The sequence below is a fragment of the Barbus barbus genome, assembly GCF_936440315.1.
Source record: "Barbus barbus genome assembly, chromosome: 25".
Lineage (NCBI taxonomy): Eukaryota > Metazoa > Chordata > Actinopteri > Cypriniformes > Cyprinidae > Barbus > Barbus barbus.
In genome coordinates, this window is record NC_136753.1 from 25,708,192 (window position 1) to 25,839,816 (window position 131,625).

General features: G+C 36.6%; 8 protein-coding genes across 10 annotated transcripts; 4 read left to right on the top strand and 4 right to left on the bottom strand.

Annotated features, from left to right (window-relative positions):
- The first annotated feature begins 38,064 nt into the window (after positions 1-38,064).
- Positions 38,065-47,998, top strand: LOC306844468 (monocarboxylate transporter 1-like). The gene is made up of 5 exons (XM_079376625.1): positions 38,065-38,295; positions 40,483-40,725; positions 45,542-45,685; positions 45,850-46,644; positions 47,057-47,998. Exons 2-5 carry the CDS (start codon positions 40,509-40,511, stop codon positions 47,284-47,286), a joined length of 1,386 nt encoding a protein of 461 aa, XP_079232751.1. The 5' UTR covers positions 38,065-38,295; positions 40,483-40,508; the 3' UTR covers positions 47,287-47,998.
- A 447-nt stretch (positions 47,999-48,445) lies between these two features.
- LOC306844538 (uncharacterized protein) lies at positions 48,446-56,066 on the top strand. Of its 2 annotated transcripts, XM_079376755.1 has the most exons (32): positions 48,446-48,698; positions 48,785-48,911; positions 49,008-49,089; positions 49,180-49,223; positions 49,381-49,545; positions 49,641-49,708; positions 49,788-49,861; positions 49,980-50,038; positions 50,154-50,220; positions 50,339-50,412; positions 50,588-50,696; positions 50,780-50,874; positions 50,980-51,164; positions 51,318-51,385; positions 51,476-51,537; positions 51,618-51,734; positions 51,818-51,922; positions 52,040-52,143; positions 52,749-52,866; positions 52,955-53,025; positions 53,119-53,200; positions 53,288-53,350; positions 53,432-53,494; positions 53,687-53,803; positions 53,891-54,001; positions 54,099-54,191; positions 54,488-54,613; positions 54,696-54,833; positions 54,951-55,019; positions 55,097-55,204; positions 55,323-55,406; positions 55,494-56,065. In XM_079376755.1, the coding sequence occupies exons 2-32, from the start codon at positions 48,786-48,788 to the stop codon at positions 55,632-55,634; spliced, it is 2,988 nt and encodes a 995-aa protein (XP_079232881.1). In that variant the 5' UTR covers positions 48,446-48,698; position 48,785; the 3' UTR covers positions 55,635-56,065. The 2 variants fall into 2 exon arrangements, with proteins under 2 accessions (XP_079232881.1, XP_079232882.1); XM_079376756.1 differs by lacking the exon at positions 54,696-54,833 and having other exon boundaries at positions 55,494-56,066.
- LOC306844539 (uncharacterized protein) lies at positions 55,044-58,314 on the bottom strand. 2 transcript variants are annotated; one of them, XM_079376758.1, is made up of 4 exons: positions 58,042-58,314; positions 56,868-57,387; positions 56,612-56,773; positions 55,044-56,306 (listed from the first exon to the last, which is right to left on the bottom strand). In XM_079376758.1, the coding sequence occupies exons 1-4, from the start codon at positions 58,219-58,221 to the stop codon at positions 56,068-56,070; spliced, it is 1,101 nt and encodes a 366-aa protein (XP_079232884.1). In that variant the 5' UTR covers positions 58,222-58,314; the 3' UTR covers positions 55,044-56,067. The 2 variants fall into 2 exon arrangements, with proteins under 2 accessions (XP_079232884.1, XP_079232883.1); XM_079376757.1 differs by having other exon boundaries at positions 55,196-56,306; positions 56,612-56,776; positions 58,042-58,295.
- Positions 58,315-58,350: 36 nt separating this feature from the next.
- LOC306844972 (sodium-coupled monocarboxylate transporter 1-like) lies at positions 58,351-67,061 on the bottom strand. Its single transcript, XM_079377441.1, has 15 exons — positions 66,597-67,061; positions 65,815-65,880; positions 65,553-65,604; positions 64,632-64,699; positions 64,228-64,382; positions 63,529-63,669; positions 63,297-63,426; positions 63,127-63,215; positions 60,837-60,949; positions 60,663-60,730; positions 60,437-60,523; positions 59,723-59,913; positions 59,134-59,243; positions 58,960-59,048; positions 58,351-58,767 (listed from the first exon to the last, which is right to left on the bottom strand). Exons 1-15 carry the CDS (start codon positions 66,948-66,950, stop codon positions 58,648-58,650), a joined length of 1,833 nt encoding a protein of 610 aa, XP_079233567.1. The 5' UTR covers positions 66,951-67,061; the 3' UTR covers positions 58,351-58,647.
- A 3,478-nt stretch (positions 67,062-70,539) lies between these two features.
- tshba (thyroid stimulating hormone subunit beta a) lies at positions 70,540-71,358 on the top strand (the record flags this gene model as incomplete). The annotated part of the gene is made up of 2 exons (XM_079377106.1): positions 70,540-70,698; positions 71,065-71,358. The coding sequence occupies 2 exons, from the start codon at positions 70,540-70,542 to the stop codon at positions 71,356-71,358; spliced, it is 453 nt and encodes a 150-aa protein (XP_079233232.1).
- A 4,088-nt stretch (positions 71,359-75,446) lies between these two features.
- On the top strand, positions 75,447-81,956 carry LOC306845100 (mitochondrial glutamate carrier 1-like). Its single transcript, XM_079377677.1, has 10 exons — positions 75,447-75,599; positions 76,708-76,820; positions 77,103-77,228; positions 77,582-77,637; positions 79,680-79,770; positions 79,856-79,974; positions 80,159-80,351; positions 80,451-80,605; positions 80,722-80,797; positions 80,915-81,956. The coding sequence occupies exons 2-10, from the start codon at positions 76,804-76,806 to the stop codon at positions 81,072-81,074; spliced, it is 993 nt and encodes a 330-aa protein (XP_079233803.1). The 5' UTR covers positions 75,447-75,599; positions 76,708-76,803; the 3' UTR covers positions 81,075-81,956.
- Positions 81,904-99,301, bottom strand: tspan2a (tetraspanin 2a). The gene is made up of 8 exons (XM_079377678.1): positions 99,054-99,301; positions 93,612-93,714; positions 87,484-87,581; positions 86,706-86,780; positions 86,529-86,612; positions 86,356-86,427; positions 83,934-84,017; positions 81,904-83,359 (listed from the first exon to the last, which is right to left on the bottom strand). Exons 1-8 carry the CDS (start codon positions 99,120-99,122, stop codon positions 83,294-83,296), a joined length of 651 nt encoding a protein of 216 aa, XP_079233804.1. The 5' UTR covers positions 99,123-99,301; the 3' UTR covers positions 81,904-83,293.
- A 3,523-nt stretch (positions 99,302-102,824) lies between these two features.
- On the bottom strand, positions 102,825-121,453 carry ngfb (nerve growth factor b (beta polypeptide)). Its single transcript, XM_079377384.1, has 3 exons — positions 121,275-121,453; positions 105,232-105,344; positions 102,825-104,064 (listed from the first exon to the last, which is right to left on the bottom strand). The coding sequence occupies exons 2-3, from the start codon at positions 105,305-105,307 to the stop codon at positions 103,451-103,453; spliced, it is 690 nt and encodes a 229-aa protein (XP_079233510.1). The 5' UTR covers positions 105,308-105,344; positions 121,275-121,453; the 3' UTR covers positions 102,825-103,450.
- Positions 121,454-131,625: the final 10,172 nt, after the last annotated feature.

Consider the following 131,625-nt stretch of genomic DNA (forward strand, 5'->3'; position numbering starts at 1 on the left):
TCATGTATTTTTCACGCAGTGAAAAATACATCACGGAGCAGAGAGGACACTGAAAACACACCGACAGACAAGACAGAGCAAGTACTTTAGGTATGAAACAAAGTCGCATCTTTCAAATGTTGCCATTTTGTAAGAAATTCAAACAATAAATACCATTTTGTGTCTCTTTAATGTGCCGTGACAGATCACTGTAGCACCAATCATTGCTTCCTCTTTACTAGTTATAGCACGAAATAAACATGAATGAACATCAGAAGGTATCTTGTTTCAATCGTGGAAAGACGTCAATACACAGCATTTTTCAAGTCAAGTTAATCTACTCCTGTCTGGTTTGTTTGTTGGACAAAAATGGAAGATTGCCTCATGATTGGTCAGATCGCCTGTCACTCAATCTCCCAGGGGAGGGTCAAGGTTTCAAAAGGGGGTTTTCACAGTGATGCCATAGAACAGGGGTGGCGAACATCGGTACTGGAGAGCCGCATCCGTCATGAAACAGGTCCATGGACTTTCATTCGCTCGCCACCAGAGGTCACTCTTCCATCAAATCGACTCTCACACCACATAGACTGTTACATATTACCCTGAACTTCATTTCCCATCATTCATTGCATTAAGTACACACAACTGTCTCAATCACACACCCTACTTAAACCATGGACTTCCTCTTCCTCTCTGCCGAGTATTGTTCTGCATATAGCACTCTCCTAGTGTTAGCTGCCTTACCAAACCATTCTGTGTTTCTGTTGTAGTTCCAGTATTGTTCTGCATTTATTACTCTCCTAGTTTTAGCTGCGATACGGAACCTGTTTCTTGTTTTCTAGTCTGTGTTTCCTGGAATTACCCTTGTCTCGCCGTTCGGACTCTGTTTGTACCTTACATGGACTATGTTCCTGGATTACCCCTGTTGTCAAACCCTGTGGATATTGTTCACCGATCAAAGACCCATGCTTGCCCTCTGGATTATTCTTGTATCTTGTCTGTGCTATACCTGTATCCTGATGTTTTGACCCTGCTTGTGTTTTTTTGACCACGTCTTTGTTGAATAAAGTTTGCAAATGGATCCGCACATCTCACGTCTTGTTCACCCCGTTACAGCAGCCCTGCAGAGTTTTACTTCAAACCTAATCAAACACACCTGAACAAGCTAATCAAGGTCTGATCGTTTACTAGGAAGCTACAGGCAGGTGAGTTTTAATTAAGGTTGGAGTTCGCCAGGACCGGAGTTTGTCACCCCTGCCACAAAAGAACTATTCCCCAAAGAACTTTTCTGCCATACTGTAAGCTCTTAAAGGAACCATTTTTTCCTAATGTGAAAAACAATTCAATAATCTAAAGAACTTTTTTTCTACTATAAAGAACCTTTTGTGCAATGGAAAGGTCTCATTGATTTAACAGGTTCTTCATAGACCCATAAATGCCAATAAAAAACCTTTATTATAGAATGTTGCTGAATAAAAGTATGAACTACTTTCAACAACAACAAAAAATACTGACCCCAAACCTTTGAATGGTAGTGTGTATCTATTTATTGTTTATACATTTTTTGGTTACACTTTATTTCGATAGTCCACTTTAGATATTCTACTAACTATAAGTAACTTTATAACTACATGTCAGCTAATTCTCATTAATTTGCAACTACATGTCTACTAACTCTCAGTAGGGTAGGTTTAGGGTTAGTAGAATAAGTTGACTTATACTTGCAAAGTTTCTAATAGTCAGTATGTTGTATGTTGTGGACCCATCAAAATAAAGTGTTAGAAGATATTAAGCAGACAATCTACTAATACTCTAATGACTGCTAGTTGACATGTAGTTGCAAAGTTACTTACTGTTAGTAGAATGTCTAAAGTGGACTATCAAAATAGTGATACCCATTTTATCAAGCCAGTTCAAGACCTGGTATGAATAATAAAACAGCAAACTAAACAAAACCTTTAAAAAAAATAAAAAGCACCTTCATTACATGTGTTACGTGCTTCTTTCCTGGCATGTCTAGTGTTCTAGTGCGCTTCATACCTTCTTTCCTCTGTGTATAACTGGCTCATCAGCTTTTTCTGCTCCAACCAGAGACCTCAGATGCTGCAGAGTTTTACTGAGCGAGTTAATGATGTCATTCATCATGCACAGGTCTGGTCTGCACAGGTACTTGGTCTGGCATGAATTTAAGCTCCAGGCTGCTTTTCAGGCTGAATTCTCCCCATATAGTGCAAAAAAAATCTACCAAAGGTATCTATCTATCTATGTCTGTTTTTTTGATTGGAAATCTGGTGCGTTTCTGCATTCGGAGACTCAATTTGTCTGTGTGTGAGGGCACTCATTACAATGTGTGACTCACTTCACTGTTCCTGCTCCTAATTCCCAGCAGTTGTCCAGCCGAGAATTGTTCTCTCGCAACATGCGCAATCTCACAATTAACTGCCTAAAACCAAACAAAACCTCTGAAGTGCACAACGCGGGTCACACACACACACACACACACACTAGCAAACGCACACCCAGACCTGTAATATGTCTTCCACTGGCAATCCTTAATTACAAAGAGCAATTAAAAATACATTTCACTACTGGCAGACAGCACCTAATTCATCACTGGCATGAAATCCACTATCGGGAAATTCGTTGATTAGTTAGCCTGCCTTTTCCTCTTACCATGCTAATAAAGTACCATGAACAACTTACATTCTGTGTCAGGAGAACCATGCAGAAAGAAATTGTGTTTGTGCTTTATGTGAGACCTCACTTGGTCTCCTAAGAATCCATATCAGAAGTCAGACAGGAATAATCTCTCCTCAGCATGAGTGCTGGGTATTCGATGATACATCCGCATGTTTCTTAATGAATGTGAGATAGTCCACTGGGTCAGAGATATGATTTATGGGCTCTAATATCCACTAACAATGAAATTTGTAATATCAAATCTGGTGTTGAAGCGAATGCAATCACCCAACAATATGAACAAATATGAAGCCTATCTCAACTAAATTATTGCACCATAAAATCACTTTGCAGCAACCAGCTGAGCATGATATTTAAGCACAAAACCTCTGGTTTATTCACTATAACCAACTGCAGTTCACTTTAATCCGGTGCTGTGTGTCTGATATAGCGTTATGTCATGCATATTTAAATTAAGTAAATGTCATTCTTTACATTTCTGTAACATGCTTCCTTTGTATGCAAATAAAGTTTATTATAGATTATGCCTTATTCATAAAAGTCATGAGTGGAGTACACTTTCTTCATTTTAAAGAGCCAATTGAGGTGCATACATAGCATTACTTGATTTACATACAGTAATTCCTTCAGAATCTTGTGCTAAAACAAATAAGATTAAAAATAAACATTAGCAGGTGCAGTGTATTTTTAGTGAATTTCCCCATGTTGTCTTAAATGTGTACCTGTGTAAAATCCATATAACCTTCACATGAGGCATTGATTGACTGAACGTTTGAGTCTATCAGCGTTAGTGGAATTGATGTCTTAACCAAGATAAACGCAGATGATAGCGGGTGATCAATAGTTTTTCCAGTCTCAATCCCAGCAGACTGAAGGACGAGAAATTAATCAGTGAGCCGATTACAGGCGGTCCTCTTAACTATCACACATTAATCATATTAATGTCTGAGTATTTGGTGACAAAGAAATACCATCAGTTGTGGCAAATCAATGCACTGAATTAGAGCTCTGACCACTAGCAAAATTACTAGCTTGCTATACACCTCTATTAGACTCAGTGGTTTTGATTGTTTGTTTTGACCTTTGATTAGCTTCAATTCCTTTCATTTTCACAGACTGGCACATGTATTGATCAGTTTATGAGTTTATTTTTTATCACTGGATGGATGTTCTTTCAGCTATGGATGCTTTTGGCCCTGTAGACGTTTAGAAAATAAAAAGTTTTCACAGTCTCACTAGTTTATTTGTCTCACTAGTTTAACGCTAGGCACACTGAAAAAAAGTGATTTACTATGAAACAATTTTCATTTAGAAATTGCTAGTAAATTCACAAATAATTACAAAGATATTTGCTTAACACATTGAATGAAATGTGAAAATTTTAATTAGAAAGGCTGAAATAGTATTTACTTACTAGTACTCCAATAATCTTTGTTTAACTTCGAAAAAAAAATTTAACAGTGTATATATGCATCACAGGAGAATTCTGTCAGTTAACAGTTATAAAATAATAATAATAATAATAATAATAATGTACATTTAAAAAAATTATCCTTGAAATAAATATTGTTATTTGAAGTAAATATTTGTTTATGATTAGATTGTTCTTTAGATTGTTTACATTACCTGTTGAAAAAAACAGCATTTACTGATTAGGTATGTTTTAAAACATGGCTGCTGGTTTGAGCTGGTTTAAGCTGGTCCTTAGCTGGTCATGTGCTGGTCCTAAACTGGTCCTAAGCAACTAGCTCCTGCTCAGGACCAGTTTAAACCAGCTCATGACCAGCTAAGGACCAACTTAAACCAGCTCAAAGCAGCAGCCATGTTTTAAAACATACCTAACCAGCATATGCTGGATTTTTCAACACGGTTATTATATTTTAGTGTAAAAGTTTACAAACTAAAACCATAAAAAAAAATTGTTACTTGAAATAAATAAGGGTTAACTGAAATAAAACAAAATAAATATTTTTAAAAATAGCTGTTGCCAAGGCAAAGTTTTTCATTTTCATCTAGTTTAACTTGATGTACTAAAATAACTAATAAAAATATAAATAAATAATCAAAATAACATTGAAATATAAAAAAAAGAAAAGAAAAATAATAATACAACTAAAATATAACTCATACAAATGACAAAAACACACAACAAAATACTAAAACCTTAACTAAAATGAAAATGGAAACTAATAAAAATTAATTCTAAATGTTAATAAAAACTATAATAAAACTGGTCTGGGACAAGTAAGACAAGCAAGCAAAAAGTTTCCAAAGAAGTTTGTGATTGTCAAATCACAAAAAGGAAAAAAAAAAGTTCAACCGATGGGACATAAACATGTACAATTAAGGAAAAAAGCACCCAAGGTCTTCACGGGTCCAAAAATTCATACCTGAACCCGAACAGACCATAGACTGTAAAAAAAGATGGACGGCGCGTCTCCGCTTCCTTCCATTATAGAAAAGTGAAGCCAAAACATCTCAGTATGGCCGCTGCCATCGTGAGTTAATGACGTCATTTGGAGCCCGAGTCTGCGCAATAGAGATTCGTTTGGAGCCCGAGTCTGCGCAGTAGAGATTCGTTTGGAGCCCGAGTCTGCGCAGTAGAGATTCGTTTGGAGCCATAGTCTGCGCAGTAGAGATTCGTTTGGAGCCCGAGTCTGCGCAGTAGAGATTTGTTTGGAGCCAGAGTCTGCGCAGTAGAGATTCGTTTGGAGCCCGAGTCTGCGCAGTAGAGATTCGTTTGGAGCCCGAGTCTGCGCAGTAGAGATTCGTTTGGAGCCAGAGTCTGCGCAGTAGAGATTCGTTTGGAGCCCGAGTCTGCGCAGTAGATATTCGTTTGGAGCCAGAGTCTGCGCAGTAGAGATTCGTTTGGAGCCAGAGTCTGCGCAGTAGAGATTCGTTTGGAGCCAGGGTCTGCGCAGTAGAGATTCGTTTGGAGCCCGAGTCTGCGCAGTAGAGATTCGTTTGGAGCCATAGTCTGCGCAGTAGAGATTCGTTTGGAGCCCGAGTCTGCGCAGTAGAGATTCGTTTGGAGCCAGAGTCTGCGCAGTAGAGATTCGTTTGTAGCCCGAGTCTGCGCAGTAGAGATTCGTTTGGAGCCCGAGTCTGCGCAGTAGAGATTCGTTTGGAGCCCGAGTCTGCGCAGTAGAGATTCGTTTGGAGCCCGAGTCTGCGCAGTAGAGATTCGTTTGGAGCCCGAGTCTGCGCAGTAGAGATTCGTTTGGAGCCCGAGTCTGCGCAGTAGAGATTCGTTTGGAGCCAGAGTCTGCGCAGTAGAGATTCGTTTGGAGCCAGAGTCTGCGCAGTAGAGATTCGTTTGGAGCCCGAGTCTGCGCAGTAGAGATTCGTTTGGAGCCAGAGTCTGCGCAGTAGATATTCGTTTGGAGCCAGAGTCTGCGCAGTAGAGATTCGTTTGGAGCCCGAGTCTGCGCAGTAGAGATTCGTTTGGAGCCCGAGTCTGCGCAGTAGAGATTCGTTTGGAGCCCGAGTCTGCGCAGTAGATATTCGTTTGGAGCCAGAGTCTGCGCAGTAGATATTCGTTTGGAGCCAGAGTCTGCGCAGTAGAGATTCGTTTGGAGCCCGAGTCTGCGCAGTAGAGATTCGTTTGGAGCCCGAGTCTGCGCAGTAGAGATTCGTTTGGAGCCAGAGTCTGCGCAGTAGAGATTCGTTTGGAGCCAGAGTCTGCGCAGTAGAGATTCGTTTGGAGCCAGACCCGTATTATATTTGAAAGTGGGACCCGAACCCGTGCAGACCCGAGAAATGCCTTTAATGTACTACCCGGACCCGACCATTATTCGAAAGTTGGACCCGAACCGGCTGGGAAGACACAGACCCGACACCCGATCGCACAGCAAACTACTATTAAGTCAATAAACAATTTGCGAAAAATAAAAAATAAAATCCCTTAACCATTAGCCTTCTCCCTGATTGTGATGGCTACAATCCTCCTTGCCAATAAGTTTCCATCCATGTTAGGTTGTTCCTCTCTCTTGTTGACAGAGCCTTCTTAATCCACTCATTATTCCAGCTTTAAAAGTCTACTTGCTGTTACGGTCGGTGACGGATGACTAATGCAACTTTTTGTTGGTTTTAATAAAGACTCAGAGCAATTATTTTTTTGCAACAAAAAAAAAAACCGCACAGAACAAGAAGTGCTTTACACCACTGCGTGTGTGCTCGATAACAGGTGCGTCGCTTCAGTTTTGTTTCAGATTTTTTTTTTTCACATCACTCGTGAAGGAATCCATGATCACTGTCCGCTTGCAGTACTACATTAACATCCGCGCTCTGCTTCTGGCAGCTGAGGTAACATGTGTGTTTTTTGTTTTTTTTCACCTTATTTCCCGCTCACACTTTTCTCATCCTAATTTTACAAACTTTAAGTTACGCATCCTGACTGACACTGATCACTGGCGGGTGCGGTATTCTCCGATCGACTCGGGTATTACATACAATGTTAAACAGACCCAGGACCCGAAGTAATAGATTAGGACCCGACCCGGACTCGGCTGACCATTTAAAATATAGACCCGAACCCGTGCGGATCCCGGGTCGGGTCCCGGGTCCTCGGGTCTCGGGTCCTCCGTGAAGACCTCTACAGCCAACAACATCCAAGGTACTCTAACTTTGGGCTTGTAAGGACAGCTATTTCATTCTGAACGTCCAGGGTCACCATCCCGAGCTCATGTACAGGCCTAGTCGTCTTCATTCATTACATGCTGTTCAATACACACGCGATCAATATCCAATTCAGCCCACATCTTCTCCTCCCGCTAACCACTGACGACATACACATTCCCTTAGACCGAACACGGTCACCCCTCATGCGCATTAGTTGTGGGAGTTTCTGCGCTAATACTTTGAGTATTTTACGACAGAGTGCCATCTGAACATTTCATATTGCGGTGGTGCATGAATAATGAGCTTATCATTGCTTTCTCGATTAACTGTACATAATAACAGGATTACAGGTCATAAAAGCTAGTAATTAAAGGAAAATCTCTCTCCCCCTCATCACTTATTACTCTTTCTTGCATACTTCCCTCCCTATCTTTTAATAAGCAAGACAATTATCAACAACATCCTTTTCTGTTCATTATTCTTTGTACAATGAATAGTCAATAAATTGTCAGGTGCATGTAGCTAATTATTACACTGTGTTTAATAAGCTTTCAGGGATTTATTAATTGATGTATAATTAGTTGTGAGTTATTGGTGTCTAGGAACAGCCTCTCTTTAATTACAGCCAGATGGAGCTCACAGAGTATTGGATGTTCATGGGGGGAGACTCTCAACCGAGGATTCATGAGAAATTATCCTTCACAGAGAAATCAAATAGAAATTACTTAGCATGTCGGCTACTATGAAGAAGTCAAGCTAGGGTAATTTCAAATGCCAACTGTGAAGTTGAGTCAGTGTGTTTGAGAATATGCGTGAAATTACTCATCCAGCTAAACTTTAAGCGACTTTTCAATGCAACAGTGTAAGTCCAAACAAAAAATGACGGATTTATTTGTATCTTAAATGTGCTTTTTATATGCTGAAATAATTCCTGGGCATAACAATGTCCATTGACCAATCAGAATCAGATATTTAATGTAAAAAATGAAAAATCTTTCATTGTGTATCTTGAAAATCTTCCCACACCGTGACGTAGACAGGTGGGTGCGTGTTTATATGAGTCATTTTAGGAAGGCGTGGCAGAGTCTTAACTTTGATAAGGAATATCTCTTTGGGTTTGAGAGTTTATCTTTGCAACTTTACAGATCTTATATATGCACACACAACACTCCAAAGACAAAGAAAAACATGAAATCGCATCATATGACCCCTTTAAGTTTTTAAGTTGAAATATAAATGAGCAAAAGGAAAAATGGGGCTGTGTTAATGATTGTCATAATTGCTTGTCATAAAAATTAATTATCAGTTTACTCCAGATAACACATGCATGTTTTTAATAATTTCTTATTTATTTATTTTAGTACTATTAGTAGTATTTTCCTCATGTGTTTTCAGTCCACTGTATTTTAATAAATGCAATATTTAATTTAATTTAGGCTATCTTTATTATTAATGTTACAATAATTACCATTATTTTACTACTGTTAATGATAATGTAGAGAATATGGCTCTTTCTTCATTATTCACTGTGGATTGTGAAATAGGCTGCAGGATATTACATTTGACCTTGAATGTATGTCAAATAATAAAACTGTGAATACAGTGCATAATATATCAAACTGCAAACTGAATTTCTTTCTTCTGAAGATATTTTGAAGAATATTGGTAACCAAACAGTTGCTGATGCCCATTGGCTTTTATAGTGTGGAAAAACAATACTATGGAAATCAACTGTTTGGTTACCAACATTCTTCAAAATATCTTCTTTTGTGTTCAACAGAAAACAAAGACATTAATACTGGTTTGGAACGACAAGAGGGTGAGTAAAAGATGGCAGAATTTTCATTTTGGGGTGAACTGTCCCTTTAAGGTTCATGATACGCGTAGTACTCCATATTTGTTTCAGCACAGTAACATACATTTTGGGGTGAACTGTCCCTTCTGATTCTGAACTGTCCCTTTAAGGTTCATGATATGCGTAGTATTCCTTATTTGTTTCAGCACAGTAACATGCATTCAGCCTTTCCTGACACTAACTATCTTGTACTGCAAACTGCAGCTTAACCGCCTGTTAACTGCGTCCCAAACCACAGAGAGACAACTTCATCATTCTGTTCCTCATCGATGTGTGCTTTTAAGCAGTAATTCAAAACATGATTGGTTGGGCTTGGAGATAGCCCTCTCGGATCGCTCCCCATAGTTCCTGTTCTGTCAGACCCAACAGTGTAACGAATTGTGAAGACCTGCATGTTTGTATTGTTTAATTGCCCCGGCTGATGCTTGTCTCGAAGACGAACAGTCAGCCATCTATTTCTCCTCAAAATGTCTTGAGTAGAGCACAGCCACGGAGCAGTTATTACACAAGCTCAGGGAGGAGGGCCTGGAGCCGAGCTAAGGCTATTAATCAAAGGCCTGAGAGACCAGCTAGCATGCTGCTTCGCTTGTTTCTCTCTCATTCTCCCTCTCTCTCTTTCTCTTTCTAAAGCAGATAAACCTGCGGTTCCCTGAGCTGTACTCATTCATCTTCATCCAACCATTTCTGTTATGAGCGCATTAAAAGCTTCATTGTCCTGAAATTAATTTTGATACAAAGGCTCACTCCACCAAGGAAAGGGTTGTTTAGCAGCAACAGAACGGAGCGAAGACACCCAGGGATTACAGTATCTTAATGGATCTGCGGTGTGCTGCACAAATTCATATTAAGATTATTCTTTTAGCGTGCGACTTCAAAGAGCTATTGCTTTGTAATGCGTTCAACTGAAATGCATTTGAAGCATGTTTGGGAGAGTTTAGACTTTGAAAAGTTCCTTTGCGGCAAAAGTTTTTCATAACTATTTTCTTCCTTCTCTGATTCTTAAAATTAAACAGACCAATGCAGTATGTGTATATGTAAATACCCCCTTTGTATGTTAATGAGATTGCTCTAATAGAGTGCTGCAGGGATGATGTATGTTTTTAGGACAAAACCCAGAAACAAGTTTACATTTTAGCATGTCCGGCTCCGTCGTTTAATGCCTGATTAAAGGTCTATGGTTAACACAAGCAATGAACAAAACATCTAAGAATCATAAATGATTGCTGGCCACCAAGCTTCTCACATTTTCTTTTATTTCTTTTGCCATTTAAAGGTCCAGTACAGAACTCCTGCCTCTCTACTGCCATCTGTGGTCATTTGAGTCGCTAATGTAAATCATGTGCTCAAATTAAAATGCATTCATCTGTCTGATATTGTTTGGACAGACAAATATTGTCTAAGTGTATAGTCAATTTTATTACTCATAAATAGTTTCAAAAATAGATTAGTAGTATAGTACTACTAATAGTATTTTATGTTATAGTACAATGAAGTCTTTTATTCTGAAAAGATCCAGGAAAACTTGGTTCCTCATGATATGACTGCTTCAAAGAAAGCATTGCTAATTTTTAATGGACAAGATTAATTTATAAGGCTGCTTTATTATTATATATGGGATTACACGTAGGATTTTGGATGCATTACATGCATGTGTTTTGTGTCAATGACACTAATGTGATGCGTTCACAATCATATCCTTTAACAAGACATTTTTCATTACAGCACCTGCTTAACAACTTCCACGTAATTACATAGCTGCTGGGATCTGTAGGGGGTATAATCAATTTAATTAGTCATAAATGAAAAACTTAATTAAACTACAGAATAAGAGTTCACATCAGTACTGTTCAATTTATAAGAAAGGGTTGGCACATGCTTGTGGATCCTTAACAAGCAATTGATGTACAAATTCCTTTTAATGGCCCAGAACCCATACTCCCAACTCAAAGCCTAAAGATATCCCTTTAGGCCACAAATACACTCTATGTATATTTGCAATTGCCAAAGCCCTTTCCATTTAATGTGTAGCTGTGGCAGTAATAATCCCATTACTCAAGGGGGCAATAGTTGCTTTGAAATGTCTTTGTCATTAAAGGATTAAAATGCAAATTTACTTGCACTCAGTCCATCTAAAATATAGATTAGTTTGTTTCTTCATTGGAGCAGATTTGGGGAAATTTAGCATTGCATCACTTGTTCACCAATGGACCCTCTGCAGTGAATGGGTCGTCAGAATGAGAGTCCAAAACTGCTGATAAAAACATCACAATAATCCTCAAGTAATCCACACCACTTTAGTCCATCAATTAATGTCTTGTGAAGAGATAAACTGCATGTATAATAAACAAATTCATCATTACATTTTAATTTTAAACTTTTACTTCTGGCCAAAATACGAGTCCCTAATCCATAACAATGCTTTCTCCCGTGAAAAAGTCCATCCCCTCTAGACCTCTTACATCAAAATCCACAGACATATTTGTTTATAAATCTTTTGGACTGTTTTTTACTTGTAAATGGTGCTTGATTTGTGCATATTTGTCTCCTGATTGGAGAAACCAATATTATGAAAAGTAATTAACCAATATTATGGGTCAGAAGCAATGGTTTGAAGTTAATATCTTAATAATTGATTTGTTTATTACAGACACATCTTTTCATCATGTGGATAAACCTGTGGATTATTGTGATGTTTTAATCAGCTGTTTGGACTCTCATTCTGACGGCACCCATTCACTGCAGAACATCCATTAGTGAAAAAGCGATTGCATGTTCTTAAAGTGAGTACATTTTCAGCAGTTTTTCATTTTGGGGTGAGCTGTTCCTTTAAAGAGATGATAAATGATATGCAGGTAGTTAGCCATAAACATTCTGACAACTTTAAGCAAGATTCACATCAAACTTTTGCTCTGCCATGACAGAAGTTGATCTGAAAGAAAAAACTTTTTCAGCATGACAAAGACCTGTTTTTTTTTTTTTTTTTTTTTTTGTAAATAGAACTTTTCCAGTGACAAGCACGCTACTTTTTCCAGGGTGAAGAAATGTACCATTACAAAATCTACAAAAGCTACATCTCCATTTTTTGGGTACACTCTTAAAAACAAAGGTGCTTAAAAGGTTCTTCACAGTGATGCCATAGAAGAACTATTTTTGGTTTCACAAAAAAACAACTCAGTCAAAGGTTCTTTAAAGAACCATCTCTTTCTTACCTTATTATAATCTGAAGAACCTTCTTTCGCCACAAAGAACTTTTTGTGAAACAGAATGGTTCTTCAGATGTTAAAGGTTCTTTATGGAACCATTTAGACAAAAAGGTTCTTCTATGGCATCATGAGGCACCTTTATTTTTAAGAGTGTGTATATACTGTATATATATATATATATATATATATATATATACACACTGAGCACTATTTTTTAGCTCAATATGTCACGTGTTTGGCCACAGCTCTGACAGGAGGTTAAATTTGTTGGATTTTTTTGACAGGTTTTTGATTGGCAGGATTTAAAACGAGTTAATAAAGTCTTTACTTGAATGACGGGCCTCGCGTTTTGATTGAACGATTTCAGAATTCATTGCTCATGTTCTGATTTAAATACATAGATGGGCTCCGGTACCCCCTCCTTCTCTATGTTACTATCTAATTAGGGAAGTCTGTGGGAGAGAGGAGGGGAAATCGAATATCTACAGCTTTGTACCTGTGGTATAATTAAGGATCACGCTGGCAGCAGTAGAACTGTCTGGAGAGAGATAGCCTTTCTACATTTCTCTCTTTCAGTTTATCTTTTGGTCGCACAGTCTATCTCTCAGGGGCACTGCTGCAAGTAATGCTAGCTCTCTCTCCCTCTCTGGTAATGTAAAACCACTGAGGGTGAGAGGTCAGCTCTTTTCATTAGTACAGGGAGGAAATGTTGGTGCAGCTCGATCGTCCTGTAGGAAAATTCCGTCATGCTTCGTCTCTTCTCATTCTGAAGTCCACTCCCGTGGTGCTCTCCACTGTGGTTAAAACCCACCGCTTGGCAGACACCTGCTAATTGATAGTTAATGAAACCCGTGTAAAGCGATCGTGTGAATTGACTCATGGATCGCATTGTAATTTATTGAAGAACAGCAAGGCATGATATTATGTTTGAGGACACTGTTTGTCTTTTCATCTTTATAATGGGAAGCCAAGAATTATAAACCCCTTCCAGCGTGGCAAATCACAAGCTCTGTTAATAGGTTGGAACAACATGTTCTCTATTTCTAAATAATTACAGGGTAGAGTTTAAATAAGTAAACATGAATCACTTAAAGCATTAAAGTGTCACTGAGACAATAAAGACAAAATCCTTTTCTTTGAACAAAGTAAATGATGCATGGTTGTTTGGTGAATCGCCTGAAAACATTTCCAGTGCAAGAAAAAAAAATTATATATATTATATATATATATATATATATAGAGAGAGCAACAGTTCTTTCTGGTTCTCGCACTTGTACTCGTGTGATATTGCTCATATGATACGCAATATTACACGAGTAGAAGTGCGAGAACCAGAAAGAACTGTTGCTGTTGTATAAATAAATATATATATATATATATATATATACTGTATATATATATATATTTTTTTTTTTGGACCACCAAAAATCGTTTGCATTTCGACTTTATTTTCAAGATGATTAAGTACATTTCCCTCCGATATTCTCATTACTGTAAGGCATCTGGACATTTTACTTTTGATTGTTTTATAGATTCATATGACTGTCATTGAATTCTCATTACTGTTATAGACTACCACATTTTCGGTATCTCTGTTTCATTAAAAGAAGAATGTAATACAAATATTTTTGTTTAATTTGAATCATCAAGGCTATAAATATTACCTTGATGTTTAGGCTAATACACACACACACACACAGTATACATTTTTTTTATACTGACTTTTTCTGTAACACTTTACTTATAGCCTTTATGTAAATGTTATTAAAGGGTATAATGCATTATAATTATTCATTATGTGTATTGTATACTTTACTGTATATCTTTTTGTAAATAATTGTAACCAAATTTAAAATGCATGTTGTAACAATGAATTGTTGTGGTTATAAATATCCATGAGATGGTATAATTAATGCATTACAACTACTTTTATAGTGCATTATAAATAAAGGCTTTAAGTAAAGTGTTGCCCCTTTTTCCACAATATCATTTCTTTCTTTTTTCTTTTTTTTTCTTTTTTTTTCAGACATGCCAGGCTTGTTAGATTCAGTGTTATTAACACATGCTCATTGGATTATTAGACACAGTACATATTACATTAACATCCAATTTACATCGAAACACAGCAAGAAAATATTATTCAATATGTAAAATAGGACTGTCACACTTATTATATGAGAGTGGGCTATGAGCCACTAATGACATTTAAAGATCAGTATAATTGCTAAACCACTGCCTGCCAAATCAGCATATGCTGGCTGCCAAAGCTCTACATCTTAAAAAGTTAGGACAATTAATTTCCAATACTGCTCTATAATCTTGTTTGACCACTGTAGCTAAAATCGTGCACTTAAAGTTGGTTTTTTCAATCCCACCTCTGCTTCTTCACCCACTTTCCTCTCGTTCTCCTTTCTTCCCCAAGTGTTAATTGGCCAAGGGAGTGTGACAGTGATAGATTTTTGCTAGTGCAATTACTCAGACAAATTGCCCTTTAGAGAAGATGTAGATCGCCTCACATGGCTTCTGAGGTTTGAGCTCTAACACCCTGGTCATTAGTAAAAGAGAAGGTAGAGGCAATTTCACGTGCCATTTAGACCTGTGATGATTATACCATGACAGGCTGGTTTGGTGTGCATGGAGTGGATAACACTGACACATACTGATCCTTCCTGTATATTTTAAGGATCTATTGTGAATTTTTTTTTTTTTTTTTTTTAATAAAGAAAATTAAACCTGTACAAGTTTCTTAAGGTTTGTTTGCATTATGTTTTTTTTTTTTTTTTTTTTTTGTCAAATTACTCTATTATTCTTGTTTATAATGTAAAAAAAAGTGTCTGTTTGTTTGTATATATATATATAAATAGTGGCGGGAGGAGCAAACGACAGACACAGTGGGAGTGGCGTCAAGCCTCGGAGAGGTTTTTATTAAACAATAAGGGGCAAAATAAAGTGTCCAAAGGGGGAAAAAAGTGTCCAAATAAACGGGGAATCTGGTGTCCTCGTTGTGCCGCGGGGCTTGTGCAGGAAGGTAGTGTTCAGAAGGGAAGGGTCCAGGGAAGGGGCGGAGTCCGGTGGCCGCACGCGCTCCCCTCGGGGCCGGGAGCGAGTGGCGGCGGCGTCTCTTGCGCGGCTCCTTCCATCTCCTAGCTTCCCGGCGCTTCTGGGGGATTCGACGGCCCGGCATCCTGGCCCATCAGCCGCCTAACGGGTGCGGCAGTCCTCCTCGACGCTCCCTTCCTGGACCCACGAGGACACCAGCGTGCATGCACGGGGTAGAGACCGGTCTCCCGAGGAGAGGCGCGCTCGGCGTTTAAACAGCGGCGGTGATGATGCTCTATTAACATCAGGTGCGCCTCATCACACGCCGCCAGCCCTGGGTGAAGGAGCCATCAGAGCCTGGTGAAGGGCGGCGAATACGGGACGCGGTGGTGATGATAGACAGGGGGGAGGCAGCCGACTCGTCACAATATATATATATATATATATATATTCATCAGCCATTACTCCAGTCTTCAGTGTCATATGATCCTTCAGAAATCATTCTAAAGTGCTGATTTATTATTAATGTTGGAATCAGTTACTTATTAGATTATTAGATTAATACTTGTTGGTTAATTAATAATTAATACTTACTTTTTGGAAACTGTGATACATTTTTCAGGATTCTTTGATGAATAAAAAGAAAAGGGCAGAGTTTATTTAAAATAGAATTTTGTTAAATTCCATAAACGCATGTAAAAAAAATACTTTACAAAATAGAGATGATCGATAATAGATAGATGATAGAAAAACTTGACAATTACATGCATATATAAAATTTATTTTACTTTCATTAGATTTCAGATTGAAAATGAGCCAGACATGTTTCTGACCTAATCACAGGTTAACAGAGATATACTGATAAATGGCTTTGCAGCATTTAGTCGAAAAAGGACCGTAAAATCTGATTGTGAAGAATAAAATGCAATGTCACTGCTTACAGATGCTGAAACACTCAAGGGATGCTTTCACATTCACTCTGACTGTCAAAGCCTTGAATGGAGGCGATTATAAATGAGGCTGTGGACCTCTCAGCATTATGCACACCTCTGGTCTCCAGCATGCTTCTCAGTCCATTGCTCATTTACCCTTGGCACACTGTACAACTGGAACCTGTTCAGTGTAAAGCGACTGGAGCCGGAACAGTCAAATTGCACCGAAAGACAGTAGGGAATTGCGTCAGAGTGACGAGGAGCAAATATCTCCTTGAATATGTCCTCGTCGTGCAAAGAGGATGAAAAGGCCTGTTTTTATTGTGTCCGTTAATCCCCTCTCCTAAATGTATTATCTCCAGGATTGAATGCACTGATGACTTATTGACTCTTTCTGGCATCCTAAAAGCACCAGGCCCCATCTGCCAAGAACTGTTTGGCATCGAATCAGCCTTAATCCCCTTTCGCGTGCAGAAATCTTAAACCCCTCCTCCATCCTTTTCTTTCTCTTTCTTTCCATCTATGTTTTTTTGAAAGCCTTTTTGTATATTGTTAAACCAAAAGCACACAGCTTTCGCACCGAAGTCAAATAATAACTTTGGAAAAGACTGTTAATATTCTTGGAAGTTTTTAAAACGGATTTAGAGAGAAGATAAAACTCTTTCAAACAACCCATGCAACCTTTCTATCTCATATGCAGAAACACTCGGGCTGTTTCTATAACAGTCACAAGGTATAATCCATCTGTTGTTGTCCTCTCCCTGGCTCCCCATGCTATCATCTCAGCTTGAGTTTTTCCTTTTCTTTTTAAAGCCTCAACAAAGTAACGAACAACCCCGAATTATCCCTCGTAGCACATCACATCTGCAGATTAGCAACCACACACTCAGCAATCAGCCGCATACTGTGTTTACCCACAGTTCTGTTCAGATGCTCAGAGAAGCACCAAGGTTGTCATTATCAAAAAAGTAGCAAGGCACGCGGGTGTTACTGACCTCTCATCCTAAGCATCGAAGATCTGTCACAGATCTCAGCGACAAGGATCAAACTACAAATCCTTGTCTTCTAAAATGCCTTTGGAGACATTTGCTGTCAGAGATCGCACTGGATTAAATATTTCTCAGGTGTTCGTAGACACCAGAGAGAGAATAATGGACTACTACTGTCTGTCAAATACTATTTTATAGTTCAGTGAAACTAGCTCAAATCTAATGCTACTTTTCTTTCTTAAGTCATCAGACAGATATAGTACATTTCTCCTGCCTATGTAAATTAAATTAACAGAAATCATATTAGCCTACCTCACTAATCACCAAGAAAAAAATATTACTACAATGTGTAATATTTCATACTAGATTGCATAGTTTTTACTGTTAAATAAAATAACATGTAGCCTATATATAGGCCTATACATATTATTTATCAAAATAAAAACTTTGTAACTTTGTGTAAAATGCAATCTTCTAATCTAAATTTTTTTTAGATTAGACCAGTTTTAGATTTTAGACCAGTTCTTAATACACAGTCTTGATATAATGGCTGTTTATGCAGCTGGGTCAAGGTCCTATGATAACAACTTTCATTATTGGTTGACAGAATCAACCAACACAACATACTAACTGCTTTTAAATCTTGTCGCTTTAGCTAATTAACTATGAGGCCACGCCAGCCTCTCATACGGGGCCCCTGCCCGTTGCTTTCTGACATTTGTTGTTGACCAGGAATTTCTAGACAAAGCACCATAACCATCAGGTTACCACCACCAAAACGGATGTCCATGCTTCGCTTTAACTGCACCCTATTACTGGAAAAGATTACATAATTGTAGCAGAGCGTATAGTTGAGATGATCAATTGTTTTTGAAAAAGGTCTTTCTGCTCTCGTACGTTAGATGAAATAGTCCTCTTTCAAAACCACTCACTGTGGCTGTAATTCAGTAATAGGTTTGCAGTTATTGTAGTTACTTTGCTGCAGTTTGTCTGTTATCTCTTATGGCTCACACACACAATATAACTCTACTATTGTCAAAAAAAGAAAGAAAGAAAAAAAGCTGTTTGGAAAATTGTGATGATGATCCCATACCAGATTCCTTAGATTTTTCAGAGAGAAATATGACCAAAAATAATGATGCAGGCGTTGTATTCACAAAACAATTTGGCCTCCATATTTGAAAGGTATAATTTATCCCTCCCCCCAAAAAAGCCTCTCGCTATGTCTAAAAAGTCCATATCTGGCTAAACTTATTTGTCATTAAATTTTTTGGCCACAATGCTATCATGCCACAATCAGTTTCCACGTAACTCAACCTTGCTCCTACTTTATCTACATTATGCTCGTAACAGACAGAGGCTTTCTCTCGGTTCTCGTGGTGTGACAGGCGCAATATCCACTGCAGTAAAACCCTATTTTCCCAGCTTTATTCTCAAATGCATAGGAATGGGTTAGCCAGGCCCCAGCGGCAAACTGAAGTGCTCTGATTGCGATCTAATGAAGCCATCAATTAATGTGACAAAGTTTCTGGACACCCTTCAGCCAAAGGCAAGAGCAAGCCTTTATTCCACCTTTACTTGAGTTACGCTTAAATCACAGGAAGGAATTACAGCAATGATGGTGATAACCACAGTGACTCAGGTGTCTCGTGGCTTATTGTTAACTCTGAGGAGTAAATCAGTGTTTTTTCGGTGGATGAATCAAATGTGAAATGTATATTATTAACTGATGCATCTTACTGGACTTTAGGAAGTGCTTGGTTGTCACACAAAATACATCTTGTTTACTTGCTATTTTTCACAAAAATTCCAGTTTTTTTTTTTTTTTTTTAATTAAGATTTTAATATGATTAAGTGCTGAAAATTTACTCTAAAGAAAACAAGATAAATGTAATGTTAAATTTAAGCTATATTTAAAAAAGGGCTAAAATGCTAAATGTAAGCTATATCTAAAAAAGGTAAAAAAAAAAAAAAAAAAAAAAAGGGATATTATTGGGATATTCATATTTTGGAAGTATTAAAATATTAAATTCATGTCATGACCCCTTTAAGAAAAATGTACATGTATATATTGTCCTATTTATACATTTATTATTTATATTATATATAAATATAGATCATGCATATTTTTTAAATATATGCATGTATAAATATACACAGTACACATACAGATTATGTAAACACAAACTTTTATTTTGGATGCGTTGAATCACGGTGAATCGATTTGACAGCACTAATGTAAATATAAATAAATAAACATGATACAACAAATATGATAATAATTCAGTGCCGTGGTTTGAATCAAAGTACCTTGTTGAGCACAGTGCTTTTTGTTAGGCTTGTTTAACCCGCATGTGGATATTTTAAAGACTGTGCTTTTCGAATGAGTTTCCCCCGTGACCTTTCTAGCCGCAGGTACAGAGCGAGTCTCAGTCCCTTGTCTCCCCGCACATCTAGAACTGACCTCAGAACAGCTTTGAACATCTGTGCTAGACCGTACTCCACCGGAGAGCCTCAGAGGACCCTGACATTTAAATAAAAGATGCTGTAATCTGGGAGAAATGTCGTGCCTTACACGAGTGGCCAAAATCTGATAACATGGAATAGCTTTTAAAGCAGAATGAGGAAAGGTGGCTTCACTTAAAGACTAACCTCTCTCTTCATGTTCAGGTTGCAAGTAGGCACTGCTCTAGTCAGAGATGGATGCATTGCTGTACCCTGCAATTTACATGTTGTTTACCAGGTAAGCTTTCTTTCCCAGCCCTCTGAATGCATTCTTTCGCAGCAGGCCCATCAGCGCTGGCCCTCTTTTTAATTGTTAAGCTCTGTTATGAAATCATATGCTGCCATGGCACAGATGTGTTGAACAGAAGCAGAAATCGTGTCAGGGAAAGCTCTCTCTTGGCTCGGAGCACCTCACCCAGTTTGAAAATTATACCATTCTCATGTCAGCTCATTGTTGAATGAGTATTTTATGAATATTTCATTCATTTTGCTGCTTCTCACCAGTATTCTGCCTGCATACAGATTTTTAGTATAAGAAAGTATTGGTTAAGTAGAACTATTGGATCACTTTTCTGTAGTGTTACTAGTATTGCTTATATGTATGCTTTGCCAACCTGATGATTTGCAAAATGTATATTCAGCACATTGCAAGTGGCAGTGAGGAAAAAATGACTAAAATCATTCTAATGTATGATGGAAGTGTGCAGAATTCATCAATGTTGCACTTACTTTTAAACAAAAGACTTTTGCTACATCAACCTCGCGCTGTAAAAAAAACAGCTGTTAGAAACTTAATGAGAAAATTTAATGAGGATTATGGGCACAACAAGAGAAATAATCTACCAATGGAACAAGACAATGGCACCAAAAATTATAAAAAGCACTGTAATTAACTACTTTCATGGTGTTTTTGTCTTTTTGGGGGCTTGACAGCTAGTTTGGAGCTATTGTGTGTTATATTCCAGGTCTTCTGAAGTCATGCAATAACTTTGTATGTGGTAAAAGACTTTTAGTTATTATTCAAAATAAACGTCTCAGCTGCAAGACTGACTCCTTTACAGTACATAGGACCTTTACTTAAATGTGGTGCATTAAGAAAATTCATGCCAGATTTGATATCGATAATGCAAAATGACATTGTTTGTGTGTCTCGTAATTTATTTTTAGACTTACAATTTTTAATTTTATAATTGAAATATACTAATGTGGACCTTTATGGTGCTTTTTTGTAATTTTTGGAGTTTGGCAGCACCAACATCTTGCCTAACATCATCTTTTGTGGCCTGCAGACGAAAGAAAGTCATTTTCTTTTTGGAACGACATGAGGGTGAGTAAACAATATTCACAATGACTTAAGCAGTTTTGCTTCTCATGCAGGTTTAAAAGTTTTCAGGATGTTTCAGTATTTTACATAAGGCAAAATATTCATTTGGAATATGATTTGTTTGCAGTGCAGGTCACACTGAGGAAAAAGAACACATCAAAATCTTGGTCATAGATCAGGCTCTTCACCCCCAGAGCTTTAGGATCAACATGCCCTGGTGTAAGTAAAGCCCCTGCTTACCATTCAACACCTGTCTCTTTATACCTGATGCAGGCCTAGTCAACAAATAGTCAAAGTAAACACTCTAGGACATGAATAGTGCAGACCTCGATTATTCCACAATCTTAGTTCCATATCCGTTATGCACATTATCAGTCTCTGCATTATGTGGTGACGGGTCAAACAGTCCTGGAAGAGTAGTAGAAAAGACAATATGGAATAGAGTTGCAATGTATAATTCAACAGAAAAGGTGTTTTGAGATTTGAGTGGTGTAATCTTTTAATGCATCATTTGTGTGAAGGTGGTTCTTAACTGGCTTCAGGATTCAGATTTTACATTAGACAACCAACCAAAACTATTTAATGTACTAAAGGAAGCATAGGTTTTGAGATAAATCAAATATGCTCTGGTTAGGGCTGGACTATATTGGGAAACAAACTGACATTTTTCTGCAATATACTGTATATTGAGATTTGAAAAGATAGGAATTCTCACCAGATTACTTCAATAGCTATAGAGTGAATCATTTCTAGAGTTAGTGGGGTGACTTACACATGTGTAAATGCCAGGCTTGAGTCCAGTAAAGTATATAGTTCTTTAAATTGCAGCCTGCTTGATTTGATAATCGCACTAAGCCATATCATGGTAATGGTTTTATTTCAATATATCATGCAGATGTGACTCTGGTTAATATTTTTTACACTACATTTGTGCTTATATATACTGAAGTCTGATTCAAAAACACCAAAAAATGCTTATATTTATTAAAGATTTTATTTGTAATTTGAACTGGTTTTCACTGCTACGATCAGAACTGAACTGAGATCCATTTCTGGTTCGCAACCCAACAGCATCTCTTCTTCCTAAAAACGGCACAGTATATTAGATCATTGCTTTCTTCCCAGGGGTTTAAACCACCTCCCTCCCTACGGGGAGATATATGGCAGCATTAGTAAAATGGAAAATGAAGTGAAGGAGCATGAAAGTGAGAACTTGCTTACTCTTCCCCTCCACCAGCCTTCAGTAGACTTCTGCCCCTGCGACCCCACTCAAAGTGGCATTACTGTTAGAGCACTCGGGGCATTTGACCTTCCTGGAAAAAAACCCTGTCACAAATCCGCCCCAGGGACTTAGTCCTGATGGCTCTTTGCAACTAGGAAGAATCTGTTGTTATTGTTGTTGCAGCTCAAGCTTTCTTTTTTTTTCTCTGCACCTTACAAATCCTGAGGCTAGAAATTCGCCCCATGTATCATGCACATTGAATTTTACATGGCTTTCAGTTTGACCGGCCAGCTAGAGCGGTGTCTAATGTAATCTGAAATGTGTAGGGTAAATTACCCAGCCAGCCCCTAACCACTAATAAAATAAATAAATAAATGTACAAAGAAAGGAAGTAGATTAAATAAATCACCCAACAGGAGGTTTTCCGGTGTCATAAAAATGCACTCTTGTGACAAAACACCTCGATAGGGGACCTGAATATGAAGACGGGCCTCCAGGCGGCAAAATAACAAATTATTGGTCTCCGTCAAGAAAGCAGATGTTGGAAATGCAAATGATTATTGCTCTGCACTCTTCATTTTGTTTGGTTGCGAGTACAGCCCTTTGTCCCCAGGGTGAACTGCTTTATTCTTTTATGAGAAGGTGAAAAGAGACACAGGTAAAGTGGGAATGGTGGAGATTAGGGAAGATGAATTCATTTCTTAAGGCGTTATCTGTTCAAATAATATCTAGACTTATGATTTATTATATGGTATATACTGTCATAAGATACCAGACTCAAATAAATCATCTGTGGTTTTGAAATAAGCAAATGCAAAATATCTGCACTTAAAAATGTTGATCATAAATATATGAGAAAGTATATGGAAGGTTTAAAGTGTGTGTCAGGTCTAAATGGATGGATTTTAAGAATTTAACCTTCTGATGGATCGATTATTAATTATTTATTATATTATGCAAATGTGTTGCATTTGTTTGCATGTAGCCTACCTTAACAAATGTTTGCTTGATAATCACACTTACTAAACTAGTTACTAAATTTTCTGCCACTACTGTAAGGTATTTTGCAATAATAATCGGCTGACTGTATTTTAGCCTCAAGGATAATTGCCAAATATTTACTTACTCTCAAGTTGTTCCAAACCTGTGTGAAGTTCTTTCTTCTGTTGAGCACAAAAGAAGATATTTTGAAGAATGTTAGTAATCAAACAGTTGCCACTAACTTGAAAAAAATCATATGGAAGTCTATGGCTACCATCAACTGTATGGTTACCCAAAAAGCTTACAGTGCCCTCCAAAAGTATTGGACCAGTAAAGTCAAAATTGCTCTGTTGGCTGTAGAGTCAAGACATTTACAAATATGATTAAAAGATGAATATGAGACAAAACTACAGAATGTCAAGTTTTATTATTGGGTTTTAATAAACATAGATGTTTTACCAGCTAAGAAGTTCAGCCAAGAAGAGTTTCATCCCTCTATCTGATGTGAGTATAAGTATTGAACAGTTGCCTCACAGGTCTTTCTAAGTGATCAGCTGTGTCCTGTTGCATTAATTCTTCAGATATTAAAAGCAGGGAATGTGTCGTATCAGTTATATCCATTACTTCTGCATTCTGAATCTTGCATTCGATGATGACACACACAAACCAGGATGAAGACGAGGGAGCTGACTTTGAGAGAAAAGCAAGCAATTTGGATGCTAAAAGAAAAGAGGAAGTCAATTAGAGCTATAGCAAAAAGAAAAGGGAATGGAGAAATCAAGAGTTTGGAAACCACCAGCAACCAACCACTACCTGATCAGCTGAGAAAACAACAGTAGTTGGTGACAGACAAATCATAAAAGCTGTGAAAATGAACCCTAAAAGACGTGAAACCCTAAAAAACTTCCAGAAAGCTGGGTTGATGCTCTGACAATCTACTGTCCTCAGGAGACTTTGACACAGAATTACAGATGCTACACAGCAAGATGCAAACCTCTGACCAGCACCAAAAATAGAAAGGCAAGAGTTTGCAAAAAAGCAAAAAGGTGAGCCAGAAGAGGTTTGGAACTGTGTTTATGGACCGATGAGACAAAGATGAACCTTTATCTAAGTGATGGGAAAGCAAAAATGTGGAGAAAAAAAGGGAACTGCAAATGATCCCAAGCATACAGCCTCATCTGTAAAGCATGGTGGAGGTGGTGTCATGGCATGGGCATGCATAGCTGCCTCTGGAACAGGCCCTCTCAACTTTACTGATGACTTAATGTATGATGACAGTAGCAGAATGAATTTGGAAGGGTACAAAACCATCTTGCCTACTAATATTCAAGAAATTGCCACCAGATTCATTGGGAAGTATACTTGTTGTGCCCATATTGCATCAGGACAATGACCCAAAACACCCTGCCAGTTCAGTCAATGAATTTATAAGAGCAAAGAAATAGAAAGTCTTAGATTGCCCAAGTCAATCTCCAGATTTAAATCTGATTGAACATGAATTTCTCCATCTGAAGAGGAGAGTAAAGGCAGAAACTCCCCAAAACAAGCAACAATTGGAATTGGTTGCATTAAAGTCTGGGAAAAGCATTTCAAAAGATGAGACCAAGAGTCTGGTGATGTCTATGGGTCACAGACTCACTTCTGTGATTGTGTGCAAGGGATCTGCAACTAAATAATAGCTTTTAATCTATTATATCTGCCTTATGTTCAACTGTCCCAATACTTATGCTCACATCAATGAGTGGGATGAACTCTAAAAGTGCTGAAATTCTTAGCTGGTTAAACATATATGTGTTGAAACAGCTAATAATAAAATGTGACATTCTGTAGTTTTGTCTCATATTCATCTTTTAATCATATTTGCAAATGTCTTGACTCCACAACCAACAGAGCAATTTTGTGTTTACTGTTCCAATACTTATGGAGGGCACTGTATATGTGAATGAAAGCCTATATTAAATCGGTTCATCATATAAAGCGATCGAGTCTCTTCAGGAAATTTGGACTAAATGACTCAATTCACATGGATTAGTTTTAAAACCTTTTATTAACTTTTCGAAGCATCACAATGGTAGACTGTCACAATAAACTGTCAATGGAGGGACAGAAATCTCTCAGATTTTATTTAAAAAAAAAATCTTAATTTGTGTTCTGAAGATGAATGAAAGTCTTGTGGATTTTGAACAACATGAGGGTGAGTAAATGATAACAGAATTTTCATTCGAGAGAGTCGTCTAATAAGTTATAACCAACATACCTTCTGTAATGAGATAGTATGAAGGAATCACTTGTCATCGTGTCATTTATTTCCAGGTTACTGTTGTAGCTTACTTTATTAACTACTATATTTTAGCAAAAACTATGCTTCCGTGGTTATTTTTTCTATGAGTTTGTGCCTCAGGGTCGTTACATGTTTTGACAGTGGTTCCCAGCAGTTTTGACACCAGATTCATCACATACTCAACAAACACAGACTGACTGCTGCACAATAAGCTCATATTAGCATAAACGTCATGGCATATCACACGGTGTGTTTGCATGTGTGTGACAGAGGGAAGCAAACGGTGGGGCGAATGGCAGCGTGCCATTCATTTGCTTCAGAGATATTTCTGTGTCTTTGCCGAGGGTTGACAATCGCTGCAATGTTAACACTGAGGCTACACCTGCGTCCCGCTTTGATGACCCGAGACCTTCCTATTTATGTTAATGTAAAATTAAACCCACTTTGCATGGAAACATCGCTGAGTCAATTTTCCAGGCCTTGCCATGCGGAAAATAGAAAGAATACAAAATATGAGACACGTGAGCCTCAGATATTGCTTTGTGCACATATTCTGAGATAATGTGTGTAGGATGTGATTTAAGGGTTTTAGCTGTAAATCAGATCATATAACAGTTGTCTCTTTACCAGGTACATGTATCAGGTCAAAATGGATGGATTCCATTAATTGAACCCTCTGATGCATGAATTATTCAATTACAAATGGGGGGGGCAGGGGGCTTTTTTCACTTTAAAACTTCAAAACAAGAATATAGGTTTTCCCTATAGGGGGAAAAATTTTTTCCACAGTCTGTAAAAATGCACACAAAGACAAAAAATCTGCCTTTTTGGGATTCAGAAGGACAGAAATGAGACTCCTAATGTTAAAAGCTTCAGTAGGGACCCTTGAGAAAGACATGGCAATCAATCAGCGATCATATGGGAGGCTTTTGATTTGAGTACCTGCAAAATCCTGTACTTGTGTGGTACTTAAAAATCCACAGACGCATCCATTTTTTTTTTTCTCTGAAACTTACAGAACATTTACACACCTTAAAAGTCACACATGACTCAAATGTCAGGGCAGTCTCACAAGGGAAATGTTGCTGTAGAAACTTTTATACAGTACTGCACCACCAAAATGTTTCTCTTGTGACATTTTCACCCCAGTTCTATCAAAGCCTCAGCATATATATATATGTGTGTGTGTGTGTGTGTGTGTGTGTGTGTGTGTGTGTGTGTGTGTGTGTGTGTGTGTGTGTGTGTGATGGCAAAGCTGAATTTCCAGCATCATTACGCCAGTCTTCAGTATCACATGATACTTCAGAAATGATTCTAATATGTTAATTTGCTCAAGAAACATTTCTTATTATCAATGTTGAAAACAGTTGTGCTGCTTTGTGCAAACTGAGATATTGTTTTCAGCATTTTTTGAGGAATAAAAAGTTCAAAAGAATAGAATGCTGAATACAAGCATTAGTTTTTGATGACATCATTAGACATGCCAATGACATGTACATCATAAAATAATAACATAATATTGAATCATTTTTATTGAAATTAAGAAATTAATTTGTTATGTAATCTAAATAGGTAATTGTAATGATGGCAGTCATGGCATTCTGACATTTTAAAATCACTCAAGACATTTCCTATTGTACAAGACATTTAATTAATTCAGCTCAAAAGCCATGCAAATTATCGGCTAATTTTTTTGGTTCTACGAACACCTAATTTTTTACAGTGTGATGTTTTGTTTAAAAGCCGCTAGAGAGACGTCGCCTAATGAGGATGTGTTGCAAATGCTCTTTCCTTGTTATTAATGTCAATGTGCTGCTAAATATCGCATAATGGATTTCTCACTTTTGTGCTTGTTTTGGGTCACAGAAGCTCAGAATCATATCAAAACTGTGTCTGTCACCCTATTTAAACCTGATCCTTTAGACCTTGGCCTGAACTTAAATGCCAGTCATGCATAAATTCATTCAGGAATTACAAATTTCCAATATTTAGGAATTAGTCAGGGTTTTATGGGCCATGGTACAGAATCGGTCCCAATAGAGAGGAGCAGTGCAGTGCTTAAATGAGTTCTCCGGAGTATTTTTAAATGCCCTGACCCTGGGGTGAATACTTATCCCCGAACAGAGGCGCGATTTGAGGCTGGCAGTGGAAAGTGGGTGGAAAAGATGGACTAGTAATTGCCGTGCCAAGGCAGGGGTATATTAGAATGCCTGAATACATGAATAAGTATGTTGCAGATGCCGTGGAAACTCGAGGTTAGGAATAGAGTTGGGGGCAGATGCAGTCTGAATAGCTTCTTTCCTCAACGGCAGCATCTATTAACTATATTTTTGCATTTTATGAAGAAAATGCGGCCTGTGCTTACCCATGCAAAATTTAAAGCCACGGTAGAGGGTTGTGGGTGGTTGCCAGGGCAAGGTGTTCTTAGGTGTTCCCTTTTGCTACGGCATTTTTCACCTGTTTTAATTTCTGCCGGTAAAATTGTAAGTCTGGCCCTTTAGAAAAGCAATAATATGCTTCTTTTCAATTCGCTGGACATTTGGTATAATGCATGTGTGAGTAAGTTCACATACCATTCCATTGCGCTACTTTTCAATGTTTTTCTGTGCTTTTGTTTACAGTATCAAGTTTGCATGACAACTTTTTTTTCTAAAACCATTCCTGAGTGCTGCATCTCGCATTTTGAGACAGAAATACGCATTCCGTGCGAACGTGCCCTTAGACTGTGGGTCTTTAAATGTCTTAAATTCAGTTTGATTAAATTTAAGGTTATGAAAATATCTTAAATGGTATAACAAAAGTCTTAATTATCATTTAAAGCCCAGAGCTTAAGTTAAGCCAGGATTAAGTCATAGTTCAGTTACAACATTTAAGTACCTTTTATAAACATGCCTTTGAAAATAACATTACTTGTGTTCATCTTGAGACAAAACAATGGAACTGACACATTTTAAGATCGATCAATGCAAGTTTCTTTCAGTTAAAACAGCCCAGATATGCATTTTAGATTGTCCATTGTTTTTGTAGGAAGTTTTATGGCTACACGGTTTTCTCAGCACTCGTTGACTTTGTTAAAAATTAATATAGTCAGCTTGTTTACACCCGTTTGGATGTCTACGTGGAAAAGCAACATCAGTTAAATTGTGGTGCAATGCATTAATCTTTAAATATGACCTGCAAGGATTGTAATTTAGTCCTGCTCTTTCAAGTAAACCCATAGGGTGTGATGCAAAGTTTCATGCGGTTTAACACTGCCAATCACAGGTTTTAACCCATAGTCTCTCTAAGGCATATTTTATTGAGTACAAACAGTGAAATCTGTTGTCAGGTGCCTATGTTTGAGGTAAGGATTTGATTACTTTCTGTTAGTTAACCTTAAAGGTTATTTGTTGAAATCAACAGCAGACATCTACAATTATGCAAATTAACCATGAACCATTTTAGCCATTTCCACCAGGTGGCGCTGTAATGTCATTCTAAGTAGTTTATGATGCCTAGTAGTGTTTATGTGTTCCTAGATCAACATGTTTCATTGGTACTGGAACAGCATTCTTGTCAAAACAACACAAGATGGAATAGACTGATAAAAGTTTGTTATGTTCTGACTTCTGCTCTAACCTTTAATGCTAAACCTATCTTTCCTAACTAATTGGTTGATAAGAATGTGAATCTAGCAACACATCCCACTTGGAAAAATCCCAATCACTATTCTGGTATATATTTTTGGATGGAATATATATAACAGAAATGTTTTGTATATTTCTAAAATATTTAAAAATAAACTGTTTTCAACACTGATAATAATAAGAAATGTTTCTTGATCAGTAAATCAGCATCGGAATAATTTGACACTGAAGACTGGAGTAGTGGCAGCTGAAAATTCAGCTTTGTATCACAGGAATAAATTACATTTTAAAATATATTCAAATAGAAAGCAGTTATTTAAAATTGTAATAATATTTCACAGTATTACTGATTTTACTGTATTTTTTAATCATATAAATGCAGCCTTGATGAGTATAAGACACTTCTTTCAAACACATAACTTACTGACCTCTTTTGAATATAGATCATTCTAATTTGATATACTGTTGTGAATATGCAATAATATATTACACTTTTCAGTGTTTGATTTTAAGCACTTGTTCATTTTGTTCAGATTTTAGGAATGCAACTTGATGCCCAATGTGAAGTCATGACCAGTTGAAAAGAATATCTCTTCTAGATATATCAGCCAAATATATTGACAAAGCTGGATTATAAAAATTCAAAGTTCATCTACAGGGCCAACACCAGAGGGCTCACAGTGGTGACGCATCACTTGTCTCACAGATTGTACCCACTCAGCAGGCCGGCCATCTGGCTTGTCTTTACAAAAGGACAGAAATACAAATTATACCTAGCCACAGATATTGCAGAGGTTACACATTAGCAAAAAAGAAAAAAAACTAAAGTTCTGACATAAACTCACTAGAGCGCTGCAGCTCCTAGCCATATGGGGACTTGGATCCTAGAATTGTTCAGTCTATCTGAGTGCAGGTTTTGAACTACACAGAGGCAGGCCTCATCCAGCATAACGCAGGGGAATGTACTCGCTGCCATGTTGACACAATGAGGGCACTATATGGAAGTTTAGGAGCATCAATTTTGTGCCTTTTCAAGGGGCCATGGGCCTTTTGTGTATTAAAGAATATTTAACATCAGACGATGCAGCTGCCAGTGACTGTGTTTTGTCAATATAAATTACAAGTGTGGTCGTGTGGATTCACTGTTGTATAAGCAGCATTAATTTCTCAGTGTAATTTGTTTGCTTTTAGGTTTTTTCCTCTTGATTTAAATCATCTCTGAATTTCTTTGATGGTTGGCATGTCTACATATTGAGATTTTGAACAACAGTGAACAGTGGAAACTACTTCTTCTTAATATCTTTTTTTTTTAACAGTGATTAAAATGATTAAATGGAGAATAAATAGAGACTTTTGCCTAATTGCTTTCACAGCCTATTTTACTTATGTAATGTGATTGTATTTTTGAGTAAATATATATATTTTTTAATGTAAATATATTAATAAATTATACATTTTTATCCATCGGGAATTTATTGGATTGTAAAAAGTGGATATAAAACCAGAATATAAGTTTGCAGTGAATTGTGAAGGACTTTGAAGATGTTTTTAACTGAAGTTCGCCCTTGAGAGAATCTTATTGTATCCCAATGCACACACTTACTTTACACATTCAAATATTACTGGATGTTTTTGCCATCACATTTTTACATTAAAGCTGCCATGAAATTGCTGCATTAACTGTTGGCAAGATTTCAGAAAGGCTGCATTACTTAAATGCCTAAATTGCCATTTGGCTCTTTTTAACGTTTACTTATAGCCTTAACGCTAAGTCATGTCAGCCATAAAGGAAAGTTGTTCCAGAGGCAAAACAAGTAGTTATTTTGTTTAAATATTAGGCTAAGAGATATTTTTTGGTTAACATGCACTGATGGATTATGCCAAGTTTGATTTTGTGTAGATATTTTAACTGGAAGCAATGGTTTGAAGTTAAAAACATCTTAATGGTGCATTTATTACAAACAAGCAGCTTTTTGCTTCACAAGGCATTGCTTGAGTCATTTGAATTACTTGTTGATTATAGTTGTTTCTATCAGCTGTTTGGTCTTTCATTCTAACAGCACTCATTCAAAGTAGATCCTTTGAGCAAGTGACAGAATGCTAAATTTCTCCAAATTTTCATTTTTGGATAAACTATTCCTATAATAAATTTTAAAACTTTGTCAGCTATAGAATTTTTTTTTTTTTTTTTTTATGGTTACACTTATGGTTTTACATGATATAACCAGATTGTAGCTGGATGTTTCTCTGAAAGCACAAGAGCACTTTCTAAGGCATAAGATGAAGTGTGCGATGAGTAAACAGAGGTAATGCCACAGCTCCACTGTGAGAGCCATTAGCGGTGACATTACTGCCTGCTAGAGCAAAGCAGGATGGGCATGCAGTTCAGAGCACTGGGGCACTTTAAGAGCATTTCAGAAGATCTGCCTGCCCATTAATGTAACTGCCCTACTCCAAATAATACAATGTTATCTAAACCATCCAAACTGTTAACCCCATCCAAAATGCAATAAAAGAAAGATGGCATCATACATCAGAATTCCCTAATGTAACATCTATTTTCTCAGCTCATTGGTGTTTAATTATTGCATGTAGCTTGTGTGTGAATATACAGATTGCATCAGCATGTATGCAATCTGTTTGTGGATGAATGTGCAATTATCCCAGTGCATTGCATTTAGTTGTACGATAAGCAATCTTAGCTCTGCAATCAAACATTTATGTGCATGTGCATTCAGTTTTGTGCGGTTCATTTCCTTCTGCTTTATTTCTCATTCTGTGTAAATACAAAGCTGGGCTGGATGGAGACTTGAGCAGACAGACATTAGCCGTGTGGCATATGTCCTGAACCTCTGTGATCTATGTCCATGTGGCCAGAATTGACCCCCAGTGGATTAAAATATCCAAATTGGCTGTTTGATATATGGCCAGTCCTTGTTAACAGTGCTCCCTCCTGTCAATTCTCTCCATTGCTTTCAAGGTCAGCCGCCCCTTTCTGCCGGACAAATCAGAGAGCTTACTATTGTCAGTGATGCTTGCACATACATGCGTAGACTTAAAAAAAAATAGTTTTAAAATATTTGATTATATGTGTTCTAACAAGACTTTCTCTACTTTATCCTACCGCAAATGTATAAAGGAAATGTTTTGAAATTGATTCCTATTCTGCCCTAATCATGACCTTACATTAAAAGAAGTAAGAAGGAAATTCAAACCAAATAGTTTTAGTTTCAGACTCTCCTACCTTTATACTCTTATACATATACATGTTTATATTTAGCTTGTGTGTTGTATTGACCTGTTTTTTGTATCTTCTGTATTCTTTTTTTTTTTTTTTTCTTTTTCCCGGCCTGTCAGTAACACAGATAACACATGACAGTACGTATGTGTAGCTATGCTATCATCATTCACAGCCTTTTTTTTATTTTTTTTTATATATATTTATTTATTTTTTATTTTTTTTTAATTAATTAATTAATTAAATTTTATATACCCTTTTATTTAACCATACTATGACCGACAAGACCAGGGGACAGAGAAAACAAGAGAGAGAAAGAAAAAAATAAATAAATAAATAAATAAATAATAATAATAATAAAAAAAAATAATAATAATTATAATGATAATAATAAAAATAATAATAATAATAAAAAAAAAAAAAGGAATTAGAAAACAAAACAAACAAAAAAAAAATTGTGGATAAAGTCAACAGAGAAGGGGGAGAGAGAGAGAGAAAAAAAAGAGAATGGGGGATAGAGAGAGAGAGGAAAAAAACCAAAAAAAAACCAGACAATTTGCTTCGATACCTGCTGACAAAAAGAGAAAACAACAGAAGACACAACAGAAGACACAACATCAGAGAAACTGCAGCAACAACCAACATCTGTATGAATCACAATAAATTCTAAATGTTAAATGTTATTGAGCAACACGCATAACTAATATTACAAAATAAGTTTTGAAGCAACAGCAGATCAGAACAATGTGTGTCTGTGAGCACCCGTTTTTACACCAATGTGAATGCTTGAGTGTACACCTGTGTGTGTGAGCGCGCTTGTGTTCATAAGGTTCCTCCATGTAAATGTTTAATAGTGTGTGTGTGGGGAACAACAGCCCCATCCCGCAAGGCATGAAGCAGGCATGGAACAGACCCAGGCCCCAAACATCCGGAGGCCCCCCAGGGCACGGGACCCCCAGGGGAACCACCGCAGGGACAACTGCGGCCCCCACCCAGAAAAGGGCAGAGGAGAGCCCGAAGGTGGGACATCCGACAGCCACAGTATAGACACCCCAGGGTGCCGTGGCGGCAAGCCCGCAGGCTCCGCCGGCAGCCGACCACACCAGAGCAGACCGAGCCCTGGGCCCGGAGATCCAAGGGCCCCCCACCCCCCAACCGGGGCCCAGCAAGGCCAGTAGGGCCAGGCCCCGCCAAGCGACCGCCGAGAGTGGGCCAGCGCTCACCCGAGCATCCTGCCCCGGCGCGAGAAACCACCAACGCACCGGCGGCATCCTCCACCGGCAGGGCATGGTGGTGGGGTGGGGGTCGACTGAGATGATGAGTGAGGTGGAGTCTAAGGCCCGACCTGACACATAGACGTAGACAAACAAGCACACATATACACAAGCATACGTTCCCACCCTCATGCACGCAACGAATATTCTCACCTTCGCCCCACATGTAGACACACAAAAATGGACATGGTACCCACACTCACACTCCCTATATGCACTCTATACTCCTAGATCCAGGCACCACCACCCCCAGAGGGGTAATCAGCGCCCGATCCCGGAGCTGAACCCCCTTCGCTCTGGCGTGGGGACAGGAAGACCACCCCGGTCCCCGCAGCAGCAGAGAAGACCACCAGCCCAGACCCCGACCGGGCGGCCAGCTCATCCTCACAGCCCCCGGCCCCGGACAGAGAACAGAGAACAGGGGTGTGAGATAAAAGAAAAAAAAAAAGACCCCATGCTTCACCTCACCCGCTCAAATGTAGTGTTGGTGTGTGTTGTTCTAAGGTGCTTTAAAACAGGGGTGCTTTAAAACAGGGGAGGGGCACCCTACACAAGCTTGTGTCAGCTCGTCCCCTCCCTAGAGCCCTCAATGTCTATGTGCAACTTAAAATTGAGAAGTGGGCACTGGCACCAGAGGGAAGGCTGAATGAACAGACCGCCCTCCGGATGCCATTCAGTGTGCCCACCCCCAAGGCCCTATATGTATGTGTCATGTGACAGTAAGTAATGAGAATGTCTAAGCTGTAATGTGTGATTGAGATGCAGGTGGCCACGAGGAGACAGAGGAGTACCACCTCCCCCGCATCCCAGCGACACACCCGCACCTCAAAACCCTACCTATGTGTTGGTGTGATGGAGCGGGAGAAGTGAAGCCTTAGGGATGGGGAGGAAAGCATCAGAGGGGGCAAAATACCCCCCCCTTTGGAGCCAGCTCCCCCGCTGACCCCCATAGGCACCCCCATTACCCCAAATCTGCCCAGGGCGGGGGGCCCAGGCCCATCCAGACCAGGGCCCATGGCAGCCCGGGGCGGCCCACCAGACCCCACAGCAGAGGAAAAACTACCCCACCCCATCACTCATTCAACTCCCAGACTACATAATACAATCTTCTGTATTCTAAGTGCTCTTTTACTTTTTTTTGTTTTGCTTTTAAATCTTATGTCTGTGATCCTATTTTCATTCCTTCTTTAGAGCTTGCAGAAAATAAATGTCATTGCCTGCAATTACTGATGCATGTTTAAATGCTGTGCATTTTACTGCAAAACTCTGAAACGGACCAATACCAGACCCTTTTTTTCATTTTATTGAAATGCAGTGGCATATTGATATATCAACCTATCCCTAACCCTATGTATAGTAAGTGATATAGGTAGTCACAAAATCAGAATGACTAGTAACAGGAGATGCATGTATACTGTAAATACCAGTTATAAATGCCAATCTGTCTGTTCTCTCTAGATGTTTATAGCAGGTGTTCAGGTTTAAACGATGTGAAAGATATCAGGAGTTGTGAAGACATAGCAGATTGGAAACTGTAAGCCAAGACCTCCTAGACCAAGATGCCAAGGCCGCAAGACTGCAACTCTGAGATGGTACTGATGGTGAGTAATATAAAATCCTTAATGCTTCTTAAATTGTCACTATATTAGTCAAATGTGTTTCTCAAGTGTGATGACAATTAACCTCAGTGTGCACCAAAGCTAATTAGAAGCTGTGAAGTTCAGAGTCTCCCCTACTTTATCTTAGCCTTTAGCTATGAAATGTCACACTTGACGGTCACAGCAGCAGAAACCTGTGGCATGTAGAAAATAGATTGAAAAAGACAATCAGACTGGTGGATTGAACCTCCTCTTTTCTATAAGCTCCATATATGACCCCATTAGGAGTGTCACGCAGCACTTCCTTTCACATTAAACCTTGATGTGTTGAACAATAGAGACCTCGACAGGAGAGCATTGCCTCATCTATTCTTTCCTGCCTTTTGGCATGTTTATTGTGACAGCTGTTTTTCTCCACACAACATGCATGTTTCAGCATGAATGTATGTCCATCAGATCTTATGTTGTTTGGGTGTAGGGCTGCAAACACCTCAAAAAAGGCCACAATTGCTCCTCCTGCAGTTGGCCTGGGTGCAAAGCTTCCTGAGAGGAAGAAAAAAATCTATTGATGTCAGTTTTGTGGAGGTTTTACTACGCAAAGCAGAGAGAGTAAATATTTTGGCTTGGTGTCACGTCCAGGACACAGTCGCTCTGAAATGAAAGTGAGTGACTAGGCCTTTGAAAGTCACAGAAGGGAATTGGGAAGAACGTGTTTTACGGTTTGACTCTGCTGATGCATGGAGCTGAGCATTTTCTAGTTTCATAAAAAAAAAATAGAGTGCAGTTTATTCTCGCTTGGGAAATATTGCTTAAAACATTGTCACCTTGGTTCTTTGATCCCTGGCCTGCTCGTTTAGAATGAGAGACAATGAAGGCTCTGCAACTTAATGTTGATTCATTAGTTCTGTATGGTTACAATTTAGATGTTTCAGTTGGAATTGGTGAGCATGAAGACAATGTGAGTTTTGGGTTCCAAACATTCCAAACTGAGTTTAAAATTCCTCTTAAATTCCAATTAATTATTGAATTGAATTTGAATTTTTTTAAGGAAGTAGATTTGATAGATAGATATTGGGTCACCCCCTTCTAATGAACCTTTTCTATTCTAACATGACAGTGTCTCTGTGTATAAGGCACGATTCAAAAATACATGATTGATTCAGTCAGTGTGGAAGAACTTGACTGGTCTGCAGAAAGCCAAGTCCTAATCCCATCTGAACTCCTCTGTTGTGAATTTAAATGCAGACCTTGAGCCAAAAACTCATCACCAAACACCAATGACTTGTACATAACGGTACTGTCATTTTAGACACATCCAAAACTGTTGCAACAGAGATGGAAATACAATTTTTAAATACATGAATTATGTTTCCATCTTTGTTGCCACAGCCTTTGTCTGTTCTAAAGAAGGGGGTGTCCCAACACTTTTGTCCTTATAGTGTCTATACAAGTCATTGGTGTTTGGTGATGAGTTTTTGGCTCAAGGTCTGCATATAAAGACACACCAAAGGTGTTCAGCTGGGATCAGGACTTGGCTTTCTGTAGACCAGTCAAGTTCTTCCACACTGACTGAATCATGTCTTTTTGAACCGTGCCTTATACACAGAGGCACTGTCATGTTAGAATAGAAAAGTGAAGTGACATACAGCCAAGTATGGTGAACCATACTCAGAATTTGTGCTCTGCATTTAACCCATCCAAAGTGCACACATACAGCAGTGAACACACACACACCGTGAACACACACCCGGAGCAGTGGGCAGCCAATGCTGCGGCGCCCGGGGAGCAGTTGGGGTTTCGGTGCCTTGCTCAAGGGCACCTCAGTCATGGTATTGAGGGTGGAGAGAGCGCTGTACATTCACTCCCCCCGCCTACAATCCCTGCCAGCCGAGACTCGAACCCGCAACCTTTGGATTACAAGTCCAACTCTCTAACCATTAGGCCACGACTTGGTTAGTATATGTACGTATATGTATCAGATCAGTGTAACTCCTATAACCGATTTGATTTCGTTTTGTTTCCGCATTTATTTGATCTGGTTGGTTGTTGCGTCTAACATGGCTTATAGTATTCGTAAGTGATTCTAAGAAATTGCATCTAATTCTGACATTAGCCTTTGCACTGCAGTTATTTCTCTTGAACCGCATGGCAAAACAAGAAAAACCTCTTGTTCTGAGCATTTTATGCAATCTTGCACACAGATGTCAAATTACCAATTGTAAACAGTTGCTGTGCTCGGAGGAAAGGATTTGACCCTTAGGAAACTGTGTGCATGTGTAATGGTTTTTGTACGTGTCACATCTCATGCACAACTGGAAACGCTCATCCTTATTGTCAGTCATTGTTTTTTGTTTGAAAGACATGTATCGTGAATCAGAGCTAATTATAAATTACCATGTACACGCTGCAGGAAGTATAACAATGTCAGTGCCTTTTACTATATAATGGGTGTTTGTTGACATTGGATGCATTGACACAATCAAAAAGCAATGTATATGCTATCTCAAAGACCCCATATTGAAACCTGTATCCTTCAAAGGAGACCTCAACAGAGTCCTGAGTGGGTGGCTTAGACAAAGAAGAAGGAGGAGGAGAGCAGGGACACAAGTGGGCATGGCGGCAGACATCAAGGAGCCAATAGAAACCTATCTTGAATTCTCTGTAGACATTGGGGGCCAATAAGAGCTGCCCTGAACTCAGTTGAACAGGGTTTGACAAGGCTGACCATATCACAGGCCTGTAGAAGTTTCAACAGTTCTTTTTTGGTTTTTTACAGGCAGACCTCCGTGTTTTTCCTTGGGATTATTCACATAACTACAGACTTGCCTTGACCCAGACCGGTCCCTTAAAATGCTGCTCGCCATCACTGTGGAATAGAAGAGTACTTTGGACTATTTTATGCAGATAATTTATAGAGTGTTCCAGAAAGGTAGGAGTGCTTCTGTGTAGAATGTGTGATTCTAAGCTCGAATACACTAAAAAGTCTAGCTTGACGCCGTGTCAAGGACCCGTTTTACCTGTAAAGTGAATCATTTCGTTCTCACTTCCTTTTAAACCATACAGCACTTCAGTTGAAAGGAATGATATGCTCTGCCAACATGATCAAACTGTTAGATTGTCCAAATTCAAAGTGAACAGCCCAGTAATGCAATAATGGATAAATCAAAATATGTCTTCAATACAAAATTGTTTCAATGACATGATAAGAGAGCTTGTATGAATTCAGTTGCATTTGAAACTGTTTGACAATACCTTAAAAATACTATGTGCCCTTCTGGAATGTTTGATTCTGATTGGCCAGTCATCATGCAGTTAAATATTTTTGTATAATTGTATCAGGTTGAATCACTCCAGGGATTCATTGTTGTCAGCTTGGGGGTTAGAAAGAAATGAATACTTTTGTTTAGCAAAGAATGCATTCAATTTAGCAAAAGTGAGACATTTATAGTGTTACAAAAGATTTATAATTCAAATAAAGGCTGTTCTTTTGAACTTTCTTTTCATTAAAAAATCCTTGAACGAAAAATATTAAGCAGCACAACAATTTCTGATAATTTTAAGAAATGTTTCTTGAGCATCAAATCAGCATATTGGACTGGAATAATGATGCTAATAATTCAGCTTTGCATCACAGGAATAAATTCAGTCAAAAAAATATTTCACAATATTACAGTTTTTACTGTATTTTTGATCAAATAAATGCAGCCTTGGTTAGCATACAGTAAGAGGCAGCTTCAAAAATTTTACACAACCAAAACTTTTTAACAGTGGTATATTAAAATGATGTCTGTTTATTCATTTGTTTGGTTGTTGCTGTGTAATATGGAGGAGAACATACAGGCAGCCAGTCATTATCACTAAATAAACCTCTCCGGGGTGATGCAAGACCTTCTTTGCGTTGGAGTCCTGATCGCCTTGTCTGAATTAGTTTTGTGATAATGACTGCACATTGTTTTTTTAATGAGAAATTTGTTCTTAAAAAAACGATCTAGCAGCTAATGGCAAGGCACCCTGATGCCTCAAGATCACGCTGTCTGGGCTGGCAAAACAAATTCAAGAGCACATGTAGAGAGGCTTAAATGCCAGTGGGGGAAATAACCTGATATTGGTATAAGGTGCCTCTCTCTGACATAAACCTCTGATCCTCCTGAAATAATATAAGTCACATTTCCATTTTGGAGGGCATGTTCACTTTAAAAGCCTCCTGCTGTGGCTTTACAAATACTCGATGCGCTCAGTTGGGCTGTGAGGCTTTAATATGTAAAGGCACCATGACTCTTTATGTACCATCTACGTTTCCTTTGAACACAGTTCTACCACATGTATGCACAATGATTTCTTGCAGCTGTTGGATATGATTCATGTTTATTGATGTGTGATGCTTTGAAGTTACCTATAGAGGACTAGTTGTGCAGAAAATCTTGTATTTCCTGGCCATGAATCGAGGCATTAGAGATGCTAGCATCACTATTACTATTGCTCATACTTAGTGACAGGGATTTGAACAAACCCTTGGTATTAAATTTCAGCGCGTAACTCATTCCACACCACGTGTGCTTCTGACATGAATGTTGCCTCAAATGATGCGGTTGAGGAGATTTTCTGACTTTAGACATTTCTCACCTGCTGGGTAAATGGACAAGAATATCCTATAGAATTGCACTGAATGAGTGACATGGGCCATATCTAGAGACCAGAGTATTGTAAAGAGTCAGCAAACAAATAGCAACACACTGAAACTAACTAAGTACACTCTAGCATCATAGCTTCATTTGCACCAGCAAACACTATTAATAAATATGAAAGTTGTTTTCTTTAAAAAAAAAACAACTAAAAAGTGTAAAAATAAATACTTTTATTCAGCAAGGATGTGTTAAATTGATCAAAAATGACAGTAAAGTATTGACAAACGATGTTACAAAAGATCCTACTGACCCCAAACTTTTGAACGCTAATGTATGTTTCCTGTATGTTTTCTGTTGTGAAGTTCTTTACAGTTTATATTAGGTGACATCATTCAAATATGCATATGTTTTTATAAGGAGCCTTGGAGATGTTGAGATTTTGATGTCCTTTTTCTGTTTTTTTCCACTCTATTTTCCATGTTTCTTTACAGAGAGAGCTTTGTAAGCACCTGGCGCCATGGCACCTGCTGTTGGGGGTCCTGTGGGATACACCCCTCCTGAAGGTGGCTGGGGTTGGGCCATAGTGTTTGGTGCCTTCATTTCTATTGGTTTCTCCTATGCCTTCCCAAAGTCCATAACTGTGTTCTTCAAGGAAATCGAAGTGATCTTCCACGCCACTAGCAGTCAAGTGTCCTGGATCTCTTCCATCATGCTTGCTGTCATGTATGGAGGAGGTAAGCAGTGTCTTCCTGCATTTTCCTCTTTATCCTCCCCTTAAACCTCTCAAGCTCTCTTTACATGTAGTATAAAAAGTTCTGTCTGAATTCATAATGGTTTAATCTTGTTTAATAGGATAATTCTGTCCTTGGGTAACTTTTAAATCAAGCTGTTTTGTCATCCATTCAAGCCAGTGGTGAGATCATGGCGCAGGTAATGAAGATCCCGACACAGTTTATCAATAGATGTAGTGAAAGGCCCTTATTCATTTGAATTGTAGAAACGAGAGGCATGCTAGACAAGGCTTAGACATCAGCCACCGGCTGCTTTGCTGAGAGATTGAGCTCTGAATGGGCAACTCTATCTCCCTCTGGAGTCTTTCTTCTCAGTCAGCTCTTTATTCTGCAAGTGTCAGATGTTTTCCTTGGAGAGAGATGAGGAGATGAGACGCCTAACTCAGGAGGCACACAGACTTGTGATGACTAGCGTCAATAGCAAACTTGTCTCAGGAAGTGGAGCACCACCGAATGATGTCAGCACACTCAGACTAAACTGCATGTTTGCCTTCTCACGCTACTGAGCAAATTAAATGCAAGATAAAAAATAGAAACCATTATGGATATAAAAAATAAAGGTTTGAATGTTTCTGACAGTATGGTGTTACTTTTTGGTGACAACGCAAAAGCCAATTAGTGTTCAGTATGGTTTGCTTGTGTGCTTATACATAACCTTTAAAACAGGCAAAAATAAAGCAACCTGCAATTTGAGTTAAAGATTTAGTTTGAAAAATATATACTTTTTTTTTTTTCATTATCCTCATGTCATTCCAAACCTGTGCGACTTTGTGATCTGTCTTCCACGGAACACAAAAAAAAAAATTTTGTAGAATGCTAATACTCTTATTTTCCAAGAATACAGTGACTTGGGTTTGTAAAGCTCCAAAAAAGACAAAAAAGTTTCAGAATATGGATAAATTCTTTTACTTTTATTCAGTTTTCCACATGCTCTAAGGTAGAAATGGTTAAAATAATCCTTAAATTGTTAGTTCACCCAAAAATGAAAATTGTCATTAATCACTCACCCTCATGTCGTTACAAACTCGTAAACATATTAAGATATTTTTGATGAAATCTGAGAACTTTTTGACCCTGCATAGACAGCAACGCCCAGAAAGATAGTAAGGACATCCTTGAAATAGTCCGTGTGACATCAGTGGTTCAACCGTAATTTTATGAAGCCACGAGAACAAAAAAAAATGTTGAATAAAGTCTTTAGTTTTGTTATTCTATTTTCATCAAAAATATCTTAATTTGTGTTCCGAAGATGAACGAAGGTCTTACAGGTTTGGAATGACATGAGGGTGAATAATAAATGACAGGATTTTCATTTTTGGGAGAGCTATCCCTTTAATTACTTTATTGTCTTTTGTAATGTACAGTCAATTAAGTGCATCAGTATTGTAGACAATAACCCAAAAAATCAACTGATAAAATTAAATAAAAATTAACATTGTGGGACCAAATGGGTGGGTATATGATGTAGCATTCATTTTTGTCCTATATATTCATTTATTCAAAAATATATTTAAAAATGCAATTCATATGTACAATCACTTGACTGCACATATTTACTGATGAGTACTTTTCATTGTTGAATTAATATTCATTTTGATAATAGGAGTAAATATAACATTTTATTTTTGTTAGTTCAGGTTGTACAATGTGATTTTTTTCTTTCTTTCTTTTACTTGTGCTGTATGTCATTGACTCACATACTTCTGTCAAACTTGAGCTTTTATCCTTACATTTGTCATGAAAAAGAACAAGACGCTCGATCAGGATGTTTCTGAAAGATAGACCTTTCAGTTTATGCTGGTGGGGTTGACATTATGGCCATGAGAACTCATGGCATGTGAGAGGCACATGACTTTACATTTGACCTCATACTCCTACATGCCCCTTCTGGCCCAGCAGAGCTAATTCCCTACTGTAATGCAGGGGGCAAAACATAGCACATGACCCAGATGATCACAGAACCAACCACACGTGAAAAAATCCAGCAATTTGTTCTGACAACAATGATAAACAGAATCGCATTATGTAGTGCTACTAACATATTTGCAGGCAAGACATAATTGTGTGAATATTTTATGATGACTTATGCACATCAGACGTCTGCGTGGCAATATATTCCATATTCATAATAATTCCAAATATGCTCACAAGTAAATCAGAATGCCATTGTTTTAGCATCTAGTTTGGTGCTGGCCATGACTGGCATGTGTTTGATTCCCCTTTTGCTCTCATTTCCCTGAATACAGCCACTGTCTCACCCACAGTTTGCAGAGAAGTCTGAATGCCCTCTAAGCTAAATACTGTCAGAAGGTGTTTGTTTCTTTTTCATGGATGTGTTGTTTTGGCATTCTAGGCCAAGACATCTTCCTACATAGAGCTCTAGTGCATTTAAGCTTGTTGTCGGTGACCCAGAGAACACAGAGGTAGTTTGCCTGGAGCAAGAGAGGTCCAGATATTAGGATATTTACATGAATGTGGACTGATCTGATATATGTCAGGAGTGAGTTTTTGTTTAATGTCACCCAAGGGCTTAGTCTAATTCTTGATTATTCTCGTACCTCATTTAGAGTCACATTAATCTTATTTACTCTCATTTTAATACAAAGCTGCACAAGATGTAGTGATGCTTCCAAATTACCCTGGAAGTTAAATAGTTAAGGCTTACAATTAGGCTTTCTGCATCACTATAATGTCAAATAATGACTGTTTTCATACAGGTTTCCTGAGTACTTCACTCATCTTCCATTGATTGGTTAAATAGATAGCCTTAGCCCTAGCCCGACACCATTGATTGCAACAGTGTTTGCCATATTTATCTGGAATTCAAGCTGATTTGTAAGGAGCATTTATTTACATGTATCTATGGCTGAAGATTTAATGTTTGAAAATGAAGAAATTAAGACCAAAATAAGCTATAAATATTATTGTAATTTTACAGTTGTAATGTAAAATAAATTATCATGTTATTAAATTATTTTTCTTAAATACTCGTTTTATTTTTTACAGTGAAATATTACAGAAGTAAAATTTCTTGTTTTTATTTAGTAATGTTTATATGGACTCTAATAATAAACACTCTTATCAGCCAATCAGATTCGAGGACCAGAAAGAACTGTTTATTATTTGTTATTTTAATTTTAATATTATTTATATTTTTTTTACTGATGTATAATCAAAACATTTTGGCCAAATTGTGTAGCCCTACAAATAGCAAATCCGGATTTTATTTAATTTTTATTATTTTTTCTTATCAGAAAAATCAGATTTTTTCCCCTGAATATATCTACTTCACCATTTTATACTGAGCCTGAAAGCTCAAATCTGTTGAAAGTACTGGTATTAGTAGTTGCTGTAATGCAAACTAGGGCTTGTACGTGATGCTAATGAATCTCTGCATTTATAAATGTGTTAATATGTTCTTTCGTAGATGTTCGAAGTGACTCGCTCCCCCACTGTATGAGGTGGATTAGAAAGGCAAACAAGGCAGCCTATTGTACTGAGAGGCTGAAGACGTGCAGGCGCTCACCATCACTCCCTGGTTTTCACATGATTAGCTAGGCTTCCTTCCTACATTCATGATAAGATTTGGACTCAGTACACGGAAGCCTTAAAAACACGCACGTAACTGGAAATACCTTTGGGATCCTTGTGTTTGCTACTGTAGGGTGGTATCACAACACATTAGTTTGGTTTGTAAGGACTAAAGTTTGCCATAGGGCGAAACGTATCTAAATTATTATTTAGTAGAGCACTTTAAGATTGGTCTTTCAGCCTCTGTTGTTCACAGGTAACATATTTTGCTCAGTTAGCTGGATGATGAAAACAGCAAAATCTGCAGTTTGATGATTACTGCAGTAATATGCAATGTCAAATTGTATTGTTCTTCCCCACAGAGCTGCAATGCCCTCTCCTGGTCTGAACAGAGACTATCACCTTACGTCATGAAAAATCTAAATTTACCCTGCTTATTGTTTTAGTATACATTCCTGGTGTTATTGTGAACAGTTCATGTGTGCATGTTATTTCAGATAGATGTTTGTCTTCGTAATCTTTTATCATAATGTAATAACATGCTGCCCCTCTGAAACAGTGTTCCTGTGATAGGCCAGACCATTTTTTTTTTCAACCCCACTGTTTTCAATCCCATCAATTCCCAGTGGATAAAATCAAGTCTTGTATTAAACTTCCTGATAACTTGGAATTGGGTGTTGCTTGAACCATTGTTCTCTTTTACTATTACCATGATTTTTCATCACACGCCACATATCTTGTAGTTAATCTCAAGCTTGCTTTTCAACAACACTGTTATCTCTTTGGTAAACAAGTACACTAACTTTAGATAAAGTCATAATTTATTATTTTATATATATATATTTACATTTCACATAGATATATATTTTCATTTTCACATTGAAGTGGTTTATGATTATATCACTTTTTTTTAAGAGTAATATAATATTTTTAGATTTATTTTAAGATTTAAATCTTAAATATCTGGATTTTATCAAAAATTTAGTAATATCAAAATAACAGTTTTACTTTATTAAGATGCATAATGAGGAATAGGTTAGGGCATTTTCTCTTTTTTTCTTTATATATAGATCTGTTTTAGTTTTAAAAGCGTTCTAAATGCTATAAATCATTATATATATATTTTAAATGTTTTCTTTTAAAACAAAAAAAACGAACTATTTTTTGGCTTCAGTTGCTTTTGTGCAAATTCTGACAGGTTTTTTTTTTTTTTGCATCTCATTCCCAGGTCCTGTCAGCAGTATCCTGGTCAATAAGTATGGAAGTCGACCTATTATGATTTTAGGAGGCTGCCTCTCTGGAGCAGGGCTCATCGCTGCCTCTTTTTGCAATACCGTCGAAGGCTTGTACTTCTGTATCGGTGTGGTGGGAGGTATAATTAAAAACAAATAAGATTTTTTAAACATACACCATTGCTCTTATCCCATGCAATTTACAGTAATAGCACTCCTAGTGATGTTACACTCTTTTGACACATTTTAATATCACCCAGGGGACCTGTTTTAATTTCGAACTGTGTGTTATAATGTTTTCCAGGTCTGGGACTGGCATTCAACCTCAACCCAGCTCTCACAATGATCGGCAAATATTTCTACAACAAACGCCCAATAGCTAATGGTATCGCTATGGCTGGTAGCCCAGTCTTTTTGTCTACTCTTGCTCCCCTGAACACCTGGTTCTTCGACGAGTTCGGCTGGAGAGGGAGCTTCTTGATCCTAGGTGGACTTCTGCTGAATTGTTGTGTAGCTGGATCACTGATGAGGCCCATTGGGCCAAAACCCCAACCCGCTGTTAAAGCTGCTAACGGTAATAGCGAAGCCAGAGAGAAAAAGAGCGTGATGGAGATCATCAATGGTTTTATCGATCTGACACTCTTCAAGCATCGTGGCTTCTTGCTTTACCTGCTGGGTAACGTGGTCATGTTCTTCGGCCTCTTCTCTCCCCTTGTGTTCCTCAGTAATTATGCCAAGAGTAAGGAAATTCCCAAGGAGAAGGCGGCTTTTCTGCTCTCTGTCCTGGCCTTTGTAGATATGGTTGCACGACCTTCAATGGGAATAGTCGCCAGCACGAAATGGGTGAGACCAAGGGTGCAGTATTTCTTCGCCGCATCCATTCTCCTTAATGGTGTGTGCCACCTGCTTGCCCCTCTGTCCACAGACTACACAGGGTTTGTGATTTACGCCATCTTCTTTGGGTTTGCCTTCGGCTGGCTGAGCTCTGTGCTGTTTGAGACCCTCATGGATCTTGTGGGATCTCAACGTTTCTCCAGTGCTGTGGGACTGGTGACGATTGTAGAATGTGGGCCAGTGTTACTGGGGCCTCCTTTACTAGGTGAGTAGTTTTAGCATACCAAATAACAAAAGGTATTTATCTGAAACTAGTAAAGCCAAAATGTAGTTAAAAAGTTTTTTTTTTTTTTTTTTTTACCAAAAATGACCAGTCACATGATTTAAAATAAACTTTCCTTCATGCATTCAGATAAATTTTAATCTAAAAAAAACCCTCCATGAAAACACATTAAACATGCAGTCCCAGAAGAAAAGACTTCTGCGTGCCTTTGCAAAATTAAGATGCATAATGAGTAGATTAGGGCATTGTGCATTATTATCTTGCAAAGTTTTGTGAGTGAAAGCAAAAGCATGACCTACATTTAAATCACTTTTTTGTTGAAAATGCATTGATGGATTCTACTTGGATCACTTATTTTTATTTTATTTTTTATAATAATTGTCTGCATTCACAGGGAAGTTCAATGACATCTACCATGACTACAAATATACATACATGGGCTGTGGAATTGTCCTGCTGGCTGGCAGTTTGTTTCTTTTCATCGGAATGGGCATCAACTACAGGCTACTGGATAAAGAAGCAAAAGAAGAATCCAAGATAGCCAATCTGCAGGAGGAACCTGGCAAAGAGGTTGTAGAAGCACTGAAAGCACCTGATGACAATACTGCAGAGGATACTGTGTGACAATAGCTGATCCTGGTTTTATTCTGGGTGATTCTTACATTTCTGCACTCTCTACATCGAGGATCTGATTACAGACATCAATCTTGGGCTATTCGCGTCACTGAGGCAGTGATGCAAACATTTCAGTGCCTTGCATGAGCACATGGTCGTGCAATTTATATTTTTATTTTTAGAATTTAAGTTTAGTTTAAAACGTATGCATTTACTGTAGGACAAGAACTGTGGCCCTTATTTTGGGGCATTTTATGTACGCTGAGAGTGGGAGAGAGATTAAATCAGTGAATATATGAAGAATTAATCTGCAAGAAACAAATGTTGCCCTCTAACAAAAAAAGATACTGGAGTAATGGGAAAGCAGTAGATATGCAAATACTGTCTCGTTGAATATATGCACAAATTAAACATAATTTGGTAAATATTTTCCGAGTTTCAACAGTTAATGTATTGTTTTGTCAGTATCCATGGACAGCATCAGCTTTTGTGTATTTTTGTGCATGTGTGTCTATGTGTGTAGTCTAGCAATTTAGTGATAAAAGATTATTTACTTGTTTGTAAACACAAAAGCAATTTGTGTACAGCATAATGGGAAATTGTTTGTTAAATGCCAAATAAGTTACTATCAGAGTTGGTTTAAATGTTTGTCATTTTTCTGTTGCAAAATGGTTCAAATAAAAATTATTCTCATTTTAATAAAAGTTTCACATCTCCTTTCAAGTGTTGGGGTTAACCATGGTGTTCTTTTGATGCAATTCTACCTCCTCTTTTGCAAAATGTTCATCTGACCTCTCCATTTGATATTATTGAAACTTTAACTCTTAGTTGGATGCACCTTTCAGAAATGCGACAGGCATGTTAAACCATGCTTTAGGAAATAACTGAATAAAAGAAGACAAAAAACTGGCAGGAGTGTATTTTTACACCAGTCTGAAAATACCATCAGGTGAAAGTTCAACGCCTTTATGTTGTATTGGGTCTCTGCGGGGAGTGAATTAATGTAAGTAATGTAGCCTACTTTTGAAACATGTTATAGAGGTTAATGCTTGTCTTATAATTAGCATTCATCATGTATTTAAAAAAAAAAAAAAAACAAGAATGTATATAGAAAATTTCTGGAGTAGCCTACCGAATTTGAATCTGCCGCTCAAACCGTTTTAAATCTGGGTCTCGTGAGGCACACCGTTATGTAAAAACCGTTGGTCAGCGGAGTCGTAACAAATATAAACATTTCCAGAAAGTGCTAGAGTGGTTTGCTTAAAGTTAATGAAATATTTATCAAATTCAGTTTAATTACACGTAGTTTATAAAAGAGGAAAAGTAACGTAAAAGTAAAGGAATTTCTACTAACGCTAAGTTACCTTTACTCAACTGCCTCAACTTTCGACTTGAAGTGTCTCAGCTAACTTAATAGCTAGGTTAGTGTCTCAAAAGGGAAAAACTCAACAATAAAACTATTCGGTATACAGTTGAGGATTTTTGAAGTGATGTATTTACTCCACAGCATGCAAAAACCTTTCAACTTCAAACTGCTGGTGCCCCCAAGAGCCCATTTGAATCCAGTTTCTGCAGTAAAGCCTCAGGAAACAGGCTTGTTTGAAGAAAACTCTGTTTTTTCTCCTTCAAACCAGGTTTGCAAACTTGTAAATTCTCTGTTTGTGATATAATGTTGCTAAACTGCTGTGTGAACATTTAAATGTAGGATGATACGTGTATTTTGTTTGTAGATTTACAACAAGTGTTCAGATGTGGAGATGAGCCTGCCATTTCCATCCAAAATGGTGCTTCCTACGAAGACATCAAGAACTGGTAACATTTATAATCTAAATAGAAAGTTGTACTGTAATGAATAGGTTTCAATGAAGTAAGTCTATTAATCCTGATACTTTGTTCTTACAGAGGGCATGAAGAAGGCTGCAGTCATGCCAATGGAAAAGGAGGAGGTCAGGTTAAATGCTAATTTCATCGTGTATTGTAGTTTACTGCTATAATGATTATTCATTTTCTATTATGGTTGAAGGTTCTCATTATGAATTCAGTGAAATGCATAATGTCAGTAAATCTAAGCAGTTTAATAACCGTTTTGCTTTTGAATTACAGACATCGTTAAGATCCAGCCAGCTGTACTCCAGATTGCTTGATGAAGCTGAGAAAATCAAACTCTGGAAGTTCAAAATAGATTCTGAGATTTCACAAAAAGACAGGAAGCTTCAGGAGAACAGAAAAACCATTGAGACGCAGCGCAAAGCTATTCAAGAGCTTCAGGTAAAACCAATTTGCAGGTAGTAGATTTATTTTCATTATTTATTTATTTTTGTCTGCTTCACTAAAGACAGAATTATGACTTATGTCCTTTGCAGTTTGCAAGTGAAAGTCTGAGCATGAAATTAGAGGATCAACTGAATGAGAACGAAGATCTTAGAAATAAGTATGTACATCATGGGTAATTTTTATATAAGCACACATATTATATTATATTATAATTCATTATATTCTTTATTATGCAGAAGCAATGCAACCAGAAATCTGTGTAACATACTAAAGGACACATTTGAGAGATCTGCTGAGAAAATGAATCTGTGTAAGTGTTAGAGCATATTATAATATATTATGTCATTTACTGTAGCTTAACACTAAATATGTTAATTCATTGACAGTTATTAGAGGACAATAATGTGTTTTTTATTTTACCTGAATAGTTGAGGCTGAACGGGAAGAAACTCATGATCTGTTCTTACAGAGCAATGAGAATATTCAGGTAACTACTTTATTTAGTTATTTATTTATTTAAGATGGATGCATAATTGACAATAGGCCGAACCCTAGATTAGGACAATCCTTTTCATGACATAATGTAATTTGTTCATTTGCAGAGGATGGTGGCAGCGTTTGAAGCTCTTCGGAAGCAAGCAGAAGCTGATCAGCAGGATATGTTGAAATGTGCTCATTTTTGTTATTTATTTTTCTAATTATTTTTAACTAATTAAGTGAATTCATTTGATGCATATAGTGTATTTGACACAATGAAATGAAACATTATTTTGTTAAAATCCTACAGTAAGAGAATGCCTTACTCGGTTTGAGGATCTTAAAGTGCAGTTGGAGAGTGAATGCCATGTAAAGGAGAAAGAGGTTAGTGCCTTTTCCCATGAGCCTAACAATTAACGCATTCAGACTGAAGGGGGCAGCACTTGCTTGAATAATATTGATTTTGAAAGACCTTGCATACAACACTCACCTCTCTTTGTGTTCTTGTTGTGACTAAAGCACATGTGTATTTTGTGTTGCTTGACTTTGACTTGTTGAGGTTGCTATGCTTCAAGAAAAAGTCCAAGAAAAAGAAAACAATCTCAAAGATGTTTCTCTAAAACTCAAAGAGGCACAGCAAAGCTGCAGTGTAATAGAGGAGTCAGCAGGTAAGAATGCATGAAACATTTGCATCAGTATTTTCTTGATTAATTTTCAAAAAGTCATTTACCTTCACTTTTGTTGTTTTTAGGGAAACATCAGAAATTACTTCAAAGTGTTACACAGGACCGGGAGGCACTTGAGGAGAAACTCAGGTTGACAGAGCAACTCAAATGGGAGATGGAGGTTTGTCCTTTTGCAAGGTCTTAATACAAATGTACTTACTTACTTGTAAGGATAGTACATAACTAATAAAATAATTCATGTTATACATTGTATTGCTGTTCATAGGAAAACCAGAGAGCCCTAAATTGCAAACTGGAACAAAGCAAGGAGAACCATGAGAAAGTTCTTCAGAAGAAAGACGATGAACTACAGGAACTAAACAATATCAAAGAGCAACATTCAAACCAGCTTTCAGAGATGGAGCTGACAGTGAATTCTTTGCAGTCCTCACTAACTTCTGAGGTACAGAGGTATGTTAAAGAGGTTATATCAGTACAAGACCTAGCATAATGTTTTGTAAATCTCAAATCATTATCACAGAATTTTTTTTTTTATTAAATATTTAATCAAGAACTTTAAAAATGTATTTAATCTTTTATTAAATGCTTTCTTTGGGTTCACAGGGCACAAGACCTTGAGACAAAGATAAGCTCCTTGGTGAATGAACTCAGTGACAAAAATACTGAGTTAGGTGTGTTAAAACTGTGTATGGTAATGAATAATGATATTTTTGCATGCTTAGTACCGTTCTAAAATCATTGGTTACACTATCTTCATGCAGAAGTTATCAAGGGGCAGAAAGAGGACCATAGCAAGCAAATACAGATACTCAGAGATGAGCTGGTTCGTATTTTCTTCTGTTTGAGCATTCACATTCTTTGAATTGCAATCATGAAACCAAGCTCATAGGGTTTTTGTAACAGGATGAGAAGTCAAACTCACTCTCGTCTATAAAGGAGGAATTAAAGATAAGGGAGGTTCAGGTATTCCAGCTTATTGCCTCGCTTGAAGAGAAACAAAGTGAGACAAATAATTTGAAGGTGAGGAAAAGGTCTTTAAGCATTCATCAACATAGTAATTTAAGTGCTACATGTGCTTAATATCTAACAATCACTCCTCTCAGGATGAAATGGAGAGTGTCAGCACAGAAAATAAAAACATGAAGGAAGCCCTGACAAAAGCTAGACTTGACAATGAAGAGCTGCAAGAAGTTGTAGTTTTAAAAGAGGTCAATAAGTTTATATTTTCATTATATTACAAAGCATGTGTATTTATTTGAGCTTTATGATGAAACATGGTCAAATAACTTAAATACTCACATTGAATCTGTACATTTTTCATCCAGGCTAAATTAAAAGAGGTAGAGGAACAATTGTCAGGTGCTTTGGAGAGCAGTTCTAAATCATCAGAAGAGGTAGAACGATTGGAGAGGGACATACAGCAGCATAAGTAAGAGCATCTATGACCTGTTTGTTTTTATATCATTAATATTTATATCTCGGACAGAGCCACTCATGTTCAAAAGTATAAATGTAAATGTGTTTAGCTATTTGCTCCTCTAATTTATTGCTTACTGTTTCATATACTATACAGATAGTGTAAATAGATAGATGGATGTGTGTTTCGAGTTATTATATGTGGAAATAAGAATGTATACAAAATTTTGCTAACTCTTTAGATTGGGACCAATTCTCACTATTGACTATTATAGTGGTTTATTAGTACCTATAAAGTATTAATGCCTTATTCTGAATGACCATATTGTCCATCCCTTAATCCTACTCCATAAATGTAATAACTATCTTACTATCTATTAATAAACTGTAAATAGGAGTTTACTGAGGCAAACCTCATAGTCAATAATTAGTTAATAGTAAAAACTGGTCCCCAAGCTAAAGTGTGACCTAAATTTCTTATGAGAAAATAAGCTATAAAAACATTGTAATGTTCATTTAAATCTCATTAAATGAAGTATTTTGGCCATTTTGCTGTTGTACCATTGAAATCCATTCAATATTTTATGGAAAGCTCTTCTTTTCTTTTCTTTCTTAAAGGGAGAAATATGAAGAGCTGATATTGAAGTTTAATGACCTGCAGATACAGAAGGACACCATTCAACAACAGGTTGATAGTGGTGCTTTAGAGAAGAAAGTCCTTCAGTCTCACCTCATGGTTTGTAAATTAAATCAAGTCTCTGTATGTTGTAAATATGACAAAAGAGATCCTCAAATGCTGTATGTTGTGGTTTATTTCTTTACAGGAAAGCAATGCAAATGCAGAAAGAGAGAAAACAGAGATAGAGAAACTTGAGAGAGAGAAACAACAGCTTCAGTAATATTAGAAGAGACATTTGTCTTGTAACATTTCAAATTTGGTTTTATTTATTGTTCTATTTTGTCTTACATGTACAATTTCATATTTCAGGGAGCAGGTGGATATTTTATCTGCAAAAATTGCTGGGCATGATGAAGAGAGTAAGAATGTTCAGCAGCAGTTGAAGGAGAATGTGCGTTTTCTTTTTTACTATTTTATTATTTTAGTTGAGTATCATCTCATGTATCTAACAACAATTCCTGTTAAATCACCCCAAAAGGGCAAAACCGCAAAGCAGGAATTTCTGTTAAAAGACAAACAAATCAAAGCACTGGAGTCAAAGGTAAAAAACCATATTGTGACATACATTACACAGTTGTTCTCTATGCTCATTAAACACATTTTTAAATGGATTTTTTTTCAGCTATCAAACACTAAAACAAAACTAGAGACCAAAACAAAAGCTCACGAGGAATGTCTAAAAGAGGTAGATCATTTACTACTATTTTTCTGAGTGATCAAAAAATGTTGAAAGAAGTTTGTTAAAAGTCAACATGGAACAGGATCTTGGAAATGTCATCCAAAATTAATTTCATTTGTGACAAGTTGTTACACTGCTTTCTCATAAATTTGAAGTAAAACAGTGGTCATATAACAGTGTTTGACATGTTTCTTGCAGATAATTAAATTGAAGGAAGATTCAGAAAGTATAAAGAAGCGTCACGAGGAGGAGCTTCAGAAAATAAGCTCTGACCTCGAAGACAAATCAACATCAGAGGTTCAACTCAACCTTGAGGTGAATTTTTATTTTTTTCATCAAATGCTATAACTGAAGAATTAATTCAACTTGATGAAATAATTTATTTATTTATTTTTTTTGTAGGTGCAGAAACTGAAGCAAACTGAAGTGGAGGCACTGAAGTGTAAAGATGACACAGAAATCAAATGCCAGCAGAAGATATCAGACATGGTTGCTTTGATGGAGAGGCACAAGGTCAGTATTATTCTTAAGAAGTGGCCTCTGAAATTATACAATATTATCCGTTTTTGAGCACTTTTTATTCACTTAAATGTTGTTCTTTTCTTGTTAGCATGAGTATGACAAAATGGTAGAAGAAAAAGATGCAGAGCTGAGTGAAAAAAGGATGAGTGAGGCTGAAGTCAGTGCAAGCAAAGCATCTCTGGTAATTATTTTACCTTTTTATGTCTGAAGACATCTTGCAATGAATATCCAAAGCTTGAAATGAATATCATACTTAAAATAACAAAATCTTTAGATACCTGAGATGTTAATCATAGAGTCCTTGGTCCAAAATATGGATTTATAAATTCATTGGAATTGTTGATGCTGAGTTACCATTGTGTCCTTGAGAAGTTTAATCCAAGGTTGCTGTAGCAGCACGATTGTCATTTTAGTAGATAATGTACATATTTTGGATATACGAGTCTCTGCTAAAAACCAAATAACCGATAAATTTAGGAACTGGAGCTGTCTCATCTTCAAGTAGAAAATGAAGAGCTTAGACAGCAACTTGAAAAGTTCGAAAGAGAGAAGATGGCCTTGAGGACACCAGTCTCATCTCTTGAAAAAGACACACTTCAACAGGTGTTGTATATTGTCATTTGAGATACCATAAATATATATGGAAATTTAAAATGGACAATGCAATATAAAAATATTGTTTTAGACAAAAGAAATCAAATCAAAGAAAGGAAGAAACAAGATCTCTAAAACTCAAAAAACTAACATCACAAAGAAGGCTGTGTATGAACTTTTAAATGAGGATGAAAATGAAGCATCAAGAAATGCATCTTACACTCTTGCTGTAGGTTTTTTCCCATTATCTTTGACCATTTTGTTCATTCTTATTCTTCACATCTATCAACATTTGTTTTGTGTGTGTTTGTCTTTTTTGTTTGTTTGTTTTTGTTATTGATTCAAGGGAACGGCGAATAAAGACCTTCATACCCCATTATGGAGCAAAACGACTAAAACAACACCTCAAATAAAGGTATGGGGGCAACCTGAACTCTTTGATTCATCATTTATCTTGAACATTTATATGAGCCAGTTTGTTTTCCACTTCAGTCATTCAGAATTCGCACACCACCCACACCTGAGATTACAGGGTCTTGGAAGGAAAACTTTCTGAAGCTGGATCCAAAATCAGACAACTCAGACAGCAATGACATACTGGTAAATTTAATCTATTTACATACCATTGGTATTGTGCTATATACAAAAGTTTTTCAGTGATCTGCATTTTTATTTGCAGTCAGTTTTATTTGGTTTGTGTTATTCTTAATTCCCTTAGAGTTTCTCTCTAAGACCTGTGAAATCAAAGAAACCTATGCAACCAAAAGAGGCAGACACAGGGGGTTTGGACATGCTCGAGAAGGTAAAAAATAAAATTTGATCAGTTTTGTCCCAATTTTATACCTTTATGTTCTTGTTTTGACTGTCATCATGTGCAAATGATGTACAGATGCAGAGTTCTTTTCCATGCAAGTCTCCAGGAACAGTGCTGAAACTGGCTGCAATAAAGAGAATGCGAGATGCTGGATGGACCACCGTTAGCAATTCAGATAAGAAGAAAAAAAAAGTAACAGACAAAATCTTTGCTTAAAAGTATCAAAGCATCAAAAAATTTGATTATCCTTTTAAAAAAAAAATAGAGTACACATACTCTTAAGACAATAGCTTTTGATTGCTTGCAGTTTCTACTGATGCTTGATAGAAGTATATTTATATTATTTATTCTACGCTCTTAGTACACAGTTTCTCTATATAGCATGTTCAGTTAAAATACAGTATCTTAAAATGTTTATCAAAAATGCTGGTTCCTGGTATTGTTGGTTGCAGTTGTGTTTTACACATATTTGTATTTACATTTGTGTTTATCTGTTATGTTCACTAATTTCATTACTTCAAAAGTTCAGTTTCTAAGTTCAAAAAATGTAACTGTTTTTTCCCATAGAAGCTTCAAGAGAAAGTATCATTTACAGCTCAAAAAGTTTTTTTTTCTTTTTTCTAATAAAAAGAGGTTTGTTGCTGAGATCTTAAGGCTCTTGGTCATGTTCATGGAATGTCTGAAAGGTGGAGGTCTCATGGTCGAATGCTCTGTCTTGATCCTCTCTCAGAAACTCCAAGCGGAACTGAGTAGGTCTGGAAGCAATTCCAGATGCGTCTGTCTGGAATTCTTCATTCTGCACTGTCATGGTGGGGTTGTAAATCTGAGGGCCATCATAGAGCCCTCCTGAAATGACCAGCGTGTCATCTGGCAGTGCAAATGGCTCACCTATGAAAGGGAATTACAGACAATATCACCATTCATAGTGAATAGTAAATATTTAATCTTTATGATTACTGTAAACTAAATGCTAGATTAAAATGCTTTCCCATCGCCCATGACTTGACGGCATGATGTTGGAATTGGCCAGACAACTTTATCAGGCTTTAACCTATTTCTAAAGTGTTATGAGTGGTTGCTAGGTCTTTTAAAAATAATTTAAAAAAATAATGGTTACCTTAGCAAACACCACCAATAAGATCATTCATCATATTACAAGGTCGTATTAGTTTTAACAGATAAGATTTCCTAACCTGTATCTTCATTTTGGAGACGGCGGTGAGTGTATTGGACACTTCTCTCTTTGCTCCTGCCGAACTTGTACACAAAATGTCCCAGAATTACCAGAAATATTACACCAAGTAGAATGCTGAACAAAATGGTCAGAGATTTCTCTGAATGATTCAGGCCACCATCTGCTTTAAAAAAAGAGGTAAGAGTAGTTAGGCAGGGTAAACATATTTCATTATTTGGTTTACATTATTAATGCAGGGTTATGCTCAGACCTACCTTGAGATCCATTGATGGAAGTTGAGCTGTTTTTAGTTACAGCAGTAGAAGTAATCGCTGTGGATTTGGTCTCTGCCGTAGTGTTTGATGTAGCACTTCCATTGCTGCTACGAGTGCTGTTGTCTGTAGAAGTGACAGCTGTTGAACTGATGTTGAATGTTGAGGATGTGGCTGATTGAGTTGTCTGAGCATTTTCTGTTGTGTTTGGCTGCCCTACTGATCCTGTTACATTACTTTGGTTGGGTCCCAAAGTAGTGGTCGGGGTTGCCTGGGTTGTCAAGTTGTGAGTTGTTGCAGTATCATTGTGTGCTGAATAGCTTGTTGAATTTGAGACATTATTTTCTGTGTGGTTTCCTGTTGCATTCAGAGGTGGAGCTATTGTAGTTGTCAAGCTTGATGGTGACACATTGGTCCTTTGTGCATTGGTTATATTATTCAAGACAAATGAATATAATATTAGCTGGCCACATACCAAAAGCTGAAGAGTTAACACACCCATAACTGTTGCAACTGCTTGCTCCTTAAAAAAAAAAAAACATATACTAAATGTAAGTCACAACAGGTCAAGAGATAAGACGTACACTTTCATACAGCGCATGCCCTAATTCAGTGCGTTTTATCTGTATGTGGTTTCCTGTTAGGCGCTTGCAAAGTTTCCATTTATCTAGTAGTTTTATTTCTGGTAAGTAGGTAGCATCATGACTTCCTTTGTGTTTTATTATTTAAACAATGTTATTCTCTTCTTTACCAAAATACCTTTTTTTGTACTAGACATTTGAATTAGTAATACATAGAAGAACACATACAGAAAGTTAGAAGAACATATTATGTCTTCTAATGTCTAAAATGGCGCTGACATGAAACTGAAGACAACAAAGCCACATGGTTTTGCATAGGCTAAACAAACAGCCATGAGCGACCCATTTTATAAATGTCACCCATCACAGATTTACCCTAATAAAGTGGCTTCCTATAATTGAATTGTTTTGCGGACAATTCTGTTGTATTTACATCCAGTATACATTATAGTTACAAGTTATAGTTAAAAGAAACTAAGTCTGCTCTTATTTCTTTATCTCATCTTGTTTTCATTCTGCTACACCTTCTCAATTGTGTAGTTGTTGTAGTTAATATAAAAACAGAATTAATATCGGACAACAAGAGCAGAACTTACCTGCAAGCTGAAAGAAACAGTGGTAGTGAAAGCAGGAAGTGGCTGGCAGCAATTATTACACTCCCCCACCTGCTGCAGGCTCCGCTCTTTTTCCACTCCCTGAAGAAAACAGCTCGGCTCCACGTCAAACAAACAGGTAGAGTGGGCCGGCCTTGAATGACTGACTTCCTTTACCGGCATCGAGGAGGCAGGTGTTCAGCCCTCGTGTAACCCAAGTGTTTTTAACCCTTCACTCTGATGCACTTGTTTGATTTGAGTGGTTACTTCCTGAGTGATACTTTATTTCTCAGTGAGAGTTTGACACATAATGATTTGTCAAATTTTATTTCAAAACAATTCAGATTTATTAGAAAACCTTTTACAGTATTCCAAACATGATCATTAAAATCATAGAATTTTGATATAGTTTATAAGAAAATCCCATATACAGTATAATGTAGCCTATTTACATAAAAATAAAAAGACAGGTTTAACATTAATTTCTTGCTTCTCTTTTAAACTAAAGGTTTGAAAATATTGAATGTATCATCACTTAACAATTTCAACATACAAAAAATAGTCATAATTTACTATTTACAACATATCCAAAAAATTTTGTTTTTCACATCAAAACTTAGTGATCTTGTCCTTGTAGTCTTTCTCTTTCAGTGCAATTTCATTGTCGCAGAAAACTGGACTCTCCAGCCCTTGGATATTTTTGGGATCTTTCTCAATTAAGTCTGACACCTAAAAAGAAAAGAATGAAATGCAATTAAGTGCAGTGTCAGCTTACTGCATGTTGTTGTTGTTGTTATTTTATTTCTTAACTGAAAAATGTTATTTCAGACTTTAAAAAACTATGTATAACATTCAGTTTCTATGAGTGTTATTTATTTTTTTTGGTATAGTGTCTGTCACACTGGTAATGAAAGCTCTTACCTCTGAGTCTGAGTTTCTGCATCCAAAGCAGATTAGATCTGATTTTCCAATAAAGAGCTCAGGTCGAGCTTTCTCCTGCTTACAGCCACCTAAAGTAAAAATAAATAAGAGTTTAGGTTCAATCTCTGACTCTCTTTGCCAGACCAACAAGAAGATGAGAAAGCGTCACCTTACCTGTGATTGCACTAACTATTAGTCCTGTGACCATGGTCACTATTATGCCCAAAGGGCAGAAGTACAAGTAGGACAATGAATACCAGGTGTCTGCCAAAGCTGGTCTTGGCCTGAAGAATGCCATGAGACAAGTTACAGTTAGCTTTGATTTCTGCATGTTGCATTAAATTGATCAGAAATGACAATAGAGACATTTATAATGTTACAAAAGATTTCTATTTAAAACAAAGTATTATTTTTTATTTATATATATATATATATATATTAATTTTCTATTAAAAAATATTCTATTTTTTTTAATTAGCAAAGAATTCTGAAAATGTATCACAAAAACTATTAAGAATTACATAAATTGTCTTTCAGCATTGATAATAAGAAATATTCATCGAGTAGCAAATCAGCATATTCGAATGATTTCCAAAGGACATCAAAGACAGGATTAAACAATTATTTTAAATGGTAAAATTATCTTTAGAATTAACTGCATCAGTGTTTGAATAAAATTAATGCAGGCTTGTTGAGCATAAGAGACCCTGACCCCAACCTTTTGAATTGTTCTGTAAATATATACAAACATGGGATTGCTTACTGTGGAGTTGTAGTTTGTAAGACTGTGGTGAATGGTGTGATAGTGGTGGTTTCATTCATATCTGGTGCAATGCATCCTTCCACACTCAAGGAAAGCCGAAGGGTCTTCTCAGGTAAAGGAGGATACACCTGAGCTCCAATTCCCACCCATAACGTTATAGCCAGGCCGGAAATCAAACCAACTAAACCTCCCTGAAGGAACAAACAGTTAATCTATATGAATCTGTGGTACATAAAATATAAACTCAAAGGCCCGGTTTCACAGACGAGGCTTGACTTACACCAGGACTAGGCTTTAGTTAAATTAAGATATTTAAGCAGCTTTTATAAAAATGCCTTAGATGAAAACGTTGCATGTGTACATCTTGAGAACAATGTAACTGACATATTTTAAGATATTTAGCCAGATATTTTCAGTTGAGACAGCTCAAACGTATTTTAGTCTGGGACTAGCCTTAAGCCGGGGGAAAAGAGTCTAATTTTGGTTTAGTGTTAAAATTGCTTTAAGTACTTTTGTTAATATGACAGTGGTCTTGAAACCCTATTAGTGTGGATGTAGAATGATGTAAAAAGCAAACATTTTTAATTGCTGAAGCTACTGTAGAAATACCCTGTTCACAAACAGTTTCTGTGGAACACTGGTTATTTGTTGAAAAAGATGCACAAAATGACACTTGAAATGTAGTAATGAGTACACTGAGATGTATGTTCTTACCGTGGAGTTCGCACAGCGGAAGAACATCCCCAGCATATAAAGGCCAAAGAGAGGTCCACTGATCATACCAAATATAGATAAAGCTGCCTGTCGAGGAAAGGTTTCATAGCGTGTCATTACAGTCTGTTATCAGCAGAGGGTGCCTTTGATGCAGTTAAAAGTTTTTCAGGGACAGTACTGCAGTATTCTATTTAAAATGTTGGCTTTGTGTATAGAATGGGGTTACCTGCAGTATATTTCCCATTGAAGATGCCACACCAGCCATACCGATGCATACACCTCCATAGAATACACCTAGAGATAAGCAGCACAGCATTAACATGCCAGTCCGTCATGCCCCTCCTCTACCATGTCCTGCTTCAGTTGTCAGTGTATATACAGCTGTTGCACTGAAACTCACTCATGCCCATGTTGATCCAGGACAGCTGTCTCTCTGTCAGCCAGGGCCATGCTGGCTTCATGAAGTCTTCCACTGTGACAGCAACCAGAGCGTTGATACTCGACGACACCGTACTGTTGAAACCGGACACATAAGCCATAACTAATGCTGACCTGACATCAACAAAATTCACACATTTAGTGTTAGATCATGACCTAAAATTTAGAGGTTCCCACACTTTGAGTCAGCTAAATTCTCATGCTCTAATTTAGTAATTAATTAGTGCCCTTGAGCAAGGCACCGAACCCCCAACTAATCCCCGGGCCCCGCAGCATAAATGGCTGCCCACTGCTCTGGGTGTGTGTTCACAGTGTGTGTGTGTTCACTGCTGTGTGTGTGCACTTAGGATGGGTTAAATGTAGAGCACTAATTCCAAGCATGGGTTACCATGCTTGGCCACATGTCACGTCACTTTTGCACTTTTTATGGCTCGTTTCCACTGAGCGGTATGGTTCAGTAAGGTACGGTACGCTATTATTTCCATTTACATTGTCAGAAGTTGTGAATGGTACCAAAATAGCGAACTGTACCGTACCACTTTTTTGGTACCCTTCCGTTGTGGTACCTAGCACAGCAAAGGGTACCAAAAGGGTGGAGCTAAACTCACTGCAGAAGTTGATTGGTTGAAGGGATAAAGCTCACTCATTCCGCTCTGCTGTCCATGTTGGATTTATTTACAGCAGAGTGTGCAAACACAAAAAAAACTTTGTATTTTATGATTTTATATATTCACACAGACAATAGCCGTTTCTCAATATACGTTCTTGTCTCTTCTTGTGGACTTGTGAAAGGTCATTGCCCAAAAACCCACATAATTATCAAAATATTACTGTTATCGTGTCATGAAATGTAGTTTTAAGAGTTTTTCAGGCGAGAATGTAGTTGTTTAAAACTCAAATCTGCGGTTTATTTATAAAGATAGCGCCTATTCGGAAAAATTGCTATGTCGATTTCGGAGCTCCAGGCGATCACCGGACGCTCAGTGCTCATGTGTCAGCCTCGAGCAGCCTAAGCTCCGCTAGTCCTGATGACATTTGCCGCTGGCTCTGATGTCTCTATAGTGATTAAACAAACCTAGTCTCATGGCATTTACGTACCTGGGAGACACGAAATACATACCAATAACTACATATTACTGCAGTTTCAGTTTCCTAAAGAAACAAACACTAGAGGCAGTAAAACTCACCTTTTACTCCTTTTCATACAAATGTACAGAGTTTTGATGAATAAAGCGTATTTTTCGCACAATTACTTTAAGAATATCATGTTACGACTTCAAAACAATATTAATATGCTGGGAGATTTGAAAACTGATTATTTTGAATGTTAGCATCGCACATATCCAGCCTCGTATCTATGGGTTTTCATAGACAGTAAGTTTGTTCGGTAGCTCACGGAGTACTGAACCGTACTTAGAAGCCGAGGAGCTCCAGTTCGAATCCCATGTAACTACGGTTCAACAAAACAGTTCAAATCTGCATAAAAGTTAAAATGGCACGGTTGCATCAACAAATGCGTTTTTATACCAGTTTTGCATTTGTTAACAGTATCGGGTAGGTTTAGGGTTGGGTTTGGTGTAGGGCATATTTCCAACACGATAGAGCATTAACTTTTAGGGACAGACCCTGGATATTTGAATTCTGAACCGCCGCAGTACGTACCTGTAGATACATAATAAAAACACAGCATACGTACCTATATCAACATAATAAAAACACAGAATACGTACCTATATCAACATAATAAAAACAGCATATGTACCTATATCAACATAATAAAAACGTGCCAGGGTTTTTGATTAATAATATGCATTCCTACGAACTTCATTTGGACAACTTTAAAGGCGAATTTGAATTTTTTTTTGTTTGTTTGTTTTTTTGCACCCTCAGATTCCAGATTTTCAAATATTCCAAATATTGTCCTATCATAACAAACCATACATCAATGGAAAGGTTATTTATTCAGCTTTCAGATGATGTATAAATCTGAATTTTGAAAAATTTACCCTTATGACTGGTTTTGTGGTCCAGGGTCACATCATTCAAAATATTTATTTAATCATATATTTAATATAGTTTGGTGTAGTTATCGTATATGTATATTAAATGTATATCTATATGTATTTGGCTTGGCACTGCTATAACAATTGCCCTTGGTCAGAAAAAAAAAATCTTTCTCCTGGTTAGAAAACCTTTCCCAAAATGACGAGGGTGGAATTACTGTATCTGACAGACATTTATTTCTTGTTCACCTTAATGTTCCGCTGTAAGCTGCAGCCACGAACAATCCAGGCAGTCCTTGGAATTCTGCTAGTATGTCCATCACCAGATAAGGAAGGAGCTGGCGAACATTAGATTTGGTCAGATTAAGCGTAAGCATTGTGAGTACAGATTAAAACGCCACTATTGGGACTTGTATTACCTGGTCTGAAGCTCCTACATCTTTGTTGGTGAAAGGATCACAGTCTTTATAAATGGAGTACATGCAGAGACCCGAGAGCATGGCCAAACTCACTGTCACCCATAATCCCACCATATTCAAATACAGAGCACTGTGTGGGCAAATGTTGACAGAACATTAGTGTTTGCACCATATTAGCTGTAGGAGCATGAGTAAAGTCTCATAATATCATGTCTTGAGTGAATATACTCACAGCTTGGCATGAGTCATTGTCTTACAGGAGATGTAGCGCTGGACCTGTGATTGGTTGATCGAGTACATGGATGCCCACATCAGACTGCCGCCAACAACAATTGTCCAGAAACTATGACGTCTCAATGGATCAGGATCAAAACTAAAGAAACATTTGAGTGATTTGTGAGAATATATGTCTGTTTGTCCATTTGAAGTAGTCTGTATTTAACTATACATTACTGTTCAGAAGTTTGAGGTCGGTACAAATTGTTCATATTTTCTTGTTCTAATATATGCTCACCAAAGCCGTGTTTATTTGATCAAAGATGCAATAAAAACAGTAATACTGTGAAATATTATTCTATGCAAATCTAAATTTTCAGCATCATTACTCCAGTCTTCAGTGTCACATTATTCTTCAGAAATCATTCTAATATGCTGATTTGCTGCTCAAGAAACATATATTATTATTATCAGTTTAGCGCATCTTAATATTTTTGTAAAAACTGATATATTTCATTTTTTAGGATTCTTCAATGAGCAGAACGTTGAAAAGAACAGTGTTTGTTTGAAATAAAAATCTTTTGTTAAATCATAAATGTATTTACTGTCACTTTTGATCAATATAATGCATCCTTTCTAAATAAAAGTATACATTTCTGAAAAAAGTGACCCCAAACTTTTGAACAGTATTGTATGTTAGTGCAGAATTCTTTACCTGAACGTTTCCAAACGTCCTCCGTGGTAGCTGTCATTCCAGATATTTTCAAATCCCCCCTGCAGCACAGCTCCACGAGCGATGACCGCCACAAACCCACTCAACATGATGATCATCTGGAACACATCTGTCCATATCACTGCCTTCAGCCCTCCCTGTTAACAAAAGCATATTCAGGTAAAACACACAAATGGATGAACATTTTGTCCTTTTGTGCAAATCATAGTTTAGATGAGCACCTGCAGGCTGAGAATAATATATAAAAGACAGCAATGTTGGTGATTTTGAATCTTTTTTCACAACCTGTACTGATTTCATTTTTCATGGAAATTTATGCAAAAGTAGAAAACAGAGTGTATGGGACACTGTGTAAAATTGCGATTAAACTGAATTATGTTACTGACCAGGGTACAGTAGATGATGCAGACGGCCCCTGTTGCCACTAGCACTCCCCACAGATCCAGACCGGTGACTGCAACACAACAGCTTATTTATAAATATTTAGGTATTTAATTAGATTTAATTAGCATCCTTTGGGACAGAAAAGTGCCTCTAATTGAAGAATCACCCTTATCCGTTTACATGTCAGCTTTAATGGATAGAGAGTTGGATTGTAACCTGAAGGTTGTGGGTTTGAGTCTCAGGTCCGGCAGGGATTGTAGGTGGAGGGGAGTGAATAACCAACACTCTCTCCACCCTCAATACCACGACTGGTGAGACCCTTGAGCAAGGCACCGAACCCCCAACTGCTCCCCGGGCGCCGCAGCATTGGCTGCCCATTGCTCCAGGTGTATGTTCACTACTGTGTGTGTACACTTGGATGGGTTAAATGCAGAGCTCAAATTCCGAGTATGGGTCACCATACTTGACCACACACCACTTCCTTTTCCCTTTCCTTTATTTGATTTTATATACAATCCTGGAATTCGGAATAATGCGATTTTTTTATGTTGTTGAAAGAAGTCTCTTATGCTCACCAAGGCTGCATTTATTTGATGATAAAGGCCATAATATTATGAAATATTATTACAATTTAAAAGAACTGTTTTCTATTTGAATATATTTTAAAATATAATTTATTTCTATTAATCAAAGAATCCTGAAAAATCATGGTTTCCATAAAAATGCAATACAACTGTTTTCAACATTGATAATAATGTTTCTTGAGTAGGAAATCAGCATGTTAGAATGATCTCTAAAGGTTGCAATAATATTTCATAACATTGTATTTTTACTCTATTTTTGATTAAATAAATGCAGCCTCGATGAGCACAAGAGACTGCTTTTATTCAAACATTAATAAATGCAAATGATTCTTTACTTACTCTGATTAAGTGCGAGTGCAGGTGCGTAGATAACCATGCCTGTGTATAAAACCTATGAGAGATAACAATACCCATTAGATAATTGGACAAAAATCCCTTTTGCCTTAAATTCTTCAATATATTCAACACTTATGCAACATTTTGACGTGAGAGAAGCATAGACCCAACAGACATTGTTTTTCCAAAGTGAAATGCGATGACGCAATTGAAATGCATGTTTAGTTATGTATAAAGTCATGCAAGAAGCTAAAATCCAACTCACGGTTTGAGCAATATACATGCTGGTTCCAATCACTCGTATCAGCTTGTTGTAACGCATCTCCAAGTACTGCAAAAACAAGTGACCAATTCAGTAAATTATTAGCAAACGAAACAACAAATTTGCTTTATATAATTCACATAATTACACAAAACTCGGTTTGTACAATCAGCTATTGCATAATGTTAACATCTGTTGTTTTAAAGGTTAATGATAGAATCTTGTGTTGAAATACACATCTTATTTTAACTGTAAATATATACCTTTTTGTTTTAATTTAGATTTATTTTACGTTTTAAAATATTTTTGAGTTACATTTTTTTTATTGATAGTTGTTTTTTTCACACTGCACAAAATTACGTAATCTCTTAGTCTTGGAATCACAATTTCCATTACTTTATTTCAAAATTATTTAACCGTTTTAAACTTATTTTTAAAGATGGTGTAAAATAATTTAACCTGAAATGGCTTGAACAGCCAAATTGATTACATATAAAATTTAAGGCAGCAACTGAACTTTAACTGGAAATATTGTACAGCGGTCATGGACAGTAACCAAGAACAGTCATTCTTCATTATGAAAATGTCTAGAAGCAATAAAACTAAACAAATAAGCTATCCTGACATTACCTCTTTCCTTTTTATCCTTATTTCACTGTCTCTCTCTCTGGTCCTCGTTCTATTTCCATCAATTGATTCTTTAGCAAGCACAGGCACAAATGGTGTTTTCTGTCTCTGTTCTCTGTCCTCATGCAAACCCCTTGTGCCCAGTGTCTCCCTCTTACCTCGTATGTGCTGGTGATGCTCAGCCGGTAAAACAGAGGCACGAAGAGTTCAGCACTGATGATGGACATGATGGTATAGGAGAAGACGAAGAGCCAGAATGGTGTGCCGTACATATACGCCTCTGCAGGAGTGCCAATAACAGTGATACCTGACATAAAGCTAGCCGTGAGGGATAAAGCCACAGGCACTGCAGTCATCTGACGTCCGCCCAGGAGAAACTCATCACTGCTGGCCTCCTTGCGTCCACGGATAGCTTGGAACAAGCCGATGCCCGCAGCAAAAAGAATCAAGCCAGCAAACACCACATAGTCCCATACTGAGAACGTCGCAACAGGACCTCCGCTGCCTGGCATGATTTGGAAATGCGTTCAGAGAAACCTTCAAAAGCTATATAGCCAGTGTCACGCAGGTCAGAAGTGATGTTCAGCTGGAAATTCCTCCGAAGCTTTTGCCAACAGGAGGATGAAATCAAGTAGCTCCTGTTAGTGCCAATAACTGATAAGAAGTCAGGTCTTCTGTAATCTTGGACCAACCACAAAAACACTTGGGTTAATGATTGCTCAAGGCCAGAAGACAAGTTACATTGTAAAAGGAAGTGAATGTTTTTTATTCCTAATCTTGCAGGAACAGTTTGATCGAAGTTGCTTAATGAATTTAGGAGGATGCTTTTTACTGACGTTAACCACGCTTAGTCAGTCAGCTCATTTTCCCTCCATTGATAAGCTAACAAGGTCAATCGCAAGAAGTTCTAGGCTCTTTTCAGAAGAACAGAGGACTTCCAGAACGTGACAGAACAAACATACCATTTCATCACGAGCCCGTAGAAGTTTTTAGTTTAAAATGTTTCTCAAAGGTCCTGTTGAATCAATATCTACCGACAATTCCAGGTAAATCAGAAACTGTGTGCAGTTTTCCATTCAGTTACAGCTTGACAGAAACATTACAGGTGATAAGATGCAGCAATTATTAACTGCATGTGAAACAAGGGATCTATAGGACGTCGTCAGATATGAGTACATAAAGGATAGCTGTAAAATCACATATAAACGCTTTTCAGTGGCACATGTGCTGTGAACATGAACCTATAGTTCACTCCATAATCAACATAAGTAATGGCGTTGCGACGGCTGAGGAAGTTAATCTGTGACACTGTCAAAACATCTTGTCGTTGTGATGCTGTTACAGGTTCTCCAAGCTGCAAAACAATTTTTAATAGCATTCTTTCTCCTATTTGAGCACTGAAGATGCGAAGCACTCAGCTGGAAAGAATTGCACACAGATTGTGCATGCATTTACTTTTTCATTTTCTATACTGTGAACTTTGCACACCAGATAAGTCATGAAAGATTTATATGATGAGAGCTCTGTAAATTGACTGACCTGATAGTGCGTGGCTTTATTAAAGAGCAGGTGTGTGATCTGCCAAGTTAGATGACTAAATGAAACCCATTTGTTGCCATGTTATAATACAGCTTAATTTGTGTACATAACCGATATAGGATATATTTCATAACGGAGTATCTTAGGAAGACTAGAAAAGTATTCAGTGAATCCTGTAATTATTGTAGAAAAGTGACATTATGTATGTTTATACCAAAGCATTCATAGCGATTTTGGATCAGACCCAAAAAGCTACTGTAGGAAAGGAAAATCCCAAATGAGATCTCTCTAGTATCTTAGTTGTTTTTCTCAGACTTTACTAATAGTTGTAGGTTCTCTATTCATGAGATTAACTGAGATCTCAACAATGTCTCCAACAGTCCTCAAATACAAAGTCTGCCATCAAAGGTACCAGACTTTACTATGAAATTCTCATAAAGTTCCTCCAAGACCAAGAGATACTACCAAAACCAAATACCTAAAAAAATATATTATTTTTAGTTTGCTCATTTAATTCATTTTTAATTCTATTTTATTTTTTTATTTTTCAAGTCATTTTAAGAGAAACACTTGAGACTTAAGTTGATATTCAAATGTAACAGACATGCATGAAAAGCAGCAGCAGCCTCTCTACTTAGTAGAAAAACCTAACTAATTTAGATACAAGGTGAATATTAAGTGTGCCCTGAAAGGTGAGCATACAGCATGTGGGTGATTTGGTTAGAAAGCATTAGTTTTATGCATGCTGCAAATAGATGAAGATGGAGACAGATGGAGATGTGGTTCGGTGTCTGTATAAGAACAGCAGCCTTTCAACGCAAACAGTCTTAACCAGATCCTCTAGGTAAGTGGTCCTTTGATTTCTTCTATAATACTGCTGTTTGAAAGTCAAAAAGTTTAGGAAATCTCAGAAAGACACATGAAATTATAGCTATGACATTGGAATGGCATTGTCACATTTTTAAGACTGTTTTAAAATGTAAAAGTACCTCAGTTTTAAACTTTCAATTTTTTTTTTTTGTTTGTTTGTTTGTTTTTGTTTTGTTTTCTAGTGCTGCATCACTGTATGCTGTAAATATATATATATATATATATATATATACAGTTGAAGTCAAAACTTTACATACACCTTTCAGAATCTGCTAAATGTTAATTATTTTATCAAAATAAGAGGGATCATATAAAATGCATGTTATTGTTTATTTAGTACTGACCTGAATAAGATATTTAACATAAAAGATGTTTACATAGTCCACAAGAGAAAATAATTGTTGAATTTATAAAAATGACCCTGTTCAAAAGTTTACATACACTTGTTTCTTAATATTTTGTTGTTACCTGAACGATCCAAAGCTGGGGTTTTTTTTGTTTAGTGATAGTTGTTCATGAGTCCCTTGTTTGTCCTGAACAGTTAAACTGCCTGCTGTTCTTCAGAAAAATCCCCCAGCTCCCACAAATTCTTTGGTTTTCCAGCTTTTCTGTGTATTTGAACCCTTTCCAACAATGACTGTATGATTTTGAGATCCATCTTTTCACACCGAGGACAACTGAGGGACTCATATGCAACTATTACAGAAAGTTCAAACACTCACTGATGCTCCAGAAGGAAAAGCCATGCATTAAGAGCCGGGGCGTGAAAACTTGAATGAAGATGAGTATTTTTTTTGTTTTGCCTAAATATCATACTTTTTCATTTAGTACGGCCTTTCAGAAGCTACCAAAGCTACTTTCATGTTTTCCAGAGGACAGATTAAGTTAAATTTACCTTGATCGTCAAATTCAAAAGGTTTTCACGCCCTGGCTCTTAATGCATGGCTTTTCCTTCTGGAGCATCAGTGAGCGTTTGAACCTTCTGTGATAGTCCCATATGAGTCCCTCAGTTGTCCTCAGTGTGGAAAGATGGATCTCAAAATCATACAGTCATTGTTGGAAAGGGTTCAAATACACAAAAATGCTGGAAAACCAAAGAATTTGTGGGACCTGAAGGATTTTTCTGAAGAACAGCAGGCAGTTTAACTGTTCAGGACAAACAAGGGACTCAGAACAACTATCACTAAACAAAAAAAAAAAACAGCTTTGGATCGTTCAGGTAACAACAAAATATTAAGAATCAAGTGTATGTAAACTTTTGAACGTTTTAATTACTCAACTCTTAACGGTTAACTTCACATTTTGTTGTGATTCCATGTAAAAATAAGTGATAGAAATGTGTTTTCATCCTTTTGAATTCATATGTAGTTATGTGGGTTTATTGTTCACAATGTATTTCATTTGTCCATGTTATGTTTCCAATTTGAATGCGTGACATGTCACAATAATAAACGCACAACTTGAAGGTACTGGAAGGCAGCATATGTAACCACATAACAATGCACTAGCAACCACCCACAACAAGTGCCAGCACCACTCACATTTCTCAAAAAATGTCTTCTCTTGTTTAAGAGGACTTTTAAATCATGTTGCCTGGTTTACTGCCTACTTTTGTGATTTTTAGTGTTTATTTATTATATTCACTGTGGTTCTCCGTATCTCTTTAATAGACATCCTGCTATACCACCAGATATGTCTCCTGTGTATGTGGTTGGCATGCTGGGTATTTTGATGAAGGTAGCCATGCCTATGTGTGCACCCACTGAGTACACCATTTACATCGAGAGACAGGAGTGCAATTACTGTGTGGCTGTCAACACCACCATCTGCATGGGCTTCTGTTTCTCCAGGGTAAGCGAACATGGTGAGGAAAAGTGAAGATGTATAGGGAACTGGATCCAAGGAGAGATGTTCCAGCTTGCAGCACGACAAGCAGATTTGCAAATGATAATTATCTTATGGTTTGATTGACTTATTTACTGATCTTATTTTTTGGTTGACTGTATGACTGACTTCTGTGGAACACAAACAGAGAGATAAAAAATGTATTTCCATTGAATGTAATTTTATTTTGGGTTCCACAGAAGAACAAAGTTCAAGTTTGGAAATATATGAGCATGAGTAATATATGAGCATGAGTAATGCAGTTTGTAGACATAGATAACTGGGATGTTGATTTAGAGTGGCTAAATCTGTATCACGATATCCATCCTATAGGACAGTAATGTGAAGGAGTTGGTGGGTCCTCGTTTCCTGGTTCAGAGGGGCTGCACGTATCAAGAAGTAGAGTACCGGACGGCCATCTTGCCCGGCTGCCCTTCCCATGCAGATCCTCACTTCACCTATCTGGTGGCCCTTAGCTGCCACTGCAGCACATGTAATACCCACAGTGATGAATGTGCCTACAAAACCAGCAACGCTGGCATGAAGTGCTCCAAACCTGTCCGTCATTTGTTCCCCGACCCTGAAGAAAACAATTACATCCAGGCATATTGGGAACAGTATGAGTAATGTTCGATTAGTCCTTAATTAAAACTTAAATTAAACAAAGTGTTTGTAGCAATTGATTGTACAGTATTTTTTTTTTTAGGTTATTGTTGAGTAAACCTTATGGCACAAAGTTACCTAACACATTATGTATGCTGTATTTTATATCAAGCATAAGATGTCTTTAATGAGGCCAAAAGTGGTTAAAAGAAGGTGTAGCTTTAATGGGGTTCAAATACTTGTGCTTTTATGGATAATATTCATTCTGTAATCTTTAGTGTTTGATTGGCAGTGCTTCTATAAAAAATACAGAGTGAATCCTTCCATAAAGTTTTTATTATTACTGTTAGTGTTTAAGGTTTAACAGTTTGTGTCTGTGTAATTATGGATACTCTTTTGTGGTTTCCAGTAAACTGTAAAGACAAAGGCTTGCCGTGCAATAGAAGCAAAATGAGAGGTGAAGCCCCAGAACCAACAAACTTTCATGGCAATGTGTATTAATTTTACATTTTGGAAATTGGTAGCTAATTCATATGAATTTGTTTGATTCCTTTCGTACATTTTCATATGATTTGCTCAAGTCCCGTAATGGTTCGTTTTACGGTGGGATGAGGGTTGTACCGTCATGATTTTTTCTAAAAAATGTTTTTCCGTATGAATCACATTGTACAAATTCATATGAAATCATTCATTCGTACTCTTTTGTGGTTTCCACTTGGTTGTAGGACAAAGGCTAAGGATGGATTTAAAAGATTAATTCACTTCCGGAATAAAAATGATCACTTCCTGATAATTTACTCATCCCCATGTCATCCAATATTCAAAACGAAAGGTTTTTGAGGAAAACATTCCAGGATTTTTCACCATATATTAGACTTCAATAGGAGCCAATGGGTTGAAGGGCCAAATTGCAGTTTCAATGCAGCTTCAAAGGGCTCTACATGATCCCAGCCGAAGAATAAGGCATTTTCTTAAAAAATAAATAAAAAAGATATACTTTTTAACCACAAATGCTCGTATTGCACGAGCTCAATTTCACACATTACATAGTCATGTTGGAAAAATTATTTGCAGGTGAAGAAAGAAAGAATTGCATATCTTGGATGACATAGGGGTGAGTAAATTGTCAGGAAATTTTCATTCTGGAAGTGAACTAATCCTTTAACCAAAACAAGATGCTCTGATGGAAATACATATCTATTATTTTGGCAAATTAGTGTCTAATTCACGAATTTGTATTATCGCTTTTGTATATTTTCATATGATCTTATGATGTCCTTTTGATGGTTAGGTTTATGGGTGTGGTAGTTAGGAGTGGAACTTCATGCTTACTTTTCTGGCAATTCAGTGAATTGTATTGTACCTCCTTTCAAAATCTTTCATTCATACTCCATTGTGGTTTCCTGTTGGTCGTTAGGACAAAGCAAAACAAGAGGTGAAGTAATTTCAGACCCAGAAGCATCACACTCTCATGGCAATCAGTTTTTCATTTTGGTGAATTGGTGGCTATAATTCATATGAATTTGTATGATTTCTTTTGTCCAATATTCATACAATTTTCATACAACATGCTTATGTCCCACTTATGGTCCTTCATGCTTACTTTTTCTAAAAATGGCATGTTTCTGTATGAATCAAATTCATACAAAATCTCCACCATGTAAAAATGTTACATTTTCTAATGTGATTGGGTTGGCCAGAACTGCAAAACTAATATAAAAAAATATTCACCCTGTCTGCCATTTATCATCAAACAGATCCTGCCTAAAAACACATTCCATTGGTTGAACTAATGTTGCTAAACTGAGCATGATTAGGAGGCTGAAAGGGCCATTTAAAAACTGATACTGGAATTGTGCCACTTGGTAAAGCATTGTTTTGTGTAAATGTTGTTCATTAAAAGAACTGTGTTGTATTGTATATTGTATACAGTGTCATTAACATTTAATTGTCTGAGAAGTAGCCATCATTGCGGTGTGTTTGTGTGTAGAAAATGAGCACTCATTGCAAGAAAATGCATATTTAGAGAGGCAAACAGCTGTGGGTTATTTATATTACGAGCTCAGAGGATGGTTAACCCAAGCTTGCATTCATTCTAGTCCTTTTGTTACTGCCTTTATAGGCCATATTGTATTTTATGGGAAATGGTAACCAGCGTTACTACGTCTTTCTTTTATGGCTGTCATGCAATAATCTATTCTACTTTTTTATGTGGCAAAAAATAGAGAAGAGTTATAGAAAAGTGTTGCCTAGAGGTGGGTCAAGAACTGACAGCACGGTCACATGCTTGGGGTTCATGGCAGGACAACAAATGAAATATATTAGGTCCCCGCCTCTCAGTCAGTGTCCTGTCAACCAGTACAAACATGACCTACTCCTCCCTAACTATGGAAAACTACTACACGATATAATTATGAGAAAACATACTGTGTTCCTTTTTCTCCCTGTCCAAACATGTACAAATCAGTACATTTTCATTTGTCATGCATGGATTATGTAATAGCATGAAGGTTGTTCTCCATCTTTTGGTTGTTATTTCATCATTTCTGCTTGTTTGTTTTCCTTTAATCATGTTCATTCACATGCAGAGATGGCCATTCCAATGTGATCCCCTTCATATTATTCAAGGATTCCTGTTGGCTTGGTCACAATCTGGCCAATCAAATGAGAATAGCACAGAGGCTTTCTTGACAATAGTGCATGAGTCTATGTTGTGATAATCCAATGCCCTGATATAATAATGCATCAAACAATAAAGCTGGTGGAATCTGGCTGCTCAGCAGTCTTTTGCAGGCTTGGTGGGACTAGCATACCTTCCCCATGTGTTCAGGGTCCAGTGGAATTTTTGTGCCGCATTCCTCTTGCTAAAACTGGCTAGACTTGAAACATAAGCCAAAGGTTGAGAAGCCCAAGGCTGAATTTCAATGGGCCTGTTGTTGCAAGTTCAACAGTGTTGCATTCAAATTTGAGTCTTTAAGGTACATTCCAAGCGGGTCTTTTAAGATGACCTAAATAACTTTCACACAGGTCTCAACAAGTCAATACCTGTAAAAAATGAGTCTAAGAGAAGCCTTTGAGATAAAATAACTGCATGACACAAGAATATAGCCTTGTCATTTAATTTAGAGCTGATCAATAGTTCAAGAGTCTTTATGAGCTAAATAAAGATGTTACTTTGAATGATAACCACCAGCTGCAGGCCTGATAGTTTTAATAGAACACCTGTACTTTAATTGTCTGTTATTTTAAGCATATCAGACTAACTGTTTACTTAATTTAGCCAGAGAAACAAAGATTAGCACGTCAATCACAGATCCTTCAGGAGGTTCACTAAGAAGCTTCTAGGTAGGCTATTTACTTTGATCATGCTCTAGGAAGAGGGTGTCAGTGTGCTACATCTCTTAATCACAGTTAGGCTAGGCTTGCTTGGAACCTCCGCTGAGGTGGTACTAAAAAAAGTACCAGGTACCAGGTACTGTTCCCAGTGGAAAACCCACCAAAAGTGAGCTGTACCGAACCATGTATGCAGTGGAAAAGCGCCATTAGATCCACCAAACAAGTAAACATTGTGTCTCGCAACACAGTTTATAACTATAGCGTTTCAGAGGGACTGTGTGGAAAAAGCTTGTTTTCGTGTTGGGCTTTTCCCAGTGTTTACCTTTTCTACATCAGCATTCTAATATTAATCAGGGCAATCAAAGAATTAGTGTCTGTGATTTTAGTTGTTTCTGTAATTGCTGGAGCACACATCCACTATATCCGTGAAGAGAATCAGAAAAGATGAAAATTACAGAAGAAATATCAAAGCAAAAGTAAATATTTCAAATAAACGCCAAATTAAGTATTAGGCTATTGTATGGTCATTATGTTTACCTTTGTCATCTAGTTCTTAATATATTATGAAAAATTATATAAATCATTACCATAAATAATTAATGAATTGTCTTTTATTATTCATACATATTGTGTTTAGAACAAACTGAGCTATTATTCTGGAAACGTCACAGAACTAAAATACCCGTTCTTTCCATATGGCCGCTGTAATTTGACACCGTGTCCACTGCCACCCCTCGGCTTTGACTCATAGTGACTCATAGAACTGACTGGCAAATGATTGGCTAAGCCCGATACAAATGCCCCGCCTCCTATTTTAAAGCTGAAGGGAATTTTCCATTCAAACATTCATTCAAAGTTACTCTTCGTGGAAGGTTCTAGAAAACGGATTCTCATTCAAATATTTGAACGATATCGGCTCATTTTCTGAGGTAAGTCTTCATTTTGGAGGAAAAAAACGTAAAGTAGATTTATTTTCTATTACTAATAAAGAAGTTAAATTGTAGAAATATATCAGAAATAGAATTGTGCAGCAAGCTCTTTACCGCCCAAACGTTTACCGGTAACTTAATATACTCATAAAAATGTCATGTATTCGGTGTTGGAGGTATGTTCTTGTAATTGTTTTAATGTATTTAAACCGGTTTTAGTTTGCCGTGTAACTAACCTGCCGTTTAGACCGTTAGCGCGAAACCGGGTAACGTTAATTAACTTCCGCTTTTTTTAGAAACGCTGACTGAATTTCCGTAAGTGTTGCTTTTGAGATTTGTTTTATTTATTATTTTCGTTGCATTATGAACTGTCGTTAATACTGTATTATCTGTATTACCTTTTAATGCATCAGCCACTGAAATGTTGGAAATTAGGAACGATATTTGTGAAAATAGTTATAAAGTTGCCGAATAAATGGAGATTTAAGCTTGTTTGCAAGCCTAGACTAATGTGTGAGTGTATGAGGAATGTCACTGAAACATGTCAGGTCTGGAGTTATCTTGTTATAGTCCTGTGAAGCGAATAAGCTGTGAATGAATCATTCTTTTGAGTCGACTCTGATGAACACGTTGAGCTGGTCCACAAACCAGTTTGAAAGGTTCGTTCACGAATTCACTGAAATATTCCTTGCAATTAGCGAGTCAACAAGTAACACCCTTATTAATAAATTAATATATATGGCTTTACTGTACAATTAAGTGTATAATCCGTGGGATGCCATGAGACCACGTGATTGCGTAAATAATCAGGATGTAAAAAAAATGTTCTCGCTTTGAAACAAACCGTTCGAAAGAGTCGTTTCGCGGAAATGATTCATACAGTTATCTATTTCTATAGTCTTTGTCTGTACTCAGCAGACTAGAGATCCAATTACACGCCAAACCCCTCTGACTGAACACGTGCCTACAGGCGTTGTCTTTCACATTAGCCGGAAGTGAGTCAGTCTCATTTGACTTTATGGCTCAGTGGCCGGTGGATTAAAAGGTCATGCGATGCGTCGGAAGAGCCGTCTTTCACTGTTAAGACTGATCAGTGTCTTTACTCCAGGTTTCTGCTCTCGAGGTCTGAAATCCTTTACTGATCACTGCAAGAAGCTCTCATCAAACTCAATCTTCATCTCATTCCTGAATTCCTCACTTCACAATGTCTCAGCAAATCAGGTACAGGAGATTATAAATCATATATATTTTAATTGGGTTGTTTTTGGGTGATGTGTTTTTTTGGTTTTGTTTCTTCTGTTGAATGTCCTTGTAAATGTGACTTTTTGTAAGTAGTTAAGTACCTTTAAGTAAAAAGTATACTCCGTACTCCCACACTTTTAGGTATTTAATGGTCCTTTTGATATTAATGTGTGTGTGTGTGTGTGTGAGAATGCATGTTTTTTTTTTTTTTTTTTTTTTACTAGTTTCATTTTTTTTTTCATTTTTCCCCCTCACCTCTAGCCTCCCTGCCAAACTGATTAATGGTGGTGTTGCTGGCATCGTTGGGGTCACTTGCGTGTTTCCCATTGATTTGGCCAAGACCAGACTCCAGAACCAGAGACCAGGCCAGCAAGTCTACAAGAACATGTAAGGGCTCTCGACTACTTTTTCTTTTCCTATTCTATCTTAATTCTCTCACACACACTATTATTATAAACTCCTGCTTGTTTCATGGCTGTGATGACTTTGATTTGATTAGCCATGCATTGGTAGATAATCCTAGTGGAATGTGTGATGCATGGTCAGGCATTAGTGTCCGCCTGACATGACTGTTCAGCCACTATGGTCACTGCAAAGCCTAATAAGGATTGAGGACAGACCGTGTCTCATGCTTGATGTAAACACATACTGAACATACCACACGTTGCTTTTGTTGCTAATACAGGTTAATTTGTTGAAGCAGACTGACTGACCCATGTTAACACAACTGTTTCTTTTAGGGTTGACTGCCTCATCAAAACAGTGCGATCTGAGGGATACTTTGGCATGTATAGAGGTAAGATTCAGTTTTATTTATTCTTACGTGACTTAATGTATAATTATACTCCATTTAGATTAGTATAGCATCTTATATGGCATGATGGGTACACCTGAATAGACTTTAGGAATCCAGTCCATATGACTTTGGAGAATGAACTAGAATAGCTTGGCTAAATTAAAACGAATAGTTTTTGCTGTTTGTAGCACTGAAATAGCAATATTTAAAAACTTCCCCAACATTTCCCATTTTTAAACCGTTCAGAGTACACTTTGATTGGTAAATGGCCACAATAACAACCTAGAGAAGTACATAACCCTTTATTTTTAACCCTCTGATGCATGGCGTGCACTTATAGGGGCATTTTAACCATTCATGTCCAAACCACCTTGGGGTGTTTTTTTATTTTTATTTTTTTTTTTGACTGTCAGCCATAATTCTACATGCCTGTGCTTATACTTGACGGCACATCTTGCATAAGTAGCTGCAATGTTTACCATTAGCTTATAATGCTAATGGATCAATCTCAAAATACATTTTATTTTAAAATCAAGAAAATAATCTACTCAATTAAGTAGGACATGGTTTTATGGTGTTTTAAAGTATGAAGAATCGTTTTTGAGATTTAATAATTAATGCATCAGAGGGTTAATTTTAAATGAAGCAAATCAAACATGTTGTAATGATTACATTTGGTTGATCGGTTTGCCTTCAGTTATTCAGTACACCAATATAAGTTTCCTTGAGTGTTATCTGTAGAGTTTGGAGGAGATTGGAGTCGGTGTTTTGTGCCGGGTCTCCATTTCTGTGAGGAATGCTGTTGTTTGCATCTGTGTTTTTCATGTTACAGACATGGGTCCCCGCTGGGATAGTGAAGGCTAGCCGATAAGGCGCAGCCACGCTGGAGGCAAATCATTTATCATGGTTCTTACTCCCTCTGCTCTATTACAATTAGGCACCAGTTTTTGTTTTATTTATACATAATTGTTGAATTGATATTTACTTTTTTTGCTTCTTGTTTCTTTGTATTTTTTTTTTTTTTCCTCCACTTTCTTCACTGTCCTTGCTCTTGTCTCATTTGGTACTAACCCATCTTGCCATGTTCTGTTAACATCTAGAATGTTTTGTTGGATATTTATCACTTACACTCATCTGCTTTCTTTTATAAGGTCGTTTTTTTTTTTTTTTTTTTTTTTTTGATCATGTGAACAACTGCTGTGCTTTGTCTTTAAAGACAGTGGCATCTTAAAATAACTGGTTTCAGTTAGGGCTGGGCAGTATGACTAAATTCTATATATATTTTTGCCTAAATTCAACCCCATCTTGCATTATACAATTATTCTTTTTCAATAACATAATATTATTAAATGATTATATAATTTAATAATTAGTTTTCTTGTACATGGATTGTTTTCTTTAGTATGTGAATTTGAGGAATGCACAACAAATTCATACATCTGTAAAACATTTAACTTAATTTTAACACTCGTTTAAAAACAAGAGTCAATACAGTACATTATAAATAATATTTGAGGCAGATGTGAAACAGTTGTGGCCTCACATCAGAGGACTAGTATTAAAACTACAGTTAACGTGCAACGCATCAAAACTACTGTTTGGAGAATAGGCTGTATTTCTCTGTTTGCAGATTAATCACTGCATAAACAGCACAGCGAAATCTACCTGCTGACACGTTTCTCTTCTATTATATACCGTGATAATTCACAACCCTAATGTCGAACTCTTTCTGGAATGTGCCTGCATTCATTTGTTTCACTACATTTATCTGAATATTCTATCCTATTTTTCTATCCACTCTGATTAAATACTAGTAAATTGAAAAAATAGTAAATAGTAAAAAATCCCCCTCCATCAGCTCAGTTCTCTCATAAGCTTTTCTTATAATCTTACAGTCTTCGTAGCATTTTTCTCTTTTTGAATGGTATTTGATAAGGTCATGTAGATTTATCTCTGGTTTGATGGTGGTGGGGAATGTGTTTGTTGATCTGTGATTAGTTGTGGTGTAGTTTTCTTTAACCCTCTGTTTGTTTCTCTTTTAGGTGCTGGGGTTAATCTTACACTGGTCACTCCTGAGAAGGCCATCAAACTGGCTGCCAATGACTTCTTCCGGTGCCGCCTTTCCAAAGATGGGTACGTTTACAACTGCTGCACTTCGCTTGTTCTAATGCAGTTCTTTTAAAATATACATCTATAATCATTGCCTTGTTTGTTACAGGAGAGGGCTGACTGTATTTAGAGAGATGTTGGCTGGATGTGGTGCAGGCATGTGCCAGGTTATCATCACTACTCCAATGGAGATGCTGAAAATTCAACTACAGGATGCTGGGAGATTAGGTAGGTTTCGTTTTTGTGCTTAATGAAGCAAAGAAATCAAGCCTATTGAGTATTCTTGATTCTATTGGTCAGTTGTGTCATTTGGCATCAATATTTGTTAGGATTATTTTCCAATGAGTGCAGTGTAGTTGCATTTCTCACTCAGTCATTTAGCTGTAGTAACTAACTTCTAACATCTTCACAGCCGCTCAGCAGAGAAAACCAGGCATCATTCCTCCCAATAGACTGGCAACCACAAACGCAGTGTTGAGTCGCTCCTACAACGTGGTGCCCAACACCTCACCCAGAGCCATATCTGCCACCCAGATCGCAAGGGAGTTACTGCACACTCAAGGCATTCAGGGGCTCTACAAAGGCCTTGGTGCAACTCTATTGAGGTAATGCGTCATAAAATCTGTACTATAACAACACTAAATGCAAACATTCACAGTAACGAGACTATAAATGACCTGTTTTTTTCTCTTCCTCTTATTTAGAGATGTTCCTTTCTCGATTGTCTACTTCCCTCTCTTTGCAAATTTGAACAAGCTGGGTAAGCCCTCGCCTGATGAGGCTGCACCATTTTACTGGTCGTTCATCTCTGGATGTGCTGCAGGCTCCACAGCTGCTGTTGCTGTTAACCCGTGTGATGGTAAGAGTAGTTTTGGGTGCTCTTCATCCCTTTTTCATTGGCACACTTTAAAAAAAAATTGCATGTGCTCACCTTTTTTTTTTTTTTTTTTTTTTTTTTTTTTAATCATTTGACAGTGGTTAAGACCAGGCTGCAGTCTCTAAGCAAAGCAGCCAACGAGGAAACCTACAGTGGCATAATTGACTGTTTCAGGTGATGCATCAGTCCTATAACTTAAGTGTTACGGTTTAACTGATTTGTAATTCTGGAATGTGAGGATATCGTCTACTGTGTGTGTGTGACCTTGGTTTGTTTTTTTCATTCTTACAGCAAGATCATGAAGCGAGAAGGGCCGTCTGCTTTCCTGAAGGGAGCGGGCTGCAGGGCTCTAGTCATGGCGCCACTGTTCGGTATCGTACAGGTCATGTACTTCCTCGGCGTGGGAGAGTTTATCATGAGCCAGTCCTCCCTAAAGCTAATCTCTGACTGAACAGACCCAGTACCTCTCAGACTGTGGCAGCTACACAACCAACTGTACATTCTACAAGAGAAGATAAACCGTAATCAAGATGGTAGAGTTGTCGAGAGAACGGCAACTTCTACTCTGGTTAAGTTCCTGTGAGTCATTCCTTACCACACTTCCTCTTTGGTTTACAGGCTTATTTGATGAGCTGTGGCCAGCGTTTTGCACTTGTTGGTAAGGATATGTCTGGAGGAGAGCGCTTGATGTGCTTGCGTTTTCTTGAAGCATATGTGAAGGTTTCCCCTCAATGAGGGAGACTAGTGTCACTGTAATGACACTGGTAGATAGATGAAAAACATTATTTTTGTATTAAATTCTTGTCTCCTTTCCTACTCCATTTATTTGTGCATTTATGTTTTTGTCACTGTTTTCCGTGTAACTCTAAATTGTTCATAGTTTTAGGGAATGTCATTGACTTTCTTTCAGTTTCGTGCCATCGGATGCCCATTTCAGTTTCTGAGCTGATTTTGGTGACTGTACATATGGTGCAGTCTAAAATGAAGTTTGCAATGACTACCTAAAACAGCCTAGCATTTGATGCATATCGTATTTATGCAATATTTAAGACGTACATTTATTTTTCTTGTTATATGGGCCAGCATGTATTACTGTAGCTGTAGCTTCCAGGGATTTCTTATCCCATAACGTAGGTCATTATTTTCAGGTCATGTGTTTGCCTTAAATTAACATGCAAGACGAGGTCTTTACAAAGTTTGAGGGACCTGGCCTTGACCAAAAGTGTTGTGATGTTCGATGACAGTATTAACATCTTCCTACAATGACCCCTCAATGCAACATGTATTAATTTCTGTTTAATGCAATGGTCTACTTCATTACAAAAATGAATTTAAAAAAAAAAGAGTTTTATTTGTGAGTGTTGTTTTAATGTTGCTTGGGCTTTCATGCCCTGTGACCATAGTTTCTTACTTCAAAGCCATTTACATGCAACACGATACGATGAAACCCAACTTCACGTTAAGAGCAACTACAAAAAATGTCCATGTTTATGATGCAGCTTCGTCTGTTATAAAGGCACATAGAACAATAAAACTAGTGGGTCACATTCTTGAACAGACCAGCCAAAGTTAGGAAAAAAGAGGAAATGGTTGACGAATTACTTCAGATATGATCTTGCAATTTTACAGTGGTATTGCAAATGACATTTGTTGATCTCCCTAAAAACTGTGGCTTGAACTTTAGATTCAAACTCCGCCAAGTAAAGAAAGTAATATGTATTAACCAGATAAAAACATAAAAATTAAACCAGTGACACTTGAAAGTCAACATGAATAAAACAATTTGAAGCTTTTTATAGTCTGGAACATGGAGGTCGAAAGTTGAGCTTCCTCTCAGCAGTAACAGTTTTTCAACTCTATTTGCTATTATATTACTATTAATCAACATTAAGTTACTACTGGCAATATTTAAAAAATGTGGCCTACGATAGTAGCCTACGTTTTTTTTGGTTAACATTAACCAATAGGTGCAAGGTCAAAAAGTTGTTTCAGAGAAAGAGCAAGTTAAGTTTTGATTCAATTTTGAAGCTCATTGTTTCGTTTGGAAAACCATGCACTATAAGACTTGAAATGTTATGAAATTAAATTGACTTAGAGTTCGTGTTGACTTTGTTGACTCAGTCCACTTCTCAGCTTCATTCAGTATCTTTGTGGCAAAAGTACAATAACCAAATATTAACCAGCAAAACACAAACATATGACCCATTATCTATTAGCACAAAAACCTGTTCTAGTTCACACAATAAATAGCATTAAAAGAAAACATGAAAAGTAGTTAATCAGTGAGGCAGCAGAGAGCTTATTTACATCAGCAAGTAAATGTCCAGTTCACTGTGAAAGTCTGAACTGAAGACTATTAAAGGAGATCAAGTTTGAAAAGATGTACACTGTGAAGTTTCCCCTTGTGATGATTCAGTAATAAATAAAGACAAAAATGTAAAGGTTAATGCGGTTACAGTAGCAGTCCATGCAGTGGAGGTCATCATCAAACAATACAAGTAACAGAAAAGACAGAAACGATCGCCGTTCACGAAACAGTACCACAAGCTCCACACTGCCTCATGGGAGCTCCTCCACCCGCTTCCCGAGCCTGAATGTGATGGTCTGATTAGGTCAAAGACGGCGGGCTTTGAAACAGTCCAACTAGGGGAGAGGAGAACTGCGAGGAACCTAAATAACTTCTCTGCTGTTCCGGATGGCGCAGCACAGAACCATGCTGAAGATCATGCCAATTATCTGCCAAAACAGAGCGGGAATGTTCAAATGTCAAACATGACAAATACAAGCTACAGTGTTCCCAAAAAGCATTTGAACACTTAAGCCACATGTGCCGTGTGGCCTACGATAGTAGCCTTAAACAGTGCAACACAGCTGGAAGGTCACTGCATTACAAAATTTCAAACCAAGTCTCATTAATATTAAAGATAACATGCACATTTTGTATATACTTTTCTATACTATAAAGCAAATCTCAGCTGCCTAATTTTTTCATTCATTGCACATTTGAACTGTATTACCACCTAGCTCTATTAGGATAATAGATAAGGATATTGAAGTATTCTCATACATGGACTATACTAACGTAGGACTATATACGTAAGATATAACATATTTTGCCGCAAAATACAAACTATATTATCACTCGGCTCTAATCAAGGCACACACACACACACACTTCAGATACAAAGATATAATAACCTTTAACATAATTTTCTGTAAAACAATATACTGTGAAACTCACTATACAAATAAATTTGACAAGACTTTTGAAACACATTTCACTAAAAGAAGTTTGTTAGAATTTTGTTACCATAATTCCAGCAATGCCGATGCCAACATATCCAATTATGAAGAGTTTGTTGTTGAAGAAGTCTTCTATAGCTGTGTTACAATCCTTGAAAATATTTCATAAGAAAGTTGAGTGTGGCAAACTAATGTTGTGTGATAAAGATTGAAAAACAGCATACATACATTGGTTCAATTCTACTGATTATGAAATGAATGGCTCTGGCTCTGAAATCTGATTGGATGAACCACTATCAAAGTTATAAAATAGCAAAGATATGCATGTTTTATCACAAACAATTGTAATTGCTTAATGAATTGCTTATAAAGTAATTGAACTATGTACTAATCATTCTTATGCACAACTGTGTTTCCTACCAAATTATGCAGATATGGGCACTGACTATTTATTTTACGATTGTTTAAATTAAAATAAAAAAAGAAAATGAGCGATTTGACTGCAAACCAAATAACACCTCATTTTTAAATTCAAGTTTTTTGCAAGCAGTCAGAGACTTTTACATTGTTACAAAAGATTTCTGTTTCAAATAAATGCAGTTATTTAAACTTCCCACTCATCAAATAATACAGAACAAATGAATTAAGGTTTCCATAAAAATATTAAGCAGCACCACTGTTTTCAAAATTTCTTAAGCAGCAAATCATATATTAGAATTATTTCTGAAAACTCATGTGACACTGAAGACTGGAGTAATGATGCTGAAAATACAGCTTTGCATCATAAGAATAAATTACATTTTAAAATAGAAAGCACGTATTTTAAACAGAAAAATATTTCACAATATTGCTATATTTTATTTTACACACACACACCCAGGCTGCAGCTAATAGTTGTGGTGCACAAAATATAATTTAATAGTTCATTTCCATGCTCTTGAGCCACTGTAAACACTATGTAAACATGCTGTTGCGGTTTGGTTTTCTCTAATGTGCTTTGCTGATTGGGATCAACTGACAGTATGAACTTGACAACTGAAGCACAATGTGACATGTTTCTCAGCCGATCAATGTGTCTTCCCGCCTGCTATAAAAAAAAAAAAACTGGCGCCTTTGTGCCCCTGTGGGCTTATTGGATCAAGTGACTCATGGGACATCTTGCCACTGTCTGCTTCATTTCTCTCTCTAAGCCCCTCTTACCTCCTCACTCCACTGGTCTGTGTCCTGCACCCCTCCCTCCCTCTCTTATACACCGTACAGAACAACATGGCTGCCATCTAAGGGTCTGTGTCAGAACTACTCATCGCTTGAGTCTGAAACATGTCCTGATTGTGAGTCAAAAAAGCACTAACAAGCTCTGATGTTTACGTCACAAATAATAAAGTAAAATAAAGGCAAAAAAAAAATTAAAAGCTACAGGGCACCATATGTGAGTAAGAATTGGCTGTGCTAAGTAAATAAAATGTAAAGTGAATTCCTGATCAATCTTAACATGTGCGACAGTTTGTGATACGTCATCACTGCAGCACATCACTTGCTCATTGTGGTCATGCTGCTATGGTTAGAACAAACTTTTTTTAATCGCTTTGTGCCTGGTTCACACACAATGGCTTGTGGTGCAAATATACATGGGGTACAATGGCTAATATGTTCTTTCTCTGGACAAAAAATGTATATATTTTTGACATTTAAAAAAAAAAAAAAATAATGCAAAGCAATACAGCTTGGCCAATAAAGACATAATTGTGGATGTCACTAACAATTATTTTGGTAATCAAGTAATTGGTTGATTATTCTGACGATTAATCAAGTAATCAGATAATTTTTTTTGTTGGTATTTATAAATAAACCTAAGCGAACAATAGACTTTAAAATAACTTAAAATGCATATATAATAGCAATGAGGCAATAATAATAATTTCAAATAAGATATAAGATACCAAAAGTAATCATGTAGTTTTATTTAGACAAATTGTTGAATAAAGGTGTTATTTTTGTTTTCTTTGCGTACAAAAAGTATTCTCGTTGCTTCATAACATTTAATAATTTACTTGGCAGTCAATGGGACAGTCACATGCCTCCGTTTTCAACCAAAATATCTTAAATTGTGTTCCAAAGACGAACAAAGCTTTTACAGGTTTGGAACTACATTATTAAATGATAAATGACAAAATTTTAATTTTGGGGTGGAGTAACCCTTTAATATTTCATGCCGCCTTAGAAAATTGTCTAATATTGTTTTTCATGGATTCTCGTCTGTGGAATACACCACTTCCGATATTTTACCAGTTAAACGACAAAAATTTAAATCGAAGAATTGTGACAGCCCCAGACATAATTATGGATGAAAAATCTTCTCAGATGACCTGCCTTTGGATCGTGTGTCATAAAGTTAATTTAAGGCTCTGAATTATGACTCCCTTCAACTAACTAAAGATTCCTTCAGATCTGTGTTCAAATACATATTTCAAAAACAGATTTGAACATACCATGACAGGATTTTCAACTATGCACAGTTCAGAAGAGGGAGAGGGAGAGGACTCAAGCCCGCAGCATTCGAGCTGTGAAAGATGAAGAGAAATGTCAGAAGATGATGACGATACTGCCACTATAGGCACACATCATTTACTAACAGTGTCTGTAAAACAAAAGCTCGACTTACCACATTTTGAAACATGGATACAACAGCAGTCCCATTGTCATTTTCCATAGAAGACTGGTAATAGTTTTGGACATCTTGAATAATCTAGAACACAGAGTATCTGATCATATCACATCAATAGATGACAGACATTCATATTTACGTTCAATAAAATGATTGATACGGTGCATGACATACCTTATCCTTATTTAGAAAACCAAAGACTCCTGCAGCAACCTCTGCGCCAAAAATTACAAGAAGGCAAGCGAAGAACTAGACAACAAAGAGACTTCACTTCAGTTTGTCAATACTAACTGCAAATCAACAGTATCATATCACAGGATATCAAGAGGGTTATTACTTTTATTAAGACTGTTATTATTTATTTTATTTTTAATAATTTTAACTGATTTAAGACCAATTACAAATGAAAAGGAGTCCAGTAACTAAACTGATCCCAATAATAATAACAAAATAATACAAATAAAATAATTATCATCATATAAACAAACTAAGGCTTAACCTGTGCTCTTTCCATTAAAAACTAGAAGAGCTTAAAGGAACACTCCACTATTTTTGAAAATAGGCTCATTTTCCAACTCCCCAACAAAACAGGAAAAAAAAAATTTAAACAGGAAAAATATCGAAACACTTTGGTCATTTTTGAGCGAGATGCTAACGGTCTAACCAGATTCGATGATCTATGTTAAGCTACGCTAAAAGTGCTACCACCAGACCCGGAGATCGGCTGAATGGGTTCGAAAACGTTAAAACTCAACTGTTTAACTCTTGGGGAGTTGGAAAATGAGCCAATTTTCAAAAATAGTGGAGTGTTCCTTTAAGGTCAGTTTTATTCTTGAAGAAATCTCAAAAGTGGTGCTTTAAAGCAGTCACAACATTCAGAGTGCATGTAGGCTGTAGAAGGGGATGGTGGAACAGTGTTTTGTTCATTTACAGTTGCGTAGTTCTTACCCACCGATCCCAGAAGACACTGTGACTCCCTCACGGCCCCAAAGCAGCCGAAGAACCCCACCAACATCATGACGCCTCCTGCTCCGATCAGGATGTACACCGCTGAGGAGAAGCCAAGAGTACAGTGTAATGTTTAGAGTTAGCCTATTGAAAGTTGAACTTCAATCCACAAACATCCCAGCATGCAGTTCACTGTATGACCAGATGATGGCAGAGCATGAATAGACCTGTGTTATGAAATCATCTGCTCATTTTCAAGAAAGGTGTAAAATGTGGATATGTGGAAGTAAAAAGTGCATATAGTGGTTTTCAAATAAAGGTGAATGAAAATCATATTTTCTAGTTACGTTAAGCTCTAAGCTCTGAGATGCAAATTAGCATATGCTATATTCTCTATGCACAATGGATATTTTTCAGCTTTTCGGCTGGATTCATGTTCTTTGCGCTGTCCCTATCTATCTAAATAAATAAATAAATAAATAAATATTTTATTTTCATGTAAAACTGCTAAGAAAATTCTATTTGTGGATAAAAATAGTGTTATTTTAGTATTATTTATATTACTATAATAGTTTTCTATTAATATTTTTAATTAGTATGTATTTTCAGACTTCTATATAAATTAAATTTTTTAGTAAGTTTTTATGTACTTTTGTCATTTTTGTCTGGGCTTTTAAATATGACTATTTAGGTTTAATTTATTTTTATTTCAGTTTTAGCTTTTATCTATTTACAGTTAGTTATTTTAGCGCTTCAACACAAAGGCTACTTTTTTAGTTTTTCATCTAATATTTATATTTTATTTCAGCCTCATTTCAATTAACAACAATAACAAAAAAAGTAAAAGACACACGAACAAACCTTTATAATTAAACATCGATGTGTAATCTAGTTCTCTCTGTTACTTTACAGTGTTCTAGGATCACTGATGTAAAACCAATCTCAGCATTCTCTCTTCATGGTGATTTATGAATGTGGAACCAGGTGTACTTTTAGATGATTGCAGCTGATTCTAATTTTATAAAAGGTTCTGTGGGCATTTCCTGACAGATGGTCAAAATCACCCTTACATGTTACGGTGCTTTCCTATGCAATGCAAACTACAATCCCACGCAAAAAAGCACAAGGCATAAAAGCGCACTGCAGTTCTTGTGTTTTTCATCTTGTATGCAGGGAAGTTTGAGACTTGAGAAATGTGTCCAACAAGCAGAGTGTCAAAGGCCTCGGCTCAACAGAAACAAACAGTCTTTGTGTGCACAACACACACAGACACCACAAGCTCAACCAGTGCCCTGAGACCATAATCGTATTTAAATTTCATTGGTCATCTCAATCACACAGTCACCTGTGAAAAAAGTTCAGATTTTATGGATTCACTTCAGAAAAATCATGGACGGATCCAAACAGGCAAGTTTGCACATAACTGGTTTATGTTTTATATATATATATAATGCATATTATGTTTTATTACTGATCATTTAGTCAAAAGCAAACCAAATAATATAAAAGTAGCGCTCTGGGAACAACTTTAAATAAATATAATGATATAAATAATAATTGTATATTTAAATACATTTTGCAATTCCTTTTGCAAAATAATAAAATGTATTGATTCAATTATTATTGTTAGGTTTCAAAAATGTAATTATATTTGTGTTAAACTTGAAAAATCTATAGCTTAACAATTACAAAGCCCAAAACAATAATGCATATTAATTTTTAACTATTAGCCTATACAACAACTTTGCACAAATATAATGTATTAATAATAGTAATAATGATGATGATGATAATCCTCATGACTGTCATCATCATTATTAGTATTTCATTATATTTATGCAAAGTTGTTGTATAGGCTAATAGTTAAAAATTCATATTCATTATTGTTTTGGGCTTTGTAATTGTTAAGCTACAGATTTTTCACTTGAGAATGAATGGCTGTTATTTAAAAAGTTCATTAACTATACAAAGAAAACACTATAGAAGTTACTTCTTTGAGAATAACATTGCTGGGTGCTTTTCTTTAGAAACCCACCAAATGTATCATATATCTTTAGACCTGAAAACCGACAAACAACCACCTAAAAACACCCTAGCCATGCCCTGGAGCAACACTTTAGCATTGTGTCGAAGCCACTTTCATTTTCTTCAGAAAATGTAAAGCTGTAGTTAAAGACATAACATTTCAGATCTATTCTGGACATTCATGATTACAGGATCTTCACGATCTTGTTGTCACTCTCCTCATCTTGCCAATTAACTCACCATAGCAACAATTCAGTCACCCCAGACGCAGGGCGCTAAGACGTCTGTGTGCCACAGTCACTCGAGACGCCGTCGCTAGGATGACGCAATCTCCCTCGCGAGCAACTGCTTTCCCTCGCCGCCGACTCAGAGCCACTTTAGACAAGCTAGGGCCAAACTAATTATTGGAAAAAGATAAACTAGAGCAAATCAGAGGACCTAAATAAACTACAATCCCTGTCGTTTAACAGCCAGCAGTATGTAGCGTTTCAAACATGTTTCCACCCTTAAACACAGGTTTACATTTCAGATATGACATTTCCATCCTCCAAGGAGTCAAGAAGACTTGCCAAAAAGCACAGCACTGGAGCTTTGCTGAGGTTTTATTAAGGCTCCGGGAAGACAATCGTCACAACACACAATAATTAATCCCCGAGGGAGAAAATAATGTTGTTTTCGAGGACAGGACAAGATTTGACACGAGTCCTCTGTGAATTCAGCAAGCTAAAAACACCAAGCCCTCACTGCTCATGACTTCCTAATTGCCAAATGGATGGAAAACATGCTGGCATTTCATATAAACAGCCCTCCTGTCCTCCTTATAATATAAACACTGAACATCTCTAAACGGGCAGAGAGATCTCTCTTAAACATGCCAAGACTCAGGCAATTCAGTGAAAATGGGCAATTGTTGTTTACCAATGGCGCCAGAACAAGAAAAGCAAAAAGATGAGCACATGAAAAGCTTTGACTCATCTGCAAAGCTGTTTACTGGAAGATCACAGGCTGTCAGCTTTCAACTGTTATTGTAAAATAATTGTTCCAGTCATTGTTGCTAAAATGCACAATATAGCAACAGATATGGTGCAATGCTGTGCTATATGCAAAAAATAAAACTATTAACCTTACAACAGAAGGAAGACACTTTTTGCTTAATATTATAACGTCTGCGACTTATTGGTTTCTTATTGGTTAAATAGAATTAGACCAACATTTCATTGGATCTGACTTCATTATTAAAAAGTAATAAAAGTAAAATACAAAATTTAAAAATTTACAGACATATGTGCCTAAATGTTGAATATTAAATATTCAATACAGTGTTAAATATTCAAATAAAAATTGTAATGTACAAATCATGTTTTAAAAGTAATATGTATAATTTAAAAAGCAGACACACACATGCATATATTATTTTATCCATCTTGCTTCCTGTTTTTGTCTCTGTGCATCTGCTCCATTAGCTTCAGAGCACATAGTTGTTTGCCAAGTGATGTATCTTCCGTTTCTGGGTAGAAACTGTTTGTTCCAAGTATAAGTATATTGCCAAGAAATGCTTCTCCTTTTTCATATTTGCTCTGTCGGCGAGACATTATTGAAACATTTCTGCTTAAGATTATAGCAGTGCTGATTAACCTAACTGCTCAGTTTCTGGGTATCTGAGCCTATGATGTCAAGACTTAATGACCCAGTATTTAAATTTGTTTCATAATCATGGTTAGCACTTGCAAAGTAGTAGTTTTTCCATTATGAGCGCTTAAATGCAGCTCAGGACCGCAGTCTAGTCACCAGAGGTCAATATACATCATCGCATTGCTAACACGAGCAGAAAAAAACATCAGGATTATAAATGAGCAAATAACCATCCTTAAACACCATTTTACAACTAGTGACCACTAACCTTTTGAAATAAAAAAATTACTGCTTCAGTCCTTTACAAGACCAATGAGGTATATGGAGAGACCAGCTTTACAACCAATGATACTTCATCAACTGCCTGCTCTGGGGACTAAACCAGAGCTAAAGGGGAAATAAAGTTTTTTGTAATTCACCGACACCAGTTAAACAGCCTCTCCTATGAGAAATCAGCTTTAGCCATTAGCAAGAACAATCAGCGTCCCTGCTCATTCATCACACCTAAAACCAATATCAGATACACCATTACAGAGGCCATTAGGGCTCCATGACGCAGATGGGAAATTTCAGCCTGAAATTGCCATTGAAGCCCCATGCTTTGTTAATAGTGTGCTGGTTTTGTGCTTGAATGAATGAAACTGCAATGTATGGGTTTCCTTATGACGATTTCTGTGCTTTGTGATTGATAATATAGATAAAGTACCATGGTAGAACTAATAAATGCCACATGATCATAAACACATATCCCATTATGTAGTGCATAATGGTAAATTTAGCATGTTCAAGCACAAAAAAGGGAAGTATTTAATGATTATTAATTATTTAATGAAGTCTGTCTCATATATTGCACAAAAAAAAAAAAAAAAAAATCTTGTGAGCTCTTGGCTGGCTTTATGCAACATCCAGAAGGCAGGGTACAAAGTTTACATGTTTACAAAGTATTTTGTTCTGTTTTTCAGTTGTTATTATCTAAAACTATGTAAATCATTTTTGGTAACTTTGGTAAAAATACAATAAAATAAAATATGAATATTACATGAAGCAGTTTTAAAATGTTGTCTTGGAATCTAAATTGAACTGTAAGGTTAAATAAGTATAAGTATATTAAAACAGTGTATACCAATACTTATTTAAAGGGGTCAGATCATGCGATTTCAAGTTTTCTTTTCTCTTTGCAGTGTTACAAGCTGTTCATGCACAGATAAGATCCCTGAAGTTGCAGAGACTAAAGTCTCGAAACCAAAGACATATTCTTTATAAAAGTTAAGACTCGACCACGCCCCCCTAAAACAGCTCATTCAAACACGCCCCCACATGTCTATATCACTGTGTGGGAAGATTTGCTAAACACCGCCCAAATGTATACTCAAAGAAAGAAGGTGGAACTATTACTCTCGCTGTAGTATTGTTGCTGCCGCCGGCACCATGTCCTGGAGACGCTGTGTTTCATTGTGAAACCAAAAGCACTTTCTTCCAAAAGAGGACACAACTAGAAATCAGTGGATAAGTTGTTTTTACAACACTGTTCCAGAACAGTTCAAACCAAATATTAGAGTGTGTGCAGCGCATTTTACGGAGGACTATTTCCTGAACCTGGGAGAGTAGCCTACGATCCTGGCTTGCACAAAGGCTGTTTCTATAAAGTGGAGGAATTCCAACTTTGCAAGGACAGTCTGGCGCTTCTGACTCTCAGCCTGTAAGAACGTTTTCTTATTTAAAGAATTTGCCACTGACGATTCAAACGCGAGTTTTGAGCTGTGTAGAGTAGCGCTTGTTGTCTTTTCTCCGATCACAAATGCAGACATGGTAAAGTTTGTAAAAAGAAAGTATAAGTCATTATATTCAGTAATTATGTCACCACTGGATGCAACAAATGCCTCGTTTATAATGGGTTTTATTGTTTTTGTGTCGTCGCGCCGGGACACGGCATCACAATACAGTAACGGCAAAGGGCCTAACATTTCCGTCTCATGCTTGAAGTATTCAGGCCAATCACAACACACTGGATAGCTGACCAATCAAGAGCACACCTCGCTTCTCAGAACGATGAGCTTTGTAAAAATTTATGCGTTTCAGATAGGTGGAGCACAGAAGAGCAACAATAATGTACAGTATGTGGAAAATAATGTTTTTTGAACCTTAAACCACATAAACACAAACACCAAATACACAAAATAATGTTATTTTTAGCAACGTCATATTTAAATAAACCCATTCCTTAATGATGAAGAAAAAGAAAGGAAACTTTGGTTGGTCATTTAATATGTTGGTCACACTTTTTCTTTTTTTTTTTTACAGTTTCTCTCATTCACAGATATCCACATGGCCTATTTCCTCTCCTAATAACTCCTGAAAATCTGCATTATAATACAGCTAGCTATAATATGGCTTTGCTTTATACAGGTTTATGAAACCTACAAAAACTGTTATGTAAACATTTGACGTGGGCTTTAACGTTCTTTTCCAACTCACCAATGAAGAAGTGCTCAGGGGCATCATTTCCAGCTAAGAGATTGTCCGTGTCTGGGTCAAACCTCAACCATAATCCCACAGCCAACACCAGTGAGCCCGACAGCTGCAAACAAGAGTGAAACAAATCAGAAACATGTACAGAAAAATCACTTCATTAGATCAGCGTTAACAAGTGGAAAAACTGTTTGTGTGGCATTAGCTGGTTTACTCCATGTCATTGGTTTCACATTCTGCACAGGTCTATTTTGGGACAAACACACGAATGCTGGGTTTGACTTTGAGAACAGGATACTTTGTATTTTGCCATCACCGTAACTTGAGGGATAACCTTGACTAAAATAGAGCAGTGTAAGATGAAGTGCTTTATTGTGATACTGGAAACATCCATTTGTCCATCTGAAAGGACACCAGAAACTCCTTTTGCCATCTAGTTATAATGTGAAACATACTAGATATTTACATTCACAAATATTTATCCTTTCGAGTGAGTCTACAGTTATTGTTTGCTCAGTTAAATCAGTCTCAATCTGCAATAAATAATGTCATAATTATGACATTAAAATCATTTTATTTTACATTTTATGTCACAATTGCCTTTATCTCATCATTTTAACTTTTAATGTCAAAATTATGAGATAAAAAGTTAAAAGTTAAATTAAAATTAAATTAAAACTTACAAGTCAAGATCATTATAAAAATATAAAAAGTCTACATTTTATGTCATAATTATGACCCATAATTTTGTCTTTTAATGTCATAACTGACTTGTATCTCATGACATGTATTTAATTTTTTTGTATTTTTACATATTATTAAAACAATGTCATTTCACAAAACAAAACATGAAATTATAATTGACATTTTTAAGCTTTAATAATATGTAAAAATACTACAAAAATTAGGTATGAAGCCATAATTATGATAAAAGGCTGCAATTATGACAAAAAAAATTATTATGCAGTAAAAGACTACACTTTGTTATAATTAATCTCTCAATTTTGACATTAACAAATTAAAATAAAAAAGTCAGTCATGTCCTTTATGTCATAACTGACTTTTTATTACATAATTCAGCATTTTTGTTATAATTTTGTCTTTTTATGTCAATTATTTTGTGTCATATGACTTTTTATGTTAGAATTTTTATCTCATAATGACTTTTTTATTGTATGTTATTGTAGTGTAATTTGAGCATCTAAATAGTTTTAGGGCCACTGTAGGTCTACTATGGTGCCCATCGCTATGATCAACAGGCAGGCTGTGCCAGTCTGACAGGCTTGCCCTGCTGGCATCCACATCCCCCGGTGCCATCCCCTGCCCCCTCATGCCCACCCGACGCAACACCAGGACATAAAACTGCACAGGACAACGACCCACTTCTTTTTTTGCCTGCCCTCTCAAAGACAAAGGACTTACTGTCCAGCGCAGTGAGACCACTCTACAGATAACCAGTGACTGACGCCACTGTCCTACATTACATCTTACACTAACCGTTTAAGCCAATCTACTGTGACCATTAGCGCAGTAACAAAATCACAGTGTGATGAAGAGTAGGAGGAGTTACATGTGCTCTTTGAACGGTTCCTATGACTTTTGTGCGGATTCAAACAACCAAGAATGAAGACTGAAGAAAGATTTTAAAATAACTTCTTTCACATCAGCTTCAAATGGAAAATAAAATACAGGAAATGATGCTTTATCTGATGCAGTGTTGTTGTAAACTAAAACTAAAAGAGAAATGAAGCCATGACAAAAAAAATAAAAATTAATTAGAAACTAAAATTAAAGAAAAATTTAAAGAAATGAAAGAAATGCTGCCTGGGAAACTAACTGAAATCAAATAAGTTGAAGTACTAAAATGACTGAAATGAAAAATTAAACAAAATAAAATTTAAATAGAAATATAAACAAAAACAAGAATAAAAATGGCAAAAGCACATGACAGAATTACTACAACTTTAAAAAAAGACTTAGTTCACACTGCAGGTCTTAATGCTCAGATTAGATTTTTTTTGCGCTGTTGTTCACATTGTCATTTAAATGCGACAGCCATCAGTCTCATGTGTGAACCGTATACGGCCCTGAAGTGACCCACATGTGTTTGCGGAAATAAAAATGGATACTGCTCGTGTTAGCGTGTGTTTAGCAATTTTTAAGTTAATGTGCAATCGGAGCCTAAATAACGAAGTCTGCCATTGTGATTTTAATCGTCCCGCCTCCTCCAGCGCAGAATTGTGACGTCTGTCACATTTCAATGGCGTAAAAATCGCATGAAATGCGACATGGCCGTTCAGACTGAAGTCTCATTGCAAAACATCAGATGTGTATCTGATTTAGGACCACATATGAAAGTGGCCTGGGCCTGATTTGAAAAGATCTGATTTGTGCTGTTCAGACTGTCATAAGAAAATCAGATATGGGTCACATTTGGGCAAAAAAAATCAGATTTGGGCCACTTTAGCCTGCAGTGTGAACTAAGCCAAACTGAAAGTGAAAATGTAACTTAAAAAAAAAAACTATTCAAAATCTAACACTGATCCAATCTAATTAAAAGATATGCTGGCTTTTGCATTAAATAAGTATACATTAAGACAACATTATAATTTTATAATCAATTGTTTACATGACATTTTATCCATCAATAATAATGCATATGTATCCAAATAATGCATTCCTGTAGCTCAAACTTTCAAACACCAAAGTCATGGGTTTGATTCTCAGGGAATGCAAGAACTGATTAAATATAAACCTTCAATGCAACATAAGCCAAATTTCTTTACCATAAAACACAAAAGCACGGTGTGTCTATGCTACATTTTTTTCATACAACAAAACAGAAAGGTGATTTATACTGCCAAGCTACAAAAAGGATAAAAAGCACCAATAAAATATAAAAACAGTCATTATTTTAGGTATTGTTCACATATACTGTACATAACTTGAGGCATCACAACTGGTCACATGATGAAAACCAGTGATTTTTACTTCAGTGACGTGATGCACTAATAATGGAACAGAAGGTACATTTTTTTTTATTTGATCATAAGCACAAATTAGGACGTGAAGATAGAATAATGGCTTTGAGTCTGTTTTTCACACAAAGTGATCATTAAGTGCTAATCATAGTGATTAATATGGGGTCTGAATAACATATAGGTGAGTTTTGTTTCTGGGTGAACTATCTCTTTAAGAAGGAGCAGCATAGCAGGGAAAACCAGGTTACCTTTCATTCAGACACTGATGGATTTATGTGTTTATAGCACTAGGATTGTACTTTTATTAAACAAATGATAAAAGTGAGTGTTAAAAGCATCCGAGACCATTAAAAAACAATAAAAATACAGCCTTAGTTGCACCTCACAGGACATGCTGTAACTTTATTATCAGAGTATATGAATAATCCCTTCGCTTTGCATGCATGTGATAAAAAAAGTGATCGAAAACGTGGCCTTGTCTTTGAAGAAACGATAACGCTATTATCCAGAGTTTAATGCACCCTTCAGAATTCACTGCGGTTCAGTGAATAAAGGAGTGCTGAATACAGCACAAAAGGGTGGTAGTTTCAATAACTTTCCACAGTAACCCGATCCTTTACTGACTGAAGACTAGCTTTGAAGGTTTGCTCATTCAGCGTGTGCAGCTTGAATCTTAAAAACAGTTAAACACAGCCAAAGAGGAATTTCAAAGCCACTTATGTTGGAATATGCACATTGTTTGCTTCTTACATACTCAAGCTATAAAAATCCTGTTAGCAAATGATCACATTCATGTGGAAGTACAATTAACAAACTTACATAATCGGCTTCAGACATATGCTTTCCACTTTGAAACACAATATGGATCTACACAGATTTTCTAAAACTTGCCCGAAGGAAATCACGTCACAATCTCAAATGATTCCTGAATAAATAAGAGTATTTCTGTGTATCTGGCCGTGCCTGAGTTATGTAAAAAATGTCACAACAAACTGACAGTCTGTTAAATGTTTGTCACTCTCAGCTGGTGGGAAGTACTAGAAAATGACTCTAGGAGCCAAATAAATCACACTGGGAGACTATCCAACATCCAAGTCAATTAACAGGCAGTTTTTCCTATGATACGGAATGGTTATAGTTAACTGTTGGAGGCTCAAGCATACAGGAGAGGCTGGGCCTTGTTTTATATGGTTTCAAACACCCAGCAACATTTGCATTTATGCATTTAGCAAACACTTTTATCTAAAGTGATTTACATGGCACTCAAGAAACACATTTGATCAGTAACAGCTATCCCTGGGAATCGAACCAGTGACCTTGCTCTTGGTTATGGCATGATGTTCTGTCGGAGCAACAGGAAGGCTACAAACTGTCCTAAACTAGAACCATTTTGTAAATTATATGCTACAAATTAAAATGTCAATTATTGTGTAATAGCTTAGTGAACACCATAAAACCACACTAGTGTCCATTCAATCAAGAGTAAACTAATGAAGGTAGATTTTAGTTTTAAAATTATTTTTATATTAATTGAGATTTAACTTTGCTACTACTTGCATTTTGAAGAAAAGCCAATAACGTTTTCATGTGTGTGTGTGTGTGTGTTTATGTGGTTTATGAGGACACAAATTTGTATAATGACATGGGTATGACAGAGGTATTACAATATGAAGGTGGTTTATGAGGGCACTGCATATGTCCCCGTAATTCAAAAGGCTTAAAAAACATACTAAATGGTGTTTTTTTGAAAATCTAAAAATGCATAAAGTCTCCTGTGAGGGCTAAGTTTAGGTGTAGGGTTGGTGTAGGGCAATAGCACACACAGTTTGTTCAGTATAAAAACCATTACGCCTATGGAGAGTCCCCATAAACCACAAAAACCAACGTGTGTGTGTGTGTGTGTGTTCTTGTTGTTTTTGTTTTTGTTTTTAAACAAGGTGTTCTTTACCTATTTAAACTTCCCATTGTGCCAGGCCACTGTCTCAAATCCACGCTAAAAAAGCGTGGCAACAGCACCATTCTCCCCTATAATAAACAATGGAAAGTATATTAATAAAAATGCTGACTTTCTCGAAAACAAAGATATATGGTGGCTGTCTATCTAGTAGACTTTGAGCATAAGAGGCGCTAAATGTAGGTACGATGCTCGAAGTGTCTGCACGTGCCTATGATGCTCAGTCGTGTTGTCCAGGTAGGAAGCTCGCTGGGATTTGAGACACGGCCGACATCTGTCACCTACTTGTACTTTACAAAATCATCTGCGTCCCAAATGTGGTGCTATTGTTGTTGCTAGAGTCCACAGAAAGCTGCACAATGCCACATTTTCGCGTTAAAACAGAAAGAGCATTATAAAGATGTTGAGCAACTCCAGGACAAACAGGTGACGGCATATGCACGAACATTTGCTTTCACTCTAAATCAAAGCATGCGTGCGTGACATCATCCCTCAGATATCATCAGCACTTACCCAGAATATGAAGTTGAAGACGAACAGCAGGTATTTGACACATTTCATGCCGCCCTGGACTTTGCTCATCCTGCCTGCCGTTTCGTTCCGCGCGCTCGCCGTTTCGACCAAAATGTTTGCGCAGATGTTCAGGCCTGTCTCAGAGATGTAGGTCAGGAATATTATTCAAGCAGAATCCACTCACGGACCGTCAACACCAGCGCCGCACTTCGCCTGTGTGTGCCTGTATGTGAGCGGAGCGCGCGCGCGGATCAGCACCGCCCATTGGTCCAGCAGGACATGGGGGGGCGTGGGCAATTTCCCGCGTTTTCTATAGATAGATAGATAGATAGATGGATGGATGGATGGATGGATGGATGTGAATTTAAACATTAGAAAATAAATATAAATAATTATAATTAATAGGATTTTAAAAATAGGCCTATCGATATATATACATATATATATCGATAGGCCTATTTTTAAAAAACAGGAATATATATATATACCTATATATATATATATATATATATATATATATATATAGTCCTGTTTTTAAAACCCTATTATATATTATAATTACAATATAAACTTTTTAATATTTTAACATGAAAACACATATATTAATACTATTTTAAAATATTAAAAAGTTTATATTAAAGTATAAAAATATATATATTAAATATAAAGGTTATATTAAATTATAAAAAGGTTTATGTTAGTAGTAAAAGTATTTATATAAAAAGTTTAAAAAGGTTTTTTTGTGTGTGTGTGTGTTTTTGTGTGTGCATCTGCCGAGATCTGCAGATGCACACACAAAATACATTGTTTTGCCATTTTCAAAATTGCTTTCAGGCATTATGTTGAACCTACAGTGTAATTTACAACGCCTTCATGATGTGGTCAGACATTCAGGGTATTCATTATTGAGTCTCTTTCATAAGGTTTGTCTCACTACACAATACATCAGTCACAATCACTGTCATCTCATTGGTGAGAGGATGCATTGTCTGCCGGTTTGAGGTCAAACTCAGGACATGCTGAGATAATCTTTCGCACATTTTCAGGAGAGACTGTCGTTTTACTATATTTATTCAAACCCATGAGTGTTTGTGTATTTTTACATGTAAACCCCAGCCTATATATTATACATAATTTATACAGTTTGACTATATTTATTTTGGTAGTAGTCTTTGACCTTCCCTGTTTTTGTATAAACTTTAAAATGTTTTAATGCAATGATGTCAAAACACAAGTTGCACCAAACAAAGAAGAGATCAACCTATCTCTCAAAGTACAATGACCATCTAAGGTTTATAAAACATAACGAAGTTTGAGTAACCCTACAGGCTTTGACCATCATCTGAGTTCAGGATTATACAGCCGGCAAAATATGAATATGGTTTTACATACATAAAATGCTTATATGAATCAAGTAAACCCTTCGATGAACGGCCTTCTATAAAGCTGCAATAAAATCAGGATATTTAATATATGAGCAATTAATTATGTTACTTTAATTTAAACATCATAGAGTAAGATTATAAGAGCAGTGCGCCCTCTAGTGATAAAATATGTATGCTACAAACACGTGTCCTTTCAATATTGTACAACAACGGACCAAATGGCAAGTAAAACTGAGTTACATGACATCTGGAATCTTATTTCTGCACACACACACACACACACACACACACACACACACACACACACACGCACACACACACTCATTCATATTATTACAGAAGAGAATGGCAACATTAAATAGGCCTACTGCCCTCATCCATTGTAGATTTGGGAATGAACCACTAGAGGGCGACTGTTGTTTGTTTTTGAATTGGTCTATTTACTGTACACCTTATCACTTTTAATACCTTAATTCACTGTTATCTCTCGATTAAGACTGAGACTTTTATGTGAATGTAATTAGGGAATCTTCAGCCTTTCTGAAGACGATAAATCCTACACTGTAGTACGCACATGGAGGGGCGGCCGTGGCCTTGTTTGGAATCTCCACGGTGTGTCAGTACCATCCACAGTTCATTAATCTCGTTAATATTCTTGGTGAATTAAACAAAAGGGGCTCTTTTGGATTTGTCACAGCAGACTCTCCACAGGGAGCTGTCCTACAAACAATTAGAGACACGCTTGTTTGTTCCATTAACATGAGCGTGAGGAAAATTCTTGAGTACACAGAGCTGTTTGAAATAACTGTTGGCCACACAACATCGTCTTCTAATGAGGGCAAATTGTTGTGTGAAAGTGACTTTGTTTGAAATTATGACCCTTTTATTTGACCCGCACTATATCGCTAAACAAACACGTGTTGATGAAGGACCTCATGGGTGATGTGACACATAAACCTAAAAATCTTGTTGATTATTCCACCCGAACTTTGCTGTCTGACCTTGCAGACCTGTGGCTTTCAGGCTTCCAGACATGACCTCATCATTTGGCCATGCACCTGACCTTTGGCATGTGGTCTCCCTCTGTTTACACAATCAAACCTGAGGTGGGTCTCACAGGCCGCGATCCATCTGTTTTTTTAAGACTTCCACATGCTGTCTAAACAAATGTATTCAAAGTCTGATTGGAGTGACACACCTGTTTCTGGTTGTAAGAATTGCTTTTTAACGATTTTCATTCTCAAGGCCAGTTCTCTTGGCATCACATGGAAGCTTCTGGAAGGGGAACATCTAATGCATTCCAGCGTAGGTCCGTTTCCATGTGTGTCAGGCACATCTGTTGAAACGTGAGGTCGGTCCCGCCAACAGTTTCAACAAACTTTCCGGCTTACTGAAAGTGTCTGACAAAATTTGCCCCAACCGTTTAGTTTCTCTGCCACATGGCTGGAGGTCTTGTCTGAGTCACGGATTTTTTTAACATCAAAACCAGAAAAAAAAAAACTAATTCCCGAAAACTGAGGCTGTTCTGTAAAGTTCAATGGCTTTTTTGGGTTTACAGCGCAATGGAAATATTTAAAAGAATATTCTTGACTTGGCATGCTGTCGATGACCACAGAAAATAATCTGGACAATGTGAAATATTTACACTGGATGCCTAGTGGGCCAGCATTTAAAAGCAAAAAAATAAATAAAGTTCACTTATGTTATAACTTAAGTTTATTTGACTTGTAAAATTTATCTACTTTTCTAGGTCGATAAACCTCTGGTTCTTCTGGTTTCCTTGCATGTTTTCTTGGTATTCTTGAGCAAATACCATGTGAAGGTAACTGAGTTTAACTTCTTTTAGTTGGTTGATAAGCAATTCTATTTAACCATTTAGTGTTTCATGCACGTAGCATGTAATGTTTGGGTGTTTTTTTCCCTCCAAAAAAGAAGGTCATACAGCATTAGAATAAATCTAGCGTAACTAAAAAATGACTGTATTTTTTCATATTACTGCATGCTTGTCTAGGCTTCAGTAAGTGCTCTGTGGGAAAAAAAAAACTTTTTCATATTTATCTTTCATGTCAAATTATTTTCTGTGGTAACCAAATGCTGTCGAAAGAGCTTAGGTCAACATGAAACAGATTTGTTTTACCATTTCCAAACCATGTTTCAGAGTCAAGATATTTAACAAGAACATGTAGGCCAGTAGACGTCTGTAAGAAGTCCCTAAGGTTAAGAAAACCCTTGACAATACACTTCTTGCAACTGGGCCCAGCACTTTTTAAACCATTGGTGACTGACTGACAAGCTGTCTGTGGAAATTTGTTGACAAGTGATTGGAGGGGCCCTCCACATGGACATCAGCCAAAACTAAAAGTCATTCAGTCATTTTTTTTTCTTTGGAATAATGTCCACCAATCAATAATACCAGGAGCATGTTTTAGTTTGTAAATTAGGTTACTTTTAAAGTCACATTGACAATAAGTTCATCCAAAAGTGAAATTTCTGTCATCATTTGCTCACTCTCATGTCGTTCCAAACCCGTATGACTTTATTGCTTCTACAGAACCAAAAAAATGACAAAAGGTCAATGCAATTATAATGAACAGAGACTGAGATTTTCAAATACGAGTAAATGATGACAGACTTTTAATTTTAAGTTGTATTTAAGTCAAAAATTTTATTTAAAATGACCTAATTTCCTAATAGGCACAAAATAAACTAGACAATAATGATGCGGTTTAATAAATAACAATTACCACACACAACAATGTATGTACATGTTCTCGTACTGCTGCAAAAGATAACAATTATCTTAAGACAGAAATGCTTAAAAAAAGAACTGAAAAAGTCCATTGTAGTGTCCTATGACAAAAAACACATCATATGTATCCTCCTTAGATGGTCTGTTTTATGTCAGAAGTTGTCATTAATGGTTTGCACAAGGAAAATGTCCACCATCACAAAGAGGAATATGAGTTTGATATCATAAAGCCGGCACTGGCATGTTGAAAAGCAGCCAGTTTGTTATTGTCTCCAAGACTTTCGGCTCAGCACACACACACAAGCTACATCGATTCTTATGAGTCTCCACGCCACCAGGTTCTTGAATGAAGTCAGCGCTCGCACAAACGTGTGTGAATTGGTACAGTACGAGTTCCAATGGCGTGCATCGATGCCCAAACACCCGGATCCCCCGGTCCGCCCGCTGCTGCACGTCGTCTCAAAAAAGTACTGCTTTTTCTTGGAGTTGTTGATGATTACGTCGGGCAAGACGGTGACCTCATTGCCCGAGATGTCCGTAGCTTTGGTTTTATTTCCCTCCCAAGTACTAACGCTCTCGCAGACGGAGTAAACTCCGCGGTGTTGAGGCGCCCCTGCTTTTCTCTTCGTCCTGCTCCTCGTCTGGTGCCCAGCGGGCTCTGAGTCGGGGGGCTGTTCACTGAACAGAACGCGGGGTGAGCGGTACCGTCTCTTGTTGAAGAGTTTAGGATCCACGGTCGGCACAGGGTTGGCCGTGACATCATGCTGTCCGTGGTCGGTGTTTTGTGGACAGATGTCACCTGGGCGCTGGGCAAACATCTGGCTGCAGGACAAGAGCAGCAGGGCTAGCATGGACCACCGCATGGGCTCAATGTGACCTGAGTATGGCACAGATTAATATTAGCTTTTATCACACAGAGTAACATACAAACAAATATGATGGCAGATTTCTTTAGATTTTCTCCTGCATAGCGATGCACAGACACTTTGGCTAATAAAAGGTATACAGCCAAAAAATGGTAGATAAACAATATGATGGTTGAAAAAAAGCTCAATAAAGCTCCAAACTTTTTTTTGGAGCTTTATTGAGTTTAACTCAGTTTAACTTCTTTTTTCTAATATACATTTTACACACACACACACACACACACATACATATACATATACATTTTACACACACACACACACATACATATACATATATATATATATATATATGAAGAGTTTATTTGCAAAAACAGATAACTCTGTTTTCAACAATTTTCAAAAACCATATGTTTTCATTGTGCTTTCCAATTAATATTAATCATACTGCAGTCGGTTTATTTTGATTAGGTTAAAAATAACTAACAAATACAGCTAACTAACACAATAAAACAATTAAAACATGATAACATAATAAAAAACATGATTTTTGAAAATTAAAAAAAAAGAGTTATCTGTTTTTGCAAATAAACTTCATATATATATAAAGTCTTTTAATATAATATAAATATTAAATATTATATTTGTATATATAAAATATTTTCAGATGCCGATGGTCATATGCTCACACCTAATCTACTTTCTGATAACATTATTAATGATACATTATAGTGGATATATAAAACCTAGTTAAACATAATAAATATTTGAACAAAAATACTCAAGAGAATGTTTTATAGTCTCTTCAACTGGATATTTTGACATTATTGTAGTACAGTGATATCAGATTGGTACCATAATATCGAATGATTACCATATCTATAAATATTCAAATTTCACTATAAATCTTTAGCATTAGCTGTACACTCCAAAACCATGGTAGTACCATGGTACCGTATCCAAATTACTGTCCAATGGACTTTTTGGTACTTTTTGTTGAATCTGGGAGCCAGGACTATATACTATAATTGACAGCTATTCAAACAGTAGAAATCCCTTATATCAGCACAACCTGAACCTCTGCAAACTAGCATAGCATATCTTTGACTTTTTAAAAATAGGTTTATATCTGTGTTTACACAGGTAAACTTGTGCTAAAGAGGAAAAAAAAGTATGTTTACCTGTAAAACGTGTCCAGGTGAACTGTTTTCTCCCGTCTGTCTTTAGCGTAGCTCTCCTGTGCTCCTCATGGTACATGTATCGACCAGCGTGGCATCTTCTGCTTCCAGCTCCTCTGCAGAGAGGTACAGAAAAGTATAAAGCAAGCTGTAATTTCACATAATTACCATTTACTGCATGCGTATTACTCATGCAGCGTTGGATTCTAGTGAATCGATTCATTCACAAAAAAATTATTCACCAGACCCAGCAGGGGAGATATGTTAGATTAGGCCTTTTTTCTGAAGACAAACATCTAAAATTGGCATCTCACTGCCGTCAAGGAAAAACATTTGTTATATTAAAAAGATCTCCTTTTTCTTTCCTACAGGGAGAAACGCCTCATCCGTCCAAATACATTCCTTCCTTTGGTGAAATGCTGGGAGAAAAACGCACATTTCAGACCATGTTTCAGCGGATAAATAACATCTTCTATGAGTGATGTAGTAATCACTGTCAAATTACTACTCGAGCGTGACGTGCGCAGACAAACAAGACAGGCCAAAACCCTAACGTGACACACATCAACTTACACGTCACACCCAAACCACCCGACTGCCACAACATACACAAACCTCCAGTAAATTGCTTTGGATCGCAGCCTTTCTGTGTGGCTTGCGGAGGTGGTCAAGAAATCCTCAGCCACTGACCTCAAACTCATTAGCTGTGATAGAGACAATTTAACACGTTCCGTCTGGCATAGCCGGTATTATCGCGCTGACACAAAGAGCCGAGCCAGGCGGTGCTCTCCTATCAAAACAGTCTGCTTTCATATGGTAACAGTTCCTGGGTGGCAAGTGTTTCACTGTGTAACGTGAGCCCTTCCAAAGCACACATACGCGCGGCCTTATCTACAGCCTCCACAGGGCTATGGATTCCAGCGCCTGGAGGGCAGCTTTCTCTAAGCACTCATGTGTGGCAGCGCTCAGGGATGAAGCGTGGCTTTGTGCTGGCCCTGGGCCTGTGGACTAGTTGCCCCTGCGAAGGCAGTATCCGCTTTATTGCAAACTGAAGACTTGTGCTACAGTCTACATTGCTTCACGAGAAGCTGTCACATGGCATTACATAAAATGAGAATCATCGAGGTTTAGGATAAGGTGAAATTGCGGGCATGTTCTGACCTTCCTGCCAAAAAGAAGCTAGTCAGATGAATCTTGTCTTCAAAGTATGAAACATACCTAGATAAAAAACATGGGTTCATTCACAGTGGCAAACAAATTAACTCAACTTAACTGCATATAAATTACAGTGAAGATGCATTATTTTTGTGCAGTTTTTGTCATGTTCAAATATATATTTTACACACACACACACACACACCCACAAAATAGTATATAGTGTGTGTGTGTGTGTGTGAGAGAGAGAGAGAGAGAGACCCTGGACCACAAAGTTATTTTAACTAAGATTTATACATCACCTGAAAGCTGGTTGGTTATGATAGGACAATATTTGGCCGAGATACAACTATTTGAAAATCTGGAATCTGAGGGTGCAAAAAAATAAATAAATCTAAATATTGAGAAAATCGCCTTTGAAATCTCCAAATGAAGTCCTTAGCAATGCATATTACTAATCAAAAATTAAGTTGATATATTTATGGTAGAAAATGTACAAAATATTTTCATCGAACATGATCTTTACTTAATATCCTAATGATTTTTGGCATAAAAGAAAAATCGATAATTTTGACACAACGTGTTGTTGGCTATTGCTACAAATATATCCGTTCTACTTATGACTGGTTTTGTGGTTCAGGGTCTCACACACACACACACACACACATATACATTATATATACATTATATATATATGCACACATTTTTTCTACAATTGATTTATTCTTTAAAAATATAAAATGAATGACCGAATACAATAAATTGTATTATAATTTTTTTTTTACAATTAGCTTTGTCAAAATAGCCCTAGTCTCTTATTTTATGGCTCCAACTCTTTCTTCCATGTAAGTCTACAACATTTTCCACTTGTTTGATCATCTGCCAGGAGAAAATCATAAATCATATATACAGTATTAGTATTAGTAGAGTTGTATAATTACAGAAGGAAATTTGTTAGGATATAAAGAACATTTATTTAGGCCGCTTAGTCACAATGACAAAGCTGGCTGGACAGCAATTAAAATTAATGACTGAAGTATTTCAATGCCACAAATATAGTTTATCAACGTTTCCCTGGCAAATTTATGATTGTTAATACAAACAACCAAGGACCTAATGCACACAAGCACACTCACATACACATGTCATCCAGATGGCTGGCTGTATGAGGTCTGTTATGAGAGAGTGTGAAAGACTTATCGCTGGTGTTATTGACAACAGATGATGATGAATCCAGATGGGGCCATATAATCAGCTCTGGATATAGAACTGGACATTATCATAACATCACATAAACACCCTGTTAGCAATTATACAAAGATTTCCATATCTCATCTCCACTAGACATAAACATACATGTATGACTTACATGTGAAACATGATCAAACCCCTGACCCTAAATTTTAAACTTTGGTGAGTAACACCATTTGTGCTACAGACATAACAGATATCATGCAGCTCACTGACGAGGTGTGCTATTACTTTCCTAATGAAAAAAATCCAGGATTAAAATCCATGCCCAAGTTAGTGTTAGGGTTACATAATTAAAGGAATAGTTAAGTTTGTTTATTCATCGGAACAGATTTGGTGAAATGTAGCATTATATTACTTGCTCATCAATGGATCCTCTGCAGTGAATGGGTGCCGTCAGAATGAGAGTCCAAACACCTGATAAAAATATCACAATAATCCACAAGTAATCCACACCACTCCTGTCTATCAATTAACATCTTTTAAAGTGAAAAGCTGCATGTTTGTAAGAAACAAATTCATTGTTAAGACGTTTTATCTCAAACCGTCTCTTCGGGCCTGTTGTCCTTTCACATCAAAAATCCACCAATATATTCATTTAGAACTGCTATGTACTGTTCTCACTTGCAAACTGTACTTGAGCAGTACGACGTTTTCACTGGAGAAAGTAATGTTATGGATAGAGAACTCATTTTAGCTGGAAGTGACTGTTTGAAGTTTAAAAAAAAAACTCTTAATGATGGTTTTGTTTCTTACAAACACAGATTTTCACTTCATAAGACATTAACCAATGGACTGGAGTGGTGTGGATTATTGTAATGTTTTTATCAGCTGTTTGGACTCATTCTGACGGCACCCATTCACTGCAGAGGATCCATTGCTGAGCAAGTGATGTGATGCTCAATTCTCCAAATTTGTTCTGATGAAGAAACAAACTCTTCTACATCTTGGATGGGCTGAGGGTGAATACAATTTCAGCACATTTTCATTTTTGGGTGAACTATTCCTTTATACATGAGATATACGAGTACAAAACCCCTAAATTAACAGTGAAATAACCTTGAAAATGTGTCAAAAGGAAAACTGAATAACATACTATGGGCACAAGTTTTTATTCAGTTAAAAAGTACAGTTGAATGCACACACCAGTGCTTCTAGTGTTCTCCAAACAGCCACCCAGCAGGTCAACATGATCAAGATGAAGTACCTGCTCTTCCTGTGAGGACAGGTCATCACAGCGGAATGCACACACATCACTTCCTCTGTCAGAGTGAGTAGTCAGAGGCTGTATGTGTGTGGTACAGTGTAAGGCTCAGGCTATTGTATCAGACAGGTGCTCAGGCCTCTCCCAGGACCGCCTAAAACGGTTACATTTTGTTTCTTTGCAGTGATGAACAGATATGACAGTTAAAGTTTAGTCAAGTCAAAATCTATTTATCCAGTTTATACAAGTTCCAGAGAATAATATAAAAGAGAATCAAAAGAAGTAGGGCTCAACAATGAATATATTTTTTTGTTCACTGACAGAGTCAGGCAGCTAGTAACCATTCCTTTAATTTTCGAAAATTATTAATTATTTAATTACATAAATGTCCATTCAAAGATTTGGGTCTGTAGGATTTATTTTTTGGAAGAAATTAATACTTTTATTCAGCAATCAGGTGGCTGAAAGACATACGTTACAAGGCATTTCTGTTTCTTTCTGTTCATCAAAGATAAGAAATGCTTCTTGAATCACCAAATTAGCATTTTAGAATGATTTCTGAAGGCTCATGTGACACTGAAGACAAGTAATGATGCTGAACATTCAGCTTTGACCTATAGAAATAAACTAAAATTGTAATTACATTTGAACAGTTATTTTAAATTGTAATAATATTACTGCTTTTACTATATTTTTGGTTAAAAAAAAAAAAAAAAAAAAAAAATGCAGCCTTAGTTAGCATAAGATACTTTTGAAAATATAAAAAAAAAAAAAAAATTTACTGGTCCAAAATTTTGAATGGTGGTGTAATTATTATATATATATATATGTGTGTGTATGTGCTGGTCATAAAATTTGAACATCATGAAAAAGTTGATTTCAGTAATACCATTCAAAAAGTGAAACTTTTTAGAAACTATATTAGATTCATTCATTACACACAGACTGATATATTTCAAATGTTTATTTCCTTTAATTTTGATGATTATAACTGACAACTAATGAAAGTCCCAAATTCAGTATCTCAGAAAATTAGAATATCAATCAATTAAAAATTTATTTTTAGAAATGTTGGCCAACTGAAAAGTATGAGCATGAAAAGTATGAGCATGTACAGCACTCAATATTTAGTTGGGGCTCCTTTGGCCTGGATTACTGCAGCAATGCGGCGTGGCATGGAGTCGATCAGTCTGTGGCACTGCTCAGGTGTTATGAGAGCCCATGTTGCTCTGATAGTGGCCTTCAGCTCTTCTGAATTGTTGGGTTTGGCGTATTGCATCTTCCTCTTCACAATACCCCATAGGTTTTCTATGGGGTTAAGGTCAGGCGAGTTTGCTGGCCAATCAAGAACAGGGAGACCATGGTCCTTAAACCAGGTACTGGTAGCTTTGGCAGTGTGTGCAGGTGCCAAGTCCTGTTGGAAAATGAAATCTGCATCTCCATAAAGTTGGTCAGCAGCAGGAAGCATGAAGTGCTCTAAAACCTCCTGGTAGACGGCTGCGTTGACCTTGGACCTCAGAAAACACAATGGACCAACACCAGCAGATGACATGGCACCCCAAACCATCAATGACTGTGGAAACTTTACACTGGACCTCAAGCAACATGGATTCTGTGCCTCTCCTCTCTTCCTCCAGACTCTGGGACCTTGATTTCCAAAGGAAATGCAAAATTTACTTTCATCAGAGAACATAACTTTGGACCACTCAGCAGCAGTCCAGTCAAGACGCTTCTGACGCTCTCTCTTGAATTTGGGACTTTCATTAGTTGTCAGTTATAATCATCAAAATTAAAGGAAATAAACATTTGAAATCTGAATCTAATATACAAGTTTCACTTTTTGAATGGTATTACTGAAATAAATAACTTTTTCATGATATTCTAATTTTGACCAGCACCTGTATGTATGTATGTATGTATATATATATATATATATATATATATATATATATATATATATTTTTTTTTCCATTGAATATTAACAGAAACTATTTACAACTAACAATTTATTAAAATATTTATTGGAATTGACATTATAATTTACATAATGAAAACTATTGCAACATTGGCTGTAATGTAACTGTTGCAGCTGTAAATTTCTAAATGCACTTTTGCTGAAAAATGAGGACATACATTCCAAAACATTGCTCATTTGTTTATAACTTTTGACCAATGCTAAATGATGCTTCCAAGACTATCACAAATCATTTAGACTGAACCTAATCCAAATCAGCCAACCAAATAATGTTACTATGGAGTTGTTGTAAATTCACAACAACACTATTCAATACATCACAGTAAAGCAAATGTGTATGTTTGCATAAAACAACCAGTGATTTAAAAAATAGATAAGTGCAGATAATGCAGTGCATAATTCAAAATGTGTGTAAAACACCCTGTGAAATATCAATAAGGATTTATTTCCTTCATATTAACACAATACATTGTACCCTATTTTTACAGACTTAGAGAGAAGATAGCAAAACACAGCCCTGGTCTCTCTCAAGATATCAGTCTTGTTGATTCCCTGTTAATCTATAGATTAAAGTTCAAAATTAACCTAAGAGCAGTTCCAAAGAATACTACAACATGTATATAAAAGTCAAAACAATAAAAACAGACATTCAGTAGCAAATGACATCTATAAAAATGTCAGTCACTCATTAACGGCTGTTGGATTGGTAGATATGTTTTCAGTGCATAAAATTAACACGTGGGTGAACAGCAAATGCATTTCAAACACATCAATGGTCTCATAATGAGCATCTTCTGTTTCCTCTCCAAAAACACAACTGAGACTCTCTTTTGTTTTCAGAGTAAAGAAAACAGGTTGACTTTTCCCACAAGAGAAAGAGTCTGAGTGCTGAAATGTGAAGACATCAATGTAAAATATTACTCTGATCTCCCAAGCATAAATCCAGATCTCCTCCGCACTTCTCCAAACCACCAGCTGTGTAATTTAACTATTTCTACAAATACCCTCAATGAGAAACAGAAGTTACATCATTTACTTGGACAACAATGGGAGCGCTGGCACTTGGGACAGCCCTGTGTGGAGGCCCCCCTCGCTGTGTTATGAGTTATGGCTGATTTTTAGAAGCCACATCTAAGCAACAAAGACTGCAGGACAGAGAGGCGGACTAAATGTATTTACAAAAAACTACAACTATGCTCTAATGTTGATTCACATGCACAACAGGCAGACACAAATATGTTCTTGACAAGCTTGCTAGATTTGTACTTTCTAAATTAAAAAAAAAAAAAAAAAAAAAAAAACTGAAAAGATCCAAAACCATTTCCACACAAAAGTATGAGAATGCATTTTTTTTAACTGCAAAAAATAACATGACTGAAATCATAACATGTAAGAGTAGAGACTACATTTGATCAACTTTGAGACCATTAAAAAAGTTCATTATAAAGTATGTTTATACAAGTCATTTATATTATGAATGTTTAATTTTTTTCTTCATACACCTGAATTCATTTAGTAACTCACTTGTCTAGATGTAATGCATGTTTTGAACTGAGATTGAGTACACAAATATAAAGGAAGTTAAGGGACTTTTATTCACAAAATTATTTTTGTTGTTTGGATTTCCAATAGCTTAGCATTCAAATGTATGTTTCTATCAGATACTTAAACCTGAAACTACATGATCTTGTTTATTAATTATTATTGTTAATTAATTATGAGTTATTATAACTATTATCTCATTTATTATAAAAAAAAAAAAAGTTTCAGAAAAATGTATTTTTAACATAATGATATTTTTTTCCATATAAGAATCAAATTATAAATCCATCAGAAAAACAAAGCGTCTAAACGCATTTCTATTTTTTCATTTATAGTCCTTTTCTATAACATAAGAAATACTTTACGTCACACATTCTAATGCGTTAGAGCCCTACATGTTTATAAATTTGTTAAAAACTGTTTTTTTAAATTAAAATTTAACAATTTTTACCATATAAGAAACCATTTAAAATGGCACAAAACTCAATTTACAACTTATTACTTATTTAAAAACATTTAAAATTACATAACATTTACATTTTTAGTGGTTATATTAATATTATTATTATAAAAATGTATTTAATTTAACATTATAAACTGTTACCATAAAAGAAACCACTTAAAATGGTCAAATTTAAAATTCATGATTTATGATTTACAAACTCCATGATAACCCTACATTAAATATTTAAAAAATAATAGTATTATTTTCTTGAATTATTTGCAAAAACATTCATATTTTTAATTTAACATCATTATCATTTACATTATTTCAATTCCATCAGATACTATTTCACAACTGAGACCTGATTACCATGCATGATGTCACTTCGTATGGGCGTGGCCTAATCAAATTGTAGAAGGTGCCAAAGACATGGAGTAGAACAAGGATTTACCTCATAAGGAAAACAAATACATGGCAAATGCTTTTGTGTGGGAATCCATTCAAATACTTCACCAGCGCCTTGTCTTATAAATCATGTTGTTTTAGTACATTTGCGTGCGCTAACTGACAGTCATCTCTCTAACCGACAACTATAATTGAGTGAAAAAAATGCATTCATTGTGAGTTGATCAAAGGTATCACTGCACTGCATTGATGCTCCTGGCCAAGAGAATGCTTCTGTAGGATTGCAAGCTGTTGGCTAGCCTGAGATTTTCCCTTGTTTGCCCTCTGGACGTTATTTTGCAGAAGCGGTCTTAAAAAGCATAATAGCAGGCAATTTAGACCAGCTGTCAACGGTCCAATTTTCTCGACACCCTTCCTGTTTCTCTGTGTAGAGGTGTAAGCTTGCCAAGTAAAGAATTACAGCTATTGAGTAACTGTAGGAAAAAAAAAAAAAAAAAAAAAAAAAAACGCAAGCATGAAGGCAAAGATACCTAAATCTGACAGCTTCTGTCAGGCTATTTCAATCTATAACAGATGTGCTAGATCTTCTGACCAGAATCAGGAGGTCTTTTAGGAACAAGCTGAAATATTTCCCTTTGAGTAGCATGAATTAGAGACTCTGCACATCACTTCAAGGCCTTATTGTTTTCTATTTGTCAACATACAGGACTTAAGTAGGTTATAATTTATTAATCCAAGCCGCTAATGTATTAAATGCACAACATTCTTGTTGGTATAATACAGATCACAAATTTCAGGCTTTTTCATCTGTTAAAATATGCTAAATGCAATCACTTAAAGGAATAGTTAATCATAGTGTTACGGAAGCAGACGGACACACGGGAATATAAGAAGGTAAGGTTTACTGTACAGTGAGTTGGTTCAAGGGAATACCAGGAATGGTGACAATGGCAGAGATCTTGAAGAGTGACAATACTTAGGCTGGATTGCGTGGTTTGTTGACAGGAGCTCGTGGATAGCTGAACGCCACACACCTCGACGCTTTGTCGTGACTTGAAGGAACTGACAGACAGGGATCCAGGACACGGAGGACAACACTCGGAGAAAGAACAAGAGGTAAGTTCACAGGCAGGGTAGCAACAGGTAAGTATCAGCATATACTTGCGTCGAGTCCACTTCGTTGGAACAAGACCGGACATTTGACTGAGGTGAGGTGTGTGGCTTTATAGTGGTGCTTGATGAAGTGATGATGCTGTTCAGGTGTGCTGATTAGAACTCGGGTGATGACGTGCGTTGTGATTGGCTGGGGTGAAAGCCTGGCCGATCTGTGACACATAGTGTCATCATTTTCTCAACTTTATGTCACTCCAAACCTGTACGAGTTTCTTTCTTATGTTGAACATAAAATAAGATATTTTGAAGAATGCTGGTAATCACACAGTTGATGACTTCCATAGTATATTTTTATTCCCCATGAGGGTGAGTAAATGTCATTTAAAAGCCTTCACATTAATATTTATTCATTTAGCAGATATAGATATCTATGGAAGTTTGTTCCTGCCATGCGGAAAAGACTTCATTGAATTTTTTTTTTTCGCAATTCTTACTTTTTTCTCAGAATTCTGAATTTAAATCTCACAATTCTTTTTTGTTTCCACCATGGAATAAAAATTAAAGTAACTGTGACTTTTTATCTCACAATTCTGACTTTTTTCTTGCAATTCTGAGAATTGTTTTTCCATGGTTGAAACAAAAAAGAATTGTGACATGTAAAAAAGCCAGAATTCCAAGATGTAAACTCAGAATTCTGAGTTAAATTTGAGATGTAAACTAAGAATTCTTAGAAAAAAAAAAACTCTGAATTGTGATATTTAAAAAAAAAAATCACAATTTTTTATTTTTATTTCCATAGTGGAAAGAGGATTCCATATTTATCCAAAACAACTTACAAATGAATGCAGAAATACATGTGAACAATGATTGCATTTTCTGAATCTGAATGTTTTAGCCCAAATAGTTCAGTGTCTCGTCTTTGAAAGCAGTGCAGAAAACCTTTGCCAGGACAAAAGACATACAGTATTTACATTGTTTCAACACTTTTGGCAGGTGAGGAGTGACTTTACAAGCAAGCCTGAATAAGGCTCTGGATGCCAGTAAAAGAGCGAAATGACATCAGGAACAGTTAAGTATGAATTGTTAACAGTCCTGAAATAAACACTTGGACATTCTAACCCTTGCAGTCACGAAAACAGCTCTCTCCATGGCTGGAGAACACAGACACGAACGGTATTTAAAGAAGGTGCTGCAGCACACGGGTTTCACCTGGACAGTCTCATCACTCGCTTTAAACCATGTTTGGTATCTGCTGTGACAGGGTATATATGGACTGATGCTTCTTTAGACTAATTATCATGGGTGGAGAACAGCAACTGTTTTGGAATGCAGACTTGATTCCTCTGGTCTTAGGGATTTGTGAGATTTGGCCTCATACTTGTTTATGGCTACACTCGAAATACACCTCTTGGGAGCCAATTCCACTGCACGTGAACTAAAAGACATTTCTGCATTATCTCTAAGCTGTCAAACTGTTTAAGACCATATCATTTGGTCTGTGCAAAAATCTATACAAGTTTTGCCCCTCTTTTATTGAGGGATTTTAATTTAAATTGTTTTAATTTATATATAACATAAAATAATGTCATTTAGATAGATAGATGATAGATAGATAGATAGATAGATAGATAGATAGATAGATAGATAGATAGATAGATAGATAGATAGATAGATAGATAGATAGATAGATAGATAGATAGATAGATAGATCAAAAATACAGACATCAAAGTGAAGTTTCTTCACCCCTGACAACAGAGTGAATAGTAAAGTTATATCATCTATCAACAAGTCATGAGTGAAAACCCATTTGGAAAAAAATAAGGGCTGAGGATGTTGTGAATCTGTCATGATCAAACAGCCCGGCTTTGCTTTGTGGTGCGCAAACCCTGAGCCCGAGGCAGCGTGGTGTTAGTGCTCCTCTGGCCAATCCCTGCTCATGTTTTCTTCACAGCCCAGTTCCTCCCAGATGTTCTGATTTACACTGGGCTTCATGGTGGATGTATACAACTGTCCTCAGCTGCTCTAAATATTGAAATTTGTTCCAATGTTAGGATGGTGAAAATAAATCCTTGTCACATTGGAAAAGATCATTCTTCCACAAGCAAAATAAAAAGGTGCTGTAAGTGATTTCAGTCTTGCTAACTTCTGTCATCTTGCGAACTTCAACCACGTTCCCTCTCTCCAAAGACATGTCAGCAAACTAAATGAAAGGTGGTCTGTAATACCTGGAGAAAGCTATTTGTTAGCAATCCCATTCATGTGAATGGCTCGGCTGCTGCATGCCTGTCTGGAAAGTACGTGATTTAAATTTGCCATCTTTGCTCATGGGTTAAACGCCATGTGGCTAATCACTCTGGAGCCACAGGAAATGAAGGCAGGCAATGTTGATTGGTTGATAGCAAGAACACACACCGACTTCAACACTAAGACAAATGTGATTTCTCAGATAAAAGTGCCATGTTCTTCCTAGTGTTCCAAGAAAGCTGCTTACGGCATCTAAAGTTAAAGCAGGAAATGAAAGACCTGTTCATAAGAACTGAAAAACCCCAATGTAAAAGCATTTTATGACAGACGTGTGCGAGAGGTTGTTAAATGCTGTCTTCCTGCAATAAACAACATAATTATCTTGTTATAAAGTGGTATCATTGTTAACCCACAAAAAAATTACTGATTTACAGCCACTAAACAGCCACCTGCCAAGAAGTGTCTGATCAAATTACTGTATTCGCCTACAAAATTGGCTCTTAAAGTGGGAGTGACGACTGGGCGGTGTGACGCTATACACTTCGGATTGTAAAATTTTTTATATAGATACCGTAGTTAAGTGCCAAAAAACAATTTAACAATTTGAGTGGAACCTTTACATTCCATCAAAACTAAATAAAATAAATCAGATTTAATTAGATTATACAAAATATGTATAATCTAAAGTAAAAAAAAACTATTTTTAAGAAGTCTCTTATGTTTACAAAGGGTGCATTCAATTGATAAAAAATACAGTAAAACAGTAAATATTCTGAAATATTACTATAGTTTAAAATAACTGTTTTCTGTTTGAATGTATTTTAATATGCAATTTATATATGTGATGCAAAGCTGAATTTTCAGCATCATTATGATCCTTCAGAAATCATTCTAATAAGCTGATTCACTGCTCTTATTACCATTAATGTTGAAAACAGTTGTGCTGCTAAATATATTTGTGGAAACTGACATAATTGTATCAGGATTCTTTGATAAATAGAAAGATTATCTGAAACAGAATTTTTTTGAAACATATCTGCTGTCACATGCAATCAATTTAATTAATCCTTGCTGAATAAAAGAAATAACTTTTAACTTTTAAACAGCATGGATACATAAATTTTCAAAAGTAAATATACCATTTTTGTTTGTGAATTTCTAGTAAAATATCACTATAATTTGATATATATTTTTACTGTGATTTTACTGTGAAGTAGTCATTTGATCATAGCACCCACCCCTTCCGGGAGTGAATGGTTTGTCTTCCTCAGATATAATGGTCCATTTAATTCTTTCCCTACAGGTGCATTCCACTGACATCATTACCACCGAACAAGACATGACACCGCAATTACAGCAACTACAGTACGAGCTTGTTATGTCAGGTTTGAGAGCTAAACTGCAGGGGAATTAGAAGTTCAAGTCCTTAAACACACAGCTCCCTGAAGCCACAGACTCCACCAGCTTGAAAAGAGCGAACGAGGCTGTCGGCGATCCAAGCCTGAGATAAAGGCCTCCAACACGTTCCTATAGTTTACAGAGCGCGGCATAAAAGGATGTGTCAGAAAATATTTCACGGGCAAACACCTGCATCTCTGGAAACTATTTGGAGGAGAAATAGTAAATATGCTAGATAGTTTACATCAAAAATCAGATTTAGAACGGTATGGGAACTGACGGCATACATTTAGAGCGCTATTTATTAGAGTGCCTTTGAATTGAAACCACGTGTTAGGACACTTTAAAGCTCTGTCTCTGTGGTCTTCAAAGGCAAATTACCCTTGCCTGTTACACTCTTCTTCGCTGATAACTCCCAAGAACACACATGAGTCCCATTTAGCACATGCTTGAAATTTATCATATGCTAAACAAAGTTTTTTCCTTCTGTGCCCCTTCAGTTCTTATTTCAAACACCTCTTGAAACCATTTTGACATCGCAAATCCAGCTGTTAATTTCTATTTAGTCTGAGCCTTGATAATCACCTCTCAGTTCCCCTTCACCTCTCGCTCTCGGGGTATTTGCTTTCACAGATTTTCTCGCCCATTTCTCTTGTTATTCTTCATGTAATCCCTGGCTCAAAGGAGGAAGGCCCAGGGTCGTCACCAATAACCCCCTCAAGGCTGACACCATAAACCCCTCTGAAAAGCCTCGGATGGTTGTGGGAAAGGGGGCAGGTGGACTAAAATCCCAAAGAGAGTGATGTCTTGTGAGGGTCGGTGGCAAGACGGCAAGTCAAGTTTCCCCCCTTTGTTCAGTTCTTGAATTTCAGGCCAAATGGAAATTTTTTCCTTTTGTAAGAACGTGTTGGCAGATGTTGAAATTTGAAAGTTACGGCCAGTTTTAAAGTACCTGACGGGCCTCCATAAATATTTCAAAGCATACGGACAGAAGTTGGGAAGCAGCTTTTGATTTTACAATGTCCACGTACACACCGCAGCTAGTTACTTGTCTTTAGAGTATTTCATTTCCTTATGAACTACTCAGAGTTCAACTTACAAAACTGACAAAAACATTTTCCAACCTAATTTGATCCTTTAAAAAAAAATCTATAAATTATGAAAAATTATGACAAGACTATAAAATAAATTTTACAGTTGAAAAAAAAAGTGTACTTTCTGATAGAAGTCTCATGTGCTCACAAAGGTTGCATTTATTTGACCAAAAATACAATAAAAAAAAATGATTTTGAAAAATATTACTACAATTGAAAATAATTGTTTTCTGTTTTGAACTGTAATTTATTTCTGTGATACAAAACTGAATATTTAGCATTGTTACTCCAGTCTTCAGTGTCACATGATTTACTGTAAATCTTGATTAATTCAATGTATCCTTGATGAATAAAATGATTAATTTCTTTAAAAATATATATTACTTACCCCAAACTTTTGAACAGTAGTGTCTCTTATAGCTGATATAGCGTCAAAAATAGTTACCAACCAACATTTTAAATATTTGGCATATTTCTGTAGGAGATTCTAAACTTTTTGTTGTATAAACTTAAAACAACAAGTTGAGAAAACTCAAAAATCTGCTGAAGTTTGTTGCCTTAAAATTTTAAGTTGGCTCAACTTTTATTTTTTACAGTGTACTGTTGAGTAGGCCAATAGTACAGATCACTTGGCTGTGAGAGGATCAGCTTCTCCTACCCAAACACTGTCCTTTCTAAAAGAAAACTGGCACAAGAACTTGGATCCTCATTAAAGGGCAAAAAGACAACCTGTTGTGTTCAAAATATGAAGCTGGAAGTGTGTCAGGTGTCTGGAGAACATCATGGTGCATGAACCTGGCTTTCTCTGTGGCAATTGACCGGAATAAACATCTGGCTAAACAGCATGAAATGTAAGTTAGTTTAGAGACTTACAGTATACTTAAAGGGATAGTTCACTCAAAAATGATACTTATGTTGTTCCAAACTCTGTGGAACACAAAGGTGAATATTTGAAGAATATCCAGGTCACTCTATTCAATATAATGAAAGTGAGGAGATGCCAAGCTCCAAAATGACAAAAAAGTACCATACAAGTAGTCCATACTATATGACTAGTGCACTATACTAAAAAGTCTACTGAAGAACAGACAGAAATTTACAATAATTTACTTAATATCTAAATATAGGTCAATAATGGCTTTAATTTTAGTCTGTTTTTCACGCAAAGTTATAAAATATAACAGGCAAGTCATATGAACTACTTTTATGATATTTTAATGATACTTTTATGGTGCTTTTCCTTTTAGCTCACAAACCCCAGTTCTCATTCATTATAATAGCATTTATAAATACCTTTTGTGTCCCATGGAAGAAGGAAATGCTATACAGAGCTTGGAATGATGCGAGGGTGAATAAATGAAGACAGAATTTTCATTTTTGTGTGGACTAGTCTTTTAAAAAAAAAAAACAGACCTATAAAACATTTGATAATTTTACACTTTAAAATAATTTTTATGCCATTTTTATTTTATGGCAAGTATACAAGCTGCAAGTCAAAGAGTGCCTCACAAGAATGCTAATGTTTCATGGCTTCCACGTGTATGCTGTACAACACATATTATGCCTTGTAATGACTGGTACTCATGAATCAGTAATGAGTGATGTAGGTAACTGAGATGGCTACAGTCACGTCTGCCTTACAACACAGAGAAAAAATGATGATTAATAAAAACAGGAGAGCGCTGAAAGTTTGTGCACTTACATGATATGAAAAATATGGAAGGTATGTCTGACCTGATGCTACATCCTCAGCAGTGTATGACTGGAGGTAATATGAGTCATGTGTGAGTAGAGGTTTATGCATATGTGTTGCAGCTGAAAGCGCTGCTATGGCCCGTATCGCAATGGTAACCTGATGATCCTGAAGTTTGAAGGGAGTGGAGACCCTTTAAGGCCCCCAAAGATGGGACAAATGGGATTGTTGGTTGCCCCTGAAGACTGTGAATTAAGTTACTCCTATAGGTAGTGTTATAAACTCTCCCACATACAATTACATGCATAAACTCTGGCTCTGAAACTTGCACTTTTTTCTCTATAAAGTATAGAGAGGGATAGAAAATGTTATTAAAAAAAAAAAAAGATTACGTCCAGGTTAGGGTTTATGTCTAAAACTTTAAAGTGGACCACGGTTCAACTAAAAATCTAATTTGTTTTAGCATTTTTATGGGCACAAAGTACTTGTAAAGTATTAAATGCATGCAGTTATCAAACTGTCCTACCTCTCTCCTCCTCCTCCTCTTCTTCACTCTCTATCACTTCAGAAAGTTTATCAGATGATGACTTATATGTATGTTTCAATATTCCACTTTTGTTCCAATGCTTAATCCTGAATGGGGAAACTGGATGCTCTTGTTACCCAGTCTGAAGCAGCTCCTGTTGTTGAGAAATTGATTGCTGTGGTAGTTAGAGCCAGAAGTCCCCTGTCTTAGTGCCTCCTCTGTGGACGGGGAAGCCACAGGTCCTAAAACCTGACAGGTTCAAGCTTTTAGTGTACAATGGGAAGAAAGCCATTTTCACTTCTTAAGGTATGGGAGCCCATTTCTGCTACAAAATAAACAAAAAAAAGGGAAATGCAACTTTTTTATTTCTGAATTCTGACTTTTTCCTCACATTTCTGAGAATTAGATATGAATTCAGAATGGCGAGATACAAACTTGCAATTCTGAGAAAAAAGTCCGAATTTTTTATTCTGTGGTGGAAACAAAAAAGGAATCGCAAGATTTAAATGCAGAATTAAGTGAAAACAAGAATTAAATTTTTTCTGGTTTTTCTAATACTGGAATGTATTAGAATTACCAGTATTTCTGGTAATTAAAAAAAAAAAAAAAATCTGAATTATGAGATTTAAGATGGTATTTCGGAGAAAAAAAAGTCAGAATTATGAGATTTAAGATGGTATTTCGGAGAAAAAAAAGTCAGAATTGCAAAATGTAGACTTAGAATTCCAAGAAATAGTCAGAATTTAGAGTTTATAGTTTGAGAGTTTATATCTCACAATTCTAAATTTATATCTCGTAATTCTGACTTTTTTCTTAGAATTGCAAGAAACAATGACCATATTTCTAGATATGAACTCAAAATTGCAAAAAAAGTCTGAATTTTGACATTAAAAATATGCAGTTATCAAAAAACTAGTGCTATCAAAATTGGTGCAGATTAATTTTTCCAGTTTAACAGTGTTAAAAATATTTAAGGCAGTTAACGCAGGGGTGGAGCTAAGGTTGGCCACCCCACTCACAACTGCTGCTTCTGTCTCTTTTTTCTTGAGAATAATTGCATTTATTTAGATGCAGAACTTTTTTACGACCATATCAAACAGGAGACTTTTCAGATGCACACTCCAGCTTCACTTCAGCACCAGGCGCAAGTCAAACGAGCGCAGAAACATTACAGGTGACAAGGAGCTTCAGCTGAACAACAGTGAACTGTGGTCAGATGAGATGTTATCAGGCCATATGTCAGTAAAAACATATCTTCCTGTCCTGTCTGCTGTTATACTGCGCTCGTAGTGTGTGCTCTTCAGTTGCACGCTCAAATACGATGGTGCACGCTGTAGCCTGTATCATAACTCTTAAAGTAATAGCAGCCAAATAGCCTAATAGCCAGCTGCTGTGATGTCTGTAAATCAAAGAACAAAAGAACTTTTGTAGATTGAAGGATTCATTTATATTTAATTTAGTTTTTGAAAAATTTATTCAATTTCTGTATATTTCCTAGACTTGCTGAAGGGCACAGGTAAATATGACATTTATTATAAAGGGTTTATGTGAAGACTGTTTTAAATTCACTTATTATAAATTAGAAATTGGATTAGAAATTTTAGAAATAAAAGTTAGAAATATTTTTTTTAAGTCTAATAAATATTAAAATTGATAGCTCTCAATTATACTGTAATACTGAATTGCTAATGGTTAAATATTAGGGAAAAAATAACAGTTTCCTAGAGACATCAACAGTACTGATATTAGTGATACTCACCTTCAGTCATAAAAAAGATGCCATTAAATATTAAATATTTACTGTCTTTATGTTGTTTCTACATTAATTAGAAAATTGAATGTGAAATGATTGCAGTATAAAAGTATATTTAACAACGTTAATGTTAGGTGAGATTAATTGCAATTAAAAATGTGTGATTAATTTAATATAAGTTTTATAATTTTATAATTATAATTTTTCTAGTTATAATAGTTATTTTTTTAATCGAATGACAACGCAAAAAAATATCTTGGGCTATATTGCAAGTCTCCTAAATATGATATGCCATGCCATAAAGGAATGCATTGAAACATCATGAAACATAATCATGTTATGAAAATTATTTTTTCTTCTACTTCTAGTTCTATGGCAATGTGGCAATGAACATTTTATGTCAGTTTTATAAATTTATGAGTGAAACAAAATATTCAAGGAGAAAAAATGTAGGGCTTTGGCATTTGATTGGGTTAGATCCTATAAAGTGAGTCAGTAAAAACAAAAAGAAGGTTTGGTGGTGTTATATCAGAACAAGCAATGAATGCATCATGATTTGGCAGGTGGAGGGTCTCCACGTGTTGGAGTTACTATTATTTTAGAAAGGTGTCTCAGTAACAAATAGAATATAACTCAAGCACATTAAGCAATTTAAAGTATGAAAGTTCACAGTGTTTATATGTCTTCATAGCACACAGGAGACAAATTATCTAGTGACTAAGGCTTCAAATTTCTAGACAATCTACTGTGGACTTTAGAGTCTGCATAAGGCTGAGTTAAGAGTGACTCAACTAGTCATAACTCTTTGATTTGTTTTTGTTGAAGGATTGTAAAGAATGCATATGCCAACCTCTTAAATTAGCAAGCTGAAGACAAAAACATCACAAAGATACAACAACAATCACTGGAATTTCACACGTGACACCAGCAGTCACAAATCCAGTGATAGACCGCCTCAGAGACATCTACTAGCATAATACAAAAAGAAAAATCTATTTATAACTACAATCCCAATCCTAATCCACTTTCCATATAATTTAACAGATCTTCACATCTGAATCACTGAAGTCTCTGAATAAATAACAATATAGTTCAATAGGTAAAATTCCATAAGTGAATGATTTTTTGTTGGTTGAAAAAATGCAAAATAGCAAAAATAGCATAGCATGTGGTGGATATTATTTTGTTGTTTACAGAACTCCTGCAATATTGCTTAAATTAAAACTGCTCTTGTGACGCGCAGATTCAGAGAGGTACTTGCACAAGATTTCTGAAGTCTTTTCTACATCCTGAGGTAATTCCAAAAATGATTATAATGGGATTTCTGTAACAAATGCACCTTAGTCAAAGCATTCCGGTGCAAGTCGGACCTTGTTAGTTCAATGCCATTTTGCAATATCCAGATTCCTCAAGGCTCATTTGCACAGCGATGAAGCTGCCCAGCAACACGTTTGTTTACATTTTGGGGCCAATCAAAGACTCATAAACATGTTTTTCCATCCGATGACTGAACTGCAACACTCTCACTCTCTACTGCATTTCAAGGCAATAGAAATGGAGGTACAGAAAACAATTTGCCAGTTAAACAACTTTGTCAGTTAACCACATGTTTCACAATTATTCATCAGAAATAATAATGATGCTTGTCTTGGCAAGTACCAGACTTATAGACATAAGAGAATCTCAAAGAACAGAGCGTCCAGCAACAGATATTCAGCTCAATTCCTCAATATAATAGCAGCACGGTCTATTTTTCAAACTGTCTGGATCGGTTTTACACTGGAGGATGGAGGTCACTGTCAGCTTGCTGTTTGTCAAACAAATACATGACACTTTTCTTTCAACTTTTTTCTTTAGGCTATTAAATACGTACCTCTGTGCACTTTCTGTGTGACACCGTTTTACGTACCTTACTGCACGTTTCGCTGCAGTTTCAAAGAGAAATGTCCACTGAGTGGCACTAAAACAGGTTAAATACGTGAACCCTGGCACGTTTTTATTATGTTGCTACAGGTACATACTGCGGCGGTTCAGAATTCAAATATCCGGGGTCTGTCCCTAAAAGTTAATGCTCTATCGTGTTGGAAATATGCCTTACACCAAACCCAACCCTAAACCTACCCGATACTGTTAACAAATGCAAAACTGGTATAAAAACGCATTTGTTGATGCAACCGTGCCATTTTAACTTTTATGCCGATTTTAACTGTTTTGTTGAACCGTAGTTACACGGGATTCAAACCGGAGCTCCTTGGCTTCTAAGTACGGCTCCATACTCCGTGAGCTACCGAACAAACTTACCGTCTATGAAAACCCATAGATACGAGGCTGGATATGTGCGATGCTAACATTCAAAATCATCAATTTTCAAATCTCCCAGCATATTAATATTGTTTTGAAGTCGTAACATGATATTCTTAAAGTAATTGTGCGACAAATACGCTTTATTAATCAAAACTCTGTACATTTGTATGAAAAGGAGTAAAAGGTGTCAGAGTTTTACTGCCTCTGGTGTTTGTTTCTTTAGGAAACTGAAACTGCTGTAATATGTAGTTATTGGTACGTATTTCGTGTCTCGCTAAAAAGTGCACCCATGTACGTAAATGCCATGAGACTAGGTTGTATAAAGGTCTCGCTTTTCATTGGTGGAGATGGAGTAATGGATTCTCGCAACTGCACAGATGTTTCAAGGTCGAATGAGGTGGTGTATAATGATGTCAAAATCAAAGCACATCGCAATCTATAAAAATTTCCTCCAAGGGTGATGATCTTGCTTGCAGCATAAAAAGATTGAACCATATACGTGATAGGAAATTGTCATGTTTGCAAACAGACAATCAAGTAAAAGACTTGAGGCCATATGCAACAGTGTAAAAGTGATTTTGAGGTTTGCAGGCCGTGGCATTCCAAACACTATTGTTTCTTGTTGGTATTGGCATGGGCTCAGGACTCTTGTTTCTCTGCTGTTTTCATCAAAAACAGCAGGGAAAGAAAACTAAGAGTCTGGAAGAAGGTCTTGAGTGATCGGCGTTGTTTCAATAAGCATGAATACAGACATTGGTTCAAAAACATGGGCTGACTAATAGAACACAACTGAAGTGACCACTCTCAAGGAAATTGTGTCAAGGTTTTAACATCTAATCATATTACTCCTGAACTAGTCTTTCTGGTAACATCTGGTTGACCTAGATGCTTATTCTGGCCAAGAACCACCTAAAAGACCATCTGACCAACATACTGTAAACTGGTGTGTACCAGCTGGTTTGCTGGTCTAAGCTGAAGCAAGATCCTTCTAAAACTTGCCATAAGACCAGTCTTACCAGATAAAAGTGAGTAAACGATGACAGGATTTTCATTTTAGGGTAAAATCAAATCCCTGCTTATTTTTGGGGGATGTTAAACCCTGCCAAACCTGAGTCAATGTGCATTCATCTTTTCTAATATCCTGTTCAGGCCAGGAACAAACTATTCCTTTCTTCATAATTAAATGGAACTATAACAAACACAAGTGAACAAACCTGAGGAATAGATGGGTGGAGGTAAATATGTTGCCATTTAAATTGGTTGAAGGCTCCTCTTCGTATCAGTGATCAAGACTGCTGTACACTCTATTGTGTTCAACAAATTTTCAGGTTTTGTGTCAGACCCATCTAATACTGCCATGTGATCTGTAAATGTCCTCAAATGTCTTTGAGGAGAGTGAAATAAGTAATTGGATATAGGAACATACTGAACATATCTCTAACAAAGACAAATCACCTTGCGTCTTGTATTCGGATCTCCATAGCCACATCTCTGCTTTGTGCATGTATTATGCGATATGTAGGAAGCGGCTCAACTTTCACAGTTTTGAGGAATAAGTGCAAACAGACCTTTTGCATGGACGCAATCTGTTCGCATTTATTATCCACCTCTGACTCGCAGTCAGATGAAAAGAATTACAAGATCATTTCCTATTAATTTCCCCCTCAAAAATACACCCAGAATGGATGAAAAATAAATTCCTTGGTTGTTTGAAATTCTTTCATGAAAATAATCAGTAAGGATTTTGAATCAAGCATGAAAAGGAGGATTAATATCTTCAAAAGACATCAAAGGCAGTACAGTAGCACACGGCAAAGAAAAAAGGGGGAAGGAGTGAAATAATGTAAAAACGCTGGCATGAACGGTGCAAACTGCCAGGTGGATGAGAGAACCACTTAAACCGGGATTTAAATTCAAGTCTTAACAAATACAGTCTACAAATATATGCTCCAGGAAAACCTGGAAATAAGAGGGATTTTTTTCTAGATTTCCAAACATGGAAATTAATAAAATCTTAAAAAGCCATGGGAATTTCTATATTTATTATACATTTATACTGTCAATATTATAAGTTTTTCTAATTTTGCTCATGTTTTTTTTGCTCATTTAACTTTTTTTTTTGTTGTGATCTATAGTTATATCTTTTTGTGATCTATCTATCTATCTATCTATCTATCTATCTATCTATCTATCTATATATATATATATATATGTGTGTATGTATATGGAAACTTGGAAATAAGAGGGAATTTTAGAAGTATGATTTCCAGATAAAATCTTAAAAAGTCATGGAAATTTCTATATTTATTCTACATTTATACTGTCAATATCATATGTTTTTCTAATTTTGCTCGTTTTTTTCTTTTTTACGTTTTTGTTTTAGCTAGAAATGTTTTTTGTGATCTATCTATCTATCTATCTATCTATCTATCTATATGAAAACCTGGAAATAAGAGGGAATTTTAAAAGTATGATTTCCAGATCTGCAAAAATCATAAAAAATAATAAAATCTTAAAAAGTCATGGAAATTTCTATATTTATTCTACATTTATATTTACGTGTAAACACATGATTTTTTTTGTCAGCTTATTCGATGTCTACAATTTTGACATCAAAACTGGAGATAAAACAATATTTCAAATGCATTTCATATGGCTGTACAGTACATGCAAATGCACTCACTGTGACAACACAGAAAAGGGATCCATAATTGGAAACTCACACAGATGTACTGCAGCAGCATACTGATCTCAACAATACCATTTATGTAACTCAAACACACAGCAGTGTGAACGATAATGAACTTATGCACTCGAAAGCTGAACTTATGCACTCCACCCATTCTGTACTTGAGATGAAGAGTGGCTAGGAAAAGTCATTTCCTCTGAACGTGTGCGTGAGCCAAGTGTTGTTCATACAGTCAGAATGAAGGAATTCAGGCTCCGAAGACCAAGAATCTGCTGCCAAAAGGCCCTTTGACCTTCTCCTTGAGCCATCAGAATGGACATCATTTCACTCCTGACAACATGGAAAGACAGTATCTGTGTTGTGTCAGATGTAAAGGTCAATTTCCATGCTGGATTTCAGTTTCCTGACAACAATGAGGACAGAAATTCACAAAATCCCGCCATTTTGTGTTCTTTGGAACAGACAACCGCCTCTTTGAAAATATTGTCTTTGAACGTGTTCGGTTAATTACGTCAATGAGAAACAGAGCTTTAGCACAGTGATTGTGATAATGACTGGAAATCCATGTGAACTACTCGGTAGAAAGAAAACTCTTCATGCTGACATATATTATTGCAAGACCACAAAAGACAGCATACTTATTTGATCCATCAAACTCTTTTTGTTCAAATGATACCAACATTTTTACCTTAAACACTATTAAAAGCCTTTTAATGACCATATAATCTTCTGGAGAATGTTGAAGAAAAGTAATTTTTAATTAATCTCAGCATTTACAGTATGACATTACAGTATTAAAGCTGAAGTGTGTAATTTTTCATTGCTCTTTTTGTTTGAGGCCAACCCACTTTGTCAAGCAATGGAAAACAGATGAGTGTTTATAGTGTTTACACACTTCAACTTCAAAGGGACAGTTCATTAAAAAATGAAAAATTTGTCATCACTTACTCACCCTCATGTTGCTCCAAAACCGACTTTCCTTCTGCTGTGGAACACAAAAGAAAATATTTATTCCATAAATATATATGGATTCCATTTTTCACAGCTGTTAGAAATGGATGTTCTCTTTATTATGACAAATACACACTTTAAAATGCATTTTTCACCACATTAAGTGCTCATTGACCTTTAATATGAATAGTGCCTTTAATATGAACAAAACCGGCAGCTATACTGTTGCTCTATATGAATATGTTGCATAGTTTGAGGTTTGAACAAAATTTGAATTTTATCCTGAGGGGAACAGTATTTTTATGCCACAATAATAGAAGAGTTAATTCACACTCTCACTGTCTGCACATGGCGCCCCTTTGTTCGTTTTCTTCAATGTAGGCATTATTTCCTGTCGAGTTCAGTGCTTCACATTCTCAGACACAAATTTCTTTATCTTTCATATGAACGCCTTATGAGTTTTTAAAAGAATTGAATATAATCGGTTGCATTTCAGTTTATGGAGTTACATATGTTATGCTATATCCTTTATTATACAACAGCTGAAAGACATTTTAACAAGTGCTAGTTAAGTGTTGATGATTGTTTTATCCTATCTTTTGTCCCATTTTTTTTTTTTAATTAGGATAAAATGAGACTTAAATGAGGGTTATCCTCTGTCAATAAACTGAAGCTATTCTTCCTGTTTATTGAAAGGGAAGGTCTTATATGAAGTGTTTATATGAGATATATCACCATATACTAAAGCATTTTACACAGAATACATGCAAGGTAGCAAAAAAGGCTTCTTAAAAGTTGACATTTTCAACTGCTGAAAGACAATGTAAAAGAGCCTAATGCATGTCCATCTACCCTAATAAAAAAAACTATGCCATAATTTATTTAAAATACATTTACATTCACGAAACGTTCGTTCTTTCGCCACCTATCTCTCAAATGTTGTGAACGCGCTCAGGACAGTTGGACAGTGCGATAGATCAGAGGTAAAAAACGATATAAATACTGATCAGTTTCTTGTAGAGACCGATTGTTTCGTGTCTTTAGACCTCAATGTATCGTCACGAGCCACAGGGTTTAATTTAGTTTTGTCTTTGTATGTTTTTTTTTCTCTCAAAGCCGCGAGTCCCATTGACTGACATTATATGACTGACAGGCTGCAACGGTTTGAGTTAAAAATCTTTGTTTGTGTTCTACTGAAGAAACAAAGTCACCTGCATCTTGGATGCCCTTGGGGTAAGCAGATAAACATCAAATTTTCATTTTTGAGTGAACTATCTCTTTAAGTATATCTTTAGTTAGAGAAGATTAGTTGTTCCAATTTAGCAGACTTTAAGCATACCAGTTTAGTATACTAAAAGTATAACTGTAATATTTTTATTAAGCACATAAATATGTAAATGTATTTGTAGTATACTTAGCACAAAATAAATGTATTTCAAAAACATCTTAGTATTTTTTTCACTTGGGTAAATGCATGTTTACAAAAGAAGAGCAGTGCAGTGGAATGAAATGCAACAATGCATTCTGTGTCAGCAGTTTTGGTTGTAAGCATGAATATAGCACTTTGTATGTCAACTAACGTCTGAGAGAAGGGTTCTGAGAAGATATTGGAGTAACAGGTGCTATTTGTGTGATACTGTCTTAATATCAATAAACAAAAGGTTAATGTTGAGTAACTTACATTTTAAATACAATATTACAATACTCTGTTTTTACTACACCAAGGAAAACAGAAACAGAACTAAGCAGAACAGTCAGTAGTGAAGTTTCATTCCTAAATGACTCAGTGTTTATGAACAAATCGGTTGAACAAATGATTCAATGACTCATTCAAAAAGACAGTCAACTGTGTCATTCCTGAATGTATTAGCTCTTTTGAACTGATCATCTAAGTCATTCAATGACTCGCTTATAAAGGCAGTCGTGTGCTTCGCTCCTGAATGAATTAACGCTTTTTAATGATTCAACTGAACGCTTCAACGATTCGATCATACAGTGCAGTATCTCATGTGGACCCACTGATATTTAGCCTCACAATTAAAGAAATGGTAAATTAACATGATGCTCTTTGGATGCTTGGAGAAATTTGAGAAAGAAAACAAGTGGGGAAAAGTCTTGTATGCTTCTAGGGGATGTTTCTAGGGAATAAAAAGATAATATCGCCACCTGTTTTGTCATTTCAGATAATTGTCTTTTTCCGGATGTTATAGAGATTTCCGGTGACCTCCGTAACACAGCCACGTTACAAACATCTGCCCACACACATCGTCAGCTTGAACAGGAAACACTTTGATGAGGCTTGTCTGTCTGCATCACAAGCTTATATCGCTCAGTCCTTAAGAGTTGTCAACACAACGTGATAAGTGAAACACGATGGAAGGGCATAAAACAAATTGGATTTGAACAGCGGTGAACAATTCTCTCTGTTTTAAGATGAAGTAACCATTTAGAACAGGAAAAGAAACAGAAAACATGCGTGTACAATTTCACCAACACGTAATAAAAAATAAAATAATATACTAACTGTACATCATTGGTTCTGAACTTTGACAAAATTTGTTAATATTTGGATCCAAAATATTCTCTCATATGGGTCAGGTCTTCAATAAACATCAATGAATAAAGAATAAACAAGCATCACAGCAAGGCTCATA

Coding starts and splice junctions, on each gene's coding strand:
- LOC306844538 (XM_079376755.1), top strand. CDS start 48,786: ATGCAAAAACCTTTCAACTTCAAACTGCTGGTGCCCCCAAGAGCCCAT. Junction 53,201..53,287: donor AGCAGCAGTTGAAGGAGAAT/GTGCGTTTTCTT, acceptor TCACCCCAAAAG/GGCAAAACCGCAAAGCAGGA. Junction 53,495..53,686: donor ACGAGGAATGTCTAAAAGAG/GTAGATCATTTA, acceptor TGTTTCTTGCAG/ATAATTAAATTGAAGGAAGA.
- tspan2a (XM_079377678.1), bottom strand. CDS start 99,122: ATGAGCAAAGTCCAGGGCGGCATGAAATGTGTCAAATACCTGCTGTTC. Junction 87,582..93,611: donor CCCTGAGCACTTCTTCATTG/GTGAGTTGGAAA, acceptor GCTTCTCCTCAG/CGGTGTACATCCTGATCGGA. Junction 86,613..86,705: donor GTTTTCTAAATAAGGATAAG/GTATGTCATGCA, acceptor TCTGTGTTCTAG/ATTATTCAAGATGTCCAAAA.
- ngfb (XM_079377384.1), bottom strand. CDS start 105,307: ATGTACCATGAGGAGCACAGGAGAGCTACGCTAAAGACAGACGGGAGA. Junction 104,065..105,231: donor CACCTGGACACGTTTTACAG/GTAAACATACTT, acceptor TGCCATACTCAG/GTCACATTGAGCCCATGCGG.
- LOC306844539 (XM_079376757.1), bottom strand. CDS start 58,221: ATGCCGGTAAAGGAAGTCAGTCATTCAAGGCCGGCCCACTCTACCTGT. Junction 57,388..58,041: donor CTGTTTCTTTCAGCTTGCAG/GTAAGTTCTGCT, acceptor TTTTTTTTTAAG/GAGCAAGCAGTTGCAACAGT. Junction 56,307..56,611: donor TCTCCAAAATGAAGATACAG/GTTAGGAAATCT, acceptor TCCCTTTCATAG/GTGAGCCATTTGCACTGCCA.
- LOC306845100 (XM_079377677.1), top strand. Junction 77,229..77,581: donor CAGCAAGTCTACAAGAACAT/GTAAGGGCTCTC, acceptor TGTTTCTTTTAG/GGTTGACTGCCTCATCAAAA. Junction 79,771..79,855: donor TGCCGCCTTTCCAAAGATGG/GTACGTTTACAA, acceptor TGTTTGTTACAG/GAGAGGGCTGACTGTATTTA.
- LOC306844972 (XM_079377441.1), bottom strand. CDS start 66,950: ATGCCAGGCAGCGGAGGTCCTGTTGCGACGTTCTCAGTATGGGACTAT. Junction 60,524..60,662: donor CAATGGGAAATATACTGCAG/GTAACCCCATTC, acceptor TTTCCTCGACAG/GCAGCTTTATCTATATTTGG. Junction 58,768..58,959: donor GCAGAAACTCAGACTCAGAG/GTAAGAGCTTTC, acceptor TTTTCTTTTTAG/GTGTCAGACTTAATTGAGAA.
- LOC306844468 (XM_079376625.1), top strand. CDS start 40,509: ATGGCACCTGCTGTTGGGGGTCCTGTGGGATACACCCCTCCTGAAGGT. Junction 45,686..45,849: donor CTGTATCGGTGTGGTGGGAG/GTATAATTAAAA, acceptor AATGTTTTCCAG/GTCTGGGACTGGCATTCAAC. Junction 46,645..47,056: donor ACTGGGGCCTCCTTTACTAG/GTGAGTAGTTTT, acceptor CTGCATTCACAG/GGAAGTTCAATGACATCTAC.